Source organism: Lissotriton vulgaris, chromosome 5, assembly GCF_964263255.1.
Source record: "Lissotriton vulgaris chromosome 5, aLisVul1.2, whole genome shotgun sequence".
NCBI lineage: Eukaryota > Metazoa > Chordata > Amphibia > Caudata > Salamandridae > Lissotriton > Lissotriton vulgaris.
Window position 1 is genome coordinate 1,986,729,902 of NC_141693.1, and position 144,179 is coordinate 1,986,874,080.

General features: G+C 45.7%; 1 protein-coding gene across 1 annotated transcript; it reads left to right on the forward strand.

Annotated features, from left to right (window-relative positions):
- Positions 1–43,862: 43,862 nt before the first annotated feature.
- Positions 43,863–104,852, forward strand: LOC147717930 (uncharacterized). Its single transcript, XM_086924721.1, has 3 exons — positions 43,863–44,105; positions 101,809–104,051; positions 104,486–104,852. Exon 2 carries the CDS (start codon positions 101,861–101,863, stop codon positions 103,217–103,219), a length of 1,359 nt encoding a protein of 452 aa, XP_086780847.1. The 5' UTR covers positions 43,863–44,105; positions 101,809–101,860; the 3' UTR covers positions 103,220–104,051; positions 104,486–104,852.
- Positions 104,853–144,179: the final 39,327 nt, after the last annotated feature.

Consider the following 144,179-nt stretch of genomic DNA (forward strand, 5'->3'; position numbering starts at 1 on the left):
GGTGGAGGAGCTGTAAATATTCAAAAGATAGAGTCAAGGATATCTGAACAACAACAGTTGTAGTGGGGCACAATCCTGTGCCATACATTGAGGGGAAAGGACAGACAACAAATACAAAGTTACAGGCAAAGACTGAGCGTATTGGCTACTTGTAAATCAGTATGTAAAGGGTTTTATCCACATTTAAAAATAAATACAGACAAGAAAATAAATGTTTTTCTGTCTGTATTTATCTGTAAAAATCGGTAAAAACTGAAAACCGGGAGCCTTACTTATGAAGCAACAGCAGCAGCGTCAAGGATGTGGAGGCCATGCTTCTGGAGGAGGGGGGGGGGGGGGTGACAATCTGTGTGAAGAATGACTTAGCAGCAACTGTTACAACACTGTGTAAGGGGAACAGCGACTACATTTTTATTGAACTTTCAATGGACCAACACTGGCAATGTAAGACCAGAGCTTACAACTATCAGTAGAGACAAGAAGAGAGGCTAGATAGAAACACTAGGCCCAGCCATGAAAGAACTGTCCGCCCTTTTAAAAAGCAACATGTGGGTTGAGATGGCTGATTTTAATGTGAATCTCATGCCCCCATGGTCAAACACTCCACTTTTGACCCTTGATGATTAGATTTGGGCCATACCACCGATAAAGAGGCAATTTCAAAGAACTGACAAACCGGAAGTTATGATGGCCTCCTTTTTAAACCAGCTAGGCCTGTGTCTGCGAGATGGAAGATTCCATACAGGCTATACACACACCTGGGGCCATATTATCAAGAAAGGGCGATACATTATCACTGCTTTTATCGGCAGGAAACTGCCGCTAAAGCGGCAATAATGGGCTTGATAATATGCCCTCAAGAATTTCCATAGAAGCCCCGGTTAACACCAGAACCTATGGGAATTCACAAGGGCATATTATCAAGCCCATTATCGTCACTTTAGCGGCAGTTTCCTGCCAATAAAAGTGGCGATAATGTATCGCACTTTCTTGATAATATGGCCCCTCGTGTTTTAGAATGGCCACCATGAACTATAGTTGGGTGTCGCTGGCTCATTTCCAAAACATTAGCTAATTCATCGTGACCTCTACCCTAACCAGTGACCACGCTATCCTAACCTGCGAAATCTGGGCTCCTCGACCCACTCGCCCCAAAATAAGATCTCTCGGCACCAAAGAGCAGCTTAAGCCTGTTAAGAAAATAAAGTGATCCACGTTAAACCAAGAGAAGCACGAGGAAAATGTGGACATTTTCCTGGACACAATCGTGCAAGCTAGCTAAGATATAATCACTGCAAATCTCTGGAAGTCCTTGGTCACCGATTTTAAGAGAAAATGTCAATTGTGCGTGGGAGATGGGGAAAGACAAGTCGACCGCAAATTTCAGCTTAGCAGCAAACATCAAATAGCAACCCTGAAACGCAATGTAAAAAAGCAAAAGCTTAGCAAGGCAAGGGAGCAAATAAATAACTATGGACAAATGTTGCAAAACAAACCATCAAGTTACAGTTACACATATTGGCCCTGGAGACTGTGAAACCTCCATTAAAACTCTCTATGTGGACCACACAGCGGCCCAAGCCGATGAGTCAACACAGCTAGGGGTTGCGCCTGGCCCAAATAAATGAATAAATGAATGTTGGATTTATAGAGCGCGTAGTTACCCTGGGGCGTCCCAGCGCTGTACCACTGGGGAGCCCGTCCTGGCTTTCCCTGTGAGATGGTCCCTTTACTGGGCATCCCCAAGGTGAAGCCAGGCATCCCCTGCGGTGATGGGGCCGGAGGCGGAGTGGAGATTAAGCAAGCTATTGCCCAGAGTTGCAGCGTGGGACCCCATGGTTAGAGTAGGCACCGAGGCGAGATTTATCGGGCCCGCTGACATTGGTCCTGCACCCGGCCGCGTCGGGAATTGAACCCTGGTCCCGGGCCGACCTCTGCCTCTGGGTCTGCTGCCTCTAATCATTGAGCATCCCTGCCACAGTATACCTCGATGGACCACAATGATGGCTCCTTTGTTTCAAGAATGCGGACTAGAGGGAAGTATTCCTGAGACATGGAGGGGCTCACTCTGAGTGCCGTGCCATAAAAAAGGCTTGCGATCGGGCGCGGGAAATTACCGATTGATCGCATCAGTAGACGTTGAAGGGAAGTGCTACTCCAGTATATTAAGAGCTCCAAGCTTGGGTGGAATAAAGAAAGCTGATCTCTCTGTCTCAAACTGGCTTCCAAAAGGGCTGTCACATCGAAGACAACCTTATCTGCATCACCCCTCTGATCGAAGCTACGTTAGCGGCCAAGGGAAGGACCGTGTACGGTACGTTCATTGACTTCCAAACCGCATTTGACACTGTCTCAACCAAGACTTTGAGCAACATTAAGTAACTGGGGCATCCCTCAACATTTACTAAAATGAACATCACCCTCTACTCGGACACCTGGGTAAAAATAAGAGTCAGCATTGGATAGACCACCATGAGTAAAATTCAGACAAAGGCTTGAAATAAGAACCGTTGCTATTTAATTTGTATTTGGCAGACCTCCTTCACTGCCTAGCACTGGTAAGGACATTTCCGTCTAAATTGGCTGGCTTTAAAATCCGATCACTACAGCATGCAGATGATACAGCCCTTCTAGATCAAATACCGATTAGCCTCCAGAGATGTTTCACTGCGTTAACAGTACATATTGCACAATATAATAAAATCATGTAACCCAATAAGACATATGAGCGATTTAAAAAAAAAAAAAATTAATACAGCAGGATAACATTTCTATTGCAAAATGGCTAGTATTGGCTAGTAACTGCCTCAGATTAAACAGAGATAAAACTGAGGTGTTGATTGTGGGTAAAGCACCATCAGTATGGACCTCAGCATGGTGGCCGCAGATGCTTAGGCCACTCCCGACACCAAATGAACAAATTAAAAACTTGGGGATTTGGATTGATTCCAAAATCTCATTTGATTATCACATCAGGCGTGTTGCTGGCACATGTTTTGGCATTCTGCGTGGCCTCAGAAAGACTCTGGATTTACTCCCTGTAACAGCCAGGAAATCCCTAGTCCATGCCCTGGTCACCTCAAGGCTGGACTATGGGAACGCCCTCTATCAGGGAGTTAATGTGAGATGTCTCCAGAGACTGCAGCGCATCCAGAATGCGGCCGCCCGCCTGGTGTTGATGCTGCCTAAAAGAGCCGCCTCAAAAAAAGCCTTGGAGACGCTACACTGGCTGCCAGTTAGGGAGCGTGTCCAATTTAAAACCCTCTGCGTAAATCATCGGATTGCACAGGGAAAAGGACCTCGCTTTCTTCTCAACCTCCTAATACCATATACCCCAACTCGTCAACTGAGATCCCTGGGGGCGGGTCTATTGCAGGTTCATAAAATCAGGAAAGCAAGAATGGGAGGGAGGTCCTTTTGGTTCCTGGCTGCCCGTCTTTGGAACAACCTTCCCCTCAGGCTCCGTGTGGAAACCTCGGAGGTGGTTTTCCGCAAAGACTTGAAAACATACTTATTCCCCAGGGATAAGCTTAGTGAGGTTCGGGTGTGGGAGGTCATAATAGTATAGTAAGCTGGTGGCCAATTTGTTAGCGCGGGGACACACTGGCTAGTGTAACCAGGCGCTGTATAAGCTCAATTATAATTATTATTATTATTATTAATATTATTAATAAAGAGCTTAAAACACAATTAAGAATAATTTCATAAAAAATAAGGCAGAGGTTATCTATATGATATAAAGTCATACAGATTTTAACATAGGGTACCTTTTTTTATTAAGACGAACCACTGCCACTAGAAAACTGGCAATGTTAAAGATCTCCCAAGGATCGTTAAGCAGTTGAAGATAAAATAAGGCTGGTCTGACCTGTAAGAAACCCTTTCCCCTTAACAGAGGAACTAAAAACCTCCTACGAATCTCACTATAATAGTCACAAAACATTATGAGATGCATTGTGTCCTGTGATGAAAAATTATCACAAGGACATGGGCCTATATCCTCTGGTTTGCACCAGCCTTGCAGATTACCTAAGGAGAAATGGATTAAGTTAAAACAGAATCTATTTAAAAGCCAATGATGAAAGGGCGTGGTAACAATTCTTAGGTAGGGCTCAATCAATGGGGAGGTTTTTAACAGAAAGTGAGCCCTAACTGAGGGTTTCAATAACTTCCTCTCCTCACGCTCCATCCTCAACAAATTCAAAAGTTGGGATTTAACCCATTTACCATCCTCTTTTTTAATCCTATCCGGGTAATCAAGAAGATCTAGGCGTCCCAATTTAAAAAACATATGCTTGACGTAGTGCAGCCATGGGATACTACAGGCTTACTCCAGGATAACACAGTCTCGAATGATCTGAGGGAATCACTGAAACAATATCGATGACAAAAATATAGAACTACAAGAAAACCTAGGGGTCTTGGCTATGAGGCAGAAATGAACCTCTTATTTTGGGGTAACGATATCTATCCAGTCTATCGAGTACCAAGCACACTTGCAATAAAGTTAAGCATTCAAACAATGAAGACAGACCAACAGTGATTGTGGGTGAAACCAATAAATATTGGATTCCCATCAAAGTCTTGTTGTGATCAATACTATCATCTGGTTATCACTCGTGGATGGTGTGTCTCTAGATCATTGAGACGGTTCTACCATTACCACGGTCGCAGTTGGGTTCTGACCCACAATCACTCCGAAACCATGTAGACATTGATATATGATGGGAAAAAGTGCAGTGCAATAAACTAAAAAGAGGTGTTGAAGTGGTGAGTTTAAAATAGGATAGAGGACAACAGGAGAACATTTTTAATGAGAATTGGCCTCTTCCTAATTAAAAACTGGAACAGTGCATATAAAGACAAATTAGAACAAATAACTGCCAAGGGGACAACATGTTTCAACCTTCAGGGCAGGGCCCTACGCTTTCTTCAGGGCCTCTGTTCTTCAATTAATTAATACTACTGCATGTGTATCAAGGAATGGCGGTCGCCAGTAGGTAGTTATAGTTAGGATCTACTTTCCATAGGAAATCCGCAACATTCTATTGGGAATAACTTTGGCGCCGGTGGACGAATCTTCGTGAATTTCTCAAAGTTCGTGGCCCGCTCCGCTCCTTCCCTGAAAATGTGGGAGGGATTCGTCAAGCGGGGGCCGAGATAAAAGGGGGGTCCCAAAACGTGTTTTCTCCATGTTAATTTCCATAGGGCGGTCAAACTCACTTTTAGCCCGAACGGCTGAATGGATTTCCACCAAACTTGGCAAAATTGTAGGGGCTGGTACCCCGATGTGCCTTTGCTATATCTCAAGATATGTGCTCCAGTGGTTTTTATGAAAATAAACTTTGAAAAAATATATATTGGGCTACATTGGGCTATATATATGTTAGAGCCCAAATATAGCCCAATTTAGCCCAAAGATGGCCACCAGAGACAAAAAAAACAAATGTAGCCCAAATATCAGCCAGATGTAGCCCAACTATAGCCCAGTGACAGAATGTCCCAGAATGTTCTAAAGAACAACTAGAGCGCTAACAGTCTTACTTATGACAAAAGTATGGCACAGCTGAAGTCATCCTGATTGGAATAAAGTGGTAATACTTAATACATTTAACTTGAAAAGGAACAAAATGATATATATATATTTATATATATGTATATATATATATATATATATATCGGCACACTTCTTTTATATAAAAGAAAATAGAAGCCACAATGGGGAAGTTCCAGGGAGCAGCTTTTATTCTCAATGCAACAGGCAAATGCATTTCGGCCGCGAGGCCTTTCTCAATGCCCACAGTTGCTGAAATGAACACGCCTCCTCCCCTTGGACTGCTATGAATGTCCGGCTCAGTCTTGATTGGCTGTTTTCTCAATTCCTCCCACTCAGGCCGAAGTGGGCTGCCCAACGTGCAGTTCTCACCAGATTACTGGACTGCATGTCCCAGAATGCCACGTTCCAGCGAAGGGATTTAAAGGTTAGAGACGACATCCCATTCAAGTGTGTGACTGGCAGGTGAGTCCAAGAGTAGAGCGTGCCTCCATTCCAATAATTATAGAGTTAATAGTACTCCCTCGAGTCCCCAAGCCGCAGCTACCTTAAACGCCCAGGTTACGTTTTTACGAGGCTCCGAATGGCTCAGCATCCGATCCACAGAGAGGCGGAATTGCCTCAACATCGCATCTCTTCCTTCTGGGGTCACCAGGTGTACACCGGAAAATCTGCTACCGCAGAAAACAATCGCACACCAGCTGGAGCTGCCGCTGCCAATGGTTCCGGTGTAACTTGCGCTGCGGGTTGCTTCTAGACCGTGTCACTGGCAAAACACGGTAATTGATATCGGCACACTTCTTTTATATACAAGAAAATAGAAGCCACAATGGGGAAGTTCCAGGGAGCAGCTTTTATTCTCAATGCAACAGGCAAATGCATTTCGGCCGCGAGGCCTTTCTCAATGCCCACCGAAAAAAACATAGGTTTCACACCAGTTATAGTTAGGAATTAGCATTTAAAAAACCTATTAAATTCACTGAAAAAACCACTAAGATACATTTAATAAGTCAGTTAACCAATCAATTTTACACAAAAAAACCATCCATTTAGACATTTATTTACCCATTTCTTCTTCCATCAACCTTTAGATATACATATATAAAAATATTTATTTTTCAGAAAGATACACATTTACTGGATGATGTCATCAGTGATGTCATTTGAGATGTCATCAGTGATGTCATGAGTGATGTCACTGACCATGTCATGAGTGATGTAATATGTGACGTCATCAGCAGTGCATTGCATGCGCAAGTTATAGTGAGTCCAACTAACTATAACGTGGGAATTTCAATAGTTTTATACAAGTAAAATTTCCACCTAACTATAACTGGTGTGAAACCTATGGTTTTTTTCAGTGAATTTTATATATATATATATATTTGTAACTATTTACTAATTTAGCCATTTAGCTTAAATGAATTGTATGTATTGACAAAATTCAGCAACCTGTACAACGTAAAGAAAGTCTTTCGTTCAGTTCTATTGATCTTATGGGTCATGTGAGGAGTCACATGGTACTAGTGCACTTTAAATGTTTGTTTGTACCCAAAAACTTTATTCGTGATCAAGCTTGCTGGGTCAGGTGAAACGCGTAGAAAAGCGGCAATAAATGAAATATATTTCACCACATTGGCGTCGTCTCCTCTGCATATTCTGTGTCGAGGTTGAGTTTTGAATATATCTATATATATATATATATGTCACAGCTCCATTGTTCACCAGCCTGGTGCACTCTTGAAAGGGTGCCTGCCAATGCGGGGTTGCTCCCACATACGCATAACTGCTCCCAAACTCCACAAGGTAATTGTACCCACCAAGGATGACAGCACTCACGGGGGCGAGTTCCGTAATTTTATTCAGCAAAAGGGACTCAGGGCACACAGATGCGTTTCGGCAACTGCCTTCTTCGATGTTTGTCAAAAACACCAGAGCCACCATTTTTAATACATTCAACAAACAGAGACGTCATGCATTTCCGGGTAAACAAAACAGTAAAGGGACCATTTGTGTAAACACTGTGTAAGTAAATGACTGCAATTTTGGCAACGGAGTTCCGTCATTTTGTAGTGTATAGCGCAAACGGAAATCCTGTCCTCTATACATTAATCATAGATAAATACAATGCATTTAAACAATGGTATTTTTCCCACATTTGCTGCACTCATACCCTGAATGGGTCGAACGAGCTGCCACAATGGACTGTACAATTCTACCATCATTATAAGTCAAAGTCCTGGGCACACATAAAGTAATTTCAAAGTAGAGTGTGATTAGTACAATACAAGTAGATCATAAGTAAAGTCAATGTATATATAGGTAGATTTTTCTTTGTCTTTATTCCTTCTTTAAATGAGCAAAAGAAAACAGCCAATGAGCAAAAGAAACCAGCCGACACGTGTTTCGTTGCTAATGGAATTAGTTCAGTGACTTCCTCAGGGCTGAATGTTGAGGGTAAAACTCCTAGTAGATGCTCCGCCGGTGATAATTCCGACCCGGCTGGCCAAGGTATAAGTGCCTCAGTGTTGGACCAATTGTAAGAAAAGATGCACCATATTAATGGTGATCCGGTGAGTGGAAGTGCTGTGAGTCTTCCGAGGACGAAGGTTTGTTGCAGTTCCTCCTTTTGTTGTCAATGCGATGTCTTTGTTTTAAGTCACCCTCACTTTATCACGTCACGCTTATTGTCACTTATCTGTGTGAGCACCTGAATACTATGACAACCAGTTCTCTTTCAATAAATAACATTTCTAATCGACTTTTATGTCCCTTTGATTACATACTGCTCCCAGTGAGATTAATTGTCACCCTCATTTCTCTCATAGTATCTCCTTTGGGGCCACTATTAATCCTTTTGGATCTCTGGGCCACAACAGGACTATTGTTTCCCCTAAACATTGTAGCACCCCAGGTTCACATATCGGGGTACCCTTGTTTTCCTGTACTACATATTGATGAATGACTGCGTGCATGAGTGACTGTATGGGCTAGTGAGTGGATGTGTGTTTAGACATATGAATCACTGAGCAGGTATGTACTAACTGCTATTGGTCTGTCTATGGTTTCGATACTGGTAGTCTGTATTTTAAAGTGGGTGTATCAAAGGTTATATTAGGGTGTGAGGAGGTGCATCAGATGGTCACGTGGATGATGTCATCAGTGCTGTCATCAGTGATGTCATGAGTGATGTAATATGTGATGTCATCAGCAGTGCATTGCGGAGGCGTAAGTTATAGTTAGCTCTACTAACCATAACAGCCGAATTTCTCTGGTTTTATACGAGTGAAATGTCCAACTAACTATAACATCCCTGAAACTTGTGGGGTTTTTTTTGTGAATTTATAAGGTTTTTTAAATGCTAATCCCTAACTATAACATCCCTGAAACCTGTGTTTTTTTCAGTGGATTTCTAAGGTTTTTTAAATGCAAATTTCTAACTATAAGGTAGTAGACGTGTTTGCAGAGTGGTGCAGAAAGGGGCCTGGGCCTTTGACCAGCGCTCAGGAATTCCACAGCATAGGACTTACAGGAGGTGCCAGGATGGCTACTTAGCCCCCAAAGTCCCTCAGGAGCAAAGTGTTCTTCATCCCCCAACCAGTAGTGTTCCAGGAGGCGCATTTGCAGACCTGTGGAGAAAGGGGGCGTGGCCTCTGAAGACTTCTTAGCAATCCCACTGTTCGGGACTTACTGGAGGTAACAGGAGGGGTAGTTGGCCCCCAAGGGCATTCTTGGGGCCAGCTACCCCTTCTATTACCTCCAGTAAGTCCCACACAGCAGGATTGCTAAATTCTCACAGCAGGCCACGCCTCCTTTGCCCACCACTCTGCAAACACGCTCCCTGGCCGCGCTCTTGGATGGGGATTGAAGTACCCTTCCCTGCTGGAGGTCCTTAGGGACCAACTAGCCTACCTGTTACCTCTAGCAAGCCCCACACAGTGGCATTGCTGATAGGTGGACAGAGGCCATGCCCCCTTTCTTCACCACACTGCAAATGTAAAATTTCTTCAGAGCACAAGAATAATTGACGTCATTACCTTAACACATAAGCATTATCCAACGCTTTGTATAATTATTCAACACACTCTATGCTAATGTCATCCGGAGATGTTCGAACACATATGAAACATTCAACAATAAGAATTTATCTTGATTATTAATTTCAGTTAGGGAAATAGATACTTACTGCAGTCTTAAAATCACAACACAGAAAGTTAATAATGAACAAAACAATACAGCATTGAAAATAAACTTATATGACCTAAATTTGACTGTGTAGTGTGGAGCCTGTAAGGAGAGGATGTGTGGAGGCGGAAAAAGGAGTGAGTGACAGATAGAGCTGCCATCTCATCTAAAAAGGTGTTTTACACAGATATGTGGCATAACTAATTCACACTGATGATCACACTTCTACACATCATAGGAAATTTGTTTCAATTGCAATTACGTTAATTTAGTCTATACATGTAAAATCTGGTGTACAAAGGCATATTAATCCTCATTGTTGATGCACAAAACATATTTCGAATAGTGACGGATATGACTGGAGTTTGGGGGCAGAGAACTGATTAAAGACCCACCTGCAGCGCACAAAAGCCAAGTAAAGGCTCCCTCAGAAGGTCACTGCTTTTGCTGTGGAGACCATGTGCTTGGATCTGAGTGCCGATTCAGAAAAGGGGGTGGTGATGAACAGAGTGTCTGAATTAAGCAGACCACTCTTACCCAGTCCAAAGATCAGGGCTTGATCCATCACCGTTATTTAGCTCACTGCACCATCCCAGCTCAGAACCTGGCTATATGCAAATCAGTCTGTCCCTGGCCCAGTGCATCATGGGAACAGGGCAGACTAAACTACCAAGCCAATTCTTCACCAGAAAGGAGACAAGCTTCCGGGGACCGGTTTCTGGCATTTCAGCCGTCGGATCTGAGTGTCAGCATTCCTTCAGTAGTGGGACTTAATGAAGAAGGCTATCTGGCAGGTTTTGAAATGGCACTCTGGTCCTTGTCTAGGACAGTGAGCTATGTTTTTTAATAGAAATTAAAAGTCTGAGGCCCAGATTTACAAAGTTTTTGCATCGAGTTTGCGTTACAGTTTTTTATGCAGACCCGACGCAAAATCTTTACGGGGATTTACAAAGCAAAGTAAATTGTTTACTGTTACTATTTGTCAAGGGGGCGTTCCATGGGCAATACATGGACATTCTTGTGCTACCACCTATGGTTTGTGATGCAGAACCCTATCTACTAACAATAGTAGACACAGTTTTGTGCCAAAAATTAGTGCCACTTGAAAGCAGGTGTTAAAAGGAGAAAGTCTTGATTTCTCCTTTCTTTTCCGATTTAGCATGTATGCTGTACTGTACATCATGCATACAAAGTGAGGAAAGTTGAAAAGTTAGGCAAAGCATTGTATTTTGCACTGGAAGGTAACGCTTTCAGTCCAAAACCTATGCTAGATTCACACAGACAACTCTATGCTATGTAACAGAGGTATGTGCGTGAAGCTCTGAAGTATTATTTTGCACCAGTGCTAGGGAGAGAGGGGAATGCTATATCTCTGTAGATATGCTGCTGTCCTCTCTCCCTTTCATGCAACGCAGCAAGTTTGGGTGCTGTGCTGTGTTGCATGAGAGTTCTGAAATCTGGTCCTTTTTTTATAGTTCAATCTTATATTCTAATTAAATTTCACAGATACTGTATCTGTAGTAGTGTGTATTTCTCCCACCATCAAAATTGGTATAACTTGAACATGCAAAACATGCCCTTCACATGTGAAAGCATGACAAAAACAAATGTATCGGCCATTCATCCACACAATAATTCCAGGAGTGTGTGCAGGACTTCTCAAAAGTGTGCTTTAAGTCCCCTTTATCGATGGCCATGGTGGTTGCTGCATGGGTAGCTCAGAACCCAATGAGGAAGTGGTCATTTTCTTACCTGCAAGAGTTGGCTGCTCCTGCAACTAGTGCTGCCACATTGTTTTTGAAAAAATACCTCTGCTTTGCTGATGCAAACTATGCATCTCACTTAGAGGAGGCTGGGAAGCCATAGGCAGCCTTGCGAGATTTTCCTTGCACAGACCTGCACACTGTACCATGAGCTAAGGAACTCCTTTTGTTCTAAACAGTGTGACCGTAAGAATGAGATACAGCACAGAAGGTGCATTGAAAGCACCTATTAAGGTGTAAAAATGCTAAATTCAGTAAATGACCACCTAGAGTGAGATGGCCCAAACACCATCAGTAAACTGGAACCCAAAGCCATTAGTGCAGCTGCCTATATACTCTCACTGAATTGTGTTAGGAACCCACCTTCCACCATCCCTTCCTCTTCTCAGAGGCAGCACACAACATTTTTCAATCAAAGCCTACCAGACAGCACAGCCATCCGGTTAGCTACGGTCAGTCGTCTCCGCCAGTTTTTTTCAGTTGAAAAAAATTTAAAAAATTGCACGCTTTTTTTCCTTTTCCGCCCTTACCCAGATTGTCATCTCCTTGGTTTTATCCAGACTGGATTTTTCCAATAGCCTTTACCTCGGGCTCCCAAAAGGAGAGCTCAAACGCCTCCAGCTGGTTCAGAACCAAGCAGCCAGACTTCTTCTGAACATCCCCAGAAGGCAATCAGTTAGATCTGGCTTGAAACAATTACACTGGTTGCCGGTGGAACAACGTGTGGCCTTCAAGACGGGCTGCATTTTATTTAAATCCTTGCAAGATACTGGCCCCCAATTCGTCAGGAACCTATTCCATAAATACAATCCTTCCCGACACCTCCGGTCCACCCATAAATCTCTGTTGACTGTGCCGTCGTACAAGAGGAAACGTCTCGGAGGCAGCTGCTTTGACCATCTTGCAGCTGCCTTCTGGAACTCCCTCCCTCCTCACCTAAAACTAAGCGACAATCTCCTCAGTTTTAGACATCTTCTGAAGACCTGGCTCTTTTCTCAGGCACACCCTTGAACTGCCTCTTTTTATCAAATGATTGACGCGCCCTGTTCCTTTCTATAGCGCCATGAAGCCTCCGGGCGTACGAGCGCTCAATAAATACCAGTTAACATTAACATTAACATACATCTTGGGGACATTAGGAAAGCTACCCTGGGAATGCATTTCACTGATTGCTTACTATTGGCTTTGTGGTTTGTAACTCACATTTGCTTGGTTTCTATTTGATAGTTTTCATTGTTTTAAGCTGTCCTTCCTGAGTTTGACCCTCCCATAGAGCACACCATGTTTACTGTAGATTTCCACCAGTGTTTGATTTTTGTAAGCAGGCCTTTAAATCTTGTTTTCATCTTGTCACATTTACTGTGCATTCAAAGACAGAGTTCAAATGTCAGGCTTTGTCTTCCTGGGAGCTTGATGATTACATTTATTTTTCTGACTTCGATGGGAGAGGATTTATGTGACAATCATGAAGGCTACTGGGGGGAGGGTGCATAGGGAAGGCTGTATGATGTCTTTTATTTCTAGAACACAACAAAATTCAAATATCTGTAATTTAACTGTGCAGATATTTAAGAATATATCAGAATTAGGAAAGCACAAATGAAGGGCATGTTTTGGTAATTCTGATGTGTGTTGGAAACAAATATTTTAATATGATCGTAACAAATCAATACACTCAGTGATGGCATTTTCACACATTATTGTTAATGGGTTGTATACTTTTATCAGTAAAACTATGTCGTGCAATTTTAATGGTCATTTCAATTTAAGATGTGTTGTCTGTAATGGCAGTGTGCTACTACACCATGTATACTCCACTTTACATTATTCCACTCTACTTTGGATGATTCCACACCACTGCACTCTCTTCTGCACCACTCCATGCCTCCACACCACTCTACTCTGTGCCAGTGCACTCTACTCTACTCTGCACCACTGCAATCTTTGCCACTGCACTCTACACCACTCCAGTCTGGGCCATTCCACTCTACTCTTCACCACTCCACGCCACTCCACTCTATAACTCTACACTCTAAGCCACTGTGCTCTAAACTGCACCACTCTACTCTCTGCCATTCACTCTACTCTGAAACAATCTGCTCTATGCCACTGCACTCTACATCTTGCACTCTACGACCCTTCACTCCATTCTGCGCCACTCTTCTCTATGCCACTACACTCTATGCTGCACTTCTCCACACTACGCCACTGTACGCTACACTACTTTACACTATGCCACTGCACCCCACAACACTCTACGATAGCCAATGCACTCTAAGCCACTCTATTCAGAATCAATGCACTTTACGCCAATCTAGTCTTCACCACTGCACTCTATGCCTCTCTATTCTACTCTGCACCATTTACTCTAGGCCACTGCTCTCTATGACACTCTACTCAAAACCATTGCACCCTACTCCACTATGCTCTACTCTGCAACACTATACTCTACTCTGCAACATTCTACTCTACGCCACTGCAATCTCTGCCACTCTATTCCACTCTGCACCACTTCACTCTTCTTCACTCTATGCTGTTCCATTGTACACCACTCCACTCTAACTTATGCTATGGCAATGCATGCCACTGTACTCTACTCTGCACCACTGCACTCTATGCCTCTACACTCTACACCAATGCACGTTACACTCTTTACTCTAAACTAATGCACTCTAAACCATGGCGCTCCATACCAATCTACTCTGCACCACTGCACTCTATGCTATTCTGTTCTATTTTACACGGGTGCACTCTATGTCAGTGATATCTTGTATCCTCTGTACTGTACATCACTCTACTGCAGAGGTCTTCAAACTGGGGGGCAGGCCCCCTAGGGGGGCCTCAAGTGATCCCAGGGGGGTGGGGGGGGGGGCGGCAGGCTGTGGCCAAAAGAAGCATTATGCTCACAGCAGTGCTTTCTTTTAAGCAGGGAAAAATGAGCATCAGTAAGCCTCTCTGTAATTGGCCATCACTAACATCTTTTGTCATTTATATGTGGCTGGGAGTAGGTGTCAAAAGGGAAGGGACTCCAAAAATTCTCTACACCACCTACTCCTATTTCTAATAATCACACGGTGGGTATTTTGACATGTTAGTAAGTCCTGCCTGACCAGAATAGTATGTTTTGAAATCATGTATTTGGTTGCATTTTTATAACAGTAAGATAATTTAACTGCAAAGTTTGAATATGTCTCCTCTTTAAATAAGTTGAGACATATTTAAACATGTTTTCATAATTATTCCAATAAACACATTGGCAATTTAATGGAATAATTAAAAATCCGGAGGGAGGGCGCAAATAATTACATTTTTTCACTGGGGGGGGGGGCGCAGCATTAAAATGTTTGAAGACCACTGCTCTACTGTATACCACAGCACTGTACCCCACCCTATGCTACTCCACTGCACTTTACCCTGAACCACTCCACTCTACCGTGCACAACGCCACACCACTTTGCTCTACTACAAAACAATCTATCGTATGCCACTGTACACTACTCCACTCTACTCCACTCTGCATCACTCCACTTTGTGCCACTCCACAACACTCTACTCTGCACAATTGTACTCTACGCCTCTGCAATCTAAGCCACTCTACTCTAAACCACTGCACTTTATGCCAATGCACTCTAACACTTTACTCAAACCAATGCACTCTATGCCACTGCACTCTAAGCCAATCTACTCTGTTCCATTGCAGTCCACGACACTATACTCTAAAGCAATCCATGCCACTGCATCTCTCTATTCTACTCTGCACCACTCTATGCCAATGCACTCTGAAACACTGCTCTCTCTGCCACTGAACTCCATGCCATTCTACTCTGCATTCTATGCCACTGCACTCTACTCTGAACCACTCAACTCTATGCACTCTATACCAATGCACTTTACACCACTACACTCCACTCTGCTTCACTCCACCCTACTCCAATCCACTCTATGACACTTTAATCTGCTCTGCAGCACTGCACTCTATGCCACTCTACTGTATGCAACTGCACTCTACTCATCACTATACACAACCTGCACAACTCCACTCTATGCCACTCTGTTCCACTCTGTGACACTCCACTCTGTGCTACTGCACTTAACATCATTGCATTCTTAGCTGCACCACTGTGCACTACTATATTCTACTCTTCACCACTCTGCTATACTCCACTGCACTTTACTTTAAACCACTGTACTCTACACCAATGCACTCTACACCACTTTACTCAAAGCCAATGCATTCTAAGCCATTTCAATCTAGGATGTAAAATTGCACTGTTCCAGAAGTCAACTTGAACAAAAACTGCACCAGGCGAGCAACTTCAAGGCACAGGCAAGAAAAGAAGTGGACACAACACTCCTTCTCTCAGTATTTTATAAACTTCACTGAAATTAAGTGATTAGCAAATAAAAACAGGAACAGGTTAGCCTAACAAAGAGCTTCAGCTGAGTCACACCCTGTGGATAAGACAAGGATGGCAATGCTGCTCTGAAAGGCACAGAGGGACAAAAGGAGATACTTGGTGTTTCTGTCACTCACAGGTTGAAAAAGCGAAGTTTGAGGGAGAAGATAGCTGCCGTGTCCCCGAGTAATGAGCTTTCCCCTCACATGTTACTGCTGAGCAGGCTTCCATATGGCATCACTGAACTGGGGTGGGCTGAGCAGTACAATGTAAAGTCAAAGAATGCGTCTGAGAGGAGTCACAGTGGTTGTTAGACCTGTCAGCCTAAGGGTGGTCTCCCCCAAACTTTTTTCTTTGCTGATCTCATTTTTGCTGGCCTTGGGACTCTGTGCACCTTACCATTGCTAACCATTGTGTGCACCTTACCATTGATGACCAGTGCTGAAATGCATGTGCTCACTCCTTAAAACATGATAACATCGGCTTATCCCCAATTGGCACATTTAATTTACTCGTAAGTCCCTAGTAAAGTAGTACTACATGTACCCAAGGATTATAAAATAAATGCTACTAGTGGGCCTGAGGCACTGATTGTGCCACCATTAAGTAGCCCTTTACATATGTCTCAGGCCTGCTATTGCCAAGTTTGTGTGTGCAGTTTTAAACAGCCACCTCGACATGGCAAAATAAACCTTTTGCTAGGCCCAGACCTTCCTTTTTAATACATATAAGCCACCCTTAGGGTAGGCCCTCTACAGCCCACACCGCAGGGTCAGTATATTTAAAAGGTAGGACATGACATTTTCAGTTATACATCGCCTGGTAGGGAAAAACACTTACATTCATTTTTCAATACTGCAAGACTTACCTTTTCCATAGGATAACATTGGAGTTACCTTATTACAATTAATGAACTGTAATTTCCAAATGGAAATAGGTAACCAGTTCACGTTTGGTGTTTTTGGAATTGTAAAGAAAAATCCTATCTTCTTATGAAGTCTGATTTTAAATTACAAGTTCGAAAATGGCACTCTTAGAAAGTTGCCATTTTCCTGCCATAATCAGTTAGCCTGCAACCTGTTGCTGGGTCACATGACTAAGTGCAGTGTATAGTTAGGCTTTGTGTATTCCTCCTACACATACAAAAGGAGCTTAGTTGTTCCTGGATGGGCTATTACTGGCAACATATTAATAAAGCTACTCACATTAAGGGGCACATCCTGGATCACGTTTGGACTGCCAACACTGCAATTACTCCTCCCATAATCTCCCCTTGTCCTTGGTCTGATCATTCTTTCATCTCTTTTACCATTATTCAGACCCCCTATGTTCCACCGATTCCTGTTAATAACCTTCTAGTCCGAAACTGGAAGTGGGCTGACCAGGACGAATTTCACAGGCTTCTGATCTCGTCTGCTCCTAAGGAACAGGCTTCCATTCCTGACCAAGCGTCCAGTATAGCTAGCTGGTTGGAATCAGCCAGCGATAAGGTCGCGCCCTTGGAAAAAATCAAAACCAAGCGCCCTCATGATGCTCAGCGATGGTTTTCGGAAGAATTGAAAAAGGAAAAACTGGCCCTTCGGCAGGCTGAGCGCCGCTGGCGCGTCAGTACACCCCTGAGGAGAAAACCATTTATGTCACCCTGTTAAAACACTACAAAAATTCCATTCTCCAAACTAAAACTGAATACTTCTATCAAAAAATCATTAACTCATCGTCTAAATTTAAAGATGTCTTGTCTATTGTTAATGAGTTCACAGAACAAGATCGGGTACTGGCCAAACAGGTCCCCTCACAGACTCTGTGCGACTCAGGGAATGCTTTCTTTATTGACAAAATTAATACTATTAAAAACAATATCTCTCTTCCTTCTCCGTCTATGGCTCCCATCACCACCTATAAAAATCCATTGCTGTTAGACCACATTCCTTTGATCTCCAAGGCAGAGTTCTTGACCCTTTTGAACAGAGTAAGCTCAGGCTCCCCGAATGATTGCTGCCCTCCCCATATCTTAAAAGAAGCTTTTCGGGTCTGTCCCGATCCTCCACTCTCATTTCTCAACAACTCTTTAATCACAGGCATTGTCCCTGATACCTTTAAATGCGCCGCAGTGGTACCCATTCTGAAAAAACCCAATGCCGATCCCCTGGTGTTGAGCAATTTCCGCCCTATTTCCTTGCTCCCGTTCCTCAGTAAAATTTTGGAAGCTCATGTGACTAACTGTCTCAGTTCATTCATTGAGTGGTCCCAATTCTTGGACCACCAGCAGGCGGGTTTCAGGCTGGCGAATTCCACTGAGGCTGTTATTGTGGCTGTGATGGACGAGCTCAGGAGGGGAGCCGATAATAATATCGCCCAGGCACTTGTGCTTTTGGATTTATCGGCTGCTTTTGACACGGTCGATCATGATCTTCTGATCGACCGTGTCAACAGCGCCGGCATCCAAGGCGTGGCTCTTGAGTGGATCAGATCCTTCTTACATCATCGTTCCCAGGCTGTCCATTTATCCACTTTCTCAGCCACCCCCTGGAAACTGACCTGCGGGGTTCCCCAAGGATCTGCCCTATCGCCACTCTTATTTAATTTGTATTTGCAACCCTTGATCCGTTCTTTATGCAATAGCCCAGCCACTATCCTCAATTATGTTGATGATATTCAAATGGTTTTTAATCTTGACTCTTCTCATACATCCATCGCCAATTTCTAGTCCATTATGATTTTTATTGGCGAATGGATGCGTCAAAGCCAACTGAAACATAACCCTGACAAAACGGAGCTTGTTTTAACTGGAGGGTCTCTCAATCCCTGGAACCCCAGCTTCTGGCCATCTTCCTGGGCTCCCCTCCCTCCCCTGCAGACTCCGTGAAGAGTCTAGAGAAGTGTGGCTCACTGGTTAGAGGAGGCATACCCTGAAGCAGAGGTCAGACCCGGGACTAGGGTTCAATTCCCGACGCAGCAGGGTCTTGAGCCCAATTGTCCACGGACTCGATAATTCTCGCTTCGGTGCCCACTCTAATCATGGGTTCACACTCTGCGACTCTGGGCATTAAGCTTGCTTAATCTCCACAACGGCCCCCCGCGGCGGGATGCCTGGCCTTCACCTTGGGGATGCCCAGTACGGGTTATCTCACAGGGAAAGGCCAGGATGGGTTCCCAATGCAAGCGCCGAGATGCCCAAGGGTAAGACTTCACAAAAAAAAAAAAAATTATCAGCAAGGATCTCTCCTTAAAACCTCAAATTAACGCAGTCACTTCCTCATGTTTCTTCCATCTCCGGAGAATCCGAAAAATGTGCAGGCTCCTGACCACTAAGGCCCTCACATTAGTCATCATGGCATTGGTCACCTCCAGCCTTGACTATGCCAAAAACGTCCTTTACGTTGGCATTCCAGCCTACCAGATTTGCCAACTACAACTGGTTCAGAATCAAGCGGCGAAACTTATTTTCCATCAACCTAAACATCAACATGTCTCCCCTTTGCTGGAGAGGCTTCATTGGCTCCCGGTGGATAACCTTTTTATTTTCAAAATTGGCTGTACCATCTTTAATTCACTAACTGGCCATGGTCCACAACCTTCTTTCCGTCCCTTCTTTTAAACGGAAAAAACATGGTGGCCTCAGGTTTTCATTTCTAGCACCCAAACTATGGAATTCTCTTCCACATGGACTCAGGTCTATCCCCTGTTACTCCTCTTTTAGGAAAACTTTGAAAACTCATTTGTTTCATCAAGCCTATGAATAACATCTGCATACCGTCTCCCTCTTTTGCTCATCCGTTTTCAGCGCCATGAAACCGTTTGGTGTCCGTACGCTATATAAATACTTTTTTACATTGCATTACAGGATAGGAGGGCAGAGCTGGGCACAGCCCTACTTAGACTTGAATAGCCTGTGTCCTGCCTCCCCACAAAGGGCTGTATACCCCTTGCAGTTAGTCTGGAGCCAGGGCAAGAGAGGCAGGGCGCCTGGGGACTTCAATGGGAAACCTCTAGAAGCGTTTCTCACACTTCAAAGGCAGAACTGGGTATAAATATTGGACCTAGACACCAGCTTTTCATTACAATTCTGTGCCTGTGGATACTCTGCCAGGAGGAAAAGCTGCTGTGACACTAAAAGGACTGTCACTCTGCTGCTCTGAAGGACTCCTGCCTTCTATACTGAAATGCTGCCTGCTGTCCTCTTGCCTGGGTGAGAAGTACAAGAGCTACATCTGTTGAATTCAGGACTCTGAAGTGTCTCCAAGGGCTAGTTGGCTGGCCTCCTGACAACAGCCTCAGGGACATAAGGTTTCTACAATCTTAAACCCAGCCAATGGACTGTGAGTCCTACCCTGCCAATTGGTGCCACCCCAGTTTGGACCCTTGGAAGTAGGTCTGAAGGTGCTCTGTCAGTCGTTTGTGGACCCGGCAGAAAAGATGCATCACCACTTCTGCGTGGTACAAACCCAAGTGGAACCAAAGCATCGCTTGGAATGACTGCTGTGCGAAGCTTCACGGATGCAGGTCCTCCCATCACAAATCTCTCATTGAGGGCAGCCTTGAACATTTTTTCAGATTCTCACATTGCAGTTTCACTGCTCCTTGGAACTGGCACATCGCCTTGACTATGCGATGCATCCTCGACGCTGGACTTTGCATCGCAAGCCCTTGTTGAACGGATCCTTGACGATGAAGTAGGACCTCACATTGCAGCTATGCAGCTCCTAAGAACAGATGCATCACCTCACCTGCAAAACACATCCTCGATGCGTAGCTCGCAGTGCTCCGCATACAGGATTTAAGCTACTCATATTCAGCAGACCTAACGGGTCCCTGTACCCGACCCATGCTCAATCATAGTCGGTTTGAATTTGTGACTTTGTCTCGTCTGGGGTGACCAGATATCCACAGTTGGTGCTGAGTGCCTTTCTATTCTATTTTCCCTGAAATATTTATCCATGCATATCTCTGGCTCTACTGATTGGACATTTGCCATTTTAGTCTTGTTTTATTTCTAAAATATTACTCTATTTTCCTAAACTGGTGTGGGATCCTTTTGTGGTGTCTTTCTACTGTGTTATTGGGGGGGGCTCAGGACCTTCCACGTATAAACCGCCGCCTGATTCCAGCCCTGCTCTATGCGGATGACTCTGTTATCCTCGCACGAACACCTCGCGAACTCCAGAAAGCAGTGAGTAGGTACACGACCTTCATGGGCAATTTAGACCTAATGGTGAACGTGAAAAAAACGTTCGTAATGACAGCTGGTAGAGGGCAGAAAAGAACAAACCCCATACAGCTCAATAACCAAAACCTTGAAGCCACCCCTCAATATCCCTATTTGGGGGTCATGATAGACGACCAACTTAGCTGGAAACCAGCAGTGAACACAAGGGCACATTTGTTCAAGAGGTCAATTGCCGCTCTAACAACTTTCTCCCAGTGACTAGGCAAAAGGCCACCAGTGGAGCTACTAAAGATCTACAACGCCAAATGCCAGGCAATTGCAACATATGGTGCGGGAGTCTGGGGCTACACTGACACCAGCCCCATTCAGAAGGCAGAAAACGCCTTTTTAAGATTCCTATTAGTCACCCCCAAAGGTACCTCAACCTACGCAATGCACTTAGAACTAGGCATACCTTACATAGATGACCTAATTAAAATAGAACCGTTGATGTTGTGGCGCCGCATCTGGAAGTCAGACAAAAATGCATTGACACAATCCATCCTTGCAGATTCAATGAACTTGGACAATTCCTCAAAAATAAAGTGGCTCCTATATGTTAGAAACTTTTTTAATGATCTAGGCTTTGAGAACTATTACCTGGATCCGGTATCCATAACAGACATCTCGAAAAAAGACCTCAAACAGAAAGCATTAAGACATCTGGAATCCTTAAGACTTGCATCCAACTCTTCAAAAACGGCAGTTATACATGCAAACATGATTCAAATAGCCTATGACATTCACCCGTACCTGGCACTTCAAACATCAACTTACGAAAGAATGTTAATTACAAGATTCAGGCTAAACACCTTTTTTAGAATGGTCACCTTTCCGTCACAAAACTGTTGGAATGCCACACTCCCCCCTTGTCCATGTGATGGCTTATCAACACAGTCCAACCTGCATGTGATTCTGCTTTGTAAATTCCATCAAGCCCACAGAAAGACCTGGCTACTACCGATATTAAGAACTTGGGGGTTGAGACAATGCAGACCCGCTCTCTTAAGACTGCAAATGCTGGAAACGGAAAACGTCTGTTATTTTGTTAGTAGTTTCTTAAAATGCATCGTGAAACACAGAAAGAACCTTTAAAAATCCTCGTCAAGCCCATTTTGAGCGGCATCTTGCACATTTTTTATTAACTCTTTTTTATCCATGAAATGAATTTTATATGAAATATTATGTAATATGTGTACTTCTGTAATGTGTGATATTACTTGTGTCTTTTATGGTTTTTCCATTGTGAATAAGCCGAATAAAGATTTTATATATATACTGTGTTATTATTGTTTGAAGTGTTGCACAAATCTTTACACATTGTCTCTAAGTAAAGCCTTACTGCTCATTCCCAACTTACCAGTGGGGTGAGCACAGGTTAATTTGGGGAATTTGCTTGTGACTTCACTATGACAAGGATTGTGGCTCCTGCTTGAAAAAAGTTTCACCCCAACACCATTAATCCACTTTCTTACAGCAGTGCATTGTAAAGGCAATGAATGCGCCTGGAGGGGAGCCATAGTGGTGTTGAGCAGTGCAATGTAAAGACAATGCGTCCCCGGCGAAGCCATAGCGGTGCTAAGCTGCGCAACGTAAAGGCAATGAATGCATCTGGAGGGCAGAAATAGCGGTGATAAGCAGTACAATGAATGTGTCGAGTGGAACCATAGCCTGCTGAGCATTGCAATGTAAAGCCGATGAATGCATTCGGAGGGGAGCCGTAGCACCTCATCAGACTAGTTCTATTGGTATGAAATCATTACTTGTATAGCACACTACTCACCCGCAAGGGTCTCAAGGCACTTGTACGAATACCGCTGTGGAACCCATCCTGGCTTTCCCTGTAAGGCATCCACTCCTGGGCACCCCCAAGGTGGAGGCCAGGCATCCTTAGCGTTGTGGGGGCCGTTGTGGAGATTAAGCAAGCTATTGCCCAGAGTTGCAGAGTGGAATTCTATGATTGGAATAGGCACCGAGGCGAGAATTATCAGGTCCGTGGAATTTTGAGCCCAAGACCCGCCGAGGCAGGGAATTGAACCCTGGTCCCAGGCTAGACCTCTGCACAGGGTCTGCCGCTCTAATCATTGAGCCACACTTCTCCATTACACCATTCCAATGACTTTATAGCTACCACTTTAAAAGATAAGAAGGAAGCGACACACAACAGGAGAATGCAGAAGCAAGGACAGCAGAAGGACATGAGAGCCAAAAGGACTGAAATAGAGCGGAGCTGCAAGGAACCACAAAGAGTGTGAATACGGAGCCTAGATGAGCTATGCGGACAGCCCTCAGGAGACTGCAGAGACGTGGTCTGAGGAGTGATGGACACCACCGAGAACATGGATTTGCCAGCCGCAACTAAGGAGAGTTGTGGCATTGTGGTGAGTGATTCGGGAGGGAGTGGGGAAAGAAGGAGCGGGCATTTAAAGGAGAGTATTCTTTAAGTTAACAACACAGGTCGTCCCCACACCGCCACTCGTCACCTGTTGACCGGCTGATACCTGTGCCCCTGCTGCCGCCTCCTGGTCCCTGGGCTTCCTTCGCCCTGTACACCAGTTTTTACCCCCCACCACTCCCGTCCCAGCCTTCCCGCCGCTGCCTCCCTGCAGCCCCACCCCCCAGCACACCCATTAGCCTCTCCGCTCCCACCTCCCAGCTGCTCCTCCCTCCCAGGCCTCCTCATATGCAGATTGAGAAGCGACCGCCGAGCTCTGGGATCTACTCGACACCTCCGCCCCAGACGTGGCCTTCCTGACCGAGACCTGGTGGAACGACTCCTCGGCGCCCGACATCGCCATAGCCATCCCGGACGGCTACAACATCACCCGCATGGATCGCGCCAACGGAATTGGAGGAGGAATAGCCATCATCCACAAGTCAACTCTCAAAGTTGCTACCCACCTATACGACTGCTACCCACCTATACGACACCCTCAACACCGCCGAACACTTGCACTTCCGGATCCACACTGACCCCAACACCACCCTCAGAGTAACACTCATCTACACACCCCCGGACCCCGGCTCAGTTCAGCGACTCCATCGCCGACCTCGTCTGCACCAACGCACTCGCCTCCACGGACTACATCCTCCTCGGGGACCTGAACCTCTCCCTCAAGAACAACACCAACGCCGCAACCCTGATCGCCAACCTCGCCAACCTCGGCCTCAGACAACTCGTCACCGCACCCACCCACACCGCCGGCCACACACTAGACCTCATCTTCTCCACAGGCTCCCACGTCACCTTCGACCACACCACCCAACTCCACTGGACCGATCACCGCTGCATCCACTTCACCTTCAAAAAACCAACCACGCACCATCACACCCAACAGCTGCCTCGCCGCTGCTGGAGCAAAGTCACTGAAGACCAGCTACTCACCTCCCTCACCAAGAACCTACCCACCAACCCCACCAACTCTGACGCCGCAACTCACAACCTCAGACAGTGGATCGACGACTGCGCCAACACCCTCGCCCCGCTCAAGAAACCCTCCAACAGCCACACCAACAAGAGAGCGCATTCCGAAAACTGGAGAAGACATGGCAACACGAACGCACACCGGACAACCTCGCAGCCCACAAGGACGCCACCCGCAGACACCACCACCTCATCAGACTAGCCAAGAGATCCTCCTTCAAAGACCGCTTGGACAGCAATGCACACAACAGCAAAGAGCTCTTCAGCATCGTAAAGGAACTCTCCAACCCCGGCGTCAACGCCAACGACATCCCACCCTCACAAGAACTGTGCGACTCACTAGCCATCTTCTTCCACCGCAAGATCGCTGACATCCACGACAGCTTCAACACTACAACCGCCCCGACTACGCCAGACTCCACCTCCCCTGTGAACACCACCAGCGCCGACCGCCTGACCTCCTGGTCCAACGTCAACGACGACGAGACACGCAAGGTCATGAACTCCATCCACTCAGGATCTCCGTCTGACCCATGCCCACACCACGTACTCAACAAAGCAGACGCAGCCATCGCACCCCAACTACAGAAGGTCATCAACATCTCCTCTGAAACAGCATCATTCCCGGAAAGCTGGAAGCACGCCGAAATCAATGCCCTCCTCAAGAAGCCCAAAGCAGACCCCAAGGAACTCAAGAACTTCCAGCCTATCTCCCTTCTCCCGTTCCCGGCAAAGGTCATCGAGAAAATCGTCAACATGCAACTGACCCGCCACCTGGAAGACAACAACATCTTGGACCCGTCCTAGTGCGGATTCAGACGAAACCACAGCACAGAGACAGCCCTCATCACCGCCGCAGACGACATCAGGCTCCAACTAGACAATGGCGAAACATCAGCCCTCATCCTCCTGGACCTGTCAGCCGCCTTTGACACGGTCTGCCATCGCACTCTAAAGACACGCCTTCTAGGGGCCGAGATCCAAGAGAAGGCCCTTGACTGGACCACGTCCTTCCTCACCGGCAGAACCCAGAGAGTCCGCCTCCCACCCTTCCGATTCGAAGCCACCTACATCATCTGCGGCGTCCCCCAGGACTCAGCCTGACGCTGTTCAACGTCTACATGGCCACCCCTAGCACTAGTGGCCCGCCATCACGACCTCAACATCATCTCCTACACCGACGACACCCAGCTCTTCCTCTCCCTCACCAAGGACCCACACACCACCAAAACCAACCTCCACGAGGGAATGAAGGCCATCGCCGACTGGATGAGGAGCAGCCGTCTGAATCTGAACTCAGACAAGAGGGAGGTCCTCATCCTCAGATCTACCCCCTCAGCCTGGGACGACTCCTGGTGGCCGGCCGCACTGGGAACAGCACCAACACCCACCGACCATGCACGCAATCTAGGATTCATCCTCGACTCCTCCCTCCCCATGTCTAAACAGGTCAAGGCTGTCTCCTCCTCCTGCTACAACACCCTCGCATGCTCAGCAGGATCTACAAGTGGATGCCGACTGAAACAAGAAGAACGGTGACACAGGACCTCGTCAGCAGCAGACTGTACCATTGAAACGCACTCTACGCAGGAATCCCAGCCAACCACCTACAACAACTACAACGCATCCAAAACCCCTCCGCCCGACTGATTGTCAACACCCCCCCCCACCCCCGAAGCCACATCACCCCCCACCTGAAAGACCTACACTGGCTCCCCATCAACAAGAGGATCACCTTCAAGCTCCTCACCCACGCACACAAAGCACTCCACAACGCCGGACCAGCCTACCTGAACAGCAGACTCAGCTCTCACACCCCCACCCGCCAGCTCCGCTCCGCCAGCCTCGCCCTCGCCGCTGTCCCCCGCATCCAACGAACGACCTCTGGCGGCAGATCCTTCTCCTACCTTGCCGCCAAGACCTGGAACACCCTCCCTACCCACATACGGCAGACCCCAGACCTACTCACCTTCAGAAGACTCCTCAAGACCTGGCTCTTCGAGCGGTAGCAGCACCCACCCCACCCCCCTCAGCACCTTGGGACCCTCACGGGTAAGTAGCGCGCTCTACGCGTACATTGATTGATTGATTTCTGTTACATTTTTTGGTAGGCAGCAGGGGTCACTGTGTTCGCGCCTAAGATCACTGTGTGGGTGCCTTCTTTATAAACACTCATGAGGTGTGCGGTGGCAGCATCACCTTTCTCTCTATTCACTGACTGTGGCTCTTCTATTTTCCACAGTGAATCCTTTTCTAAATATAATGGGGCAGATTTACAAATCCCGCGCGACACTTTTACGCCACCGTTGCGTCATTTTTGTGACGCAGCGGTGTCGGAAACAATGCACCACGTTGCGACACATTTACAATGTGATGCATCAAGGGAGGTGCGTCACGTTGTAAAGCCCTGCGTCACATTATACCTGGTCAGGTATAATGTATGCAGGGTCACTTCTACAACACCACTGCATCACACCCTTATGCCTGCTTGAAGCTGGCATAAGGAGTGACTCAGCACAATAGGAATAGGCATTCCTGAGCATTGCTGGAGTTGCGTCATGCTTGCGAGACAACTTCAGCAAAGCGTTACCTTTACACCAACAGATGCGTGACGCATCTGTCAATGCTTGCACCACTGTGCGCCGCATTGTAAATGGGACGCATCCATGGTGGCGCAAGGGTTTTTTTGTAGGGAGACAATTGAACTGACGCACCACTGCTAAAATGCAGAGATGGGTCAGCTCTTGTAAATCTGTCCCATAATGTTTACTTCACAGGAAGACCTCCCTTAGGAATCATAACCAAAATAGGGAATTCCTTAGGCTGCTTACCTTCTTCTCACATTTATTGTTAAGGACCCCACCCACCCCCTCGTTGGGGAAAGAACCTCGTAAAGTTCTTCACACAGGCCTTCATAAAGGGTGAGCAAATTTAGTACTGCTGAGTGGATACTTACCGCACTTTCTTTCTTTGAGGGTATGGGCAGAAGAGGAAGAAAAGTCAAAGTCAATATCAGAAAGGACGATACCTATTGGCCAACCAGGAAGAACGACCGGCGAAAGCAGTCATTCATGGTATTTTCACACTGTGAACCTAAATAAAATCTCACAATTAGTAAAGCAACACAGCTTCCGCGTGCATATAGCTGCCCATCCCTCCGACATGCCCTAAACAATGTACAAACTTCTTGTTTTGAACTCATCCCCACACACCTAAAAGCTCCCTCCCCAACTACCCCTACTTCACCTTAACCTTGACAACAACCTCCAACTGTGTGTCATAAGTTATAGTGTATCCTTGCGTTCTTCCTTTGTCAATCCAACACTTGCTTGCTCCTTCACTCCTGTTCCCCACTCCTTCCTACCTCACTTTCTCTCACTTAACAAGATCTTCTCATTTGCCCCTCAACCCTTTCCCCTCAAGCATCAACTCCTATCTTAAGACACACATCCCTTAGCACATTTGGGGAAGAGGTGTGGCGCCATGGCCAAGGCAACTGACACTGGATGCTGGGGATCACAGTTCGATCCCCGGCTCCGGTGGCAGGGGTCTGTCCAGCGCCATGCGAATCTGGGCAATAGCTCGCTTAATCTTCCCAACGGCCACCAGCGCCTTGAGACCCCTTTGGGGTGATTTGTGCGTTATACAAGTACTGGATTTACATTTACATACCTCATAACACACAAAAAAGCGCCTGCCTGCTTCAAAACCCCTTTTGCCAGTGTTGTCGGTTGACTCTCAGGTTGTGGGTGTGGGAAAAGTGCTTTCCCTGTGCTCCCAGCTTTGTGACTCACTCCAGCGGCTGAACAACCTCCTACTTTACTCCACAGCTTCTCGCTTCTCCTCTTAAAATCCCTGAGCTTGGAACATGTTATACCCTTCTTCACTGGGGGTCCTCACAGGGCCGGACTAAGAACCAAAACCGGCCGTGGCAAACTGCTTGGCCGGACCCCCTGGGGGTGAGGCGGGAGTGTGGCCGAGCTGTTTGTTAGGACCGGTTTCGGACGATTTTGTTACAGGGGACAGATGTTGCTGGCCCCGGTAACAAAAACGGCTCCCCAAGGACCCAAAACCAGCCCCCACCATGGTGGCCCACCAGGGAAAAGCCGGTGCCTGCTATGGACAGTCCGGCCCTGGGTCCTCATAAACCTACCGGATGCCCTATCAGTCACTTTGTAGAGAAATGTCCATGTTTTGCCTGCTAGCATGGATTTTGAATGGTGAGGTCGGGAATGATCAATCATATCTACCTTGAAGAAGTCAAAAAATAGAAAAAGACATGGGAGGGCTGGTAGAGCAATGGAGGAGTTAATTAGGGAAGTGGAGTCAAGTAATTGGACTAAGAAGCATAAAATAAATAGAAAAATAAAAATCAACTAAAAAATACCCTAGCAGGATGGGAAAGCATGAATGAGTTAAGGACAGGCGTGGCCATTGGCCTAAAGAGTCTTCAAAGTCACCCCCTCCCCTGCAGCTTCTAATAAACACATAGGGGCCATATTATGAAAAAGTGGTGCAGCTTGCTGCACTGCGTCACTGAGAAAGGGCAGAAATGCACCGTATTTAGGGCAATCAGGCTCATTCCTGTCCTTTCCACTGCGATGGTGCACAATGGGCTGCCTAGCACCAAAGCAGGCACCTTTGCACTATGGTGCAAGGGTGACTGCTTTTCAAGCCGGAATGTTTTTGTTCAGGAACGGATACCTTCCTGCACAAAAACAATCCTGAGAGGATTTTTCCTTTTTCTATGTGTGCTGCAAAAAGCAGAAATGTAAATCCGTATTTGTAAAGCGTGAACTACTCACCCTTACAGGTCTCAAGGCTCTGGGGGATGTCGTGGAAATTAAGAGAGCTATTTGCCCAGAGTCACATGGTGCTGAGCTGAGCTGCCACCGGAGCCGGGGATCGTACCGTGAACTCTGTGCTCCGACGTCAGCTGCCTGGCCGCTGCACCACACCTCTCCACCAGAAGGTTGATCAGTGTCAATATGTCAGGAGAAAGGAAAGCGAATCGTGCCTTGGTATATTGTCAACGTATGTTGCTGCGTAACAATGAAAGAAACTGCGCAAGAGCAGTGGCAAACAGCATGAACATATTTTCAATTGCATTGAGGAGCAGTAAGAAAGACAACTAGACTATATAGTGTACGACACATCTACGGGGAAAACAGAAGGGGATAGGGGGAGAAGTCATAGTCGCATAGCCACTCGAGGTAAATGCTTCTCAGAAAAGAGGTTATGGTGCTGAGGGTGAATGGAGGGGGACCCAGCGATTAGCAAGGTATACATTGTACAGAGCGTGCACATGTGGTATTCATAAGACTTCACTCCGTGTACTTTTGAGAGATAAGGTGGATGGCGCCTCGCCATGTTCTGGTACAGACGCTGGGGAAGAGGCGGTGGAGGCATGTTGTAGGGTAAGCTATGGTATGTATGATATATGTGCCAAATGTCCTTGGGCTAGGAGGTGGGAGGTTGAAGGGTGGAGTTTATCTCAGTGTGCATATCATAGTGTGCCATACTGCGTAACCATGTGTTATAATGTAAATAAGTCTGATAGATGCCGAGTTGTAGAAAAACATGAAGATGATTTATTGATGGAGAAACAGATGGTAATAATCAAGTAAGTCAATCAGTGAGGCAAGGGAGGGAAATGGGAAGGATGTATGGCACAGAATACAAGAGACCACACCATGCTTCTTTTGTGGGGCGTTGTCGGGTTCCCCAGTGTGTTGCAATTTCCCTTTTGGCTAGCAGTAGCGCTATCGCTATGAACCTATGGTATCAGATTGAGATGTCAGCAACAATGCCCAGCAGGGCCAGCTTGGGGGTAGGTGTCAGTGATGTAGAGGTCACGTCTGAGAGCACCTGAAATACCGAAGCCCAGAAGGCAGATATGGCTGGGCAGGTCCAGGTCCTGGTTGCAAAGTCAGCATCAAATAATTGGCATTTGGGGCATTGAGATGTTTTGGAGGAGTCATATTTAGCCAATTCAATAGGTGTGATATAACATCTGTGCACAAATTTAAAGTGCAGTAGTTTGTGCCGATGTTTGGGAGAGACCTTCTTGATTTGCTCATGGCTGCAGGCCCGTTCCTCATCAGTGAGTGGCTGTCCCAGGCCCTCCTCCCGATGGTGCCTTGCCCCTCTGTCTAGTACCTGTTTGAGTGCCATACAAGAACAATATAGTTTGGTGACCACATGTGATCCATCGTGATCCGCTATCAAAAGTGTAAGAGGCGTGAATTGGTCCGGGGGAGTGGGAAGGAAGGGATTGTCAAGTGCAGGTCACCTAGCAACCTAGTCATGATAAACCTGTCCATGTGGGACATCTCTGCAGTCATAGCGAGGTCAGTGAGAGTTGTGAGATGCCCATCCGGGAAGAGATCCCCAAAGATGTGTAGATGCAGTTTTCGTATGGTGAGTTGGACTACTTTTTCGGAAGTTGATGGTATTCATGGGTTTTGGGACAGTGGGAGTTTAGGTGAGTACAGAGAGCTGAAGACGTGGAGCAGATCAAGTTTCCGCCAGGCCCAACATCTGGTGGATAATGTTTGTATATCATTGGGATCCAGCCAGATGCTCTGCGGGAATATCACCTGTAGAGGGGTACGGTCCAGCAGGTCCTGTTCAGGTTTACCGTGAGGTATGCATGCGTCTGGATGAAACCAGTGATATGCACACTGGGCCTGTGTGACCAGACAGTATAAGAAAAGTTCGGGGACCGCAAACTCACCGCACTCGTAGGGAAGTGGGGTGTGTAAGTGTATTCCAGGCTAGCCGTGGCCTTCGACCAGCCCAATCCAGGTGGAGTAGTTGACTGCGCAATTGTGAAAAGAATGCCTTTGTTACGGGGATGGGCATGTTTACGAATAGATATAGTAACTGGGGGAGAATGTTCATTTTGATAAGAGCAATGCAGCCAGCCATGGATAGCGGCAGGCGGACCCAGCGGTCCACATTGAAAATGGGGGCAGATTTACTAAAAACGCATGCAGTACAGAGCAGCAACCAAAGTTGTTGTGTTATGTGAGAGGGAGATAGGAGGACAGTGCAATATCTGCTAGGATATGGTACTGCTCAGATCTCTCTTAGCACTAAAGTACAATCAAAGTGCCTACTAGACCCACACACACATCTTTGCACCATAGTGCAAAGGTGTCGGCATCATCTATTGCAAAATACTATGCCTAGAAAAACTTTAAAACATCCCCCACTTTAGATGTGTAATGTAGGGTACAGCACACGTGCGATATTGGGAAAGTTTGGAGAAATGAAAAAAAATCTTATTTTAATGCCTACCTCACTTTCAGGTTTTTGCACAAAACCCTTTCTACTCTTCCTTTTAAATATGGCTTTGTGTCAAATACAAGGGGTGGTTGAATGGAAGCCCCCATGTACCTCCCATGCAACCACCCACTGATGCAAAGTAATGCAATTCCCTGTGTTGCCTTACGTTCAGGCTGCTTTTCAGTTCAAAATATGTTTTGTGCTGGAAAGTAAATTCCAAATAAACATTTTGTGACGGTTTGGGTCACTTTTGTCAGAGATGTCTATCCATCAATTACAATTGAATGCATAAGCAACCTATTTCTCACTCATGTTCATGCAGAGGCATAGCTGTAAAACCTATTAGGAGCATAACTGTGGTCCTGAAGCATGATTAATTAATTAATTAATTAATTAATTAATTGTGGGTTTATATAGCGCTAGGATAGACTCCCGGAGGAGTATCTCCGCGCTTCGACCGCTGCGAAACCCTTCCTGGCTTCCCTGAGAGATGGTCCCTTAATGGGTATCTCCAGGGTGAGACCAGGCATCCCCGGCGGTCTGGTGGGGCCGTTAGTGCAGATGAGGCAAGCTTATGCCCAGAGTTGCCGAGTGTGATCGCCGATCAGAGTGGGCACCGAGGCGAGAGAATTATCGAGTCCGCTGACCCTGGTCCAGAAACCTGCCGCGTCGGGAATCGAACCCTGGTCCCGGGCCGTCCTCTGCTCTCGGGTCTGCCGCCTCTAACCGGTGAGCCACACTACTGCACATCAAAGAACCCCCCATACAAGCTGATTGACAAGTGCGCTGTTGCAGCTCTGGCACTCCACAGATTAGTGTGAAACCCTCTTGACAATTGCCATTGAGCGCTTTGTTAGACACATGCAACAAGATATAAATACACCTACAGCAGAATACAACACATTCAAACCTTACAGCACAACAAGGCTACAATAATGACAACGCTGAGTTAGCAAAGCTGTCGCGACATAACCTATTCTGCCTTCTACAGATGTATGTACTTTACTTACATCCTGATTCAAAGCTGTGTTTCAATTTCCAATCCATGTTCAAGTGGATGTTTGCGCACAGACAGAATTCTGCATTATGCCTCAATTACCACATTGTGCAATATTCTCCTAACAGATTTCACCAGAAAAAACCTCAGGAAATCAATAAAATGCTAAGAAAGAAATGCAAAGCATGCATTGAACGGTGTGGTACATACCAATTACAATGGTTAGGCTTCATTCTGTAGTGGGAAACTCGAGAAGGTCATTGTGTTGCCCCTTCAATACCCCACCACAGGCTAACTGTAATAGTGTGCATCAACGAACCCCCGAATTCTACATATCTAAGAACCATGGACTTAGTCCCAAATGTTTCTTTGTGCTTCTATCAAGATATCAGCCATACAGGCTTACAGTTTGCTGTAGGTAATTCTCCTTTTCTGTGTGGTCACCCCGGATTATTTTCTTTCTTTTTATTCTGGCATTAACAAAGTGAGAGAAAACACCTTATTTTGTGAAATAGCCAACATTTTTAAGTCTTTCCAAGCAGGGAGAGTGTCAAGTCAAGTCAAGTCAGATAATTTATATAGCGCACTACATACCCAGAGGGTCTCAAGGCGCTTAGGAAGGGGAGGGGGATTATTTGTCGAATATCCACGTTTTAAGTTGCTTTCTGAATGCTAGGTGGTTCTGAGTAAGGCGAAGGTCAGTGGGGAGTGAGTTCCACGTTTTGGCAGCCAGGTATGAGAAGGATCTGCCTCCCATGGTGGTCTTATTGATGCGAGGTACAGTGGCGAGGGCTTGGTTGGAAGAGCGAAGTTGGCGGGGGGGGGGTGTAGAAGGACAGTCGTGAGTTGAGGCATTCTGGTCCGATGTCGTAGAGTGATTTGTGTGCGTGGGTTAGCAGTCAGAAAGTGATTCTCTTATTGACGGGTAGCCAGTGGAGGTCTTTCAGGTGACCAGAGATATGTTCGTTGCGCGGGATGTCTAATATGATCCTGGCTGAGGCGTTTTGGATTCGTTGGAGTTTCTTCTGGAGTTTTAGCGGTAGTACCTGCGTAGAGGGTGTTTCCGTAGTCCAGTCGGCTCGTGACCAGAGCGTGGGTGACTGTTTTTCTGGTTTCGGTGGGGATCCAGCGAAATGTTTTTTTGAGCATGCGAAGAACGTTGAAGCAGGATGAGGAGACGGCGCTGACTTGTCTGTTCATTGAGAGTGAAGAATCCAGGATGACGCCTAGGTTCCGTGCGTGGTCTGTCGGGATGGGTGCTTTTCCAAGGGCTTCCGGCCACCAAGAGTCGTCCCATGCATAGGGGGATGTACCTAAGATGAAAACTTCTGTTTTGTCTGAGTTCAGTTTCAGACGGCTTTGTTTCATCCATTCGGCAACTTCTTTCATTCCTTCGTGTAGGTTAGTTTTGGCGGTGCTGGGGTCATTGGTGAGAGAAAGGATTAGTTGAGTGTCATCTGCGTAAGAGATGATGTTGAGGTTGTGTTGGCGGGCGATGGCTGCGAGGGGGCTCATGTATACGTTGAAGAGTGTGGGGCTGAGTGAGGATCCTTGTGGTACTCCACAGATGACTTCAGTGGCCTCGGACTTGAATGGTGGAAGGCGGACTCTCTGGGTTCTTCCGGTGAGGAACGAGGTGATCCATTCAAGTGCTTTTCCTTGTATTCCGATGTTATTGAGGCATTGTAAAAGGGTGCTGTGGCACACTGTGTCGAATGCTGCAGAGAGGTCGAGGAGGATGAGGGCGACTGTGTCTCCATTGTCTAGTAGAGTTCGAATGTCGTCTGTTGCTGCGATGAGGGCGGTCTCAGTGCTGTGTTTTGCTCGGAAGCCAGATTGTGAGGAGTCAAGGGATTTGTTGGCTTCGAGGAAAGCGGCGAGTTGGTTGTTGACAGCTTTCTCGATGACTTTGGCCGGGAATGGAAGGAGCGAAATGGGGCGGTAATTTTTGAGTTCGGTGGGGTCCGCTATGGGTTTTTTCAGAAGGGCGGTGAGTTCGGCGTGTTTCCAGTCATCCGGGAAGGTGGCGGAGTTGAAGGAGCAGTTGATGACGTCTCGGAGGTGCGGTGCTATGACGGAGTCTGCTTTGTTGAAGATGTGGTGAGGACATGGGTCTGTGGGGGATCCTGAGTGGATGGAATTCATCAGGCGGATTGTGTCCTCAGTGGAGATTGGGTTCCAGTCGTTGAGGGTGTTCACGGGGGGAGAATGTTCAGCAAATGGTTGGGTGGGTTGGTCTCCGGGTTGGTCGTCGAAGCTGTTGTGGATGTCTGCAATCTTGTTGTGGAAGAATGAGGCTAGGGAGTCGCAGAGGGCTTGAGAGGGGGTGATGTCGTTGGAGTTGGCCGAGGGATTGGAAAATTCCTTGACGATGTTGAAAAGTTCCTTGCTGTTGTGGGCGTTGTTGTCAAGTCGATCCTTGAATGCTGCTTTCTTGGCCTTTCGGATTAGTTGGTGGTGAGTGCGGGTGGCGTTTTTGAAGGCGTCTTTGGTGCTAGTGGTTGGGCCTTTTTTCCAGGCCTTTTCAAGGGAGCGGCAGAGTTTCTTGGACTTCTTAAGATCATCGTTGAACCATGAGGCCTTCTTGTTGCCAGGTTTGCTTTGACGTTTTTTCAGTGGTGCTAAGGTGTCGGCGGTGTTGGATAACCATAGGGTGAGGTTGATGGCGGCTTGGTTTGGGTTAGAAGACTGGGCTGGGGTGTTGAGAAGGAGCGATGCGGAGATCTGGTCGGTGGTGGTTTTGTTCCAGTTTCTTTGCAGAGTTTGTTGGAGGTGGTTGGTAGGTTTTGGCTTGTTGTAGGTGAAGTGAACGCAGCTGTGGTCAGTCCAGAGGAGATCCGTAGTGTGGCTGAAGGAGATATGATTGCTGGAGGTGAAGATGGGGTCGAGTGTGTGACCTGCGATGTGGGTGGGGGAAGTGACTAGCTGTTTAAGTCCGAGGTTGGCGAGGTTGTCCAAGAGGGTGGTGGTGTTGCGGTCGTTGTTCTTTTCAAGGTGAAAGTTGAGGTCTCCCAGAAGGATGTAGTCTTTGGAGGGGAGCGCGTGTGGAGTGATGAAGTCCGTGATGTCTTCACTGAATTTCGCGCGGGGGCCTGGTGGTCTGTAGAGGAGGGTGCCTCTGAGTGTGGTCTTGGGGTCGATGTGGATTTGGAAGTGAAGGTGTTCGGAGTTGGCGAGGTTGGCGTCAGAGCTGGTAGAGATGCGGATTGATTTCTTATGGACGATAGCGATTCCTCCTCCTGTGTGGCCGAAACGGTCCTTGCGTGTGATCTTATAGTCTTCAGGGATGGCAATGGTGATGTCTGGGGCGGAGGAAGCGTTCATCCATGTTTCTGTTAGGAAGGCGACGTCTGGAGAGATGGTGTCTAGTAGATTCCATAGGTCAATGGCGTGTCTGTGGACCGAGCGGGTGTTGAGAAGGATGCATTGTAGGTGGTTGGGGTCGAGAGTCTGTGGGGTGGTCGTAGCGGAGTAGTTGTCGGTGCCGCTGAATTTGCAGGAGTAGCAGGAGAAAGGTCCATGGGTGTGTCCAGGAGCTGCTTGGACGCAGTTTGGGGAGCGACCGGAGTTAAGGGCTAGGAGGGTTGCGGCATCGTAGGTAATGCGGGAGGGCTGGGAGGGACGGGGGCCAGGGGGTATGGCGCTGGGCGCGGTCGTGGCGCGGACGGGCGTAGACGGGCTTACCTTTGGCGCACCTTCGGCGCGACTGGGGCGCGAACGCTGCGCGGGAAAGCCTCTGTCATATAAGGATGGTGGAGGGGGCGGGGGCGAGGGAGGATCAATCTGGGAGGCGGGGGCGGGGTGGGGAGGCTGGCTGCAGGCACAACAAACAAAATGGCTACGATACCCCTAGTGAAACTGGCCGAGATTGGGGCACAGAGGTGGAATGTGCTAACGTCTCGGTGCAATCAGGCCAAATGAAATAAGTTGCGTTCCAGTGCAAAGCGCTACAATATCAACTCACAAAGCAGGCAATGGGGGGAGCGCTACGGTATCAGAGGCAGTAACAGTAATAATCATGCAAGTTGTGCAGCGAGATCTCGGGATACCGTGCAAAGCGCTATAATATCTAGGCACAAAGCAGGCAATGGGGGGAGCGCTACGATACCAGAGGCAGTCAGTAATGTGTGTTTGCGTGTAGGTTTTTGTCTGTGAGGGTAAAAATTTCTGGTGAAATCCGACAGACATCTCACCATACCCTGTACCCAACTATTTACCACAAAATACAACCCCCCCCCCCCCAAGCTTCGCCCTTGATCTAGGGTGACCAACTGGCATAGGTGCAAATTCAGGGCGGTGAGTGTACAAACTCAGGACAAAGTGACTAAATTAAGAACAAAAATTTCAGGAGAAAAGGTCAAAATTCAGGACAAAACTTCAGGACCAAAGGTACATTTTACAGACACGTCAGAGGTGGTCGTGCAATAGTATGTAAGTAAGTAAATAAACAACTGCCAACTAAGTACAAATCTAAATAAGTTTATATTAGATCGAGACAATCATGCACTTCACTGTTTTTCAGTATGGCCGCAGCTTGCTACCGTAGACGATTAAAAATTAGCCTTATGCTCCAGCAGGTACATTAGTCACCAGACAAGGGTGAACCGCACCTGAATATAAGTGAGGCCGCTTTTATTGTTGATTGAAAACTACTGGATATACAAGGAACTTTGCAGTGCCAGCCCGGGTAACAAACAGCCCCCCCCCCCTTTCTAGCCTCACAGGGAAACACCTGATGCCCGGTCCGACCAGTCGGGCCTTGCTAACACTGTCCAATGATGCCCCTCATCTTCACTTAGACGATCTCTCCTGTGTATTTAATTTCTTTTATAGTGTTGCTCATCCCAAGTATGTAGGGCAGGGTGTCGGAGTTCGTTACATCACACACACATTACATTTAGCGCGGGGACACACCGTTGGTGTAACCAAGCGCTCTACAAATGAATAAATAAATAAAATATAGAGACAATGACTCATATTAACATGAAAGTCAATGTATAGGAAATGTTACTTAAGATAATGGGTGCTACAAGGTGTAATCATTCTTTCATCCATCATTCAGTCTTTCACCATTCATTCTGTCCTTCCATCTGTGTGCCCATCTATATCCAAACATATTCAACCATTTGCAAACCTATCCACCATATATCATTCCATCCATCATTTCACTCATCCATCCCTCCATCCACCCTTTCACTCATCAATCCATTATCCATTATTAGCATCGGCGCATTACCTAGCAGCGCTCTACCTCTCCGCAGCTCCTACTGCTTTTAAAATTACCCGTTTTTGTCTCTTGAGTAACTTTTGCTTTTAACAATTTTCCCCTATTCTTAGAGTGCCTGGCCACGCTTACCTGCACCTCTGACCCTCCTACTTGCACCGTAATTTGGTCAACTCACCGCATTTCGCGGGTCCCTCGCCCCGTCTCGTTGGCGGCCATCTTTAGTGAGGGGTGATCCAGACAGCGGTCTAGTCCTCATTTAGGAGGCTAGGACAGCATAAATATCAGGTAAATCCAAGCGAGCCCTCCTATTAGCATCGGCGCATTACCTAGCAGCGCTCTACCTCTCCGCAGCTCCTACTGCTTTTAAAATTACCCATTTTTGTCTCTTGAGTAACTTTTGCTTTTAACAATTTTCCCCTGTTCTTAGAGTGCCTGGCCACGCTTACCTGCACCTCTGACCCTCCTACTTGCACCGTAATTTGGTCAACTCACCGCATTTCGCGGGTCCCTCGCCCCGTCTCGTTGGCGGCCATCTTTAGTGAGGGGTGATCCAGACAGCGGTCTAGTCCTCATTTAGGAGGCTAGGACAGCATAAATATCAGGTAAATCCAAGCGAGCCCTCCTATTAGCATCGGCGCATTACCTAGCAGCGCTCTACCTCTCCGCAGCTCCTACTGCTTTTAAAATTACCCATTTTTGTCTCTTGAGTAACTTTTGCTTTTAACAATTTTCCCCTGTTCTTAGAGTGCCTGGCCACGCTTACCTGCACCTCTGACCCTCCTACTTGCACCGTAATTTGGTCAACTCACCGCATTTCGCGGGTCCCTCGCCCCGTCTCGTTGGCGGCCATCTTTAGTGAGGGGTGATCCAGACAGCGGTCTAGTCCTCATTTAGGAGGCTAGGACAGCATAAATATCAGGTAAATCCAAGCGAGCCCTCCTATTAGCATCGGCGCATTACCTTGCAGCGCTCTACCTCTCCGCAGCTCCTACTGCTTTTAAAATTACCCGTTTTTGTCTCTTGAGTAACTTTTGCTTTTAACAATTTTCCCCTGTTCTTAGAGTGCCTGGCCACGCTTACCTGCACCTCTGACCCTCCTACTTGCACCGTAATTTGGTCAACTCACCGCATTTCGCGGGTCCCTCGCCCCGTCTCGTTGGCGGCCATCTTTAGTGGGGGGTGATCCAGACAGTGGTCTAGTCCTCATTTAGGAGGCTAGGACAGCATAAATATCAGGTAAATCCAAGCAAGCCCTCCTATTAGCATCGGCGCATTACCTAGCAGCGCTCTACCTCTCCGCAGCTCCTACTGCTTTTAAAATTACCCGTTTTTGTCTCTTGAGTAACTTTTGCTTTTAACAATTTTCCCCTGTTCTTAGAGTGCCTGGCCACGCTTACCTGCACCTCTGACCCTCCTACTTGCACCGTAATTTGGTCAACTCACCGCATTTCGCGGGTCCCTCGCCCCGTCTCGTTGGCGGCCATCTTTAGTGAGAGGTGATCCAGACAGCGGTCTAGTCCTCATTTAGGAGACTAGGACAACATAAATACCAGTCATGCCTACGCGCAGCGTTATCACGCAGCGGGATCGCCGGATTCCCGTCGGAGTTACGCCTGAGTTCAGCCCGTCTGCGCCCGTCCGCGCTAAGGAGACGGAGGGGGCCAGAGGTGCTGCTCCGCGTATCACTCTGGAACCAAACAGTGAGTTGTACTCCCGTGCTACACTACTCACACTAAAACCTAAGGTACGACCATGCTTCCACACTAAACACCCTGATAATATGTCTTGCAGCTGCTCCCCCTCTCTTGACACTTACAACATCAATGTAGGGAGAAACATTAATGCCACTCCTCATGGAAAGACTCACCCTCCTGTTACCCCCTCCAAACCTGGCTTTCTTATTAATGCCAGGTCGCTGGTTAAAAACAATATTGCATTCAGAGAGTTTGTTGCCTCTAAAGATCCCCCCTGGGTATTCATCACGGAGACCTGGGGTTCGGATACTGCTGGCCCAGATATAGTAGACGCGATACCTACAGGCTATGCCATGTCAAGAATGGATCGAGAAAAACGGAGAGGGGGTGAACTGGCTATCCTCTGCAAAGCGGGCTATATATGCTGCATTGAGCCAATCTCATTGCCCTCAGGAAAACTGGAGGCTCTCTACTTCTCGATCCAACCCAAGCCTACCACCTCCTTCTCAGGCATACTACTCTAAAGACCACCCGGCCCACGATCCCCGTTCACGGAGGACATCTCTCATCTATTAGAACCCTTTCTAAATAGATCATGCTTCACCATATTTGGTGATTTTAACGTTCACCTTGAAAAAACAGAAGACAAGGATACTATAACGCTGCTGGAAGCCATGAGGCCTTCCGGGTTTACTCAGCAAGTCACGAGCGCCACTCATCTTGCAGGCCACACACTAGACGGCATTTTCACCAATGATGACCGACTGAGCATAAGAGCCCCGATCCCGCTCACCTGGTCAGACCATTCAGCTGTGCCTTTCAACTTAACAGTGCCCATGGTATCCCCAATCGAAGGAAACTCCTGGGGAACTAGAAGAAATTTCAGAAACATAAATAATGACACCTTAGCCCCCTTGATACATAGCGCTACCTCCTCTTTAAGATCTGACCCGAATAAGGAGGCTCTGAACTGGTCAAATAGCATCGGAAGGGCAATGGACATTCTAGCACCTATCAAAAAACACTACTCTGCCAGAAAGACTCCCTCAGCCCCATGGTACACAGAGCGACTCAGGGCACTGAGACAGATCTGCAGGCAAAAGGAAAGGGCCTGGATGGCCAACCCCAAAGCACAGGAGGAAGTCCAACACAAACTTGCTTTGAAAGAATATAAAATAGCCATTACAGAGGAGAAAAGAACCTATTTTAATAACATGACCTCTGAACTAAAATCATCAAGGGAACTGTTCAAAATTATCAATTCTCTGACCATCCCCAGCTCTGCTAACCCTGTGACAGACACCCAGCTGCTATGTAATAACATAGCAGACTTCTTTTCTACCAAAATTGCAGACATCCACTCTTTGAAACCCTTAATCAGAAATTGAACAATAATTCTATGAAGCCAGCAAGCCAGCCGCCAGATACGAATCCCGATGAAATGAGTATTCCCATTCCCCACCTTCTTGAATTCCCAGATTTATCATTGGAGGAACTCAACCGGATTCTTGATTCTATTAAATCCTGCTCCCCCCTGGACCCATGTCCTTTAAAGATCTTAAAGGCATGCAGAAACACTCTTTTACCTCCTCTCCTGGAGATTCTAAATGGAGCAATCTCGGAAGGAATCTTCCCACAAATCTGGAAACGTGCGGTTGTTAAACCTCTGCTAAAGAAGGCATCACTGAACCCGGAGGTTCTTAAAAATTTCCGCCCGATATCTCTGCTCCCGGCACCCGCTAAAATACTCGAAGCCCACCTAAACCGTCATTTGACAGTATTCCTGGAGAAAGAGAACTGCCTAGATTTCTCTCAACATGGATTTCGAGCTGCCCACAGCACGGAGACCGCTCTTGCGGTCGTAGTGGACAAGATCAGATTGGAGGTGGACAAAGGCCGGACCATTTTCCTGGTCTTGTTGGACTTAACAGCAGCCTTTGATACCCTGTCCCCCTCGATTCTGGTCGAAAGACTGAGGGAGATAGGGGTCGGAGGAAGTGCCCTGGGCCTATTATCCTCCTTTCTGCACCAAAGACAACAACAAGTGAAGCTCGGCGACTACCTATCACCTCCTCAAGCAGTGCAGTGTGGGGTCCCACAGGGCTCGGCGTTGAGCCCTGTACTATTCAACATTTATGAGACCCCCTTGGCCAGACTCATCAGAACTTTTGGGTTCCAAGTGTTATCGTACGCTGACGATACACAAATTATTGTCTCCTCAACCCAATCTGGACAAGACGATGCGGCAAAATTCAAACTTTGCATCGAGGCAGTATCCTCCTGGATGATCAGGAATTACCTCAAGCTTAACGGAGACAAAACTGAGGTACTGGTCTTTGGAGGAAGTCAGGACCAGTGGAGTGAGGAATGGTGGCCTACCTCCTTGGGCGAATGCCCTCTCCCAGCAAAATCTGCCAGAAATCTGGGAGTAATTATGGATTCAACACTGTCTTTCGACCTTCAGGTGAATAGAACCACTGGCACCTGCTGTTCCATCATCCGTACCTTAAAAAAGATCGCTCCCTTTCTGTCCCTTGAGGCCCGTAAGCAGTCGACGGTCGCCCTGGTGCTGTCCAGGATCGACTACTGCAACGCCCTCTATGGGGGCATCAATAAGAAAGCGATCCAACAACTTCAAGTGACACAGAACACAGCGGCCAGGTTGGTCCTCAACCTACCGAGACGCTCTTCTGCAACGGCGGCGAGAAGAGAGTTGCACTGGCTACCCATTCAGGCCAGAATATCATTCAAAATTCTCTGTCTGACTCACTGTGCGGTCTTTAACTCAGGCTCTGAAGAGATCAAAGCACGTCTAACACCTTATGCCCCAGTAGATCCCTTAGATCATCTTCTAAAAATCTGCTGACGGTTCCCAGAATCAGGAAAGCGAGATGGGGTGGGAGAGATTTTTCACTACTAGGGCCGAAACTCTGGAATTCACTCCCCCCAGAAATCGCCAACCAGCCGTCAAAAACGGTTTTTCGTAAATTCATTAAAACTTGCCTGTTCTCGTTAGCATATTAGACCATTCATTTTGAGCCCTGTTTCATTCTTCTTGAACCATTGACCTGGTAATGTATGACTTTGCTTCCTCTCCATCTTAAGGCGCCTTGATGCCCTTAATTGGGTTAAGTTCCATATAGCGCGGTACAAATAACAAATTCATTTATTCATTCATTCATCTACCCACCCTTTCACCCCATCCACCTGTACAGTCATCCATCCACTCTTCCACCCATCCATCTATTCACTCACCCATCCAGCCTTTTACCCTTTTACCCATCCAGCCATCCATTCACTTACTCATCCATCCACCCATTCACTTACTCATCCATCCACCCAGTCACTTACCCTTTCAGTCATTCATCCTCCCTTTCTCTCTCCATCCCCCTTTCACTTATCCACCCATCCACCCACCCATCTACTCATCCATTCATGAATCCATCCATTGATCCTATTACTCATCCATCCTTTCACTCATCCAGCCATCCGTTCTCTCATCCATTCACACTTTCACTTCCCTCATCTATCCATCATGTTGTCCATCTACCCCCTTTCACTCACTCATCAATCCTTACATCCACCCTTTCACTCATCCATCCATTCACCCTTTCACGTATCAATTCATCCATTCACCCATTCACTTGCCCATCATCTACCCCTTCACGCATCCATCCATCCATCCTTTCACACACCCATCCACCCTTTTACCCATCCATCTACCCTTCCACCCATACATCCACCTATTTACCTTTTCTCTCATCCATACTTCCACTCATTCACTCATCCATTCATCCTTTCTTTCATTATCTATTCATTCCCCCTTTCATTCATCCATTCATCCACAGTAATCCATCCAGCCATTCACTCATTCCTTCACTTGCTCTTGCGCTCCTGGTGAAGCGTGAGGCGCCCCATCAGGGGGGGTGAGGCCTCTCACAGGGGAGCAGTGCTGCTCCCTGTGATGGCCAAAATTACGGACAAAAGGCGTCCGTTAAAGGGATCCTCGCGGACAATGAACGTGAGGTCCCAATTACGGAAGGTCCGTGAAATATACGGATGGTTGGTCGCCCTACCTTGTTCCCACCCCTGTACAATTTCCCAACAGACAGCTGTACCCGAGGCAGCACACTTTCCTTGAAGCGCCAGGAAGCAGCTGTTTTATTTCTTCACTGGTGGATTACCGGCGGGGCGTGTCCCGCACCGCAGCCCTGAAAAGAAGACATCCAAACTGCAGAGCGGTCGCCAGAGCCAGCCCCGGGGCCCAGGGGGGCACACTTCCCTGACCATCGCCATTCGTAACTCGGGTGTTTGTACAACAGAAGGGTCATTATTTCAGACAGCAGATTGACACGTTCACTCCTGAAGGTAAGTCCCCACAATGAAAGCTTTGCACAGAATACGTACATGGGTGCGGTTTTACAGTTCCGTTAAGGTAACTCTAGCCTCATTATCTGTACATTTGGGGGTCTAAGGAAAGGGGGAATTAGGGGTGGGGGGTTAGGAGGAGGGGCCATCTGTGTTTCTGTCCCGTCTGAAGGGAGCAGGCACCTACCTCCTTGTCTCCACAGACACATTTACATCACCATGTGCTTTCATTTTATGTTTTACTGTTCTCGTTCACTTTAACCTAGTTGATTTAATTGATCTAAAACGAGACTAATAGTTTTATAAACGTATTTATTTTAAAAAAAATACAAATCTGTATCTTTGGGGTGTGTGTAGATTTGCTCTACATTTTGTTCACAAAGGGTTTTTAGGAGCCCTCTTGGAAAAGCTTCTCGAGTTCCCGGTTCCGGTCGTGGGGAGGCATGGTGGGCTGCTAGTAATTATGCACAGTGTGCACCTGTGTGTGAAAATGCCCTGCACTCGCTCCGTTGCACTTCTTCCATTTTCTTTTCTCCACAGGAAAATACTTTTCACCCGCTGAGAAATACCTGTCCCTAAACCCACCAATTTTGGGGGCATGTTCTTTCCGCCCCCGACCCAGGAAATTAATGTATCTCTTACACGTGTCTCATAATAACATGAGAACATGCATGTAAAACGCCTGTATTTGCTGATGAGTTGGTTCGGTGAATTTTGTGGGCACTACTGAAATCTGCGTGCAGCTTCCTTGCAGGTTATATCCCAGCAGATTCAACCAGCCATTCATCCTTCCGAGGCAGGCCAATGAGATGTGGTTTCTGCTTGGGAGAACAATCACCCCGTTATTTACACTGCCTCAAGCCTGTCGGTACCTGGGAGCAAGCACTGCCCAAAAGGTATGCTATTAACATATATATATATATATATATATATATATATATATATATATATATATATATATATATATATATATATATATATATATATATATATATATATCATCACTCTTTCCTCGTCGCATCTTCAGCGGGATACCAGATCCCTTTCTAAAACAATGGAATAATTCTCCGGGACTGTACAGACACAAAGGGGTCGAATTGCAAGACCTTTTCGCACCCTACATGGCTGGGTTTGCCGCTACTTGATATCTACAAAGGATGTCTCGCGCCGGAAGTGACTGCATTTACTCTCCCATAATTGCAGAACCCTCCAATTACACAAGTCCACGAGCAACCGCGTCACTCTACCACCTTGGGTGGCAGCTTGGTGGGCGAGGCTCTTAATGCTACAGGGAGTCCCCCCAAACTATTTTTAGCTAAGTAAGACCCTCTTTTACCTGTCGATCTTCTTTTTTCACCCTCATATTTGGAACCTTGGTGGCTGGTACACACGGATTACAAGGTCTGTCGGGTGTTTAATTTGTAAACGCACACGTGCCGGGGTCACAGCTCTGCCGCCCACGGCCGGCGCTACTGAATGCCAGGGTGTCAATCAAACACGAAGCGGGTTGAGCGACGATTCCACCTCGTGACACTTTGACCAGCACCAGCCCCTCCCTGCCTGCCCCCCCCCCCCCCCCCCCCCCCATCGCCCCAGCTCACTCTTGCGGGCTCCTGATTTCTCCTTTGCCACTGATTTTGCGTTTTTCTCTTCCTTGTTCCGTGTGTTTGCTTCTCTCCCTTGGAATCAAAGTCTAATAAGGAAAACTATGCCCTGGTCCCCATAGATAAAGCAGTGGAATTCACCTGCAATCACCGTCTCAAATTAAGCAGGGACTATTTCAAATGTGAAGAGTGCTGTTTATTGTGACCGTGTCTCCGTTTGATGCTCTCAGCTCCCAGCTGTGAAACTGCTGGATTCAGGAGTGGCTGCATGACATGAACCTTTGGAAAGCATCCCCCCCCCCCCCCCGCCCCCCCTAACGTCGCAGTACATCTGTTTTACTTCCTGTGACTTGCTATGTAGCAGGACAGGTTATTGGAGTCAGTGGCACTCATCAGCCGGGCAGATAAGGAGGGGATGCCTTTGCTTTGCGGTCTCTGACTCGTATCCTGAATTTATACTTGAATTAACAAGACTGCAAGACCCAGAATGTATAACAGAAAACTGCTGCTCACACGTGGGCTTGGAAACCCCTGGGAGCTCTGCAATGCACCTCACATTGGCGTACAATGTGCACGAGTAACCAACCCCTGGGAAGGGTGGGTCAGCTGTGGGCAGCTCAAGGCTGGTGGTTCACCTTCTAAGCTTGCGAGTTTTTGAGCATTCAGTGACTGGCTCCCCTCGGACCCTTTTCCTCCCTGGAAGGAGTCGGAGAGTGGCTCGAGCACAGGGCTGGGGTTAATCCTCTTTTGGGTTGGTGGAGTCCACAGTACACCCTCAAGCTCACGAGGGTGCCGAAGGAGAAGTTACTGCATAAAACAAGCATTTGCAATGCAATAGGACTCGCATTTACGCAAGACTTATTGCATTGCAGCACAGACAACGGGAGGGGGCAGGGACAACGGGAGGGGAAGGGGTGAGAAGGAGCAAACAAGCATTGGAAATGCAATAGGTCTCGCAGCATTAGAGTTAGTGCTTTTAGAATTGTTTATGGGTTTTTTTGTAAATCTTTAGCATTTTTGTTTCCTGTAGCCAATGCTAAAGAATTAAAAAAAAAAGCCATAAACATTTCTAAAAGCTCTAACTCAAATGCTCCGAGACCTATTGCACTGTGTGAGGGTGAGGGGTTGAGGGTGAGTGAGGGTGAGTGAGGGTGAGGGTGGGTGAGGGTGAGTGAGGGTGAGTGAGGGGTTGAGGGTGAGTGAGGGTGAGGGGTTGAGGGTGAGTGAGGGTGAGGGGTTGAGGGTGAGTGAGAGTGAGGGTGAGTAAGGGTGAGTGAGGGTGAGTGAGGGTGAGGGGTTGAGGGTGAGTGAGGGTGGGTGAGGGTGAGTGAGGGTGAGGGTGGGTGAGGGTGAGGGATTGAGGGTGAGTGAGGGTGAGGGGTGAGGGATTGAGGGTGAGTGAGGGTGAGGGGTTGAGGGTGACGTGAGGGTGAGGGGTTGAGGGGGTGAGTGTGAGGGTGAGTGAGGGTGAGGTGAGTTGAGGGTGAGTGAGTGAGGGTGGTGAGTGAGGGTGAGGTGAGGGTGAGTGGGTGTGAGGGTGAGTTGTGAGGGTGAGTGAGGGTGGTGAGGGGGTTGAGGGTTGAGTGAGGGTGAGTGAGGGTGAGTGAGGGTGAGGGTGAGTGAGGGTGAGGGTGAGTGAGGGTGAGGGTGAGTGAGGGTGAGGGTGAGTGAGTGAGGGTGAGTGAGGGTGAGGGTGAGTGAGGGTGAGGGTGAGGGTGAGTGAGGGTGAGGGTGAGTGAGGGTGAGTGAGGGTGAGGGTGAGTGAGGGTGAGGGTGAGTGAGGGTGAGTGAGGGTGAGGGTGAGGGAGGGTGAGGGTGAGTGAGGGTGAGGGTGAGTGAGGGTGAGGGTGAGGGAGGGTGAGGGTGAGTGAGGGTGAGGGGTTGAGGGTGAGTGAGGATGAGTGAGAGTGAGGGGTTGAGGGTGAGGGGTTGAGGGTGAGGGGTTGAGGGTGATTGAGGGTGAGTGAGGGTGAGGGTGAGTGAGGGTGGCTACGGTATGGGATGTCTAATATTAAAATTACGTGTGATCTGTGAAAACGTGAGTGAGATACCGGCATGCCATGTTCTCTTGTACAAGCGCAATCGGGTGTTCAACAATGCCATAGTGGGCCGGTTCATGGCTACGTGTTCTATCATAAAAATAGTGCAAATGCTCATGTTTAAAAACGTCAAAGCCAAAGGAAAGTGCGATTTAATTTTAAAATCAAATAACTGATTACGGCGTGGTGACAGCGTGGCAGGAAAGTGAAAGTCCGATTGAAGTGGATATTTTTTTAAAACCAAACAACTGTGTAACTAAAGGCAGCGGGTCAAGCGTGTCAGTCCCTGGAGCTTACCTCCTCTCAATGTCCGTGCGGCTCTGAAAGTGAGCCGGCGGGCAGAGCTCACGCCTCCTCCCAGGCCTTCAAAAGGGACCTCAAAGTTCTCCTCCTCCAGAGACACCTCCAAAAGTAATTCACGTCCTCTTGCTATTTGGAGGAAGACTTCCCACTACTGATATTTTCTACTTTCCATGACCATGGGAGTGCCTTCCCAGTGTTTTCCCGTGGTGGGAGTGTCTGCCTTTTTGCAGTATTCTCCATGTACTTGTGTTCGGTGCCCTTTTGTAACGTGCACACAACACTTTGCCCTTATAACACACGGTTGCTACCTCTCACATGTTTTTACCTTTGATACTTGCACAAGTGCCACCTTGCCTACGTAACGCCTGTTCTTGTGCCTAGCACTTATTGCAGTATTATACCTCAAATTATACTCTGTTTTCTCTTTTAACTGCACACTTGTCACTTTTCCTCTTGTGCACTTTTGACTACCTCATGTATTTTTTTGTTGTTCACAATTTTTACTACCTCAAGTATTTTGTTTGCTCACAATTGTCACTATTACCTTTACTACCTCATGTATTTTTGGTTGCTCACAATTTTTACTACCTCAAGTATTTTGTTTGCTCACGATTGTCATTATTACCCTTACTACCTCATGTATTTTTGGTTGCTCACAATTTTTACTACCTCATGTTTTTGTTTGCTCACAATTGTCACTATTACCTTATGTAACGTAACGTATGCTTTTCTAATCTGCTCTTTTGTAATGTTTCTCATTATGTTTCATTTCTGTTCCTAATGTGAAGCGCTCTGACGCCCTCGGGTAAAGTCCGCGCTATATAAAAATGCATAAATAAATAAATAAATAAACGCCTAATGTAGTGAGTTTTTCCGGCATGCGTGCACCGCGTGGTGCAGTAGCTGGATGGTTCCTGGAGGCTCGACGTCCTGGTAACCAATAGTATGCAAGGGGGGCGGGGTTCAGTAGTAGGGCATTATTTTGAACGGGTTTACGTTCAGAGTTGCGTGTTGGCGGCTGCTGTTTGTACGAGGTAATTGCCATTGTGGTGCTCCGTTGGGGGTCACAGCATTCCTTTTGGTGGTGCGTGCTGGGGGGCGGGTGTTTGCTCTGCCATTTCGAGTGAAGTGATGCATTGATTGTCAGCATTGGGGCGCTTGAGCTCGGCGAGGCTCACGTGTACTGTGCCGCAATTGTATATTAGCGTTATTTTCTCCTCAAGCGAAAGGATCGGAGACACGGCGACACGGCGGGTAAAATAAACAAAAAAGAAGCCGGAGGGAAGAGAGGGGACGAGGTAATTGCCATTGTGGTGCTCCGTTGGGGGTCACAGCATTCCTTTTGGTGGTGCGTGCTGGGGGGCGGGTGTTTGCTCTGCCATTTCGAGTGAAGTGATGCATTGATTGTCAGCATTGGGGCGCTTGAGCTCGGCGAGGCTCACGTGTACTGTGCCGCAATTGTATATTAGCGTTATTTTCTCCTCAAGCGAAAGGATCGGAGACACGGCGACACGGCGGGTAAAATAAACAAAAAAGAAGCCGGAGGGAAGAGAGGGGAGGGGGGAGGAGAAATGCGACACGGCGGGAAGGGGAGGGGGCGGAGCGGGTCAAATAAAGAAACAAGCCGGAGGGAAGAGAGGGGAGGGGGGAGGAGAAATGCGACACAGCGGGAAGGGGAGGGGGCGGAGCGGGTAAACAAAGACGGACGTGCACGCGCTTTTAAGCTCAATGCGCATGCGCATTGAGCTTAAAAGTCACGGGCACTGCAAGGAATCGCCACGATTCCTTGCAGTGTGGATAAAGAGCGGATAAGTCCCAATACTCTCGCCTTGCTCGATGCGCATGCGCATCGACAGGCGAGACCTAAAAAATGGTGCTGACAGTGTAAATAACAGGTACCATGTAACACTCCGAATAAAGGAGCCGGTAGCCAAGGGAGGGTATTAATGAGGACAGGGCCATAATGGGAGGGACTAACAAGCCTCATAATCAATCAGAAGACAGCATTTAGGATGCACAAAGACACAAGGCAATAAAAAATTGGCGGGGCAGTTGGCGGGGCTTTCCTCTCCTACCCCAGATCTTCCCTAGGGCAGCGCTTGACCTAAAAACAGTTCTCCTTCAGAGAAAAAATAAGAATTGTACATGGGTTCCTAAGTGGACCTGTGGATACGATGCTGCACAGTGGGTCTATATATGCCACATGAGGTTCCTGGCAGTATGTATGTAAAGCTGTCACTAGCTCAGGAGTCAAGGCGCACCACTGGGAGAGGCTGAAAGTTACAAAATGTAGTAAATCTGCCTCCGTCCGTATAATTTTTATTTTATTTTTATTTTATTTCCATTTATGTAGCGCATTATCACCCCAGGGTCTCTAAGCGCTTGTACAAAAAGAAACCAGCACTACCGAAAGCAAATAGTAAACTTACAACACACCCCACGCTTCTCGAAAGAGTATGGTTTTTAGCATTCGGCGGAAGGGCAGCAAATTTGACTCCTTGCGGAGATTGGTTGGTAGTTTATTCCATGCTGCAGGAAGCAGAGTGGAGAACGCCCGCCCGCCCAAAGTGGACAGGCGGAAACGTGGATTAACCAAGAACGTGGCTTCAGAGGACCGCAGCACCCTAGCAGGGATGTAGCCAGATAGTCTGGTTTTAATGTACCTGGGCGCGTTACCATAGAGTGCCTTATGTGTGATACACAATCCTTTAAACAGTGCTCTCTGTCTAACAGGGACCCAATGTAACTGACGCAGGCGAGGTGAAGCATGTGTTTTCCTGGGCTTCTTAAAAATCAGTCTCACTGCATCGTTCATTACTATCTGAAGCCTCGCGAGTTGTCGCTGAGGCAACCCTATATACAGCGCATTGACGTAGTCCAAACGTCCCAAGATCATAGCTGACACAGCACTTCTAAGAGTTAAATGTTACTACGAGCGCTGATTTATTCTTTTTTGTAAATCCGACCCAATGTCTGTGTATTTCCTTCCTACACCGACACCCTGATGGTTAGCAGGCGTTTATCCAAGCGAGTAAGATTCAGGGAGTGCGAGTCTCGGGTTTTGTGAGGACCACAGGAGTCCAATGGAAGTCGGTGGAGGACTTTCATATGTGTCCCGGGGGCGAGTGGATAATATTCGCAATCAACAATGTTCATGACACTCTGTAAAAATATGCAAACACTGAGGTCTCTTTGTTTTATACAACAGGCACTGCAGAATCACTGGCCTTAAATAGATTTGTAGAGAAGTGTGGCTCACTGGTTAGAAGCAGCAGACCCTGAAGCAGAGGTCTGACCCAGGACCAGGGTTCAATTCCCGCCTCGGCAGGTCTTGGGCTCAATGTCCTCGGACCCGATAAATCTCGCCTCGGTGCCTATTCTAATCATGAGTCCTCCACTGCAACTCTGGGCAATAGCTTGATTAATCTCCACAACGGCCCCAACAGCGCTGCTATGCCTGGCTTCACCCAGGAGGGGGCATCTCACAGGGAAACCCAGGAAGGATTCCACAGTGATATACAGCGCCAGGATGCCCCGAGATGGGGCGGCAGTGTGCTTTACAAGTATACACACATTTACATTTGTGAGTTGAGAACATTTAATACACACTGCCACATCTTCAGGTGTACCCTCCCAGGTCTGCCAACTTTCGCCTGGCGGACCCGACCAGGGAGATTCGCTAACCTAGAGCCGGCCTTGACTTCAGTAAGGCATGGCTGTTGCCACTGTGACCGGATGGGCCACCAGGTCAAGGGGTGTACGACAGCAGAGCCAGCTGTTGGAAATCCGGTGGTTCGATCGACTTTACATAAGGTGGGGGAACAGTAAGTTTGGGGTGTCATGAGCAGCACAAAGTCCATGTGAGGCCGTATGTCAGGTTGTTGTCCCAGAAGGTGAGGAAAAGACAGAAGATACTTTAATAACAACAAAGGATTGCAGACCTTGACAGCAGTGAACCACCACAATACAAGCTGCCTTCATTTAGGAATACCTTTGTCTGCAGAACCTCTCCCCTACCTTGCTTGGGCACCCTATTCATGGAAGGTTGTGTCTTATTGGCTGAGAGGGTCTGGACTCTTTCATTCTCCCTCCAATGTATGCCTTGTTCTGTAGATAACTTAAATTCCATTGGGTGTCAAAGCAATCACTGGAAAGTCAGTCTCGTCAACCCAATGCCCAAGAGCTCTTTTCAGTTTTGGGGAGAAGGTAATTATAGTTGAAAGGGTATCCTGAGTGAGTGCAAGGCTTTTGGCAGACTGGATGAAAGTCTAATCCGAGCTGGAGGTTTCAGCACAGCTATGGATGCCAGAACAGGTTCCTCTCGCTGCCAAGATCGCAGAGGCTGCAAGGAGCCCTAATTCTCTGTAATCCTACAGTTAACACTGAAAGAGAGCTCACAGTGAGATGGAGAGAAACCGTTGCTTGGCCAATATCTTAATTGAATGCTGATGGGAAGATCTATTCAAAGATATTAGCTACCAGACTAGCATCAGTTATTAATCCACTGGTGTCAATTCGACAGCACGGATTTATTCCGAACCAGGGGAACGACAAACCATATAAATCGGCTAATTACATTATTAGATTATGCCAATGCAACAGGTGCTCCGCTCAGCTTAATTTTACTGGATGCTGAGAAAGCCTTCGATCGAGTCTCATGGTGCTTTCTATGGGATGTGATGAGGCAACTTGGTTTTGGGCAACAGTAGATTACAGCCATACAGACACTTTATCGTCAACCTGTTGCCAGGATATGCACCATGGGACTCGAATCGGAGGCGGTTCTCATTGGGCGGGGCACCAGACAAGGGTGCCCATGCTCCCCATTATTGTTCTCACTCTACATCGATCCATTTTTAAAAATGATCGAATCTAGTATAAGGATCCAATCAATATCCATATAGGCCCAGCAATATAAGGTTTTCGCTTATGCCGACTATGTCACAGTGGTATCATCTAAACCAGCAGCAGCTATGCAAGAGATTGAGTATCTGGCAACACAATTTGGTGCTGTGTCCGGTCATAAGCTAAATATAGCGAAAACCCAGATTCTATGTGCAAATGTGAGCTCATATTCTGATCAAAGGGTTTTACAAGAAGTCATCTATTTGGGAGTATGAATTAGGACATCGGCAAAAGCACTAGTTAAGTCGAATTGGGGGAGAGTTGCTAACGGGGGTTCGCCGCCAGCTTGATCGGTGTGAATGTTTACATATTTCTTTAGTAGGGAGTTGTAATGTATTAAAAATGATGATCCTCCCAAAAATTCTATACACTGTACACGATTCTTATGGTCTTGTGGGAAGGCCAGGAGGGCAATGCAGTATATGGTTCTACCTAGAATGCTAGGGGGGTGGTCCGTACCTGACTTTACTTTGTATTACTATGCATGCATGATTCAACACATGAATATTCTACTTACAGGGATGGGACCTTTAGATGTAGCGGAATGCCCTTCTATATATCAGATGCAACTTGGTGTGAAAGGTAAAAATTGTTCATTATTATTCCTAAATCTAGATTGGAGCTACTATAAACGTACTAGATTCAAGGTTTTGGGGGCTGCATCCAAAGTATGGAAAGCAATCAAGAGGATGTACGTGTTTGAAAAAATATCTTGGTACACTCCACTGGCTGCAACAACTTTTTCCCCAAGTGTATTTTGGGTTCGTAATGTTTATAATTGGAGATCTAAAGGCATTATTTTAGTGGGGGATCTCTTTTCAGAAGATGGTCTTAAATCATTTGATCAACTTAGAGAGCAATACCATCTACCCCGTGCAGATTTTTGTAAATATTTGCAAATTAGGCAGTGTCTTCTGAACATCTGTGGTGATATTCAACCTAATCCTTTGATAGAGGCGAATAGAAAAGCTGCAAGAATTGGTATATTATACTTGCTTTTGATTAGTAGGAAGCTTAATGATCTGGTGGAGCAAAATCGTAAATGGGAGTACAGACTAGGACGCACGGACATACAGTTAGAGGCTTCCATTGAATTAGCCATACAATTGTTTTTATCTGCCAAATTAACTGCACGGCACTATAAATCAGCCTTCAATCTATATTATACACCTGATAAGATATCTAAATGGGGTGATGATCAAGTGGGGAAATGCTTTTGGGGTGGGAACTTTCCCGTCGACGATGTACATATCTTTTGTGCATGTCCATCATTAACTAGACTATTGGAGCAGTTGGATAAGTTCCTAACAGAAATACTAGGAGCTCCTGTGCATCTATCATCTGTTTATGTTTTGTTGGGGGTGGAGATGGGGGGCGGCGGCTGCAGTAATACCAAGCAAGAATGTATATTTAATTTTCTTAGCTACGGCTGTACTAAGATTATGTATTGCCTCTGATTGGCTACAAAAAGAACCCCCAACATTCGAGGCCTGGAGGGCACGGTTTTTCAACATGTTCAATATGGAGCATAGTCTGTACGCTCTCAAAGGTCGGCGTAAAAAGAAACAAGGTTTGCAAATCTGGGGTGCATTTACAACTTATTTGGATGTTGATATTTAAATTTTGATGTGTGGCTCTCCAGCCACTGGCTCTATTTTGCTCTTCCCTTTTTTTTTCCTTTGTTTTTCTTCAGGTTGTCACCTATGAAATTGCCATTGCATGGAATGTTGTGTTATTTTGCCATAAGTGATCAATTTGATTTCTGTTTACTCATGTATTTTCAATAAAGTCAAGTCAAGTCAAGTCAAGAGATTTATATAGCGCGCTACATACCCATAGGGTCTCAAGGCGCTTGAGGAAGGGTGGGGGATTACTTGTCGAATATCCAAGTTTTAAGTTGCTTTCTGAATGCTAGGTGGTTCTGAGTGAGGCGAAGGGGAGTAGGAAGTGTGTTCCAGGTTTTAGCTGCCAGGTAGGAGAAGGATCTACCTCCCATGGTGGTTTTGTTGATGCGAGGTACAGTGGCCAGGGCTTGGTTGGAGGATCGTAGCTGACGGGAGGGGGTGTAGAAGGACAGTCGTGTGTTGAGGCATTCGGGTCCAAGTTCGTAAAGTGATTTGTGTGCGTGGGTTAGGAGGGGGAAAGTAATCCTCTTATTTACGGGGAGCCAGTGGAGGTTTTTCAGGTGACCAGAGATGTGTTCTTTACGCGGGATGTCTAGTATGAGCCTGGCTGAAGCGTTCTCGATGCGTTGGAGTTTTTTCTGGAGTTTTGCGGTGGTACCGGCGTATAGGGTGTTTCCGTAGTCTAGGCGGCTCGTGACCAGTGCGTGGGTGACCGTTTTTCTAGTTTCGGTGGGGATCCAGCGAAAGGGTTTTTTGAGCATGCGAAGAATGTTGAAGCAAGATGATGAGACGGCGTTGACTTGTCTGGTCATCGAGAGAGAGGAGTCCAGGATGACGCCCAGGTTCCGTGCGTGGTCAGTTGGGATGGGTGCTTTTCCTAGGGCAGCTGGCCACCAAGAGTCATCCCAGGCGGAGGGGGAGGTGCCTAAGATGAGGACTTCTGTTTTGTCTGAGTTCAGTTTCAGACGGCTGTGCTTCATCCACTCGGCTACTTCTTTCATTTCTTCATGTAGGTTGGTTTTGGCGGTGTTAGGGTCTTTGGTGAGTGAGAGGATCAGTTGGGTGTCATCAGCGTAGGAGATGATGTTGAGGTTGTGTTGGCGTGCGATGGCCGCGAGGGGGCTCATGTATACGTTGAAGAGGGTGGGGCTGAGTGAAGATCCTTGTGGCACGCCGCAGATGACTTCAGAGGCCTCTGACTTGAATGGTGGGAGGCGGACTCTCTTGGTTCTTCCGGTGAGGAACGAGGTGATCCATTCCAGTGCTTTTCCTTGGATTCCGACGTTTTTGAGGCGCTGTAGAAGGGTGCTATGACAGACTGTGTCGAAGGCAGCAGAGAGGTCAAGGAGGATGAGGGCGACTGTGTCTCCATTGTCCAGTAGAGTTCGAATGTCGTCTGTTGCTGCGATAAGTGCGGTCTCAGTGCTGTGTTTGGCTCGGAAGCCGGACTGTGAGGAGTCGAGGGATTTGTTGGTTTCGAGGAAGGTGGCGAGCTGGTTGTTGACAGCTTTCTCGATGACTTTGGCCGGGAATGGAAGAAGCGAGATGGGGCGGTAGTTTTTGAGTTCGTTGGGGTCAGCTGTGGGTTTTTTCAGAAGGGCGCTGAGTTCTGCGTGTTTCCAGCTTTCCGGGAAGGTGGCGGAGTTGAGGGAGCAGTTGATGACGTCTTGGAGATGGGGTGCGATAATCCAGTCTGCTTTGTTGAAGATGTGGTGAGGGCATGGGTCAGTTGGGGATCCTGAGTGGATGGAGTTCATCAGGCGGATGGTGTCCTCAGTGGAGATTGGGTTCCAGTTGTTAAGGACGTTCAAGGGGGGTGAAGGTCCTGCGGGAGGTTGGGTGGGTTGGTCTCCGGGTCGGTTGTCGAAGCTGTTGTGGATGTCTGCGAATTTGGTGTGGAAGAAGGAAGCTAGGGAGTCGCAGAGGGCTTGGGAGGGGGTGATGTCGTTGGAGTTGGCTGATGGGTTGGTAAATTCTTTGACGATGTTGAATAATTCCTTGCTGTTGTGGGCGTTGTTGTCTAGTCGGTCTTTGAATGCGGCTTTCTTGGCAGACCGGATTAGTTGGTGATGTATGCGGGTGGCGTTTTTGAAGGCGTCCCTGGTGCTGGTGTTTGGGTCTTTTTTCCAGGCCTTCTCGAGGGAGCGACAGAGTTTCTTAGATTTCTTAAGATCATCGTTGAACCAGGAGGCGTTTTGCTGCCTAGTTTTATTTGACGTTTTTTCAACGGTGCTAGGATGTCTGCGCTGTTGGATAGCCATTGGGTGAGGTTAATGGCTGCTTGGTCGGGGTTTGAGGAGTGGGCGGGGGCGTTTAGAAGAAGCGATGAGGAGATCTGGTTGATGGTGATTTTGTTCCAATTTAAACAAAAAAAAAATGTAAACTAAAAAAGAGAGGGAGAGAAAGTCCAGGGAAGGCGAGTGGAAAGAACAGCAAACTAAAATAATAACACCAAGTAATAAAGGAACAGATTATGCGTTCACCTGCAAGAGAAAGATATTTTCATGTCCTTAAACATATCCAGACTTCCTCTAACCTCATTACGCGCGATTGAAACTCTGATCCCCACCTTAGTGTGCACAATATTGCTCCAGGACTGGAGCTATTGCACATTGCATTAGGGTTTTGTCTTCTTTGAGGAACTTTATGAAAGACAAGGGAGGCAAACTTTAAGTTCTCATAATTTTTCTTTAGGTTGAGCCTAGGCAGCACTGGCGCTGTCTCCTCGAGACATGTTGTATACACTTTGTAGGCTTACCGCACTCACATTGCCTTTTTATTCGTCCCATTGATTGCCTTTAAAACTGCTTACTTGCTAGTGGTGTATCCTTCCTCTTTGCCCCTCCTTTTTAGGTCGAGCCTAAGGCATTGCTTTAGCAATGCTTGTTGGCGAGATTATAGTATGGCTTTCAAAAGTGTACCCAAAGTGCGGATCGGGTACAGTGCATGTGAGTGAGCCAGGCGCGTGCACATCGCACACCATTTGCTTGTTGTTTACAAGCAACACCCCAGCTGCTTTCGGGCAGGGAGGAGGCTGCAGATTCTTGATTCCCTTTTCGACAATTTCATTTTGGCTCCTGGCATTCCCCCTTCCCTTTTAGCCCACTCCCTTTTGGCTCCTCTTCTCCTTGCATTCCCCCCTCCCTTTTCGACAGTTTCATTTTGGCTTCTCGCATTTCCCCCTCCCTCCTCAGGCAGCCCTTTGATCCTCTGTTTGCATCTCCCTCCTCCCCGCTCCCTTATCGTCTGCTTTATTCAGGCTCTTTGCATTCCCCCACTCCTTTTCAGCCCACTTCCTTTTGGCTCCTCTGCTCCTTGCATTCCCACCTCCCTTTTCGACAGTTTCGTTTTGGCTCCACACACAATGAGCTTAACACAACCAAGCCTGAAACTGTACAAGTTGGACACATTTTTAGCTTGCACAGTAGTGGTGTTCAACATGAGCTACCCATCTCCCACAGGAATATATGGAGTTGTTCACATTTATTCCTCAATTCAGCCAGCGCATACACATTAAATGAGACCAGACACGCAATGAGCGTAACACAACCAAGCCTGAAACTCTACAAGTTGGTCACATTTTCAGCTTGCACAGTAGTGGTGTTTAACATGAGATACCCATCTCCCACAGGTATATATGGAGTTATTCGCATTTCAGTCGACTTAAAACAAACTGTGTACATCACACTTCTATTTCAATAAGCTCTCTGCCCCAATTTTTTCCTCAAATTTCACTCAGCATCTCCCTCACTCTCTTTCCATCCCTCCCCTCTCTCCCCTCCCTAGCTCTCCTTCTACTCTCTCCAACATTTCTCTCTCTCCCCTCTATCATCTCAGCCCTCTCTCTCCACTCTCCTCCCTCGACCCTCACTCTCCCCTCCCCTCTCTCCTCACTATCCACTCTCTCCTCACTCTCCCCTCTCTCCTCACTCTTCCCTCGCCTCTCTTTCCCCTCTCTCCTCACTCTACCCTCTCTCTCCTCCCCTCTCTCATCACTCTCCCCTCACTTTCCCCTCTCTCTCCTTACTCTCCCCCACCCTCTCCCCTTTCTCTCCTCTCCTCGCTCTCCCCTATCTCCCATCTTTCCTCTCCACTCCCTCTCTACCCTCCCCTCCCCTCTCCACTCCCCTCTTCACTCTCTCCTCACTCTCCCCTCACCTCTCCTCTCTCCTCACTCTCCCCTCTCACCTGACTCTCCCTTCTGTTTTTCACCTCTCCTCACTCTACCCTCTCCCCTTACTTTCCCCTCCCCCTCTCTCCTCACTCTCCCCTCTCTCTCCTCATTCTCACCCCGCTCTCCCCTTTCTCCCTTCTCCCCTCCCTCTCTCCCCTCCCCTCTGTCCCCTCTCCTTTTCCCTCTCTTCTCACTCTCCCCTCTCTCACCTCACTCTCTCCCCTTTCTCCATTGTCCTCTCTCTCTCCCCTCTCTCCTCTCCCCCCTCTCTACTTTCTCCCCTCCCTCCCCCACTCTCCTCACTCTCCCCTCTCTTCACTCTCCCCTCTCCTCAGTGTCCCCTCTCCTCAGTGTCCCCTCTCCTCAGTCTACCCTCTCTCCCATCTCACTTCTCCACACTCCCCCCTCTCCCCAGTCTCCCCACTCTCCCCTCTCCTATCTCACTTCTCCTCACTTTCCCCTCTCCTCACTCTCCCCCTTTCCCCCTCTCCTCTCTCTATCCCCTCCCTCTCTCCTATCCGTCTATCACCTTCCTCCCTTCTCTCCTCACTTTCCCCTCTCTCCCCCCTCCATCTCCCCTCCCCTCCATCTCCCTTCCCCTCCATATCCCCTCCCCTCACTCTCCCCTCTCCTCACTCTCCCCTCTCCTCACTCTCCCCTCTCCTCACTCTCTCCCCTCCTCACTCTCCCCTTTCCTCACTCTCCCCTCCCTCTCTCCACTCCCCCTCTCCACTTCTTCCTAAATCATCCCTCTCTTCACCCTCCCCTCTCTTCACTCTCCCCTCTCTTCACTCTCCCGTCTCCTCACTCTCCCCTCTCACCACTCTCCCCTCTCACCACTCTCCCCTCTCTCCCCTCTCTCCCCTCTCTCCCCTCTCACCACTCTCCCCTCTCACCACCCCTCTCACCACTGTCCCCTCTCACCACTCTCCCCTCTCACCACTCTCTTCTCTCTCCCCTCTTCCCTCTTTCCTCTCGCCCCTCTCTTGTTTCCTCACTCTTCCCTCTCTCCTCTCTCTCATCACTCTTCCCTCTCTCCTCTCTCTCCTCACCCTCCCCTCTCCTCACTCATCACTCTCAGCTCTCCCCTCACTCTCTGTTCTCTCTCCCCTCTCTCTCGCATTCCCCACTCCCTTTTTAGGTCTCGGCCTAAGGCTAAGACATCCTGTTAGGGATGCTTTGGCGAGATTAAAGTAAGGGCTTTCAAAAGTGCTCCCAAAGTGCGGATCGGGTACAGTGCATGTGGGCACAACCACGCGCATTGTGCACAGCTTCATTTGCCACCAGACACTTTGTGCGCGTGCGCCGCGCTTCGCCTCTGCTGCCACACACATTCAGCTCACCAGGCTGCACACCCCCTCACCCCCATATGCTCGCTCGCCAATGTCCCTCCCATCGTTCCTTTGATCTCCGCCGCGAGTTCTCACAGGCTACTCTCTGCCCCCTTCCTTTAATGGCCCTCCCCCTCCCCCAGCACAGAGCGGGCATCGCTTGTTTTAGGACTTGTGCCCCGGCCACAGCAGATCCATTAGACTCCGGGGTCCGCAGCGCAGGACACAGTAGCTAGCGCTTCAAAGCCCGTGATTCCCAGAGCCCACGTTAAGCAGGGAGCACGAGCCGCTGCATCTCCTTCAAGCCCTTGCTGCCTATAAAACACAAGCCACTGCAACTCCTTGTTCTCTTATGGTGTTTGAATTATTGTTTATACAGTTACATGAAGGTGAAAAAGACTAACATACTTACAGAAGGATATCTTGTGTTTTTTAGCCTAGTTTTTAATCCTGCCCCACACTCACCGACCATGCCCTCATTAGACTCGGGATCTCAGTTCCCATAATGTTTTAATGTAATTTTACACGCCTTAGCACATGACCGTCTTTAATCCTCCTGCCAATCAATGCCAGCGCCGAAGGACCCGCGCTGTGGGCTCAGACAAACAACTAACTACTTTCACATAATGACGTCAAAAGACCGCTGCACTGGCGGAGCCACCCACTCACCTAACTCACACTGGGGCTTAGCACGGCGTGGGTCTTTGCGCTAAGCATGTTTCTAAATGCCCTGTTCTTGCTAAAATGGAGCCCTGTTTGTGATTTGTGCCACAAACCAAGAGTTTTCTCGCTGTTTTTATAATATTACGAGGGAGCGTAGCTCCTATATTGCTACTGAAATGTTTTCCTACTGTACAGTGGGGTTTGCTTTTCGAGATAGAAAGCAGGGAGTGGGATTGTAGCAAGGAGCACGGAGGACCAGGCGAAGCGTCACCACCAGACCCACCTCCACCACCACGTCCACCACCATCAAGTCCACTACCACCATGTCCACCACCAACACCACCAGATCCACCACCACGTCCACCACCACCATGTCCACCACCACGTCCACCACCACCATGTCCACCACCACCACGTCCACAACCACATCCACCACCACTATGTCCACCACGACTACGTCCACCAACACCATGTCCACCACCACGTCCACCACCACCATGTCCACCACATCCATCACCATGTCCACCACCACCACAGCCACCACCACATCCACCACAAGGCCACTACCATGTCCACCACCACCACCACCACGTCCACAACCACCACCACCACTACGTCCACCACGACTACGTCCACCAAAACCATGTCCACCACCACCACTTCCACCACCACACCCACCTCCACCACCACCACCACCACATCCACCATATCCACCAGCACGTTCACCACCACCATGTCCACCCCATGTTCACCACCACCACGGCCACCACCACGTCCACCACGAGGCCACTACCACATCCACCACCACATCCATCACTACCACGTCCACCACCACGTCCACCAACACCACCACATCCACCACCACCACCTCCACCACCACCACATCCACCACCACCACATCCACCACCACCACGTCCACAACCATCATGATCACAACCACCAGGTCCACCACCACCCCACCACATCCACCACCACTACATCCACCACCACTACGTCCACCAACACCATGTCCACCACCACACCCACCTCCACCACCACCACTTCCACCACCACCACGTCAACCACCACCATGTCCACCACGTCCACCACCACCATGTCCACCACCACGGCCACCACCATCTCCACCATGAGGCCACTACCACGTCCACCACCACGTCCACAACCCCCACCACCACTACGTCCACCACGACTAGGTCCACCAACACCATGTCCACCATGTCCACCACCACCAACACGTCCACCACCTCCACCACACCCACCTCCACCTCCACCACATCCACCACCACCACCTCCATCACACCCACCTCCACCACCACCACACCCACCTCCACCACCACCACGTCCACCACCACCATGTCCACCACATCCACCACCACATCCACCACCACAGCCACCACCATGTCCACCACAAGGCCACTCCCATGTCCACCACCACCACGTCTACCTCGACCACCACCACATCCACGTCCACCACCACGTCCACCACCACGTCCACCACCAATTCCACCACCACTTCCACCACTACATCCACCACCACCACGTCCACCACCACCACCACCACATCCACCACCACCACCACGTCCACCACCACCACGTCCACCACCACCACTATGTCCACCACCACTATATCCACCACCACCACGTCCACCACCACTACATCCACCACCTCCACATCCACCACCACCACATCCACCACCACCATGTCCACCACCACCACGTCCACCACAGTACTTACCTGCAGCGACGGCTCGTGGAGGGAGTTACGGTGGGGCAGGAGGGTGGGGAGGGGGAGGGGCAGCGCGGAGGTTGCTAAAAACCGGCATATGGATAATTGCAGGTAAGTAAACAATTTAATTAATAAAACGAATTTCGTAGTGCGCCTTGCATCGCAAAATGCAATGCAGTGCGAGCTACGAAATTCGTTTTATTAATTAAATTGTTTACTTACCTGCAATTATCCATATGCCGGTTTTTAGCAACCTCCGCCCTGCCCCTCCCCCTCCCTGCCCTCCTGCCCCACCGTAACTCCCTCCACGAGCCGTCGCTGGTCCACCACCATGTCCACCACCATGTCCACCTTAACATCCACCACCACCATGTCCACCCCTTCCACCACGTCCACCACCAGCATGTCCATCACCACCACCACATCCACCACTACCACGTCCACCACCACGACGTCCACCACCACTGCGTCTACCACCACCACGTCCACCACCACCACATCCACCACCAACACCACCACATCTACCACCACCACCACATCCACCGCGTCCACCACCACCACGTCCACCACCACCACATCCACCACCACCGCATCCACCACCACCACCACCATGTCCACCACCACACCCACCACCATGTCCACAACCACTACCTCCACCACCACTCCAAATACCACTCAGTGCCACATAATTACACGCCACATAATTACACTGCACTCAATACAACATATACTCCAAATACCACTCAGTGCCACATAATTACACACCACATAATTACACTCTACTGAATTCAACACACACTCCACACAATACCACTCAGTGCCACATAATTATATGCTACATAATTACACTGCACTCAATGTAACATACACTCCAAACAATACCACTCAGTGCCACATAATAACACGCCACACAATTACACTCTACTGAATACAACATACACTCCACACACTACCACTCAGGGCCACATAATTATATGCTACATAATTACACAGCGCTCAACGCAACATACACTCCAAATACCACTCAGTGCCACATTACACGCAACATAATTACACTGCACTCAATGTAACATACACTCCAAATACAACTCAGTGCTACATAATTACACGCTACATAATCACACTGCACTCAATGCAACATACACTCCAAATATCACTCAGTGTCACATAATTACAAACCACATAATTGCACTGCACTCAATGCAACATACACTCCAAATACCACTCCATGCCACATAATTACACACCTCATAATTACACTGCACTCAATGCAACATACACTCCAAATACCACTCAGTGCCACATAATTACACGCAACATAATTACACTGCACTCAATGCAACATACACTCCAAATACCACTCAGTGCCACATAATTACACGCCACATAATTACACTGCACTCAATGCAACATACACTCCAAATACCACTCAGTGCCACATAGTTATATGCAAAATAATTACACTGCACTCAATGCAACATACACTCCAAATACCACTTAGTGCCACATAATTACACACAACATAATTACACTCTACTGAATGCAACACACACACCACACAATACAACTCAGTGCCACATAATTATATGCTACATAATTACACTCTGCTCAATGCAACATACACTCCAAATACCACTCAGTGCCACATAATTATATGCTACATAATTACACTGCGCTCAACGCAACACACTCCAAATACCACTCAGTGCCACATAATTACACAACACATAATTACACTGCACTCAATGCAACATACACTCCAAACAATACCACTCAGTGCCACATAATTACACGACACACAAATACACTCTACTGAATACAACATACACTCCTCATAATATCACTCAGTGCCACATAATTACACGCAACATAATTACACTGCAATCAATGCAACATACACTCCAAATACCACTCAGTGCGACATAGTTACATGCCACATTTTTACACTGCACTCAATGCAACATACACTCCAAATACCACTCAGTGCCACATAATTACAGGCCACATAATTACACTGCACTCAATGCAACATACACACCAAATAACTCTCAGTGCCACATAATTACATGCCACATAATTACACTCTACTGAATGCAATACACACTCCACTCAGTGCCACATAATTATATGCTACATAATTACAGTGCACTCAATGCAACATACACTCCAAACAATACCACTCAGTGCTACATAACTACACACCACACAATTACACTCTACTGAATACAACATACACTCCACACAATACCACTCAGTGCCATATAATTATATGCTACATGATTACACTGCGCTCAACGCAACATACACTCCAAATACCACTCAGTGCCACATAAGTACACACCACATAATTACACTCTACTGAATAGAACACACACTCCACACAATACCACTCAGTGCCACACATTAAAGGAGCGGAGGCTATGGCCTTCTGCCTTACTATTCATGACTCCTTCTCTTTCTCTGGGGCCTTGATTTAGCGCCCACCTGGCCCACCCACTGATTTCTTGGAAAGCATTGGAGATGCGCTGAGCGAACTTACACTTAGGTTCGCCCATTGCACGGTGCTGGGAGATCTTAATCTCCATTTAGATTCCCGTAATGAACCAGGTACTATTGGTTTTATGGACATTATTAACATACTTGGCCTGATTTTGTTAACGCTGGAACCTCCTCATACAGCAGGCCATGTTTTAGACTGCATTTGTTCTAACTCTGACTGCTTGATGGTTAAATCCCCCTATACTTTAACATGGTCAGACCATAAACTCATTCCATTTGACCTCCTTGTAAAACAGAAGGCCTCGGTGAAATGTATGAAAACTGGCTTTGTCAGCCGTAAACCGGATAGGATAAACGCCCTTACAAGGCCCGATCTTTTGGAGAAACTAAGAGTTAGTAAACCCGCATTAACAGGTCACACTCTAACAGATAATCAGCAATACTGTGAGTGGCTGGCAACATTTGGTTCGTCCTTGAACACATTGAAGAAGTATAAAAACGCAAGCTGCACTAAAACTAGAAAGAGTGCTCCATGGTTTTCATTAGCTTTAAAAACTGAGCTAGGTGAAGTGAGGTCACTTGAGCGGAGGTGGCGAAGAAATTATGAGGCGGCCGCCCGTGATATATATAAGTCTGCACGAAGGAACTACCATGCCGCAATCAAGCTGGCAAAAAAAACACACTATTCAGAGGTCATTTCTTCTTCTGACAAGGGACAGAAAGAGATCTTTAAGATAGTCAACAGCTTTACCAATCCCACAGCACTCTCTCAGAAAATTCCCCCCTCTCTCCCACTTTGCAATGCCATAGCTAATTATTTTGAGAAGAAAATCTCCGATATTGTTAAGGATTTCCCTTCCATGCCACCTACTCCGAGAAATGTGGAAACAACGAGGACAGGCTCTGAGACTATTAACATCCCTCGCTTTGACTCATTCACGCCCATTTCCCTGGAGGACTCACATCAGGCCATCTTAACAATAAAATCTGGATCTCCATTCGATCCCTGTCCGCCTATGGTTTTGCGGACTTTGTTTGAGGAGATAAACCCAACCGTCAACATTATTATTAATTCTTCACTGGCCACGGCAGAAATCCGAGGTGACTGGAAGTGTGCAGCGGTCGTGCCACTTCAGAAAAAAGCCCTACCAGATCCAACCACTCTGTCCACCCTGCGTCCCATCTCCCTACTCCCTGCGGTGTTTAAGTTGATGGAGAAATTCGTTAATAAACAACTCACGAGTTTTCTAGAGGAGAATAACATCCTGCACTCCAATCAATCAGGGTTTCGATCCAAACATTCGACTGAATCTGCCCTCTTGTTTACGGCAGAGACCTTACGAATGGCATTGGATCAAGGGAAGAAGGCCGTCTTGATTTTACTCGATCTATCGGCGGCCTTCGATACGGTCTCACACTCTATCTTGGTTGACCGTTTGGGTAACGCAGGTATAGGAGGAGTGGTACTGGCATGGCTTACAAATTTCCTCACCCAGAGACGTCAGGTTACAGTATTAGGCGACTTCAAATCTGAAGAAAAAGTCATTAGTTCAGGGGTCCCGCAGGGCTCTAGCTTGAGCCCTGTACTTTTTAATCTTTATATGGTACCCCTGATTGAGCTAATCGCCTCTTACCAGATTAATACCATATCGTACGCTGACAATACTCAGCTGATCCTGGTGTTGGAAAGGGAGCTGCCTGGTGCTGAGGAAAACCTGAAGAGCTGTCTTACGGCTACATTTGAGTGGATGAATAACAATCACCTCAAATGTAACTCAGGGAAGACAGAAATACTACCCTTTGGATCTCAAAATCTGTTTTCCCCCAAACAATGGTGGCCTGAAGATGCCGAAGCTTCTCCTCTGCGCGAAACCTGGGCATCAAATTTGATGACCAATTATCATTCAAACAGCAAGCGGTAGGTGTGGCTAGCTCATGCTTCCAGATCATCAAATCACTGAGGAAGTTTTTTGATCTTCTTCCTCTTGCAGCCAGGAAAACAGTGGCAGTAGCATTGATAACATCTAGACTGGACTACTGCAACAGCCTATATGCCGGTACCAACAAAGCAGTGCTTCACAGGCTGCAGATAGTCCAGCATGCTGCTGCCCACCTGGTACTTCGCTGGCCAAGAAGGTCATCTGCCTCGGCTGCGCTTAAGACTCTACATTGGTTACCCATCCATAAGCGTGTCCTATTTAAGGTCCTTGTTATCACCTTTAGAGCCTTCCAGTTACAAGGACCAAGATATCTGTCTAATGGCTTCAAACGCTATTTCCGAGCACGCTGTTTAAGGTCTGCCAACCAAAATCTTTTGGTAACTCCTAGATTTAGATTGGCTACCAAAGGGGGGAAATCTCTTTTTGTACTAGGAGCAAGAGCTTGGAATAAATTGCCAGCTCAACTTCGGCGTACAGTTAAGGAGAGTGAATTTAGGAAATCTTTGAAGACATGGATCTTCTCACTCTCCGATGCGGCCTGCAGGGCATTAGTGTAAAGCCTGTATTGCGTTCGAAGTTGCCTTCTGTCCGCCAACCTTTCCAGTGGGGTTGGATGTTGAGCGCCAAGATGATCCTTGGAGCGGTAGCAGCGCTATATAAGTGTGATTTTACATTACATTACATTACATAATTATATGCTACATAATTACAATGCAACATACACTCCAAACAATACCACTCAGTGCCACATAATTACACGCCACACAATTACAGTCTACTGAATACAACATACACTCCTCATAATACCACTCAGTGCCATATAATTACATGCTACATAATTATACTGCGCTCAACGCAACAAATATTCCAAATACCACTCAGTGCCACATTATTACACAACACATAATTACACTGCAATCAATGCAACATACACTCCAAATACCACTCAGTGCCACATAATTATATGCAACATCTTTACACTGCGCTCAACGCAACATACACTTCAAATACCATTCAGTGCCACATAATTACACGCCACATAATTACACTATCTATCTATCTATCTATCTATCTATCTATCTATCTATCTATCTATCTATCTATCTATCTATCTATCGCCCTCACTCTATCTATCGTCCTCACTCTATCTATCTATCTTCCTCACTCTATCTATCGCCCTCACTCTATCTATCTATCGCCCTCACTCTATCTATCTATCGCCCTCACTTTATCTATCTATCGCCCTCACTTTATCTATCTATCGCCCTCACTCTATCTATCTATTGCCCTCACTCTATCTATCGCCCCTCACTCTATCAATCTATCTACCTATTGCCCTCACTCTATCAATCTATCTATCTATCGCCCTCACTCTATCAATCTATCTATCGCCCTCACTCTATCAATCTAACTATCTATTGCCCCCACTCTCTCTATCTATCGCACTCACTCTATCTATCTATCACACTACCACAGCATCACTCAGGAGCACCACAACATCACTATGCGCTACCACAGCATCACTGAATGCCACAGCATCACTCGTCACCACCACAACATCACTCAGCGCCACCACAGCATCAATCTGTGCTACCATTCAACAACAACTGGTTCAAATATGTTCTCTTAATGTTTCAAGCTTTATTACAAATGTCACAAAAATATGTTAATGTTTCACTTCTATTCTTGGATTTTCGTCACTATAAAATACACTGAACATAATCTTCACAAAAGTTATTTACAAAAGTTTAAGCTATTGCCATTATAAATGACAATAACTTTTTTTTAAGTATTAATTATTAGACAAAAATTTAAAGCCATTGTTATTTGTAATATCAATATATCTAAGTCACGTAAATACAACACATATTGCATTACAAATGCTATAGGTGCCACATTTGCAAAAGTTATAACTATTGGCATTGTAAATGACAAAGCTATTAATTTCGCTATTTTCAAAACCAACACATATATAAAAAATGTGTCATTTACAATACCAATAGCTCAAACTTTCCTAATGCAAGATCTATTGCATTGCAAATGCTTGTTGTGTTTTGTTTCCTCCCTTGAAGCACCTCCTAAGTACTTTTATCTTTACGATGCAGTGTTTCTCTTTGCTTCCTGCTCGTGTTACACTGTTTGCTTATCTTTGGTGCGTGTTCAGCTTTGGCGCCCGTCACTGCTTGCATTTTATTGCATTTTCTGTAGTTCATTTAATTTGTCTGTGCCACCCCTTGCCCCCACCTCCTACCCAATACTGTTTGCTACCCTAAACTCCTGTTACTGTATACAGAGCCTCTCCCCTCCCCCCGATCCCCTCCTCCGCCGACCCTGCTTTTCCCATTGCTGCTCCTTGATCCTGTGAGAATTGCTTAATCTCCTTGTACCTACAAATTTGAATGTGTTCTTCTGCAATGTAACTGAGTTCATGTAAAGTGCTCCAATACCTTCGGGTCCAGTTTGCGCTATAGCATATCCTACGCATGCTCATAAAAACATTTCGCTGGATCCCCACCGAAACAAGAAAAACGGTCACCCACGCACTGATTACTAGCCGTCTAGACTACGGAAACACCCTTTACGCCGGTACCACCGCAAAACTTCAGAAAAAACTCCAACGCATCCAAAATGCTTCAGCCAGACTCATACTAGACATCCCTCGCAAAGACCACATCTCCGGTCACCTGAAAGACCTGCACTGGCTCCCCGTCAACAAAAGGATAACGTTCCGTCTCCTCACCCACGCACACAAAGCCCTCTACGAACTTGGACCGGATTGCCTCAACACGCGCCTTTCCTTTTACACCCCCACCCGCCAGCTGCGGTCGTCCAACCAAGCCCTCGCCACCGTCCCGCGCATCCACAAAGCCACCATGGGGGGAAGATCCTTCTCCTACTTAGCGGCCAAAACCTGGAATTCCCTTCCCATCCACCTTCGCCTCACTCAAAACCACCTAGCCTTCAGAAAACAGCTTAAAACCTGGATATTCGATAAGTAAACCTCCCCCCCTTCCTCAAGCGCCTTGAGACCCTCGGGGTATGTAGTGCGCTATATAAATTTTGACTTGACTTGACTTGACTTGATGGGCAGACTTTAAGGCGCAAGGTCAACCAGGGGCGAGGGAGAGGCACAATGTGGGAACCACCAGCCAAAAGGCCACAGACAGGTGCATTGTTTTTATAATCCTATAATCCGCAGAACATTTCCACTGTTTCCAGATACCAGTTGAAACAAGATTTTCAAGCACTATGCAAAAGTCACAGAGCAAGCTCAGTGATGGGAAACAAAAGGGTGCCTGGCTCCCTCCCACTAGTGACCACAGATTCAATGGAACCTTATCTCGTGATTCCATTTCAACACTGCCAAAGAATTTATTTGATAAGGTTCATGTTTAATTTAGTCCACTTTCTAGTTTCGTACCCTAGCAATGAAATCTTGACTCTGCCCTTGAACTTTGTTCTTGACTCGTGCTTGGTGCAGTCTACGCTGCACTTTCTCTTTTTTGTAAACTATATGCTACACCTAGGAAAGATTTTCTAATTCCACTGTTGAGGGTCTTTGAATATTAGAAGATGTAGGCCTGCCCTGTTTCATTTACAGCTTTTACAGGCTGAATATATTTGCATGATGATTTTTAAATGTTTCTCTGGAGCTGCGAGAATGAGGAGTCTAGTACGGGAATAGGTACTTTCATGGTAATGCCATGGTGTGATCCTGAGAAAGTATAAAAAAAAAGTTTCCCTTGGATATCGAAAAATAATCAGAAGCAAATTATTCACACATCATACTTTCTCACCCAAATCACAGATATGAAAATAAAGGAGTAGGAGGATAGAAGCCCAAACAATGAACTCAGCAAAATATATATATATATTTTTAAATGTCTTTATTGTGGTTTCAAAGGTACAATTCATGTGCATGTACAGTTATATCCCAAAGACAACCATTGACAGTGCACAGTCCAATTTCTACCCAATGGGAAATTTCGATCTAAGCTGCCCCTTGAAGATGTTTCCCTAACCAACAGTTATTTACAACTATTTTTTCCGTAACTCACAGATATCTTATCACATGTATGCAGACGACACGTAAATCTACATAAAGATCACGTCCCTGGAAGACATTGAACGAATGAATGAGACGTTAAAAATGACATTGCTATGGTTAACAACCAATCATCTGAAGCTGAATGCTCACAAAACTGATTTCCTATTAATTGCAACACCAAGGAGCCAAACGGAAATGAAAGAATGGACCAAGCTAGTGACAGCGCTTAATTGCACCCCTACCCTAGTCAACTTAGCGAAATCGCTTGGAATCACACTAGATGAGAACCTCGACATGCAAGCCCACATCAAATCAATTGCTAAAAGTGCCCGGTTCCACTTGAACTATATAAGAAAACTGAAACCATTCATCTCAGAGGCAGATCTTAAACTGGCAGTCCAATCCTTAGTTATCTCTAGGATTGAATATGGATGCACCACCTTAGCAGGTCTACCAAAAACGTCCACAGCACCACTAAAAGCATGTCTTAACGCAGCAGCATGACTTATCACTGGATCGAGGAAATTCAACCATATCTCCCCTCACCTGAAAGCATTAAACTGGCTGCCATATGAAGCCAGAATTCAACTAAAAATCGCATGTATCACCCACAAAGCGCTTCACTACAACACACCAAGATACCTAGCCGGGAAAATAGAACTATCAGGAGGAAACAGACCAGCCAGGAGTGCAAAGGAACTATTGCTACGGCCAGCCATCTTCAGGAAGAAAAAAACCTATGACCGAGCCTTCTCGGGAGCAGCCCCGAGAATCTGGAATTCACTCCCTCCAAACATTAGAAAGATTCAAAATACAGTATCATTTAAGAGGGAAGTGAAAGGCATCCTGATGATTAAATACCTCACATAGTGATGACGACTGATCATAGATAGGATCTATTGCTGCCCTAATACAGAGTATCGATGTCGCTAGAAATGAAAGTGGCCGACTTGAACAATGAGATTTGCTGAACTTTGATGCGGGACAGGAGTCTCTCTTGAGACCTAGCTATACCTAGCTGTATCCTTACTACTACCTCATTCTAATATGAAGACATACATTTATAAACTCACCTCTTGAATGTCTTATAATTACCTACCTCATAGTTTTTTGCTTTTTTAATCCCTCTGCTAGATATGCTAATCTTTTATCTAACTCAGATTGTAAATGCTCTTTATATGGAAATATATATATAGTCTCACCTCCTAAAGCAATATAAGTAACTACCTCATATCTGTTTGCTTTAAATTATATAACGTATGTCATCTATAACCGACTCTTAATGTAAAGCACTCTGATACCCACGGGTCTTGTTCGCGCTATACAAAACACTATAATAAATAAATAAATAAATAAATAAATAAATAATAAATAATAAATAATACCTTAAAATCAGCCGAGGGTATCCTCTTGCCGCCCCTCCTGTCTGTGGGGCTCATTCCCTGTGTGATGATCCTCATCCGATGATGCCTGTGTGGAATTTGGGGCACTTCCCTCTAACTCCTGGATATTTAACCCCCACACCAGAAATACTTCCGAGAGTTTAACATCTCTTCTGGTGCTACGCATATGCCCCTCCGCAGCCAGTGCCCATTCTCTCAAGTCTGATTTCCAGTTTGCTATTGTTGAGTTAGTTAGTGGATCGCTATGCGCTGCCTAGCTGTTACAAGCCCCAAAACCAGGAACCGCCTGTTCGTCTTGTGTTTAGGGTCTCGGGGAATTAAAACAAGGAGACAAGTGCCCACCTCTAGGGCAACCGTCCACCCTGTTATTCTACACAGGCCTCTAGGACCGCCGTCCAGTATGTCTGAATCGTTGGACATGTCCATACCATATGTGGAAAATCCGCCTGTACACCTTGACATCTGGGGCACCTTGGATCTCTCGATCCATCTATAGTGTGTAGCCGTGGGCTATATTATATTGTATCTGTTTGAACCAATTGCAAACCGCCACCTTGCGCACGCTCTCATGGATTTTTTCCCAACCTTGGTGCGTAATCTCCTGTGGACTCGCCACTTGCCACTCCTCTTCTACTTTTAAGGGTCCACATTTTTTATCTTCCCTTAGCGCCCTGTATAGGTGGGTGACAAGTTTCCACCCCCCTCCCCAATGGCAATTATAGTGACCAGGGTATGTGTGTGTTTCGGGACCTCCGGAAATGTAGGCCAGAGTTGCCTTGCCGTTGCCGGCTTGCCGCTATTTTGGCATATTGCAAAAATTGCCCCGATCCCATCCCAAAGGTATATACCATGTCGTGATATGTAATAAACCTTTGTTCCGGGTGGAGGTCCGACAACATTAGACAGCCCCCGTCTTCCATTTGTCAGTGGACATGACCCACTCAATTAGTGTGAAGGGTGGCATAAGCCAGAAGTCTGCCTCTGGGGCATGTGGCCGGTCCTGAACAAGTCTCCTGACCACCATGTTCCATATTGCAGCAAGTAATCTATCAGTGGGGGACATTGTTCCTGCCGCCAACGGAATGAAATAAAAAGATTTTAACTTTGGAAGCGTTACGTCTCTTTTGAGGTAATACACGTGGAACCAGGATAGTAATAAGGTACCAGTATGCTTCTTGACCTCTTTCTCTACCTTTATAAAGAGAAGTGTAGAATGTTTTAAAGATGGGTCTGTTCTCTTAGGTGGTGGTTAAAAAAGCCCCTCCAGTTGGGACAGCGATATACAGAATTAATGACAAATTTAATCAAGTCTTGAGTTAGAATTGCGAGCCTAATATAAAATAACAGGTCATTCATTTGACTTAACAGGTATAAGAAAATACAGAAATAATAAAATTGATAAAATGGTTAAGGAGGCATTACTTTTATATAGGTGGCTATGATATGCATAATATAAATTAGTAGAACAATATGGCTGTCTCTATAATACCTAAATAATAATAAAAAATAAATCAGTGGATGTCTGTTTGTGAAATGCGAGTCCTTGTATTGCTTGAACTCCTCTTATAATTTATGTTCTTATCTCCTGACTCATCACTTGATTGTTCCCTTTTTTATAAACTGCCCTTATTTTATATGTTTATGCCCACTCAATAAGCTCTATGCATTATATACTAAGGGATATCCTGATTGAAATAAACAGAGGGATTAAGAAAGAGAAGGGGGTGAGTGAAATCATTGTTAGGCAACTGTTTGATTCAATACGTAAATGTGGTGGTCATGTCTTTTCTTAGGAAAACTGATTTGTGCTTTCTACACACAGTATATAAGCTTATAAAACTTGAATTATTGCATCGAGAGAATTATCAAAGTCTTGAAAAAGAAGGTTTAAATTTGTTATTGCCATCGAAACGCATTGACGCTACTCTATACACAATTCGGTGTCCCACTAGTTTAATAGATACTTATTTTTAGTGTCTAGTGTTTTTCTCTCAGAGGCTTTGGTGCATCCATACTTTTAATATCTGTTGGAGTGACTAAAGGGTCCCTCTCTCTACTTTATATAGTGATCCTGAGAAACCCTAATATATTATATGTTTACATTTGCACAAGGCACTTTGTGGTTTTAATTATTGAAATGGGCTGGTTGGGCTGAGGGAAACATCAAACTTATCTAAATCCCCTTTGTTTACATCTGCATATGGCACTTTATGTCCCAATAATTGAAGACGGTGTTTTTTATGATTAAAATATTATATGGTCATGCAATTTTAATAGGAAACACATTGTTGTGAGGTAATGTAATGTTGATTTTATGTTCAAGTTCTTTTATTATTTTAACCGAATGAAGATTGATTTGATTTAATTTATTTGAACTGAAACATTTGTCGTTTTCTCTGTCACTCTTAATACTCTTAACTTCCACCTATTCGCATTCACTCCCTTTTTCTTTCTACGTATATCTAGTTCTGTCTCCCTCTCTTGCTCCGTCTCTCTCTCTCCTTCTCTTTGACTAAATCTTGTAATTGTGCGCAGGCAACTTGAGTCAGTAATGGGTCTTGGACCCCATTATTCAAATTGTTTGAAAATCTACCCCTCAGAATAGAAGGTATTCACAGCTGTTTTAAATACCTCTAATTCTGAGTTTTTAGCTTACACATCAAGCATTAAAATGTAAATGTAAAATGTAAATTGATAGTTGTATAGCGCACTACTCACCCGCAAAGGTCTCAAGGCGCTTGTACGAATACCGCTGTGGAACCCATCCTGGCTTTCCCTGTGAGGCGTCCACTCCTGGGCACCCCCAAGGTGTAGATCAGGCAGCCTTAGCGTTGTGGGGGCCGTTGTGGAGATTAAGCAAGCTCCTGCCCAGAGTTGCAGAGTGGGACTCCATGAATGGAATAGGCACCGAGGCGAGTATTATCAGATCCGTGGAATTTTGAGCCCAAGACCCACCGAGGCGGGGAATTGAACCCTGGTCCCGGCGCTAGACCTCTGCATCAGGGTCTGCCCGGCTAACCATTGAGCCACACTTCTCCATGCAGAACCAGAATTTAATGCATTGAATTCTACGTTTTGTCTTTTAGTCGCACTCCCCATGGATTTTTGCAGTTTGAGCTGCCGGAACCAACCAGGGGTAAACTGCGAGCGTGCGGAAATCCGCTCACAACTCATAACTCCAATTGCTGTGCAAACAAGCCTTTGCATGGGGACCGGAAATTAGCCCTGGAGTTGTAATAAGGATCTAGGTGAGCCAATAGTAGGCGTGGGAGTAATTTTAATCATGCTGGAGTCATTTCTGTATTTATGCATTACTCTTTGACGCCAAACTACCAATAATTACGCAATTGCGCCCGCTCACATTTATTTGAGGATAAAATAAGCAGAGAAACATCAAATATAGAGCACTGCTGTTTATTTTGTTTGGCATTTAGGGCTATTTCTTAATGCAAAATTCATCCTCGTGCCCATTTTAGATGCAAGCTTGCAATTTGCTTTACGAAAATAGCTCTAAATGCTGGCAGTGAGTTGAAGGGAATATCACACTGTTAGTCGTGTTCTGGTGCATTTATCGCTATTTCCTAGAGCCGTATGCATCCTTGGTTTCATTTTGGACACAAGGGGCATTTTTTTGCGCTAAGCAAAACTTACTGAATTACTCTTCTTGCGTAATTATGCAGAATCTCCTGTAATTTCGCCGTAAATCCACGTAATTGAGCTGCAGAAAATTTCACGAGTTACACACACCCCTAGTTAATACTATGTTCTGGGCTGTAATGTGAGAAACCTGATGCCTCTCAAAGAGATGAATATGTAGTACATACTCACAATACAGGCCAGAGTCCCACACAGTCGGTGACAGATCTTGAAGCCTGTGTACTCTTTCAGGCAAGGCCTGAGTGCACATGCTCGATTATGGCTGATAGGATTTCTACACCATGCCTCAAGACGCTAACCTATAGAGAATCCCTAATATGAAAAGCAGCAAGTGGTCTACACACTGTGCATGAAGCTGGCCCCTCACCAGTGCGCATGCACTGTCAAGACGCCCTACAGAAACCTTTGGCGAATGCTACATCATTTTTGTTCTAAGTCAGGATTCTTTGTCCTAAAAATATAGGGGCATATTACCAAGCAATACCGATAATTATCGCTATTGCTTGGTTAGAGACAAAAATGTACCGCTGAGCTGCGGCGATTTTTACCGCAAATAAACCTTGGTATTACCAAGGTTTATCGCAAATGCGATAAAAATCGCCGCAATGCATGAATATCGCTGAAAATTCAGCGATATTCATGCATTAACGAGCTAATGCTCTTAGTCATGTTATCCACCTCCCATTGGATAACATGGCTAAGAACTGCTCAGGGCAGGTGTTAGCTTTTTGGAGATATTCGCGCTTCGCGCGAATATCTCCAAAAGTTGGTAATAGGAGATAGTGATGTTAGCGACTGTTTTCAGTCGCTAACATCTTGGCACGCCCACTTTGCATGTCATTAGTGATAACTATCACTGACATGCAAATTGGGGCCCAAGTTGGTCGCTATCTCCTACTAGCTGTCGCTAACTGGTGTTAGAGACAGCTATGTAATGGGGAGATAATTTGATCTCCGCTTTCTTGGCTTTTAAAGCCAAAAAAGCGGAGATAAACCCCCTTGATAATATGCCCCAGAGTTTTTAAAGTCACCTCTGTTTCTTCACACAAACCAGTAAGTTTTATTCATCTGCTTCCATTTGCAGTGTTAAAATGAAGGACCCTGGGTAAATTATCCATTAACCCCTACCATATTTGACATTTTCTGTTACTACATTTGAGCCAACTCCTTCTCCATATAACCACCAAGCATCCGGACCACCGACGGACCCAACAGCAACAGGACATTTAAGTAATCCTCCCTCCCCAACATACTCTGTCAATGCTGGGCACAGTCCTGGTGATGGACATTTTGTTAGGGTTGGGAGCAACTTGTGTACTTTGCTGTTGGGTAAAACCACAGAACTACAGCAAGATTATGTGATATTCTACGTAATTACACAAGAGGAGTAATTTGGCATTGAGTGCTATTTTCTTAGAGCAAAAATTCCCCATTGGCACCAAATTTGACCCGCAGGGTGCATTTCACATTAGGAAATAGAGCTACATGCAACAGAACACAAATAGCAGTGTGGTTTCCCCCCAACTTACTCCTAGCATTAGGTATAAGCTTCTTAGTGCAAAATGCACCCTCTCATCCAAAATGGATGTGAGGATGAACTTTGAGCTAAGAAAATAGCGCCAAATTGAAAATAACACGAACAGCAGTTCTCGCTAAATTCAATGTTTCTGTTCTTATTTCCCCCAAAATTATTTTTGTAATTGCATAATTATTGGTAATTCTGCAACAAACAGTAATCCAGAAATACCAAAAGTACTCTCTGATTACTCCAGAGTAAATACAATTAGTCCCAGGCTTAATTTTGATAAGTAGGTTGTAATATTACTTAACATTGTTCCAGTTTGCCCAGAGGTGAGTAAATAGACGTATTCCTGTCCTTGTATTGCCCAAGGGAAGGTAGATTTATACTGGCACATCTCGGTAGCACTCAAGTTCTCTGTTGCAAAGACTACCTGGATTTCTTTAATTCCTTTTTAGGTCGAAGCCATTTTGGGGACATTCAGAAAGCTGACCTAGGAATGCATTCCGCCCATTGCTTACCATTGGCTGTATGGGTTGTAACTCAAATATTCTGGTGTTCAATTTGATGGTTATATTTGCTTTAGGCTGTCCAGCTTGAGTTCGCCCTTCCATTGCCCAAACCTTGTTTACTGTATTCTTCCACAAACCTGCTTTCTGTAAATAGGCCTATAAATGTACTTATCATGTCACATTTGCTGTGCATTCAAAGACAGAGGTCAAATGTCAGGCTCTGTCTTCGAGGGAGCTTGGTGTTTACTTTTCTTTATCTGACTTCAAAGTGAGAGAATCTATGTGACAATCCTGCTGAGTATCCATGTAAGAGGAGAGGGTGTGGGCGGCTTTTTTTCTAGCACACAACAATGAATAGCACACAAAAAAGAACTTTGCGGATGTTTCAAATAAAGCACGTCAGCACTACGTTTTATTTACTATTGCATTCTCTAATAGTGTTCATATATTACTCTTATATAGTGCATACTTTGAACTGAGCCCCCTCAATGTACTAATAACGGACCACAGAGCGCACTCTGGAGTTGAGGTTGAAGACAGGGCAAATTTCTCACAGTGGGTCATAAAGGTATTCAGAATACTTGGCACACAGAGCAGTGGTCAAGTACATCAGTTGTAATTGTGATTCTGTACAGATGTGTGTGAAGGAGGTACACAGTTATCAAAATATTGACAAGGCAAAAGTAAAAGAAAAAACAGTGTTTACTGGTGAGTGGGGGTGTTGTGTGTTTAGGGGGTGGGGAAGTGAAGGAAATGTCAGGGAGTGCATCAGGAGAAAGTAAAAAGAGGGTGCTAAGGAGGAAAGTGATGAGGTGTCTGATACGTAGATGGAGGGGATGGAGGGAGAAAAAGGGCGCACATGTCTAACGTAACAGGAATGATTGCAACACTGAAGATCATTATCCTTTCCAAAGGCCTCAGTAATGTAAAATTCACAGTCTCACAATATCAGAATTTAAACATTTGCAATATTAATTATTTAAAAGAAAATCATTGTTGTTACTCATCTATCTGAAACAACAGCCACTGACAAAGCCAATAGGCTTGGCTGGTTGTAGGTGTATGTTACTTGTTGTGTTATATATCTGAATACAATATCAGAAAGCTCAGATAGGCACCAAAATACTGGTAGGCTGGCACAATATGGAAATCACAGAAATGTAATTTCTGTGTTTAAGCCACACCCCTTTTAGCAATCTCCTTCTGTCCCCACACACACTTTTTTCATCTCACTTAAAGTCCTGTTTGAATACATGAATATAACGTCCAAAAGGAACCCGTTTTAATGCAGTTTTAATAACTGTTGGGCAGGACTTTAAGTGGGCCAGGTCCTGCCAGTGCTCAGCACCAGCAGTTCTAAAGCAGGTGCCCAGGCAGGTCTCTATCAAGCTCTCCATTTTCACCCTCACGCTCAGAATGGGAAAAAATATCTTTACTCTACAGGAGTTCGCTGTTTTTGCTTAACTTTTATTTTTTTGCATTTCTATATTTCAACACTCGAAGGGGCTTATTTATGAGCCCTTGCATGACTTTTGCGCTGCAGGTACGTCACTTTTTGTGACGCATCAGCAGGGTAAAAAATGCGCCATGTTGCGTCATATTTACAAAGGGACACATCTAGGTAGATGCGTCTCTTTGTAAACCCCTGCGCCACATTAAAACTGCACCAGGTATAATGTATGTAAAGGGGGCGTTGCGGCGCACGAAAGAGTCGTAAAAGTGACGCAGTGAAATCTACGAGATTTCACAGCGTCACTTCTAGAACTCAAATGTGTCAATATCTTACGCCTGCCTCACAGCAGGCATCAGACTGACGCAGGCACATTTGAAATGGGACTTGCCCAGGAGAAATGGCCCATTGACGGAGTTGTGTCACTTTCGTGACACGCTCCAGCAATGCGTCATTTTTGTGTCTACAGATACGTCAGAAATACTGACGTATCTTTAACTCCTTGCGACATGATGCGTCATACTGTAAATATGACTCATCCAGCATGTCTCAAGGAGGGCGCAATGAAAAGTGGCGCATCGCTGTTTTCATACAGCGATGCATCACTATTCATAAATGAGGCCCGAAGTGCTTTATATGAGCACCAACAAGGACATATTCATTTATTTTTTGGTAGGCACAGATGATTAAGTGATTTGCCCAGAAACACATGATGTTGAGCCACCGCCGAGACTCAAACCTGCTTCCTCCACTCCAAAATTATCAGCGCTAGTCATTACGCCACAAGCTCTCACGCAAGAACTAAAGTATATTCAATATTATATACAACAAAACCATAGTTGTATGTATGTATGCATGTAGTAAATGTATCTTATGCAACTAACAACCTTGGACAAAGCCAAAAGTCATGGCTTGTTGTAGATGTTATTTGTTGTATTTTATTATTTATGTGGAGGCAATAACAGAAGCAGCAAAATGCCAGTTGGGTGGCACATTATGCTAAACACAGATTTTTAGCATAAATGCTTTAAAGTCCCGCCCTTAATTATATCAGCCACGCCCCTTTGAGAGACCCCATAGTTTTTTCATCCCACTATAAACCCTGCTGCTGCCTGGGTCTGATACCCGGAGGGACCCAACACACTCAGTGCTTAATTTGTAATAAATGAAGTGCCGGTGCTCAACACTTCTAAGGATGCTTCTACCAGGGGCGGATTGGCAATGCGGGCATTCGGGCATTGGCCGAAGGGTCGGTGTCTCCGTGCCCTCTGTGGGCTGGTTTTTTTCTCCCCTTTCCCAGTCACACAGTGAAGCTGCATTCATTTCTCTGTCTCTGTCTCCGTGCTCTCTGTGGACTAGGAAAGGGAAGGGAAAAAACCACCCACAGAGGGCACGGAGACCGAGACAGAGAAATGAATGCAGCTTCACTGTGCGGCCGCAGTGATTCTCCGCTGTGGCCTCTCCTTCATCCCCTGCCCTGCAAAGCAATCACGCTGAGGGTGGTTGGGGAGGGGGTGATTGCAAAAATCAGCCTCCCTGGGGGCCAGGTGTTGCTCAGGCCTTTGAGCTATTTTCACCTCGGCCCCCCTGGGACCCACGTAGCACATAAACAGTATTAGTTTTAACACCTCACCCACAGCCCTTCACATTCAGGGCACAGTGGGTGAGGAAGAATGGGTCGCTGTGGGGGCCAGGTGATCTTTGCAACTTGCACCATCTTCACCTCAGCCTCCCCCTGGTTACCATGGATGACCGAGCAGCTGTGTTTTGTGCTCCCCTGCCCGGACATTGCCCTGAGGCCTGGAGGGCTGGGGAGGGCTGATTAATTTACTAATTGCAGGGGCCTCCCTGCTGTTCATGTGCTCCTGAGCTGAAGGTCTTGGGAGGGCTGAGTAGGTTAATATTAGCAGGGGCTTCCTGCTTATTAGGGGCTCCTTCCCTGAAGGGCTTGAATAATTTTGTGACAGAAATGGGCCTGGAGGAGTGGTGGGCACTTATAAGTGTGCATGTCAGTTTGGCCAACCACCCTAGGCCAGCCAAACTGACATGCGCACTTATGTTTCTCCAACCCAGCTGTGTTGCTCAACCAGGTTCAAGATAAGCTACAGGCTCCCAGGCACTATCTGAGCGGCAACTGAGACTGCTCAGACCAATCCTAGTGCTGTTCTCATGCTTGAAAGCAGCGTCTGGATTGAGTGGGGGATCCTGTGCCTTGAGGGCTCATCCCCTTCCAGTAAGACGAAAGGAGCGGCAAGGCAGCCAGTGGTGCCAGCAGGAGCAGAGAGGCAGGTAAGTATTTTTTATTCCATTTCTTCCCCCCAATTTTCCCCCCACCCTCACTTAAATGTAGAGTGAATTGTTAAACACCCTGCTCATGTGTTTTTTTTATAAATAGACTGACAGCGCCACCATGTGGCAAACTGTTATAAATATGTGCCAATCTTAAGAAATTGAATTGTTTTAATATTCGGTTGAGTAACATTTCCAGCAAATTCCCAATCCAGCTGCCCTTAGAGGTGGCGGCCTATATTGGAATCCCCTTTAAAAAGAGAAAAAAAATGTAAGCAGGTGCAGGTGAAAATATATATTTCGTTAACCAGTAAAAAAAATATATTTATTATTAGAAATATACATATAATTAATGTAAAGCTCTTTTTCTATCCCTGTGCCATAAACACGTACTACCCCTTACTATTAACTAACCCTGAACCCCAAAGACCTTTACTACCTATTACCCCTGCCCATCTCTGAATCCTAAAAACATTTCATTACCCCCTTACCCATCCCAGTCCTTAACCCTAAAAATCCCACTCACTTACTCAGTCCTGGATCCTAAAACCCCTTACTACCCCTCACCCCATCCATCCCCTTACCCTAAAACCCTTTCCTACCCTTCACACCGGCCCTGAACTATAAAAACGACTTACTACCCCTTACCCATCCTCGTCGTGGAACCCTAAAAAACCTTTACAACCTCATACTAATCACTGAAACATAAAACCCCATTGGTACCCAGTGCACCTATCCATCCCTGGAACCTAATTTTTAAGTGACATAAGTACATTTTGGGCCTTATTCACAACAAAGTGACTTGGTGTGATGCCGCAAGCCGTTTTGTTGCGCCTCACTGAGTCACTTACAAAGCACAGGGATGCGTCATATCTACAATGATATGATGGTTCCCTGTGCTCCTCCTGCACTGGCGCGCAATTGGCTGCGATGCGCAGACGCAGGACCCTTGCATCATGGTGCAAGGGGGCCTGCGAAGCAGGGAGATTGTTTTTGTTCAGGAAGGGATACCTTCCTGCACAAAAACAAACAATCCCAAGAGGTTATGTCCTCTTTCTATGTGCGCTTTAGAATGCAGCCGGCATAGAAAGAGGAAAAATCAAGGAGAAATCCTTATTGCGCCTCCCTACGCCTCCCCTTGGGAGCCGTAGCATTCTGATGCATTCCAAGGTGTACAATTTATCGTAAATCTGGGAATGTGTCAGGTTCCATAGGTGTTTCTTGGAAACACCCACAGCAACACGCGTGGAAAGCCCCTTCCACGCAAAGTGCTGCTTGTAAAGGGGCCGTATTTACAAGGAAATGAAAGGCCATGCAGGGTGGCATTTCCTGTCCTTGTAAATATGGGGCAGCAAAATGCGCCACCAGTGCATCACAAAAAGTGACAAGCCGGCGGCGCAAAGGGCTTGTAAATAATCCCCATTTTGTGTGTGTGTGTATATATATATATATATATATATATATATATATATATAGAGAGAGAGAGAGAGAGAGAGAGAGAGAGAGAGAGAGAGAGAGAGATATGTGTGTATATATATATATATATATATAAATATGTATATATATATATATATATATACACATACACACACATACATATATATTTGGCCCGCAGATTTTGCTTTTTGTAATTTGGTTAAAATCGTTTCATTGGTTGGTGAGAAATTTGAGAAAATACAGATATTGATATATGTGGCCCTGACTTTACAAAAAATAATGAGCTTGTGCAGGGAAAAGCAGAGCTCTGATTGGCTACCAACAATTCATCCAGGAAGTGTTGACCGCCATCATGGTACTTGGCTTCAACCAAAAGAAAAACAATACAATTTTAAAAAGAAAAAAGAAAAGGAGAAAAGGTAGGCATACCCTGACCCCAAATATTTGGTCCTGGGATCCCAGAGGGACCCAGACAAGCCAAAAGAGTATTACAAGTAAAAAATACTGGAAAATAGCAATATTCACGAATTTGTGATAAATATAAAACACCAAACATGTGCTTCCGTGCTTGTTTTTAATTAACCCCCGGATGGGCCAAGTCCTGGTGGCATGCTAGTGAAATAGGAGGGGGTGTACGGGCCCACCCTCCTAGGACTTATGAAAGCCCTGGGCACTGCCACATCTCTAGGCCATTGTTTTTAGGTCTCCGAGAGGCGTGGGCTTCAGCAGCGAAGCTGCTGGCCACGCCCTGCGAGAGATATTGTTCTAAAAAGGGCACTGTAAGCCCTGCCCCTCCTTTTTATTGGGAGGCATCAGCGTTTAGGGTAAACGCTGGCTTCCCATTGAAAAGGAGCGTTTTTAGTTGCCGCCCTGTCCGCTTTTTAGAACGTCTGCTTTCCTTTTGTCGTAAAATTTGTGTTGACAGATCACGGGCCTCTGTTTATGAGGAGAGAGCCTCTGCAGTGAGATCACCACTTGCCCCTCCTCCTCTCCCGCCCACCCGAGCTCTGCTGCCTCCCAGGCTCGGTACACTGCTTCTTCTCCATTCCTTCAGCGGTGAACACTGCCCTTCGCATGCTCTTCCATGCACCCCCTCCCTCCCCCTGTGGAAGCTGGGGCTGTCTGAGTGCTGTCAGCTGGAGGCTGCGGCACATTCCTTCCAGCCTCTGCTATAAACTTAAGAATGGGTCATTGCTAATGGAGCTTGCTGCTGGGGGAGTACAGCAACACATTACTGTGCTGAATATTTTGTTGTGTTTTTTTCCGTGCACTTCGATACTGTAGCCAGCACATAGACGAGAACTTACTCCCCTACTTGTGTTTTACAGCGCGCACATGTGTGCACTCCAGTGTAGGGTGCAAATATATGCTATAGTCCTTAAAAGTGTAAATGTAATACAAGGTACTAATGCTGCTGCGTAAAGGAGAGGGATGCCACTAAAAGACCTCAGATTTGTTGTCTGTAATGCTTAATCTCAGTCCGTGGAGGGAGCTGTCATTGTAGTCCTTTTTCTATGTCTATGACAGCTTCCAAATAGTCCTACTTTTATGTCGATGGTTACTGCAAAGTGTAGTCCTACTTCTATGTCTATGATGTGTCCCTGGCTTCACTGCTGCTAATTAATACTGAATACGTTATCTAAGCATTGCTCCGTCCCCTGGGTGCACCCCTGGCACATGGACCCCGTGTCAGGGGCACGGCTTCCATTGGTGCAGCAAGTGCAGTGGCACCGGGGCCCTGGACTCAAGGAAGCCACCAATCCTGATTATTGTAATTTTTTTTCATCATTCAAACAGCAGCTAGGGGCCATTCTCCTTCCTTGCACCGGGGCCCGAGACACTCAGGACACGACACTCCCCCATGTGCGATGATTTTGGTATCTTCCCGTCATTTTCCTGCGCTGAACTCAATTTCGTAATGCTTCATCTGTAGGTGATTAAGTGTCTCTGCATCGTGGCGCTTCACTGGACTGCTACTAACTCTCCTTGTGTGATTATTTACCAACGTACGTGGCAGCATAAGACGCCGCTACACTTTTATGCTATTAATAAACTTTACTGCACTACTATATTTAACCGTTTGATGATTTCACAGTTGTAGTGCTACACTGCACTGTAGCGCTTTAGTGGTTTACCTGTCATGCTTCTCTGCGCTACACGGATGATATTCAACCCTTTGATGGTTACACAAGTGTACAGTGCTTGAAATTGAGAAATAGAGGTGCAGGTACTCTGAAGCAGAGTACCTCTGCTCGTAACTGAGAAGTGCCAGTACTCTCCCAATAAAAGTATTACGTTTCTCTTGAGAAGTGCAGGTACTCTCCGAGTTCAAATAAAAAGGTGCCGGTTGTCAGTACCAGGCATTTAAAGAATGGATTAGACTGTTGCCCAGCACTACAGTGGATCAGCTTGTACTATCGCTCGTGCTTCCCGGCGCTATGCTTCTGATATTTAGCTCTTTGATGGTTACACCGTTGTACTGTTGGACAGCACTGCAGCACTGCAGTGGTTCAGCTTGCGCTACCCACTGTGCTATAAAAATGCACTACATAAATTAAATAAAAATTAAAAACTAATAATATTCACTTTCACTAATACCAAAGCAGTGCGCCAAGAAATCTGCAGGAATCGTTTTAAAGTGTTTATGGTAAGCTTTCCAAAAGCATCCCAGTCACTTCTTCCTGTGTCGGGAACATTGTCCACTCATCCATCGGCTTATCCTTCCCGTCACTCATCTATCAAAGCATGTGCCTGCCGTTTATCCATTCATTCATCAGCTCACGTGATGTCATGAGTGATGTCACTGACCATGTCATGAGTGATGTAATATGTGACGTCATCAGCAGTGCATTGCAGGCGTGCAAGTTATAGTGAGTCCAACTAACTATAACGTGGGAATTTCAATGGTTTTATGTCAGTAAAATTTCCAGCTAACTATAACTGGTGTGAAACCTATGGTTTTTTCAGTGAATTTAATAGGTTTTTTAAATGCTAATTCCTAACTATAACTGGTGTGAAACCTATGGTTTTTTCAATGAATTTCATAGGTTTTTTAATAGCAAATTTCTATATCTATGAAAAGTAATATATTTTATAATGAATCCTATAATGTATATTTATGTAATACTATTTTTTTTATGTATATTGTTCATGTTTTTTATTTGTATTTTTTTGCCCTGGAGCACTCCCGGTGCGTGTCCCGGAGAGCACACCGAAAAGTGCAGTCTTGTGGCGCGCCCCATGGCTCGTACCGGTGAGCGTCCCATTAGCGCTTTTTCTGCGAACGAAAACATCATCGTGACGTATCGCGTAGCCGCGTGATACGCACGCCGTAAACGCACCCGGAAGCACTCAAGCGCATACGATCGCGCAACGTAAGCATCCGACGTGCTTACGCGACGCGCCCCTGGGCGTGCCCCGGGACCTCAAAATAACACTTTTTATTGGTGCAGGACAGTTTTGGTTTCCAAATGATGAAAGCCCTGGTCATGTGACCTGAAATTAACACTTTTCATTGGTTCAGGACAGTTTTTTTTTTCCTAATGATGAAAGCCCCCACCTTTTTTCCTCATTCTCACTTTTTACTTTGAGTGAAGAAGACCTGTTGAAAGACCTCTCTGTACTTTTTTGGACTGAAAAATGGCCTCAGTAGCAGCAGCAGCAGGAGCATCTCAGCCACCACCACCACCACCACCAAGAGGACCACCACAACACCACACTGGTGGAGATTAAGAAGAGGAAGAGGAGGAGGAGGAGGACATTCTTGTCAGAAGACAATATCCCATATAGGCCAAAGCCACACATTGTATGGGAGTTTGTTTCCATCCCAAGTGGCCAAAAAAAGGTGAATGCGCCAAAGGTGACTTGCCTAATCTGTAACATGGAACTTTCAAGGGGGAACCCTAACAAAAAATACTCATTTGGCAATAACACCATGATTCGCCACATGCAGCGCAAGCATCCCAACAACTATGCTGCGGCAGAGGTGAGAGAACTGGCCAGTAACCCTCCCCAATCTTCACCCAGCACCTCAAAAAGAAAGCAACCCACTCCATCGGGACCAGAGACAAGAGAGATGGTCCCAAACATTCAACCCCAGTTTGGGAAATACAAGATCACTTGTATTTTTTGTGGGAAAACCATCACCTAGAGTGAGCAAAGCATAAAGCTCATCAACCGTGCTGGTGACAACCACAAATGTCTCAAAAATCCATAATGTTTTCCTGGTTTTTTTTTGCTCCAGTTGAGCCATTTTCAATTCCTTGTTTTTTGTTTCTCCCCAGAAAAATAACAAAAAAAATATAAAATAGTTCATAAAAGCCAAAAAAAATACAAAATGTTCCAAAAAAACATTAAAAGAAATATAAAAGAACAAAAAGAAGAAAAAAAACAGTTCTTTTCAGAACTACCTCTAATTTATGAAAAAAGGCTTCATTTTTAAAAAAACTCTCTGGTTCGCTCCTCGGTGCGCGGTTCGTTCCCCGCGGGGCCCTTTTATGGCCCCCACATCAAACCTAGGGGGGCAGGGGGGTCTATCCTGCCCCCTTTTGGTCATTCCCCTCTTTGTTTTTGCCACCTCTTGTGTCTCGATCCTACCGAGACACAAGATGGCGGCCGCTCTGGACTGTTTGGAATGTTTACAGACACCCGAGAGCCAATCAGCTTTCCGAGCGCGAACAAGCATAGCGCGCTGATTCGCGCCCCGGTGCCGTACCGGCGCGCTTATAGATATATATATTGTTTTGAACCTAAATTACTCAAAATCCACTGGAGCACATATCTTGAGACATAGCAAAGGCACATCGGGCTACCAGTCCCTACAATTTTGCCAAGTTTCGTGGAAATCCATTCAGCCGGTCGGGCTAAAAGTGAGGTCAACCGCCCTATGGAAATTAACATGGGTAAAACATGTTTTGGGACCCCCCTTTTTTCTCGGCCCCCGCTTGACGAATCCCCCCCAAACTTTCAGGCAAGGACCGGAGCGCCGCGAGGCAAATTTGAGGAAATTTTCAGGCAGATTCCTCAACCGGCCCCAAAGTTATTCCCAATAGAATGGTGCGATTTCCCTATTGAAAATAATCCTAACTATAACTACCTACTGGCGACCGCCAGCAGGATCTATTTATATATATATATATATATATATATATATATATATATATATATATATATATATATATATATATATATATAAACTTCCTGACCACCTAGTGCTTGGCCAATCCTTGATAGGTTTGCACAGAAACACAACATGAAATGCCTTCTTTTCAACTGAATAAATCCTACTAAAAAAACTCTTTCAAAATTTTCAGTTGGTTTGAAATGCTTCGCCACACAATATTCATTCGTATTTGTAAACAGTAGACTATCTCTGCCGTCCATGATATCCCAGAATTCGCTTTAAAGTTTTTTTTATTTTTTATAAAGCATTGTTGTTTAGAAATATATTCTGCAAGAGGCAACATTACATGCCTTATTTTTTCTACAAATATTTATTTTTCAAATCAAAACTATATATTAAACTTGGCTGAGAGAGATCGCTTTTTCTAACCTCCCTAGCTAAGGATACGAAAAAGTCGATAAGGTGTCATAAGTATTACTTTTAACAAGGAGAGGAAACCTAACTTTGTTCTTTTTTTTCTTCTTCAAATATTCTATACGTTTTTAGAAAAAGCAAAAAGCAACAAAAATACAATGAATGCAAATGTCAGGAGGCCCAGTATTCTTTATCGTAAGTGTGTTTTATTTAGCCTAATTTTAATTTGTATTTTATAAATATTTATTGAGGGGGGTGGAGGCGCGGAGCGGAGCTCCACAGAGCTTTTGCCAAACTCCATGGAGCTCCATGTAAAGCAACTACGCCAGCTCTGCCCGGGCATAGTATTTACAAAACAACTGTGCGGTGTTAAGCCACAATTGGTAATGCTGCGTTCCATCAGTTTCAAAACGCAAGGATTCGCCTTATTTACAAGAATGAAGCGCACCCCTGCGTTTCCCCTGGGGCTAAGGAAGCTGCCTAGCGCCAGCACCGACCCCCCTGCGCCATGTGAAATGGGTGCCTGTGCTGCTGGGTTTATTGTGTATGTTCAGGAAGGGACACCTTCCTGCACATAATTAATCTTTACGGGCGATTTGCAGAATGCAGCATACATGTAAAGAGCAATGAAACATTTCGCCTCAAATTTCCTGCTTAAGACCAAGTATTCCCTGGCGATGTTTTTGGAGCTGCCCCATACCTTGTATATATGGTGCAGCTTCAAAAAGCAATGGGTGTTGCGGAGGAACATCTACTGCAACACCCACTGCACGCCTCTTTCATGCTAAGTGCTGTGTGAATAAGGCGAAGGACTTAACGCCAGCAGAACATCAGAAAAGGTGATAATTTGGTGGCGTTACTCCTTGTAAATATGCCCCTTAGTTCCCTAATCTTGTTCTTTGAAGAAATTCTTAACGCTGTACAGTTACATCACCTGGGTAACTGGACTAGGATCTACCTTCTGTATAATTTTATGTGTGACTTGTTTAACAGCGAGGAGAGTGGGATATTTAAGGATTTGAAGAAAAGATCCAGGATTTTCTGCTTCTTGGCGCCAAGTTTCACTAATTCACCAATGGTGTGAGCACTACCCAACAAATAATTTTTCCTATTCAGGCGTTGCTCCTTGTTCGGCTGCCTCCAAGTTTTTGACTTTAAGCAACAGTTTATGTTGATCACCTGATGTTTAGGTAGGGAGTGTTTATCCTTAATCACTTGATAAAGTGGCACTGTTACTTAAAACAGAGAACTTGTGGTCATTCTGAGAATTAATCAAAGTTACTTTTCATGAAAAAAATGAGGTTGGAGCAGTTACTCTTGAGGGTGGATGTGGGCACCTGGAAAAGTTCCTCTATGAAAAGAAGATTTGGTTCTCTTTGTAACGAATCTGTTAACACGTTGTCTTACTCTGTAAAGATCTCACCGGTGGGTAATGGTTTTCCATATATATCAATCCATGTGTGAGCATTTCGACTGCACATGTTGAATTCACACAAATGCATGATACATATGGAAAAATACCACCTACCCATTGCCAGAGTCTGACCCAAATGTAGACAGTACAGGCAATGGGTATATTGTACATAAAGGACTTATCTGTAGATCCACAGAAACAGGTTAATATTCTTCAGGGTGCAGATGCTGCTGTAAAGGGGGGACTTGGAGAAAGAGATCCACATCGAACTCTGATGGAAAGAACAGGAAAGGGGTTAGTATGCACCCCAAATCCTTTGTTCCTGCTGATTTGAAGATGGGGGTCCCACCGCCGTGGTCAACTCGTCTGAAAGCCTACTTGTAATATAAATAGCGGGGAAATTCATGAGGATGACCCTATGGAAGGTTCCCTTCCCCGACTGCAGCACCAGCATTATGCAAACGGCTGGCGCTCTTTGCAACAGCAATTCGACAATCTCGTAATACGGCGGTTGGACCGCAACCGTGGGTATGGCAGTTCCTGGACCACCAAACCTGTAATCGGATGTATGACGTTAAAACGCATACTTTTACATCGCGTACCATTACAACGCGATTTTTACAACGCAGGATCTTTTACAACGCATGCCTTTACAACGCATGTCAATACATAGCAGATGCTATTACAACGCATGCCATTACAACGTAAGTATAGGTAATTATATCTTTTTTTAACATTGTAATTAATAAATATTTAATTAATTTAATTTAATTAATTTAATTTAATTAATTTATTTTATTTAAAGTATTTTTTAATAACTACCCCATAACCCAAAACTAGCCCTGAACCCTAAAAATACCCCTGTACCCCATAACCCAAACCTAGCCCTGAACCCTAAAAATGCCCCTGTACCCCATAACTCAATCCTAGCCCTAAACCCTAAAAATACCCCTGTACCCCATAACCCAAACCTAGCCCTGAATCCTAAAAATACCCCTGTACCCCATAACCCACACCTAGCCCTGAACCCTAAAAATACCCCTGTACCCCACAACCCAAACCTAGCCCTGAACCCTAAAAATACCCCTGTACCCCATAACCCAAACCTATCCCTGAACCCTAAAAATACCCCTGTACCCCTTAACCCAAATCTAGCCCTGAAACCTAAAAATACCCCTGTACCCCATAACCCAAACCTAGCCCTGAACCCTAAAAATACCCCTGTACCCCATAACCCAAACCTAGCCCTGAACCCTAAAAATAGCCCTGTACCCCAAAACCGAAACCTAGCCCTGAACCCTAAAAATACCCCTGTACCCCATAACCCAAACCTAGCCCTGAACCCTAAAAATGCCCCTGTACCCCATAACCCAAACCTAGCCCTAAACCCTAAAAATACCCCTGTACCCCATAACCCAAACCTAGCCCTGAATCCTGAAAATACCCCTGTACCCCATAACCCACACCTAGCCCTGAACCCTAAAAATACCCCTGTACCCCACAACCCAAACCTAGCCCTGAACCCTAAAAATACCCCTGTACCCCATAACCCAAACCTATCCCTGAACCCTAAAAATACCCCTGTACCCCATAACCCAAACCTAGCCCTGAACCCTAAAAATAGCCCTGTACCCCAAAACCCAAACCTAGCCCTGAACCCTAAAAATACCCCTGTACCCCATAACCCAAACCTAGCCCTGAACCCTAAAAATACCCCTGTACCCCATAACCCAAACCTAGTCCTGAACCCTAAAAATACCCCTGTACCCCAAAACCCAAACCTAGCCCTGAACCCTAAAAATACCCCTGTACCCCATAACCCAAACCTAGCCCTGAACCCTAAAAATACCCCTGTACCCCAAAACCCAAACCTAGCCCTGAACCCTAAAAATACCCCTGTGCCCCAAAACCCAAACCTAGCCCTGAACCCTTAAAATACCCCTGTACCCCAAAACCCAAACCTAGCCCTGAACCCTAAAAATACCCCTGACCCCATAACCCAAATTAAATGAATGTTTTAAAAAAGATAAACTTACCTATACTTACATTGTAATGGCATGCGTTGTAATAGCATCTGCTATGTAATGTCATGCGTTGTAAAGGCATGCGTTGTAAAGGATCCTGCGTTGTAGTAGTTGCGTTGTAACAGTAGTCCGTTGTAACAGTTGCGTTGTAACTGTTGTTTCCCCCCTGTAATCAGGCCCCAAGTCTCTCTTTTTGCCTTTACCCGTACTTTTTGATAATGCTATCAAGCCTTGTAAAAAATAAAGGTAAGGTAAGTGTTATATTCTACCTTGTTAAGTTGTACACTGTCACTTTAAGTGGATGGCATTGCTCAGCTGTTCCTTATTCTATGATGTCATCTGCATCTTGTATATGATAGAATGTTATGTTTCAACACTGGTGAAACTGCTTGCTCTGGAGATGCTGGCAGATGTTGAGCTGTGTAGATTTGATCAAATAAACTTCTTTGGATCCACCCACCTGACTCCTGGATCACTACAGTAAGGTAAGGTAAACTTGTATAGCGCACAGCTGCCCCAGCGAAGGGGCGTCCCGGCGCTAGTAGTGGTGTCAGTAGAGAGCGAGAGGTTAGAACGTAGGAAACAGGAGAGTTTTGATGGACCTACGGAAGGGTAACAGGCAGTCTTTGCGGCAGATCTGGACAGGGAGAGAGTTCCACAGTTTCGCCGCAAGACAGCGAAAGGACCGGCCTCCTGCTCTAAGGCGTTTCACGCCGGGGACCGTAGCCAAGAATTGCTCAGCGGAGCGGAGCTGGCATGTGAGTACATAGGGGACCAACAAATTGGATAAAATCTCAGTAGATGAGAGTTTTAGTATTTTAAAGGTCAGACAGAGTTTTAGGAATGGGTAGCCAGTGAAGGTGCCGTAAAGCACTCGACGTAGAGCAGGTTCTTGGGAGCCTGAGCAGGACTCGGGCAGCAGCATTGTGGACTCGCTAAAGGCGATTCACTTCCGCCTTATTGGCGCGTAACGTCAGTGAGTTAGCGTAGTCCAGTCTGGACAAAATAGTCACCTGTACTATCACCTGGCGTGTGGATGGGTCAAGGAAACCCAATATGGGTCTTAGACCACGTAGGAGTCCAAAACAGGTACCCGCAAGCTTTTTGGTATGCTCCTGGAACCCAAGAGTGGAGTCAAACCAAATCCCTAGGTTCATCACCACCAGCTTAGGGGTGGGGGTACTGCCCAAGGCTGCGTGCTCCAGAGTCCCTTGTCTTTCCCCACCAACAGCACTTCTGACATGTTTGTGTTAAGGTAATAAACAAAATGTTTATTGCCAATGAGCAGCAAACACCAAAAAAATAGAAAACAGAAAGCACAGGAGTGATACTGGCTATACTATACGTACATGCATCATCATGTATAAGTCATCACACAAATTTAACTTCATTGTGATGACATGTGCGTGCACATGTTGGACACCATTTTGGATCAGTGAATTAAAAAAATATAAAAAGTGTATGAAAGATCTTGGCTAGCACGGACCTAAAAAAGCCAGTAATTCTGCCATTGCCTTCCAGCCTCCTTCCCTTGGGAAAGAAGGAAAGAAAAAAGGAAAGAAAGAAGATAAGAAAAAGACAGAAAAAAGGATGAAAGAAAGAAAGATGGAAGGAAAGAAGGAAAGGAAGAAGAAAGAAAGAAAGAAAGAAAGAAAGAAAGAAAGAAAGAAAGAAAGAAAGAAAGAAAGAAAGAAAGAAAGAAAGAAAGAAAGAAAGAAGAAGGCAAGAAAAAAGGAAAGAAAGAAGATATGAAAAAGACGGAAAAAAGGATGAAAGAAAGAAAGATGGAAGGAAAGAAGGAAAGGAAGAAGAAAGAAAGAAGAAAGGAAGAAAGAAAGAAAGAAGAAAGGAAGAAAGAAAGAGAGAAAGAAAGAAAGAAAGAAAGAAAGAAAGAAAGAAAGAAAGAAAGAAAGAAAGAAAGAAAGAAAGAAAGAAAGAAAGAAGAAGGCAAGAAAGAAGACAAAAGCAATAGGCAAGAAAAAAAAAGAAAAGAAAGAACGGAATCCGGTGTGTTGTCAAATAGATTAAAAAAAAGGACATTCCAAAAGGAATGGAATTTACAACCACATTGGTAGGAGACAGGAAATGACAAAGTTGGAATGTGCTTTGTGCTCATTCTGCTCACAACTGATAGAAAGCTCCTGCTGCCGCGTCAGACGCTAAACACAAAGACAGCACTGAAGCAATTATAAAGTAAAAACGAAAACACTGGAAGGAACTACATTGTGTGCGGATGTGTTCATTGTGAGAGAGATAATGCAACTACTCAAAGTGAAGTTAACCCATGTTGAAGAAGGATGCCCCATCGCCCTATGCTGTATGCTATAGTGGGAGGAAACAAAATGTGAATGACACACCGATAGACCAATTGATGAAGAAAGCCCCTTTAATTAAATATATTATAAAAAAAATACAATATAAAAATCTTGGCTAATACCAGCCATAAAAAGGAAGCTCAAACAATCATGAAAAATTCTGAATATTATCACTTCACCTTTTTTTAATTCAATAACGTCATGGAGAGTAGCCCATCAAGCACTATCGATTTACAGGATGACTATTTTCCTATCCCAATATGTGTGGATAAAATTAGGAAATACCACTTTCAAGACAGAGTCCTCCCTGTCTGCTTCAAATGAGCACACCATGTTTTCTCAACATGCATGATGGTGGCAGCAGCAGCTTCCTTACATTACACAAAGATCTTAAACTACTCCTCCATGGATGATTGACAGCTCTCTGCCATCGTCTGCCACTAAGTAGCACATGTGTGTGTGTTCATGTGTGTATACTTGTAAAGTGCACTATCACCTACAAGGTATCTTGGCGCTGTATACCACTGTGGAACCCTTCCTGGCTTTCCCTGTGAGATGCCCTTTACTGGGCACCTCCAAGGTGAGGCCAGGCATCCTAGCGCTTTCGGGGCCGTTGTGGAGATTAAGCAAGCTATTGCCCATAGTTGCCGCGTGGGACCCATGATTAGAGTAGGCACCTAGGCGAGAATTATTGAGTCTGTGGACATTGAGCCCAAGACCCTGCTGCGTCAGGATTTGAACCCTGGTCCTGGGCCAGACCTCTGCCTCAGGGTCTGCCGCTCTAATCGGTGAGCCACACTTCTCCACATAGGTTGCTGCAGGAACTACTGTTAAGATAACATTGACTGTATATGTCGGAATATTGGTAAATACAGTTTAAAAAAATCTTAAATTTAAGAACCATTGCTTTAGATAAAAGTGTTGGTTTTGTGGAGAGATACATTAACCTGGCAAAGACCAAGAGCAGCAAATGAAATTAAAAACACAATTCTTAAAAAAAAAATTGCACATAGCTAACTGACAACGTTGGGCCTTCTTCAGGACTTAGGCCTGCAACTCAATGCAGCAAGTCAATTTGTCAACCAAGATGTGTGATACTTTGGAACATTCTGAGATATAACTATCTCAAAAATATTTCCTTCCAAGGAATAACTCTTCTATGCACAGAAAGTGCCATCTTCTGAAGATGGCTTGTAACCTGGCAGTCAGGCAAGTCTCCTCTCTCATAGGCTCTGTTGCTTTGTTCATTTCCTAGCCCTCAGTCTCATGATGCATATGTGGCCTCTTCAGAAAATGTCTGGAAGGTTTATGATCTCAAAGATCAAGTGACCATACTGAATGAAGCACAAACAACTTGGCTATTCAATTTCTATCATGTTGATGCCAGAAGATGACCATACACCATGGTTTTTATTTCAGATGTCTCCTCTGAGCCAGATGCATCCCTCGAGAGATGGTATCTAGATGGGTATCTTTTCAGCAGAGCAAAGTGAATGCTGCATATTTATTTATTGGACACTGATGCAAATGCAAAAGGCTGAGACTTCGCATCCCAATTCACAGCGGGTCATTTAAAGGGTCATGCAGTCTCAATGGAGTGGTCGAAGACATTTTGATATCCCTTTCATGTTATCCCTCTAATACTAATGGTGATTGCCAAGTTCAGACAGAATACAGATGATTATTTTATTCCAGACTAGCTTTTTCGATGGTGGCTCGTGGACCTGCTCCATCTATCTATTTGCTCAACAGAAGATTTCAGGAGAACATAACCTCCGGGCTACCCTACAGTATGGCCAAATGAAGTCCCATATGTATGAATAAATATTGGGAAGAAAGCCAAACACCCTTCCTTGAGCACATCCTGTACCTCAAAGTAGAACAGGTTCTGCGAGTAGCGTCTGGAGAAGCAGTTCAGCCTGAAACCTTGCCAAGAAGAGAGCGGTATTGGCTTATCGACCAAGTTTAATAAATGTAAGCTGAAACTCAGATTTCCAAAGTATATCTGGCAACTATTAGTGCATAACAAATGTAGCCTTTTAGAGCATCTCCATGACAAAAAAAAGTCTACTTGGTCTTAAAAAGTATTGGCTCCCCTTGCGTGAGAGTGAATATTGTCTTATCAAAATTAATGAGGTCTCCTTTGGAACCCATTATTATTGCTTATCGCCAGAACATTTTAAAAAAGTTAGTATTTTAGATCTAGAGATCAAGATAGTAATTTTTGTATCAATGAAAGTGTCCTTCTTACTGTTTATGACATCTGCTAGAAGAGTGAGTGAACTTCTGATGTTCTTGATGTAAAAAAAAGGGCCCAGCTCCTTTGGAGAAGGCTAAGCACATCTGTAAATCAAAACAGCTATTTGTCTGCTGCAGCAGCTGCCCGTGCAGGTAAGGGCGGTGGGGCGATGGGGGGGGGGGAGGTAATTTCAAGAGATGACCATGAGGCAAAATTAAAAAAAAAAAAATTATCTCGTCCTCGTCGCTTAAGCGAGCTATTGCCCAGAGGCACATGGTGCTGGGCCGACTCCTGCCGCCGGTGCCGGGGATCGAACCGTCATCTGCTGCATGGCCAGTTTTAAGCATCATCCCATGATAGGAGAGAGCACACAGACTGCTGACTTGAAGACCTATGACTCAACAAACCAGGAACTCACTATGTCTGGGTGAAATTTTAATTGCGTTGGTTTAATTGACATAATTTCCGGAATCCCTGAAATTACTCTATTATGCCCCTTTCTGTAATTACGCTCCGTTCATGGTAAATGGTTACAGTGAATGCAAATGAACTACAAGATACAAGCTGCTGTTGTTCACAGTGTTTTTGTTTAAATGCATCCCTGTGCCAAAAATATAGCTTAAAATGGTGGGCTTCCATTTTGCATGATTATGCATAATTTTGCTGAAAATGAGTGAAAGCAAATTAGATGAATTTTGCAGATCCGTTAACATCTGTCACAGCTGGCCAATCCCAGAAATCTGCAGGTCAGCAACATGGACATGTGTTCATACTTTTGCTAAGCATCATATCATAGGCTTTGAAATCACAATAGATTTCATTATGAGTCAGGATTCCACGAGTAAACTTTTTTATCTTTTTCCATGTACCGGTTGTGGTTAAACTTGATATTCCATTCTCCCGTCTATGTATATTGAAGAGAATCCCAAGAAGGAGAAGGAAATATCACTTACCTGTCATCAAAGGAATCGATCGTGAGCAGCGGTATCCTCTCTGAATTCATAAACAGAAGACCATGGGCCATATTAGCAAGAAGCTTGTTAAAATGATCACTGTTTTAGCGGCAGGCGATAATGGGCTTAATAATATGCGCTATAGAATTCCAAAAGAAGCCCAGGTTACATGTCCTGCACATCTAACCTGGGCTTCTATTGGAATTCTATAGCGCATATTATTAAGCCCATTATCGCCACTTTAGCGGCAGTTTCCTGCCACTAAAAGGGTGATAATTTTAACAAGCTTCCTGGTAATATGCCCCCAGATTTTCGAAGCTCTTGCTTTGCCTTTGCCATGACTTAAGGCAACACAAGAGCTTTTACTAAGCTACACGAAGCCACCTTGCATGGGTCTGCATGGGTTAGTAAATCCAGTGTAACACAAGGTAGTGTTACTCTGCGTTGGGAAGGCGTTCCGTGGGTGGTACAGGAGCCTTCTTAAGCATCCAACAATGGATTTTGATGCAATCCAGGATATACTAAACCTGGGACTGGGTTGAAATGCTACGCCTTACCAACAGAGGCATAACGAAGAGAAATATCTTCATTTCTCCTCGCTATTTCCTCTTTGTACATGTGCTGTATTCTGCAGCACACATAGAAAGAGGAGAACATCTCTAAGGATTGTTTTTGTGCAGGAAGGAGTGCCTTCTTGCACACAACCAATCCTGCCTGTAGCACAGGCGCCCTTTCACTATAGCGTACAAATGTCTGCATGGGACCTGGACGCATTCAGGGTACCAGCGAAGGGAGAGTAGGAATGCATCATATCTAGGCTGTCTGGTTTTAGGTCTAAACCTATAATAACTGATAAAACCCCACTGAAAGGAAAATAGCCATCATCAGTGTAAACACATAAACACTGAAAAAACACCTTCACAACCACAAATTAAGCGCCACTCAAAGAAAGGAAAAGATGAATGAAAGATTCATTTTTATTTCTTCCTGAAGGGGCCAATACAATATAACTTTGTTATACAGGGCAGCAGCGAGAACGACTGGGCTAACATTATCCTGCTTGAGTTTTGTTGTTTAGGAATGTCACTAAAATATTGTTTCTTCTTTCATCAGTTTTTTCAGTTTTGTGGTCTTTGGTCTAAGGATGCAGTGTTTAGAAGCATGTTTTAGGCCTCATTTAGTTATTTTATAAACTATAGAGAATCAGGAAATATCAAAATCATATTTAATATTTTGGCTACATTTGATTTCACTGATATGTAAAATGGCTGGTTTCATAAGAATCTTTCCCAATATATACCATCACTTTTACCCACAGGCAGAGAATGGGTGAAATCCTTTTAAACATCAGCCCCCTTTTCTAATGAGTCATTATTGATTGTAGGTAAATTGCCAAACACCCCAGACTTTAAACATTCAATGCAAGGTATAGTGACAGGTATATGTGAAAAGGGTGTTGTCACCACACATCTGATATAGTGGTGAAAACATGACACCGGACGTTTGGTAAACATGGAACGCATTGTCACTTAGAATGCTGCTGCAAAAAAGTTCCTACCAAGTTCAATAAAGATTGAAGTGATATTATTTACATTTGCAGTAATTCAGGTACGTATATGAAAACGTTGTATGATGACCAGTCAAAATAGATACCTTAGCTGAAGTGCTTCCCTGTAAGAGATCCTTGTCACTTGCTAGCTGGTATGATGAAAGCATCTTTACAATCTTCCGAGTTAATGAAGAATGCCACTGACTCTGTAGCCCAATCAGGTGCACTGTTTTGGTATGCCCAGGAACTTTGTGTGGCATCAAAGGAAGAGTCATCCTAATTGTCATTTAGCCTGTGGTTCTCAGTCCTAGAGGCTGTGAATGCTATATTATCCATGTGGCGACAATATACAGTATTTTTGCTTAGTAATGATGCCAAAGGCAAGAAATGTGATGATCTTTGGTCACGTATTGATAGGGATGTGAAAAATGTACAGTCTACTGCATGATTAGGTTTTTACAGGATTACACTCATGACTGATGTAGTAGATCTAATCAAATTACTAGAGTCTGAAAACACCCTTGTCTACCAAGTGTTCAGCGTAATTGGTGTAGATCTGAAACATCTGCTTGAGAGTAGCGGGACACTTTTAGTGGCATTGGCACTGCATCTTGGTAAGCAAAGAAATTCAGGAAATGTTATTTTATAGTCTATGGGAAATGGCTTGCGATGATGCATAGAAATGTCCCTTCCCCAACCATGGCATCTGAAGTTAATGAAGCCTTACTGAGGTACTCTGCACAAGTTCTAGATTACTTCTGAATTTTCTCGAGACTTTGAAAAGTACTGCATTATTTTTGAGTGCTTCAATAACTGAGGGCATATGCGCCCAATTCAACGTATATGTTGCAGAACATGTCCTAGAGAATCACAATGTTCAGGTGCACCTGTACTGGTATGGAAAGCTATGTCATTGGCCAGAATAAGCAAATTGTGTACTGGCTGTTTTGGCATTGCCCGGCTCAAGTGCCAATGTTGAGAGGGCCTTTTCACAGATAAACGTTTACATTGGAAGGAAACTGCGAGCGCCCATGGCCACAGACTCACTAAAGAAGTATTGTTTGGTGTACTATAATAAGTTTGATTCGTAAAAATGTATTTGGATCTCATATACCCTGTACACACGCTGTCTATACACATGCACTATCAGTACAGAAAGCAAGCAATAATTAAAAACAAAACATTCCATAAACACTGGAAGAACACTGTTTCTATTGTTTTTAATGGCACGAAAATGTGTAACCACTTATAACCACTGTTTTTTAAGGTATTGAAAACACTGGAAAAGCCCCACCAGAATTGACCAAAAATAGAAACTGAAAACAGGAAAGCCTAATCATATCTTAGTAGATCTGCAACATTCCTCCTCCCCCTCTCTCACACAAAGCAGCGCAGCAAATTGTCTTGGTGCGTTGCATGACATTTTGATAAATACTGCCCATGGTTTGCATTTGGGTGTTTGCATATCCTCTGAATGACTTCCAAAACTAAGGGCTCCATTTGGATGGCGGGCGGATCGCCCCCACCGGGCCGGCGGTACCCGCCACTGGCCCAGCCGGAGCGATCCACCCGCCATCCATGCCTGATTAACCCCCCCGGATGTATAAGTATAGAAGGGGGGTCCGCGGCCTACCGAAAGACCGTCTGACCCTTTTCCGCTGGTCGACTCGTCGACGGGGCAGAAAAGGGGCATAATATGGTGGCGGTGTCTGCAAAACACCGCCATCCATATTATGATGCAGGCGGAGAGCAGCCTTTCTATGGCGACTTTGCCGCCATGGAAAGGCAGGAGTTTCATGCTTTTGGGGGCCGTTGCGGGCCTCCAGGGTGTTGGGGGTGGGGGAGCACATGGGGGGTACCTATGGTACCCCCCTACATTTGCATGCACAAGGTAGCAGGCACTTTGTGCATGCAAATGCACAACAAGCTTTTTTTACATTGCGGCGGGTGGTGTTTACAGCCTGTGTTGCGGGCGCATCCTACTTTGAATGGCGGGATCGCCGCAACATCAGTGGTCGGTCCCGTGCTCCGATGCGTTGGCGGGCTGATTCGGCCCGCCATCGTAATAGGCCCCTAACTGCCTAACTGACCTTCAAGGCGTGATGGGACAGTGCGGCTTCAGGACCAATTATGTTAGTGGCAGTTTCACTCAAATGTACTCTATTATGGTTTAAATGGTGGCCTTAAAAAACGTTAGACTGCTTTGCCTTGGACCACGTTGATTTTAAGCAAAAGTATTAAAGATGTTTTAGAGATATTGGAAACTTATAAATTAGGAATCCTTGATCACGAATGATGCAGAACTAGGATTAAAAGTACCTAACTTTCTTTCTCTCCCAGTTTCCTTAGCACCTCGCTTTCTTGTTTTTCTTTTGTGTACTGACACTATTCTAATGATTTATCGCCCACCTTTTGCATGTATCCTTTTCATCCATACATGTTTCTGTTGCAGAAGTAGAGGGGGTATTTAAACACTGGCAACCATTTCATCTGAACAAAAAACACATCTGTCTCCTCACTTTTTTAATAATATTTTTTCTGTTTTTTAGATCTCCATTTGGACCATCAGCGTGGATTTTTGCTTTGAAATCAAAACTGAAAATGTCCACTATCAACAGAAAACGTGTCTTCGTTTTTTTCACAGTTATGGTAGTGATAACGCTATACAGTATGAATTTATACACAACAAAAAGCAAGTATTTGATACAAAGAGGAATAAAAACGGACAAATCAGGTTTAACTGATGCAACAGAATTAAAAAATAAAGAGAAGCATACATACATTGGCAAAGTTTCTGGAGGTACAATCACACCTTTAGAAAACAGAAGAATGTTTATAGTCGGTGCATACCTTGATGACCGAGAAACACCGAGAATCCGGGTCATTGTAATTGCTCACCGCCAAGAAGTGAAAGATCTGTATTGCTGGCTTCACTGTCGGTCTCGACGCGGCTACTTGTCCATAAAGAAGGCTACTGTCGACATTCATGCTGATAGGTTTGGATTTCCTTATGGCCCAGCAGATGTGCTTTGCTATGAACCCCCTAACTGTGACCCAAAGTACATGTCTCTTAATTGGTCACCTGAAGGGGACAGTGACCAACTACCAGCGTTTGCAATAAAGAATCGTAATCCTCAGCCGATTACTGCTAATTTTACAGTATGCATTTCCAACTTGTTTGGAAATTACAATAACATCCTACAGGTTGTACAGTCAATAGAGATGTATAAATTGCTTGGAGCACAAAAAGTCATGATATATCGAACTAACTGCAGCGGATCATTGGATCAAATCCTGCGGTACTACTCCGCGGAAGGGACGGTGGAAGTGGTACCTTGGCCGATTCATGAGTACCTGAATACGACTAAGGCATGGAAATACTCGAAGGATCCTAAAGACATTGGCTACTATGGACAGACGGTAACACTCAACGACTGTATCTACAGAAATATGTACAGAAGCAAATATGTCATACTCAACGACCTGGATGAGATCATTGTGCCCTACAAACATGAAGATTGGCAAAGCATGATGGAACATCTCCAGAATCAGAATCCAGAGGCTGGTATATTCCTTTTTGAAAACCATATATTTCCCAAAACTGTATTTACATCCACTGACCTGTTTAACACATTGCCTTGGAGGGCTATCCCCGGAGAAGATATTCTCCAACATGTTCACAGAGAGCCGGACAGGGCCACCGTCTTCAACGCCAGAAAGATGATCCTAAATCCCAGGAAGGTCATTCAGTCATCTGTTCATTCTGTTCTTAAGGCCTATAGCAAGAGCTTTAGGGTTCCTATGGGCGTGGCGATGGTGTCCCACTGGAGAGGCCCGCTGCAGGCTGCCCTGCCTAAAACATCCCTTATCAAGGATACAACAATTTGGAGGTTTAATCTTTCTCTGATCAGAAATGTCAACAGAGTACTATATGAAACAAAGCAAATAGCAGTGACATGATTAATTTCATGTTATGCCTTGTAAGAAACTGCTGTTCTGTGTCCAAGTATCTGCATGTATCAGCCAAGGGCTCTAACACAGGGCATAACTGTAATGGCTCAACTGGACAGGTGCATCGGCTCCATCTCTTACCTCAGTTGTTAATGAGGAATGTGTTTAAGTGGAGAAAAAGTATGTCAAGGGCATATTTAATATTTCTCATGGTGTTCTTCTGACATAGGCTCTGGCAGGAATTGACTTTTTCAGTAGCACTTGCTAGCCTGGCTGGAAGAACTATTTAAACACCACCACTGCCACCGAAAGCACCTGTTTCCACCTTGTCGCTCTTCTGTGTCATACTCCTTTTATATTTAGGTAAATCTTCACCCTGGAGAGAAACAATTCAGTCACCCCGTTAGAAATAGGAAAAAAACTCTCTCACTATTTTTAAAGTCTGACTCCTCCTCTTCCTGTTTTCATAAGACCTCCCAGGACTCAACTGACATCCTGTTCGGACCGTCTCCAAAGGAGGCAGGGTGCGCCTTTCCCTTTTTTCCAGAGTGACGTAGTCGTTTGTTCATGCTTGGTTTTCCCATAATATAGGTATCCAATTTTCAATAAAAACTGATTATAACCAATAAAACACCACCAAAGGGAATATTTGTTTTTCACTGGAAACGGAAAAGCACTGGATTTTGCTGCAGTTTTTGCTGTTCTGGCACTCTCTGGTGATAAACAGTATAAGTGCACTGCAGCCATTACCTCTGAGTATTTTCCGATGATGAATGCTCCCTCTATGGCCCACATAGGCCATGCTTAGTCACCAAAATATGCTGTTGTGTACATCTGTAAGGTTTTAAAGAAAGAATGGAGGCAGCACCAAGCATGAAGTAAAACAGGACCACGTTGTATCAAAAAATATATTTTCTTTTATTTTTTCATTTTTAGGACAGCCAACGCGTTTCGCTCCCCAACCATGGGAGCTTCGTCAGGGCAAAGAAGTTTGTAGATCTTGATGCGACACAATAATGTAGACAAGAAAGCTGGCCAATAAGATAGTAAAGATGCTAATATCAAGATTCCGATATTAGGAAATAAAGATATAGACAAACGTCACGGGCCGTAAGATGGATATCATCAGTAACATGGAAGGTAGTATTTCAATTGCATAATAGCATTAGAAGTGGACTTTATGAAGGGCGATGAGCATGTGTGCAGGCCTTGGTAAGCTGCTACCACAAGTGCTCCAGGCTCCGTTTTCCAGCAGTGGCCCGTGACATCTGCAAGGTTCCCAGATCCCTAGCACCCAGGTCCACTTCCATTTTGGGAGCATGGCTTCAGCTCACTGCATGTTGCTACATAGTGGTCAGCAGGTTGAGGCTGATTTCTCAGCAGTGGCTCAATCAAGGGAAAGGAGCACCTCCAATATTCCATCCTCCTTCTTTAACAGCAGGGCAGAGCTTTTCTTTCTGTAATTCAGGTAACAGGATTGTGGCGGCAAAAATCTCTGTACACATAAATGTCTCCACAATCAATATCCTTACCTAAAACACTACACCCAATGCTCCAGTTTATTAGGCCTACACTGGGATGGCTATGAAAAAGTGAAAAGTCTTTATTGTTTCAGTTAATAAAAACCATACAATATTGAAAATACTTATACCCTCTATATCTTAAAATATTTTTAGCACAAGATTTCATAAGAAAGTTATTTAAAGAATATTTCATGAAAAAATATACAGTGTTGCTGACTTTCTAAATGAAAACAAGACATCGAATCCTTTTAAAACCCATCTGAGAACCCTACCAAACATATTAAAACCAAAAAACATGGTCCAATTCATATTTGCAGAGTAACTGCGCTTCCATTACTACTTATTTGTTCATAACTGAGGGACTTAGAATGTATTGGTACTTGCAATCACTACACAATCAATAGCACAGTGAATTTTTTGTCCATTATCATTGTTATCTGGTCGTACTGTATCAAAAATTTCATCACCTTACAGTTTAGATGGGGATCTGTGGAATCCAATCCCTTGAATATTGCAGTTCTACAAGACCTAATCCCTCTATTATTAAATGCCTTTTTAAAAAACCACGCCCGAGTCGACTTTAAACAAGGACATATGCAGATAAGATGAATGAAATCTTGCTTCTCTGCGCCACTTGGGGCCAGATGTAGCAAAAACAGAAATACCGACTCTTAATTACCGAATTTTACCGATTCGGTAATTAAGAGTAGGTATTTCTAATGTAGGTACCAATTCGATAAATTTTACCGAATCGGTAAAAATCGGTATTTACTGATTCGGTAGATACCGAATCGGTATTTGCTATTGAATCCTATGGGCCTTGAAGCCCATAGGATTCAATATCAAATAACGATTCGGTATTTACCGAATCGGTAAATACCGAAATTTGCAAGGGTGCAGGGGGTGTCACTTTGACACCCTCTGGCACCCCTGTTTTAGGGCTTTTGTGCCATGTGGCACACATACATGCCCTAAGGGCCTTAGGGCATGTATGTGTGCCACATGGCACAGGTGTACATGCACAGATGTGCATGTACACCTGAATCGGTATTTTACCATGCAATTGTATTGCATGGTAAAATACCGATTTTCAAAGCCCTATGTCAATGTTAAATTTGGCACCTACATACCAAACATGCATTTTCGGTAATTTTACCGACCGGTATATTTACCGAATCGGTAAAATTACAGAATCGGTAAAATTACCGAAAATGCATGTTTTTTATCCCCGTACATCTCCATGGCCATTTACCGGTCGGTAACGTCCGAATCCGGCCGTTACCGGCCGGTAAATGGCCTAAATCTCCCACCTACATCTGGCCCATAGTGTGCATGTTATAGGCCCATTTATCTCCATTTGGGCTGATCCGCTAAACTTGGTAAGTGCCCAACTGGGTTGGTCTAAAAAGCATGTTTTATGGGGAATTCATCCCTTTATGTGGAAGATCTGGAGCCATCTCATGAGCATTTTCACTGACCATGCAAAGAGGTCTATAAGCTGGTTTTGGAGAAGCTACTCGGCTTAGTGCATATGTTAACACATAACATTAATGAGTTACTATTTAAAATGCAGATAGTTCAATTTCAGCAAAATCAGGTGCATGGACCCATTTTGAGTTTGCACACTGACGTAGATACAGCCCCAGGATTGGCAAGTTCAACTTTCATTCATCCCACTACCCTTTCAAAAAGGAGCCTGAAACTTATGGTGGTAAAAAAAGACTGACAGTTGGCAACATCATCTGCACAAAACACTGAATGCATTTAATATAAGTATATTGAGCTGTGTTCGTTCTTTCCCCCGAGATGGAAAATGCACTACAACATCTCACAGAATACAGAGGTCAAGTGACTTGTACAACTGCCTCATATGCCTCAGAACACAGTCCCCACACTGCTTTCAATGAACAAAGACCTACCAGCATACCTGGTAAAATCACCGCTTCAAGGTCCTCAAATAAACACAAACTTCCTACACAGTCCAACAATGTAAAATGCACTTTGTTCCTGTTGTGAACTGCATACGCAAATGACCCAAGGCGTCCCACAGGGGATGACAATTCCTTAACAGCTTCTCCATGCAGCAGCAGAGTTTGCTGTCACCAAGGTTCCTGCAACTAACAGTGTGTATATAATGATGCTGTAGCAGGCTCCTTCCCTATGCCTCGGTGCAACACAAATCAGCCCAGATCAGATGGTAAAATGCATTTTTTGCCCAGTGTTTCTTGGTATCTCAAAGCAAAGAAACGATCAGAGTGACACTGGCTTGCAATAACTCAGTAAGAAGCACCCGACTAAAAATTATTTCTCATACTTAAAATATATCTCACATCCTAAGCAGAACATACTCATTGCCATTTGCCTGAAGGTCAGAGCAGCCGGGAAATTCACCTCTTATATGCAAACATGTAATCTTAATGAGGTGCAAACATATCCATTCAAGCATGTTCATATATGGGTTGAGACTGGACTGTGGAAACAGAGATTTGAGTATGAGGAAATTAGGCAAGCAAGGAGTTTATGGAAAAATGAAATTACGTGAAAGAGCAAATTCAACCTAGGAACAGTTGACAGTAGGAATGAATGAGGTAAGGAAGGCAATGCTAGACAACTTATTTGTAAGCACTGGAAAAACACCATCTACCTGATAATGTATGAGTAAAAAAGAAAAAAACACTGATAACCAATGATTTTTACCATTTTTGACAACATTGGACAACAGGAAAGCCTAGGTACCCCCTTTATTTTTGTCTTAATTCATCAATGCTGCCTGTGATAGCTGGCTGAGAGATTGTGATGGCAAGTTTAGGTCTTTCTCATGTGCTCTCCTGAGATGGCAGTCTCGCACCAGGTCTAGGTCCTTCTTATGCGCTTTCCTGAGATGGCAAAAGACGCACAATTGATGGACGGAATGCAGAACAAATCAAAACATTCACCCCAGTCCTGAGATCTGGGTTAAATCAATCATTCTTTTGCTCACCATGCCACCCTAGTTTAGACATGGCCACATGCAAATCAGTCTTGACCCTGTGCCTCATGGGAACAGTCCAGCCCGAACTGCCAAGCCATGTCTTTCCTGGACCGGAAACAAGCATTATGGGAACGGTTTCAGGGTTTCACCCTTCTTCAGCCAGGCTAGCTTGTTTCCAATGGCACACTGAGATGGCAGGCTCGCACTAAGTCTTAGTCTTCCTCATGCTGTCCTGAGATGGAATGCTCACACCAGGTCTAGGTCCTCCTCATGCTGCCCTGACATGGCAGGCTGGCACCAGGTCTATTTCCTCCTCATGCACTGTCCTGAGATGGCAGACTTGCACCAGTTCTAGGTTTTTCTCATACGCTGTCCTGAGGTGGCGGGCACACACCAGGTCTAGGTCCTCCTCATGTGCTGTCCTGAGATGGCAGACTTGCACCAGTTCTAGGTTTTTCTCATGCGCTGTCCTGAGGTGGCGGGCACACACCAGCTCTAGGTCCTCCTGATGCGCATCCCTGATGGCAGGCTTCTGAGACGACAGACTCTCACCAGGTCTAGGTCCTCCTCATGTGCTGTCCTGAGATGGCAGACTCACACCAGGTCTAGATCTGCCTCACACACCATCCTTAGATGGTGGGCTCGCACCAGGTCTAAGACCTCCTCATGCGCTGTCTTGAGATGGCAGACTCACACCAGATCTAGGTCCTCCTGATGCGCATCCCTGATGGCAGGCTTCTGAGACGACAGACTCTCACCAGGTCTAGGTCCTCCTCATGCGCTGAGCTGAGATGTCAGGTTGGCACCTGGTCTAGGTCCTCCTTATGCACTGTCCTGAGATGGCAGACTCACACCAGGTCTAGATCTGCCTCACAAACTGTCCTTAGATGGCAGGCTCACACCAGGTCTAGGTCCTCCCCATGCGCTGTCCTGAGAAGGCAGGCTCGCACCAGGGCTAGGTCCTCCCCATGCGCTGTCCGGAGCCCGCATGCGGGCATGTAGCATGCACTAAAAGGGCTTTAGTGGCAGGTTGTGCTAATTTGATCCGATGTTGCGATGTGATCCACCGGCACTCATTTTTAGGACTGACACTTATATTTCCTCATCAGACTTTCACCCTAGAGAGAGAAAACACAAAAGGTGGAAAGAAAGAGGAAGTGAAAGATTGAAAAACTGTAACAAAGGGCGAAATCAAGAATAAAAAAGAAACTGCTGGAGTGAGATAAAGGAGCAAGGGCATCTGGAGGTGGATGGCACAGATATGAGGTGGAATCAAGACTACGCAGCTTTGGTTATTCGGCACCCCTGATACGTGCAGCACCGGCCACAGGTTTATCAGCAAACCTCTGAGCACTGGACGTTATTAAGCACTGTCCTACGCCCCTGCGGGTGCTCCCCCCTGTGACATCCACCTTAAAACTGTGTTGACTTCTGCATTTACTTACAGGTGATGGTAAATGGTGATGGTTGAACCAAAGGGTGTGTTCAACTGGCAAGCAGGTTGTGGTGAAAAGATGTTTGCAAACTTTATTTTTTCCTGATTGTCTGCTTACTTTTACTGAGTTCTTGCAAGTACTTGTTCTGAGGTCTCTTTGCAGTTTCAAATTGCTCATTTTCCACTTCCAGTATTCCAACGGAGGTGCTGTGAGACAGAAGTGCCTGTTTGCTGCAGACAATGCAAAATAAACAAAAATAGAAGCTCAGTCAACAAGCCTCAGAAAATACTAAACGTATTTACTTGCACTGGTGTCAGGCCTAGTAGTATGGATATTGTCGTGTCCGCGGGCTAGTGGATGCCGGTCAGTGATAATGCCAGCGCACTGTGCATACGACAAATCAGCACACATTTGCAGTACTGGTATCAGCAGTAGCCACAAGCAATCACTCGCTCATGTATTTATATCCCCCAACCGCACCCAGCCCTTGGGGTGCATGCAGTAACAAAGTACAGTAGAGGCTGGGTGGCACTCTACCGAAACGAATCAATGAAGTGGTAACCAGTGGCGGCATCTAGAAGAGCACGTGATCAGGAGGTTACAGACGCGAGTCTCCATCATGCATCAATTCTACCATCCACTGCACACACATGGGGGAGAAAAGGTGGGGTAACCCCTAGCTCCTCCCCTAAGAAAACCATATAAGTATATCTCCAGGGGTATAGCAAAATGAAGTCAACAGGCCTAGCATGGTGTTTAGATTTCAGAACAAGCACATATTCATCCCACACCATTGTGACAACTGATCTAGGGGCTTCTTGATACTTCAATAGATCAAGGGAGGGACCAGAAGCGGTTTAGTTAGGTCCAGCATCTGAGCTCATAAAGGAACCAGGTGACATGAAAGGAAGGTGCTATTCCTGAAAGGGGAGGTGAAGGTATAAATCTGTCAGTCGGGACTGGAAGGTAGACCAGAATGAAAGGGGAGGTGAAGGTATAAATCTGTCAGTCGGGACTGGAAGGTAGACTAGAGGGATCTGAGGGGAACCGAGTGATCAGACCTGAATGCCCTCCCACACCCAGGTGGGTATCATGCTTCATCATAGGGCTGCTCCTCGTCAAGCTGGCACTGCGGTGCCAAGGGGGCCCCTCAAAGGGGGGACTTTACTGGACATCTTCTGATCTTAGCCGCAAAGATGAATATGTGTGATGAATGCCCAGCATGTCTATGGCATGTCATCAGTAGCAGGTATTATACCTACCCTACAACTGATTGGGACTAAAGATAGTGCAGTGAAGGTGCCCAAATACAGGAGGTCCACTTTACCTACTGCAGTGCAGGACAATCGAGTTCCGACCGGTTAAGGAGAAAAAGCAAGAGAGACAGGCTTTTAGGGAGTGACGCCAGATGTTTGGCAAACACTCCACTCGTGATTTGGAATGTGACATCTAAAAATAAGTTTGGTGCAAGGTTTTTACCACTGGTACAAAACATGCTGGGATCAAGTTATAGCCCTATAATATGAACGTGTACAGTTAAAACACATATGAAACACACACAGATATATTTACAGGCAAGTGAGTACACATGGAAGATATTAATATAAACTTCAACAACATTATCAGTTAGCAGGCCACAGGTTCAGGCGGTGTGACATCCATGACGCTTCACGTGACAGCCCAGCCCTCCCGCATTGCATGTATATAACATATGTCTGGCAGCCCATCATGTTGTACAGTATTTCCCTTAGAATAGGCATGTCAAAGTGCATCCCAAACAGGAATATTCTGATGTCTTTCACAGTCCCATTCCACCCCGCTGCCAACCACCTCTCCCTCAGTGAATTCATTCTGCCTCAACAAAATTCAAGCTCCAAATATCCCTGACCAAAAATTATCCCTGATTGTCTCCCAAGCCCTGCAGGATCAAGCTCCCCACATAAACAACTTCGAAAAAAACACTGTAAATATAATAGAAATCTCCAGATACATCAAGTGCAAAGGTGTCTGTAGAGGAGCATGACTGCACCAGTAACAGAACTGCTTACCATCCCAGGCTAACAGAATGGAAACCAAAAAATGGGGGATGATCAATCCACTACCCTCCCTTAAACAAAGAATGATTAGGCATGTGTCTCCCACCCCACAGAATCTCAACCCACCTCCATGACCAATAAGTTACAAATGCCAAAACCTTAAACTAGAGCTCTTAATGCCAATGTGTCCCACCCAAAGGAAGATTCCTAATGTTTTGTGTAGTAGCACTCACATAATAGACATAAACCCATCGTTACTAATTTAGTCAGACACACATTTAACAAGCACATCAACTCGGATCACAAGGTTCTCTGAAGTCATTGGATGACAATGGATGCAGGACCTTCTTGATCCTCCTCACCTGTGCTTGTTGTTCCACAGCCTTTTATTTGTGACCAGGAGCCAGTTGTCAACTCTACATTTGAATGTGGCCGACAAGGACTCATCTTTGGATGCTGGGATCTGTTCTTTCGAGGGTTTGGGGATCCTATTATGATTGTGTCATTTTTGAGCAGTGTTAGACCCGGGACCCTGGCCGGCCAAGACTCGCGTCGAGGTCAGTCAGGGATCGCCAGTTCTAAGTGTCAGGGCAAGGGAGTTACACGCCAAGATAACCCCTCACTCGCCCTCTAGGTAACGTGGCGCGAGCAGACAAGGCTAAACTTGGAGGCGATGTAAGTTAAGTATTTGCGCATGCACCCCAGCAACAACACCCAAGGCCCACCACAAAGAAACACTCCACACAAGGTTATGTAAAAATAGCCTTTGTATTATAAAAATATACATCGGATAAAACACACATCTTATTACACTGTGCCAATCAGGCACGGGCGGAATTTACAAGGGATATTTGTACAGGACAGGGCCACTTGAACCACTGTCAAGGGTATCAACACTTTTAGCAGCAACACTTTCAGCACTTTAGCAATACCTTCAGTAATAAAGCAATACATTCAGTAATAGCACTTTAGCAATACCTTCAGTAATAAAGCCATACATTCAGTAATAGCACTTTAGCAATACCTTCAGTAATAAAGCAATACTTTCAGTAATAGCACTTTTAGCAATACCTTCAGTAATAAAGCAATACATTCAGTAATAGCACTTTAGCAATACCTTCAGTAATAAAGCAATACATTCAGTAATAGCCCTTTAGCAATACCTTCAGTAATAAAGCAATACTTTCAGTAATAGCAATACTTTCAGTAATAGCATACAACCAGTAATTACTGGTAACAGGACCTCCCTAGCACCACCCGTACCTAGGGAGAAAACAACCACCTACACGTCACACTACCTGTAGGGGTGCAAAAGCAACACACATGATGTCGTAACATTCAGAGGTGTAAAAGGACAAAGAGAACACATGATGAATAATCTACCCATTCAGAGGTGTAAGCAAAACACATGATGCCGTAACATTCAGAGGTGTAAAATCACTAACAATTCCCCCATACTCACAAGTCACCACCTGTGACTGTCCCGGTGTCCCAATGTCAGGGCCTAAACGTGGCAGTTGTCCACTAAGTGCTGGACAACTGGAGCAGGGAAAGTTAGTACAAAGTTGGAGCCTCTCTGGGCTCAAAGAACCACCACTGTGGCACTGGTGAGCCTCTCTTAGGCTCTCTCGCCAGTAAGGGGGGGGGCTGCTGAGCCTCTCAGGGCCTCAGCACTGAACAGGTGCAGCCTCGCTGGGCTGTGGGGTCCCCCTCTCTGGGGACCCAAAGCAATAATGCTGGCAAAGAGCCACGCCGGGCTCTAATTCAATCGGTGCCCCCGGGGCACGGACAAACTGCTCCTCGAGAGCCTCTCTTAGGCTCGGGACGCGGGGCTGGCAACCGAGCCTCGCAAGGCTCGACAATGGAGAATGCCCCCAGAGCCTCTCTGGCTCTTCACTGCTACCGGCGCGAGGTCGCGCTACAGAGAGGGGGCGGGGCGGACACCGGCAATGTGTCCCGACGCGCCCCCCCCCTCCCCTGCAGGCAGGCACTCACCGATCTCGCGCTGGTCTCTCCAGCGGCGGCGGGTCTCTCCCGCTGGTCCAGGCTCCTCTTCTCACTCTCGGTGAGCCTCGGCAGGCTCTCTCGCGGCTCCGAGAAGAAGGCGGGACTTCCGGGTTGACTCTCCCGGGCCGCGCGGTGATTGGACGGCAACCCCTTCACTTCCGGGTCGCCGCGGGCAGCGCGGCGGCTCGCTTTAGGCAGGCAGGCGGCTTCCCAGGATCCGAGGAGTGGGCTCCCTCGTGAATCCAATAACTCGGCAATACCGCAGCAATAAGCGGGGTGGCACCCGCGCTGTCGACTCGCCACACGGGGCGATCGGCCTCTGCAGTCCACAGCGCTCCCAAGCGCTGTAGGCAAATGTAAGCGCTCGTAAGCGCAAAACAGCAACAAAGGCGCTCTCCAAGCGCTAGGCAGGCAATCTCAGCGCTCCTAGCGCTGAAGGGCAGAGAGCAGCGCTCTCAGGCTGCAGGCAACACAGTCCTCAGTGCTCCCCAGCACTGGAGGACAGGACAGGGCTCCAGCAGGGCTGGAGGCAGGCAGAGGGGCAAGGCTGGGCCAGAGCCAGCACACTGGGTCTCCAGGCAGGGAGACTCCCCAAGTGGCGGTCCTTCTGGCCCCAGCAGCGGCACAAGCCCCCTCTGGCAGGATTCCAAAAGAAGAACATTTTCAGTGGGGACACAGCCCCTTCTTATACTGACAAATCCTTTGTTACAATGTGCAGGGTGAAGGGAAAACCAGTCGCAGCTGGTTCTGGAGCACTCTTGATGGCCCAACCACCCATTTCATTCACTGGGGAGGCTAGGGTCGTTAGACACACCACAGGGGGGCGGAGCCAGCATTGTGTGGGGAAAACCCAGCCCATCCAGGACCCAGGTGCACTCCTCCCACACATCACTCATGCTAATCTCCCACTCACCACCGGGCAGACCCATCCAGACTTCCTGGAGCCTGGCATGCCAGCCAGCTCCAGCCAATCACGCTCCAGCACCCTCACTGCACACATATCTCAATGTCCAGAAGTAGCACTTCCCAACTAGACACACACATGCCGCAGACACCATCTTGCAGCATTCGCTCTCACGAGTTCAGGCATACCAAACTCGAGCCTGCACTCCCCACGCATCAGGAACTACTAGGGACACACACATTCCCCATGCATTCCTATGGGAGGGCAGGCCAGCCATACTTCACGCACGCACTTTCACTCTGGGACTCAGGGGAAAGTGCGCAGAGACCCAAAAATCACTAACACAGGGTCACAAATAAGGCAAAAAGTCTAGGGGTGAACCTGCCCTGCGGGCCAAGTCCAACACAACCCCCTTCCAGCCAAAACGCAGGGGAGAACAATCACCACCGTGATGGACTTCCCTGCTTGGGGCGATAGAACACGGACGCAGGCCCGCCACTGCCGGGACACTCTCCTGTTCTATGCCACGGTGAACCCCTAGGGTTCCTTCTAAAGCTCCTGTAAGGATCAACTGGGCTACCCCACTGGTACTCCTCAGCTGTCCGCGGCTCGGACCAGGCCCTGGGCCACCCAGGTGCCACCGGCCCTTGCCAACTCGCAGAGTGGGGGGTAGTAACCCCTGGCACATAGTGTCCATTCTCCACTCTCCCTGTCTGCAAGACAGGACTAGACTGCCACTGGTTCACCAGCCTTTGGTCTACAACCTCAGGCGGACCAGGAGTCTCAGAGAAGGCTTTCCTCCCCTTACCTCTTCTCCCAGGGTTCCTCCTCCTCCTGCGAGGGGGACACCCCGAACGCCATTCCAACCTAGGGTCTAACCCCTCAGGTTGTGCCGGGGTCAGAGGTGGGCTTTCCCACCCTCTGCACCCCCTTCCAGAGGTCTGCCCTCTCCCAACTGGAGAAGTTCCCCTGGAAGAACCGGTCAGGACACTGCTTACAGTCGTCCTACCCTTCAGGTCAGGCCGAACCTGCACCTGGCCTCCCAACCTCCGGTCTAAACCTTTTGGTGGAATAATTGCCTGGCACTCCAGGACTTCTGGGGACTCACACGCAATCCCCCTGAGGCTGACACATGACCCATGTGTCGTGTGACGGTCTGTCTGGCGCAGATCTCCCGCCTCCTGTCCACCTGACAGGGCGCAAAGATCCCCCAGACCAGAAGTGGCGCCACCCGGGTCCACCCAAGACCTAGCCCCACTGGCTAGTCTCTGGTCCACTGGTGCATCCACTGGGAAACTCGTCCCCCAATCACTCCTCGCTTCGGACTTCTGTGCCCTCCCAACTGGAGCGACACTGCCGGACACTGGAACCCCTGGAGTTCTGGTTACAGACACTCCAGGTTCCCTAGACACTAGGAGATCCTCCTCAAGTGTACTCACAGGACAGCCTAGGTCCCTAACCTGGTGTTCCCTCAAGAAACCACCCAAGTTCTGAGACAGGGCTTCGGGCCTCGGGGTGCTCTCAGCCACCCCCTGACTCCTGCTCCACTGAGCCAGGCAGTCAGCCCCTTCACCCTTCCCACTATACTGGGACCTAGCTGGGCTACACTGAGCCTCTTCCACCACGCTGGGCTGGAAGCTCCCTGTACCACTGCTGTTGGACTCACTCTCCAATGACTGTACAGCACCTCTGGCCCTCTCCCAGCGGTCTGCTTCCAGTGCAAGCTCCCATGGTTCCGACAATCCACACCCCAACAGGTGTTGTCGCAACCCTGGGGGACAACAACTGAGCATCTGCTCTCTGAGAAACACATCGAACAATATGTCCCAATCACATTTCGTGGGCTCCTGTACCCAATCGCACAGAGCTTCACAACAGCCCTCCTCAAAGTCTACCCAAGACTGGTGAGGCAGCCTCCTACTGCCCCTGAATTTCAGCCTTAACTCCTCCTCGGGAGAAACAGGAACCATACTCTGGGAACTGGGAGTGGGACTGTCAACATCAACACTCAAAAAGCTGCCACCACTGGACTCCACCCTCCCTGGGGGATCCAGAAAATTCGGACTGCGGGCAGGGGATAACCTACTCTCTAGGGCTATCTTCTCCCTGGCCCAGGCCCTCTCAGCCTCTGCAATCCGCTCATTCACACCCAGCTGCGCCATCTTCCAGGCATACTCTAACCTGAGCTTCTCCATGGCCAGCTGGTGCTCCCTCTCTTCTCTCCTATCCACCCACTCTTCTGGGGACAGGGAAAGGGATGGGGGGCTACCTCTGACACGGGACCCAGCAAGGGACTCCCTATCTAGGGGGTACTCGCTCTCTGCTGGCGCCCATCCACTGTCAAACTCACTCTCCACATCAGACTCTACAGGGTTCCCCTCAGACCCACCACCCTCATGGTGTGCGGTCCGGGCCCTCTCCCTCTCACTGTGCTCACGCTCCCAGTCACTCTTCTGCCACAGGATCATGTTATCCCTAAGCTTGGACTGGGTGTCTGACTCACTCACTGGGATGTCTCTCTCCTTACATAACCGTACCAACTCATGCACACTGTACTTAGACAGGCCACGCAGGTTAAAAGGAGATTCCATCTTGACAGGATGCTCACAGACACGTGCAACACAAGGGAACTAGCAATCTGAAGTAAAAGTACACAATTCCAAAACTTCCACTCTCCTTAAAAAAAGAACTCACTCATGCGTCCAGGAAAACACACCATTCATCCACGCACACCCTCCCCTCGGATCGGTAAGGCAGTTTCTACCACCCCTGACTTCTCAACCTGACCACATGTGACACAGGTACCAAACTCTGGTAGCAGGGCGGGGGACAAATGCACTGAACACAATTATCAAATGACACTCTTCAGGAGAAGCAATAATGGAACTTCACCAAAACACAATAATCCCCAAAAATGTGGTCATCTAAAATGCAGAGCTTTGTAGTGGCCAGTTGCTACTGTGGTACAACGCAAACACAAATTCTTATCCTCACCGCTTGCCGCCAATGTTAGACCCGGGACCCTGGCCGGCCAAGACTCGCGTCGAGGTCAGTCAGGGATCGCCAGTTCTAAGTGTCAGGGCAAGGGAGTTACACGCCAAGATAACCCCTCACTCGCCCTCTAGGTAACGTGGCGCGAGCAGACAAGGCTAAACCTGGAGGCGATGTAAGTTAAGTATTTGCGCATGCACCCCAGCAACAACACCCAAGGCCCACCACAAAGAAACACTCCACACAAGGTTATGTAAAAATAGCCTTTGTATTATAAAAATATACATCGGATAAAACACACATCTTATTACACTGTGCCAATCAGGCACGGGCGGAATTTACAAGGGATATTTGTACAGGACAGGGCCACTTGAACCACTGTCAAGGGTATCAACACTTTTAGCAGCAATACTTTCAGCACTTTAGCAATACCTTCAGTAATAAAGCAATACATTCAGTAATAGCACTTTAGCAATACCTTCAGTAATAAAGCCATACATTCAGTAATAGCACTTTAGCAATACCTTCAGTAATAAAGCAATACTTTCAGTAATAGCACTTTTAGCAATACCTTCAGTAATAAAGCAATACATTCAGTAATAGCACTTTAGCAATACCTTCAGTAATAAAGCAATACATTCAGTAATAGCCCTTTAGCAATACCTTCAGTAATAAAGCAATACTTTCAGTAATAGCAATACTTTCAGTAATAGCATACAACCAGTAATTACTGGTAACAGGACCTCCCTAGCACCACCCGTACCTAGGGAGAAAACAACCACCTACACGTCACACTACCTGTAGGGGTGCAAAAGCAACACACATGATGTCGTAACATTCAGAGGTGTAAAAGGACAAAGAGAACACATGATGAATAATCTACCCATTCAGAGGTGTAAGCAAAACACATGATGCCGTAACATTCAGAGGTGTAAAATCACTAACAATTCCCCCATACTCACAAGTCACCACCTGTGACTGTCCCGGTGTCCCAATGTCAGGGCCTAAACGTGGCAGTTGTCCACTAAGTGCTGGACAACTGGAGCAGGGAAAGTTAGTACAAAGTTGGAGCCTCTCTGGGCTCAAAGAACCACCACTGTGGCACTGGTGAGCCTCTCTTAGGCTCTCTCGCCAGTAAGGGGGGGGGCTGCTGAGCCTCTCAGGGCCTCAGCACTGAACAGGTGCAGCCTCGCTGGGCTGTGGGGTCCCCCTCTCTGGGGACCCAAAGCAATAATGCTGGCAAAGAGCCACGCCGGGCTCTAATTCAATCGGTGCCCCCGGGGCACGGACAAACTGCTCCTCGAGAGCCTCTCTTAGGCTCGGGACGCGGGGCTGGCAACCGAGCCTCGCAAGGCTCGACAATGGAGAATGCCCCCAGAGCCTCTCTGGCTCTTCACTGCTACCGGCGCGAGGTCGCGCTACAGAGAGGGGGCGGGGCGGACACCGGCAATGTGTCCCGACGCGCCCCCCCCCCTCCCCTGCAGGCAGGCACTCACCGATCTCGCGCTGGTCTCTCCAGCGGCGGCGGGTCTCTCCCGCTGGTCCAGGCTCCTCTTCTCACTCTCGGTGAGCCTCGGCAGGCTCTCTCGCGGCTCCGAGAAGAAGGCGGGACTTCCGGGTTGACTCTCCCGGGCCGCGCGGTGATTGGACGGCAACCCCTTCACTTCCGGGTCGCCGCGGGCAGCGCGGCGGCTCGCTTTAGGCAGGCAGGCGGCTTCCCAGGATCCGAGGAGTGGGCTCCCTCGTGAATCCAATAACTCGGCAATACCGCAGCAATAAGCGGGGTGGCACCCGCGCTGTCGACTCGCCACACGGGGCGATCGGCCTCTGCAGTCCACAGCGCTCCCAAGCGCTGTAGGCAAATGTAAGCGCTCGTAAGCGCAAAACAGCAACAAAGGCGCTCTCCAAGCGCTAGGCAGGCAATCTCAGCGCTCCTAGCGCTGAAGGGCAGAGAGCAGCGCTCTCAGGCTGCAGGCAACACAGTCCTCAGTGCTCCCCAGCACTGGAGGACAGGACAGGGCTCCAGCAGGGCTGGAGGCAGGCAGAGGGGCAAGGCTGGGCCAGAGCCAGCACACTGGGTCTCCAGGCAGGGAGACTCCCCAAGTGGCGGTCCTTCTGGCCCCAGCAGCGGCACAAGCCCCCTCTGGCAGGATTCCAAAAGAAGAACATTTTCAGTGGGGACACAGCCCCTTCTTATACTGACAAATCCTTTGTTACAATGTGCAGGGTGAAGGGAAAACCAGTCGCAGCTGGTTCTGGAGCACTCTTGATGGCCCAACCACCCATTTCATTCACTGGGGAGGCTAGGGTCGTTAGACACACCACAGGGGGGCGGAGCCAGCATTGTGTGGGGAAAACCCAGCCCATCCAGGACCCAGGTGCACTCCTCCCACACATCACTCATGCTAATCTCCCACTCACCACCGGGCAGACCCATCCAGACTTCCTGGAGCCTGGCATGCCAGCCAGCTCCAGCCAATCACGCTCCAGCACCCTCACTGCACACATATCTCAATGTCCAGAAGTAGCACTTCCCAACTAGACACACACATGCCGCAGACACCATCTTGCAGCATTCGCTCTCACGAGTTCAGGCATACCAAACTCGAGCCTGCACTCCCCACGCATCAGGAACTACTAGGGACACACACATTCCCCATGCATTCCTATGGGAGGGCAGGCCAGCCATACTTCACGCACGCACTTTCACTCTGGGACTCAGGGGAAAGTGCGCAGAGACCCAAAAATCACTAACACAGGGTCACAAATAAGGCAAAAAGTCTAGGGGTGAACCTGCCCTGCGGGCCAAGTCCAACAAGCAGCCGTAGGTCTGCTCTTGTGCAACCACAGGAAGTCCAGTGGCTTACCATCTTCAGCAGCCTTTTCCATGGTCCATTTGTGTGCCTCTTCCAGATCCAAAAATACAAAGGTTATATTATTATCAATTATTTTCATTGTGGCTGGTGAGATAAGCATATATTTAAATCCAAGTTGCATAAGAGTTTTTGTAAGGTCCACAAAAGAATGGCTCTATGCCTGCACCAAAGCAGGACTGTCTAGGAACACACAGAAGCAGTTTGTCATCATCAACGAACACAGGCCCAGAGGTCCTTGATCCTTGCAGGGACATGTCCTGGTAGGTCAGTACTCTGCAGGGCTCCAGGAGCATGTCTCTCTGCTGGCACACTATGGTGCTACTCCACCACAAACAATGGGAACAAACCCTACGCTGCAATCCTCCTCTTAGCCAGCCCTTCAAGAAAGCAGCAATAACTGAACCTTCAGCTCTCTCAGGCATCCTGAATATTCTGAGGTTATGAAACCACCAGTTTACCAATTCTCCTCACTCCAACCCGCTCAAACTGTACCCCACCCGCTCAAACTGTAGCCTTGATAGCTGACATGATAACCCAATTTCTTACATGGAGGTTATTAGTTGTGCAGAATGTGAGGCCTGAACAAATAATAGGTCCTCAATGTCCCCTTATTGCGAACCAACCAGCGCAGCGCTCAACTCTTTCATGAATTTTCATCATAAATCAACAATAAAAAGAAACAATACAAAAAATTTTACCGAATAAATACCCAATAGCATTAGAGGAATCATGAGAACATCAATTAAATTACAATAGGTAAACAGTGAATATAATATGTATAAAACAGAAAAGAGGGGGAGGGAAAGGGAAAGGGAGTAACAATAAATGTTTTATAATAGTGACAAAAGTGAGTGACTGAAACTTAAAACTCGGGATTAATATACAAACAGTAGAAAACTTGAATTAATACATAGTTAAGACGATAAATAGATATCTACAGGTTTCCAAAAAGAATGATATGAGATAGAATTATGAATATTACCATGTAAAGATAATTGAGCTCCTCTTCTAGTAAATATAACCCAAGACCACCAAGCGTGAACAGACAATCGTGAAACATCTTTGCAACATGTTGTAATGGATTTTAAAGCAGCTGACAATAATTTTTTTTAAAGTTTACCCTTTAATTCATTTACGTTTGGTGAAAGAACAACAGATTTGCAAATTATTAATTTGAATGAAATATCTTCCTGAATATTAAATATCTTTTTTATAATAATCCAAACTTCATTCCAAAATTAAAAAACAGAAGGACAATCATAAAGTATAAGCCGTAGTGAACCAGAATGTAATTTACAGTGCCAGCAAATTGAAGACGGAAGAAGTTTAGCATGAAATAATCTAAATGGAGTCCATAAACAGTTATTTAAACTATATGAGTTAGTTTGATATAGTGAAACGGGTAACCAACCAGAAATACTATTAAGCCAAATCATTTTCCATGTATCAATAGAGAGAAAGATTGAAAGTTCAGATTTAATATTAGAAGGAATACTATGGGGAAATGAATCTAAAATAGATTTACATAATGAATCATATTTAATAAAATCAGAAGAAGGCAAAAGAAATATTGTTCGCAAAACTTCAAATGATAAAAAAGCATTATAGTGAAAGATATTCTTAAGGTAAAAAATGCCAGTTTTAATCCAAGAGAACCAAAATCTAACATTTATATTAAGTTTTATGACTGGGTTATACCATAATGACATAACTTCGGTAGAAGATATCGGTGATTGAAAAATTAAATCTAAATCATTAAAACATATAAAGATTTATGAACAAATGTAGTTTTCTTAGACATAGTAAACATAGTGGGTAATGGAAAAGGTTCTATTAAAGCTTTTTCAATCAAAAGTCAAGTAGGGGGATTATTTAAGAAAGAATGGTTAAACCAAATAGAGCTTTGTTTTAAAAAAAAGCTTTGTGATAATCAAAACAATCTGTTAATCAAAAGCCTCCATTACACTTAGGTGCTTTTAATTTTTTATAACTAATACAAAATGATTTATTATTCCAAAGAAATTTGGAGAGGAGTTTGTCTACAGTTTTATAAAACTTTAAAAAAAAATGCGTGGGAATCATGGCAAGAGTGTAAAATATTTTTGGTGCGATTGTCATTTTTATAGAATCTATTCTACCCCACCATGACAGATGAAGTGAAGACCATTTGTTTGTTTTATCTTTAATATAATTAATGATGAATTCACAACAATTTAGAGATATTGTTGATTTTATATGTGACGAGAACTCAATTCCAGGATATTTCAATTTATCTCTTTGCCAAATGATATCAATTATGGCTAACATATCAGGAGTACAATAAATATTTAAAGGAAAGAATTCTGTTTTGTTAGTGTTTAAGTTATATTCAGAAACTGTGGAATAAAAAATAATAATTTCAAGTAATAAAGAAAATGAGGATACAGGATCACTAATAAATAACAATACATCAGAGGCATTTGCTAAAGTTTTAATAATAACCTCTTTGATATTAATTCCTGTAATATTATCACACTTTCTTATATAAACAAGCAATGGTTCGATACCAAGAAGAAACAAAAGGGGGGTAAGGAGACATGCTTGTCTTGTACCTCTGAAAAGAGAAAATTGACTAGAAATGTTGCCATTAATAAATAAACTAGCAGTAGGAGTAGAATATAAAGCAGAAATCATGGGTATAACTACACCACCAAATATAAAGGACAATAAAGTATGAAATAAAAACTGCCAGTGGATTTTCTCAAACGCTTTTTCAGCATCCAATGCTAGAATTCCTGCTGGTAGAGATAAAGTGGATCCTTGTTCAATAACAAGCAATAGGGTTCTAGTATTATTGGCTGAATATCTATTTTTCATAAAACCAGATTGATCAGGATGGATAATAGAATCTAACACAGAGGATAATCTAGAAGCAAGGATTTTGGCATACAGTTTACAATCTTGGTTTATTAAAGAGATAGGGCGATAATTTGTTACAAGGGTAGGGTCTTTATTAGTTTTGAGTAAAATAATAATTAGAGCTTCAGTAAAAGAACCAGTAGTAGTTCCCATAGAACCAAAAAAGGAAAAAGCTGGGATAAATACCAGCAGATTTTCTTTTTAAAGAGATGTTATGGCTAATATAATTTCATCTTGAGTAATAAGGACTTCAAAGTCATTTTTATCTGACTGAGAAATCTTGGGTAAATCACATTTGATAAAAAAGAATCAATTAAGGAATCATCATCAAAATCAGGTTTGTTATATAGAGTAGTATAAAAATCCATGAATTCATTAACAATATCGTTTTGGGATAAAGCAAATTTTACCATTAGTGCCATGATTTGAAGTTATTTGTGATTTATCTTATTTAATGAATATTTAATTGGCTAACAGTCTTCCAGATTTATTCGCATTAAAAGCAAATTTGGCTTTAGAAGTTGACAGCTGAATAGCAGCTCCTTTGCTAAGGATTGAGTTGTACTCATATGTAAGGTTCTGTAATTTGAATCTGTATTGTGGGTCAGTAGATGTAATAAAAAGTTTCTCATATTTTGCAATTTGTTTTTCTAAAGATGTAATATTTGCATTAAAAGTTTTATTGTCATGAGCCATAATAGGAATAGTAACACCTCTAATATAAGCTTGAAAAGTGTCCCATCTATTCACTATAGAAGTAGAGCCTTCAGGGTTAAGAAGAAAGAAATCATGAAGAGCAGTTAAGAGTTTACTTTTATTTTGTTCATTAAGAACAATACTAGTATTCATTCTCCATCTGGATTGCATTACAACATTAGAGGTCAATTTCAAGATAAAAGAAATTAAGGCATTATCCGTAATATCAATTTTATCAATATTAGGATTAACCACAGAGTTAATTAGTTGTCTGGATATTAATAGATAATCAAGCCTAGAATAAGAATTATGTGGGTTAGAAATAAATTTAAAAACATTTTCTGTGGGAAAATTTAATCTCCAAATGTCAACTAGCTTTGTAGTTTGAAAAAATGATTTAAAAGCGAAAACAACTTTAGGAGGTTGAAATTTAGTAAGAGATAATCTATCTAATAAGGGGTCTGATATAACATTAAAATCTCCACCAACTATAGGAGGTACTTTACCTAATTTGAGAATTTCAGTTGCCAAGACAGACCAAAAGTGAGGATCATCAGCAGTAGGACCATAAAGGTTTAATAAAAATATAACCGAATCATGAACCTTAATCTTAGCGACAACATATCTTCCATCTGTATCTGAAAATGTGCTCAGAATTTGACACTGTACTCTTTTTGCAAAAAAAATAGCAACACCATTTTTCTTGCCATTTGCAGGAGATGAAACAATACTATCAACCCATTTTTTTCATATACTCCAAAATGGGATCATCAATATGAGTTTCTTGTATAAAGCAAATATCTGCTTTACAACTACCCAAATAGTCTAAAATGTTCATACGTTTAACAGAATGACGTAGTCCCTTAACGTTTAAAGAAACTATCTTAATATTATGAATACTAGCCATAATGAAAAAGAAAGAAGAAGGTTAAGAAGAGGAGACAAAGGTGTAGGTGGAGAGAGAAAAATAGTATTCCAAAACAGATGAAGAAAAGAGAGAGGGGAAGGATAAAGAAAACAAGAGAAACATAGAAAAAACAATAAACTCTAAACATTAATAACAGGAATTAAAGGCACACCCACTTTACAAGCATGACCTCTAATACTTGTAATTGCTTTCACCTGCTGTGTGCCTTGTCTAGCGCTTTGCCTTATTAGCGCTATAGAGATTCAATTTGGCTGTTTTAACATTGTATGCGCGTTTGCCTATAGCGCTCCGATCTGCTCCTCCCCCCGCCTCCATTTTGTTTGTTTATTATCCTCCTCGTGTGCCCGACCCGCCTCCCAGCTGAGACGCCCTCGCCCCTCCCCCTCCACTCTCCATATATGACAGTAGTTCCCGCGCGCAGCGTCCACGCGCAGCGACCGCGCCCAATTCGCGCCGAAGGTGCGCCAAAGGTAAGCCCGTCTACGCCCGTCCGCGCCTGGACCGCGCCCAGCGCCAGACCCCCTGGCCCCCGTCCCTCCCAGCCCCCCCGCATTACATACGATGCCGCAACCCTCCTAGCCCTTAACCCCGGTCGCGCTCCCAACTGCGTCCAAGCCGCCCCTGGACAAACCCATGGACCTTTCTCCTGCTTCTCCTGCAAATTCATCGGCACCGACAACATCTCCGCTACGACCACACCACAGATTCCCGACCCCAACCACCTACAATGCATCCTTCTCAACACCCGATCAGTCCACAGGCACGCCATTGACCTATGGAACCTACTAGACACCATTTCTCCGGACATCGCCTTCCTTACGGAAACATGGATGAATGCTTCCTCCGCACCAGACATCACCATTGCCATCCCTGAAGAATATAAGATCACACACAAGGACCGCACCAGCCACACAGGAGGAGGAATCGCTATCGTCCATAAGAAATCAATCCGCATCTCAACCAGCTCTGACGCCAACCTCGCTAACTCCGAACAACTTCACTTCCAGATCCACATCGACCCCAAGACCACACTCAGAGGCACCCTCCTCTACAGACCACCAGGTCCCCGCGCAAAATTCAGTGAAGACATCACGGACTTCATCACCCCACACGCGCTCCCCTCCAAAGACTACATCCTTCTGGGAGACCTCAACTTTCACCTCGAAAAGATCAACGACCGCAACACCGCCACCCTCGTGGACAACCTCGCCAACCTCGGACTTAAACAACTAGTCACTTCCCCCACCCACATCGCAGGTCACACACTCGACCCCATCTTCACCTCCAGCAACCATGTCTCCTTCAGCCACACTACGGACCTCCTCTGGACTGACCACAGCTGCGTTCACTTCACCTACAACAAACCAAAACCCAGCATCCACCTCCAACCTACCCTGAAAAGGAACTGGAAAAAAATCACCACGGACCAAATCTCCGCATCGCTCCTTCAACACACCCCAGCCCCCTCTTCCAACGCTAACGAAGCCGCCGCTAACCTCACCCTATGGTTATCCAACACCGCTGACACCTTAGCACCACTGAAAAAACGTCAAAACAAACCTGGCAGCAAGAAGGCCTCATGGTTCAACGATGATCTCAAGAAGTCCAAGAAACTCTGCCGCTCCCTTGAAAAGGCCTGGAAAAAAGACCCAACCACCGGCACCAAGGACGCCTTCAAAAACGCCACCCGCACTCACCACCAACTAATCCGAAAAGCCAAGAAAACAGCATTCAAGGATCGACTCGACAACAACACTCACAACAGCAAGGAACTTTTCAACATCGTCAAGGAATTTTCCAATTCCTCGGCCAACTCCAACGACATCACCCCCTCTCAAACCCTCTGCGACTCCCTAGCCTCATTTTTCTACAACAAGATTGCAGACATCCACAACAGCTTTGACAACCAACCCGGAAACCAACCCACCCTACCATCTGCTGATCATCTTCCCCCCGTGAACACCCTTAACGACTGGAACCCAATCTCCACTGAGGACACCATCCGCCTGATGAACTCCATCCACTCAGGATCCCCCACAGACCCATGTCCTCACCACATCTTCAACAAAGCAGACTCCGTCATAGCACCGCACCTCCGAGACGTCATCAACTGCTCCTTCAACTCCGCCACCTTCCCGGAAGACTGGAAACACGCTGAACTCACCGCCCTTCTGAAAAAACCCACAGCGGACCCCACCGAACTAAAAAATTACCGCCCCATCTCGCTTCTTCCATTCCCGGCCAAAGTCATCGAGAAAGCAGTCAACAACCAGCTCGCCACCTTCCTCGAAGCCAACAAATCCCTCGACCCCTCACAATCTGGCTTTCGAGCAAAACACAGCACTGAGACCGCCCTCATCGCAGCAACAGACGACATTCGAACTCTACTGGATAATGGAGACACAGTCGCCCTCATCCTCCTCGACCTCTCTGCAGCATTCGACACAGTCTGCCACAGCACCCTCTTACAACGCCTCAATAACATCGGAATCCAAGGAAAAGCACTTGAATGGATCACCTCGTTCCTCACCGGAAGAACCCAGAGAGTCCGCCTTCCACCATTCAAGTCCGAGGCCTCTGAAGTCATCTGCGGCGTACCACAAGGATCCTCACTCAGTCCCACCCTCTTCAACGTATACATGTGCCCCCTCGCGGCCATCGCACGCCAACACAACCTCAACATCATCTCGTACGCGGATGACACTCAACTGATCCTTTCCCTCACCAATGACCCCAGCACCGCCAAAACCAACCTACACGAAGGAATGAAAGAAGTTGCCGAATGGATGAAACAAAGCCGTCTGAAACTGAACTCAGACAAAACAGAAGTGCTCATCTTAGGTACATCCCCCTCTGCATGGGACGACTCCTGGTGGCCGGAAGCCCTCGGAAAAGCACCCATCCCGACTGACCAGGCACGGAACCTAGGCGTCATCCTGGATTCTTCACTCTCAATGAACAGACAAGTCAGCGCCGTATCCTCTTCCTGCTTCAACATTCTTCGCATGCTCAGTAAAACATTTCGCTGGATCCCCTCCGAAACAAGGAAAATAGTCACCCACGCTCTGGTCACGAGCCGACTGGACTACGGAAACACCCTCTACGCAGGTACTACCGCAAAACTCCAGAAGAAACTCCAACGAATCCAAAACGCCTCAGCCAGACTCATATTAGACATCCCACGCAACGATCACATCTCTGATCACCTTAAAGACCTCCACTGGCTACCCGTCAATAAGAGGATCACTTTCCGACTGCTTACCCACGCACACAAATCACTCTACGACATCGGTCCAGAATGCCTCAACTCACGACTGTCCTTCTACACCCCCTCCCGCCAACTACGTTCTTCCAGCCAAGCCCTCGCTACTGTACCTCGCATCAACAAGACCACCATGGGAGGCAGATCCTTTTCATACCTGGCTGCTAAAACATGGAACTCTCTCCCCGCCTACCTTCGTCTTACCCAGAACCACCTAGCATTCAGAAAGCAACTTAAAACGTGGATATTTGACAAGTAATTCTCCTCCCCTTCCTAAGCGCCTTGAAACCCTCCGGGTATGTAGTGCGCTATATAAATCCTTCGACTTGACTTGACTTGACATGACCGGAACCGCTGGAGCCCCCTAGAAATATAACCATAAGAGTTGTCAGAAGAATTAATAAAACTGATGTTCAGGTAGCAGAGTCATGAGTATCCATTGAATACTGTGAGTGATGATGCAGGAATAATTTTAACTCATCAGGTCGTTGGAAGGATTTAGATAAAGTATCTTTCCAAATGCGCATTGTTGATGGGTCAAAAATACCATATTTGAATCCAAGACTTCTGAGCTGAGGACGAAGAGCAGTAAATTCCCTGCAAATAGAAACAGTTTCTTTAGCAAAGTCTTGGTGAATACAAATTTTATTTCCATTGACCATCAAAGAAGGAATTTCTTATCAAAACCAACTGATGGTGGCAAAGAACTTTAAAAATCATTTGTCGAGGTTTTGTGTGGCACGGATTACGATGTTTTGGAATCCTATGCGCCTTATCAATTTAAAATGTTTCTGGAAATTTGATGTTTAGAAGACCAGGAATCAGATTCTCCAAATATAATCTGCAATTGGAACCTTCAATATCCTCTGGCAAGTTAAAAATGGATAAATTGTATTGTTTATTACAGTTTTCCATATCCAGAAGGTGAGCAGACATAGGAGAGATTTTTGCCACAAGTGGAGAAAAAGCGTCAATTTTAACTTTATTGTCATTTATTTTAATGGAGTTATCGGAACTTTTCATTGACATACTATCCATGTCTTTGCGCAAATTTTTTATCTCTGTCGCAGTTGAGGCTGTGTTGACAGGAAGAGCTTGAATTTCATCAAGAATCAATGATAAAGAAGGTTCACTTGACTCAACCACTTTCGATTTAACAAGAGGAGGTGAAACCTATTGCTTTCTTTTGTTATGAGGTGTTTGCGCATTCTTATGATCCATGCTTTTGTTTCAATAAATGAACTTGCAAGGAGTATAAAATTAGGAGAAAAAATTAAAAAATTTAATAATTTCTGAGAAAAACTGAAGTTAGAGTCAGAATTGCTGAGAAAAGCTTGAAAAAATGAAAGGTGCAGCAGCTAAAACTGACTGTGGGAGTGGTTAAACCAAAGCCAGGCCTTCTCCTAAGCACTTACTCTGCCCCCCTGACAGAGAAGCCGGGCATTTCCTCAAAGCAGGGCTGGGAGCTGAAGCAGGAAGAGATTAAATGCCCCTGCCACCAAAGGAAAGACCAGGAAAAGCTTTACAGCAAAGGTATGCACTTCACAAATACAGCGACCTCATTATTTGAAGTATTTTGTCAAAAAAATCATCGTTATTTGGCCCAAAACGGGGAAAATAGATCGGAGCTCAGCAAGCGGCAGCCATCTTGTTTCACGCTAGCGCGCATCTCAGTTCAAATCGTTTTGGGCAATATTTCACAGGAAGGGTTTGTTGAACATTAATTTTTATGTGTCCTACATTAAAATATCTGCTTCCAGCCTTTATGGGCAATAAGGCCTATAACGGGAAACTTAGAGCCTAGTGTAGATGATGGTGGACGGGTATCCCGTCTGCCAAAATATGAACCCCATAGGCTTTAATAGGATTTATATTTCTTTTGTGTCATAATTTTTTATTGGAGTTCAAAGATAGGCAATTTCATAGGTTACAAAACAATATAATCGGCGGACGAGATATCCGGCGCTTAGTAATATTTAAAATAAAGGTTAAGATATGCCACTGACAGGTTATCTGTGCACAGCTACTAGGCTGAGCACAACAGTATTCTCTCACATGCAGCCCGTACCCGTGGGCACGTATGTGTACGTGTTTACGTGTAACCAGCCCACTGACCCTTACTCTAGCTGCATCACAGCGGCCTTATCTTAAAAGGCGGACACTGGTAGTAAACACGAGCAGTCAAATTCACCCTGAAATTACTGGGAGTGAACCTCATCCACGACAAAGGTCCAAAACCAGGTGATCAAAAGGCAAAAAAATCTAGGTGTGCTAAATAGATGGAGCCCATTTGCAACACTCCACCTCCAACCTTACCATGGTATGTAATGCCGTCAAGTGGCATATGTCCCTGGGTGTACTTCTCTTTAACCCACCTCTCCCACCACCTTTCCCACATCTTGATCCTCCCAGGCAGTGGCTAGCCCCCTTGCTGCTAGTAGGTGCCTGCCCACATTTGTCTTTCAATTACATTGCACCATTTTCCTGTTCTTGGACAGTGCTCCATTAGTTTACAGCAATGTTTACATGTTGCTGATATCATTCATTCAACAGACATATATATTTATATTTTTTTTCAGAACACGTCTAGGCTAATCCAATCCAATAAATGTCCAATTGAATAATACCCACTCTCACTGTTTCCATATTGCGAAGTACACCTACATCAAAGTAAACTGTTCTTATAGTACTGAAATCACTGGATACCTTTGCATCATCATTTGATTTTTTTCCTGGAATACGCTTGTTACAATGTAAAGCATACTAATACCACTTGGTGCAGCTGCGCTACAGAAGAATGTTAAATAAAAACACATTTAGAAAATGTACTATTTTTTATACCAACGCATCCGTGTCATGAATGTTTGCATTTTTCACATTTCAAGTATAAATATTTTTTTGAGAAATAAATTCAATTTCACACACACAATAGAATGCCCATCTCATGAAAAAAACAATTTTCACATAATAGCTTTTAATTTTAGTAAACACACATTTTGGCTCCAAAAAGCAGTCGGTCACTTTCATCAAACATTCACACAAACACTGACATGTATATACATTCCTCCTTAAAGATTTATGTATTACTGCCCATGCCATCTTTAGGCTAGGAACTTAAGGCTGCTCCTGTTTTACCATTTGAATTGATGTACCATTTGTAGTGTGCCATGTGTGACATTGCAGGTGGGTATTCACGTCTCACTGGCAGTGCCACTGGTCTGGCTGACAGTTGTTTGTTCTTCTAGGGCAACTTCTCTTTCTTCCGCAGACACCAGTGCTTTCAGGCCACAGGTATCAAATGTGCATGCGGAGAGTGGCCAACAACCATTGTGCATTGCAATACAGCCATGCACCATATGTAGATCCAAGCATACATGCCACTATGCCATCTTTTACATTCATCATATCATTGCTGACTCCTGTACTCACCAGTGTTCAGTACAACTGGACTGCTGGTCTGTGTCTGGTGCTCAGTGAGCAAGTTTGTTGCTAATCAGAGAGTCCAGTTAATTCCGATCACAGAGCCTCAGTAAGCTAGATGACTGAGAACTCTACAGGGAGTCACTATTGCCTGGGCACAGTCAGACTGGAAGTGACAAGGCGTTCTAGGCTGACTGACTGGTGAAAGCTCGGTGGTTCAGAGCGCAAGGCTCGTGCTCCAGGGATGTACCAGGGATGACTACCAGGAGCCTCCTCTCCACCCAGGACACCACTTCCACCATGAAATCCATCCACTCGGGAGCTCACACTGGTCCATGCCCGCACCACATCTTCAATCTTGGAAACCAAAGGATCAGCCAGGAACTCACTATCCTGCTGAACACCTCTACCACCACTGCAACATTTCCCAAAGTGTGGAAAGACACCAAAGTCAGACCTTTACTCAAAAAACCCTCTGGCGGACCCCAATGAACTAAAAAACAAAGCTAATCTCACTGCTCTTTTTCCCAGAGAAGGTCCTGGAAAACATCATCAGCAAGCATCACAGGACACACCTGGAGCAGAACCAGCTACTTGACCCCTCCCAATACAGCTTCTGCGGAAATTACAGCATCGAGACCACCCTGATCGCAGCCACTGCCGACTTTTGAACCCTCCTTGACTGCGGAGAAACAGCAGCTCCTCCTCAACCTCTCAGCAGCCTGCTTTGCCACAGTGTCCCACCACACAGTGATCAAAAGACTCCAACACATTGGCATCCAAGGGGATGTGCTCAGATGGATCATCTCCTTCCTCACCAGAAGAACCGAGAGGATTCACCTCCTATTTTCATCTCCGAACCCATGGATATCGCCTGCAGTGTCCCCCAGGGCTCAGCCCCATGCTCTTCGATGCATACATGACACCCCTGGCCAACATCATCAGCTGTCACGGTCTCAACATGATTTCCTATGCAGACGACCCCAACTTATCCTCTAACTCACCGACAACCCCACCACCACCAAGACCAGCTTCCACAGATGCATGAATATCACCGTCAACTGGATGAAGAACATCTGCCTACAGCTGAACACAGACAAGACGACAGTTCTGATCTTCTTCAACAACAGCCACTTATGAGATGACTCCTGCTGGACAACAGATCTAGAACTCACCCCACTCCCTGGAACCAAGTCAAAAACATTAGAATCATCATTAACAGCAAGCTCACCATGAAATCACAGATCAACACCATCTCCTCCGCCTGCCTCCTCACTCTGTGCATGCTACATAAGATAATCAAGTGGCTACCCCTACACCCGAAACGCACCACGACCCAAGCCTTCATCACCACCCGACTGGACTACAACAGCACTCTCGACGTAGAATCGCAGCAAACGTCCTGCAGAGACTTAAGACCATACAGAACTCCACAGAAAGACTCAACCTCAACCTCTCCTGACGTACCCACACTATACCCCAACTCAGGCAACTCCACTGTCTCCCCATACAGAAGAGAGGCCAATTCAAGCTGCTGACCCATAAACACAGGCTCTAAACAACCAGGACCCAAACATACGCTCTGCCTCCCAATCACCAAAGCAGAAGTGAGCTACACTCCTTCTCCCACATTGCAGGAAAGACCTAGAAAAGCCTCCCCATGCAACTCCAAACCATCACCTCACTTATGGAATTCCAAAGAGTCCTCAAAACTTGGCTGTTCGAATAAGCCTCTGGAACCTGCAAGCGCCTGGGTACCCTTTTGGGTGATTAGCTGCACTTTATAAATCCTGATTGATTGATTGATGTAGAGCATGATGGTTGCCTAATACCTCCAGTCTTTCATCTCTTCTCTTTGCCACTTATCACCACCAATGCCTCCTGCCCCTCTAGGAGGTGATCCATCTGTGACAAGATAGATCGATACTTCTATGACTGTCTTCTATGACTGTCTTCATAAAAGCTTTCAGGACTTTGAAGTTTCTCAAGCTCACTGTTTTCTTTTTTTCTTTTTTCATTTTCGCTGTGTTGTGTTATTTTTACTCTGAGTTGCAGGTGGAAAGCGCCGGGACACTCCTCCCGAGTAGCCGTGCGCTATATAAAAGTCTCATAACATCTAGAGCAGGATTTTCCAAGTACCACACTGCAAATAAAACACATGGACTGGAGCACCTACTAATGCATGGAACCAACTATACATCTGGGATTTCATGTCCTTTCATGCTCCTGATGTTGTATTATGGTTTTGGTGAGATAGATTCATCCAAATTCTTCCTCTGAGATAACTTCGGCCATTTCTGAAAGTGTCTGCTCCCAATGGCTGGACCACACTAATAAGATGTGCAGAGGGGATGGCCATCGCCCAGTGTTCTTCCATCCAATGCGCTATATTGGCCTCTCTCTCTAACCTTGAATATATTATTTTCAGTCTTAAAGCCAACTGCACCAACTCCCTCTCAGTATCTCTGGTTATTCGCCCCCAAAGACCTCAAGCTGGTGTCAATTCCAGGTTCACCCTCACCATAGCCCATGTCTCCTTAAAGCTAATTTTTTAATCCAAGAGGACCTCAGTTTTCACTTAGACATCACTGATGGCCATGACTTACTCTCTCTTATAATAGACATGGAAGTGCTTAGTCTTTCATTCCTGATCCTAACCTCGTCCCATTCAACAGGCCTCCTTCTTGACCCTCATTTCGCATTCACAACTTTATCATGGACTTGAACCAATCACTTTTCAGGCCACTTTGTGGAGAAGTGTGGAGAAGTGTGGCTCAATGGTTAGAGCGGCAGACCCTGAAGCAGAGGTCAGGCCCGGGACCAGGGTTCAATTCTCGACGCGGCAGGGACTTGGGCTCAATGTCCGCGGACTCGATAATTCTCGCCTCGGTGCCTACTCTAATCATGGGCCCCACGCTGCAACTCTGGGCAATAGCTTGCTTAATCTCCACAACGGCCCCAACAGCGCTGGGATGCCTGGCTTCACCTTGGGGGTTCCCAGTAGGGGGCATCTCACAGGGAAAGCCAGGAGGGTTGCACAGTGGTATACAGCGCCAGGATACCCCGAGATGGGGCGACAGTGCGCTTTACAAGTATACACATACACACTTTCATTGGGCTATTTCTGATAGAAGCCTTTCAGAATAGCACTTCCTGGACAATCTACACTGTCTGTCCCTGGTCTCAAATTTCATCCAACAAGATTCTGAAGGCATTTAATGCTGCCCTCTTGACCACAATACAGAAATGCCATCTGGACAACTTTAACAAATGGATTACCACTTCTTTAGATGAAGTTGCCCCTATTAAGTGTTTCGAAACGTATTGAAAACCTACTATGCCTCCCTCGTACTCTCTCGAACTGCAGGATTAGAAATGCCACAGCCAAGTACTTGAATGAACCTGTCGGCATCCTTCTGCTTCAGACAGGTCAACCTACAAAGTGGTCATCAAGGGTTATCAACATATTAAATGGTCAACATCCTTCTTCTGCTTCAGACAGGTCAGACAACAAAGTGGTCATCAAGGGTTGCCAGCACTTATTAGATCCACGTGCTGCACATATTTCCCTGAGGAAATAGAAAGTGCTTCCAGCTCTTCCTATTAAACCTTCACCGCGATCATGGACTTTTTGCAACCAGTGCCTGCAACACTGCTACTCAACCTTCACAGGCTTTATGTTCTGCTCTCTCCTACTTTGTGGACAAAGTCTCCAAAGTACAAGTCAATTACAAACCTCAACCTTCACTGGACAGCCTTGATTTTCTGCATGCCCACTCAACCATTTTTAATGCTGCTTCCCTTAGTCTTAAAAACCACCTCCTGGTTGACGAGACGGAACTCACTATTCCTTTTTTTATCAAATCCAGTTCACCTTTGGACCCTTGCCCTTCTCATTTTCTCTTTTTAGGCATCAACCTGAGAGATGCAGCTCTTACAGACCTCTGTAATCTCTCTATCACCACCGCCTCTGTAAATTCTGGCACATGCTCCTGTACTTGTTAAATGAATGCTGTGTGGCTTTCAACACAGTGTTTTATTCCATCATTCCTAGCCAGAAAGCCCTGAAATGGATCTGTTCGTTTTTATCTTTAATTAATTGGCTATTCCACAGTTTTCACCTGCTGTCGAGCCTGTTTTGGGATCTTTGGGACAGTTTGTTGTCATGCCTTCATAGCTTTTCATCGAAAATATTTCTTCAGGCCACATTTGATCCTTCTTTCCCACATGTTGGAGTTTGTAAAGGTACCCAAGGTTTGTGGATTCCCCTGAACCGAATCAAGAAAATAACCATAATATAGCAAAATGTCGTTATTTTGTAAAAATATGAAAATTCCATCGCCCTATTACCAAGCTGTCGCTAACACCAGTTAGCGACAGCTTGTAGGCGATAGCGAGCGGTTTGGGGCCCGTTTTGCATGTCAGTGATATTTATCGCTAATGACATGCAAAGTGGGCGTACCCAACCCGTTAGCGGCTGACAGCAGTCGCTAACATCGCTATCGCCTATTACCAAGAAAGGCGAAGCGTTGGAAATATTCGTGCTAAGCGCGAATATCGCCAAACGCTAACGCCTGCAAATACCAGTTCTTAGCCATGTTATCCAATGGGAGGTGGATAACATGGCTAACAGCATTTGCACGCTAATGTGTGAACACCGCGGGTTTTCCAGCAATATTCACGCTAACGCCTGCAATATTATCGCTTTTGAGATAAACGTTGGTAATAGGACGTTATCTCAGCGATGATATTGGGCGAAGCGCGGCTTTAAAAAAACTAACGCTAAGCTCAGTTAGCGATAAATATCGCTAACTGTTGGTAATATGCCCCTGAGTTTTTTAATAGTGGTTGTTTGTTCATTCTGAATTTGGGATGCCCATACTATCATTTGATTCAGAGGGCACTTTGCAAACTATACATTTCTTGCCCAACGGCTTCCATTTGTTTGTCAATTATCGAGAGAAATTTAATTATTAAAAATGAATACTCTGCATTTATTTGTTCACACATTTCTTACCAAAAATGCAATGTGGAGACATCATAATTTCACATTGAAAGGTGTCCCACTTTGGTGATGTGGGCAGCAGCGGTATTTGGACCTGGGCTGCAGTCAATTTAACCCATCAAATCTGGACATTTCTGGAAACCACCCATTAGAAGCATCCGAAGTGGCGGGACATGCATGGTCCTCATTATGGATCACTGACATATTATTGCGGGACATAATATCGACTGCCAAAAATATCGGCGACAAAATATCGACAGAAAGAATATCGACTTTGTATCTACAAATAGGTAAGTAAAAAATATTGTTTACTACAATATAGTTTGTAAAAATATCGACTTTATTAAAAACAATGTTAAATTAATATTAAAAATTATTTCCTAAAATATACTTAAAAATAAATAACTTACCTTATAATAATTAAATAATTAATTAAAGTTATAAAAATAAATGTTTACAATCATATTTGTTAAAACATATATATATAGTAACATAATATAATTATGAAATATCCAATATTATTACCGTAGGATAGCGGAAGTGTAAAATTACTATTCCCACTCCAGAGAGTGCAACAGTAGATAAGGCGTTGGATAGCATAGGGGTAAAAATGACTATTCCCACTCCAGAGAGTGCAACAGTAGGGAAAGCGTTGGATAGCGAAGGGGTAAAAATTACTATTCCCACTCCAGAGAGTGCAACAGTAGGGAAAGGGTTGGATAGCGTAGTGGTAAAACTTACTATTCCCACTCCAGAGAGTACAACAGTAGGGAAAGCGTTGGATAGCGTAGAGGTAAAAATTACTATTCCCACTCCAGAGAGTGCAACAGTAAGGAAAGCGTTGGATAGCGTAGGGGTAAAAATTACTATTTCCACTCCAGAGAGTGCAACAGTAGGGAAAGGGTTGGATAGCGTAGTGGTAAAAATTACTATTCCCACTCCAGAGAGTGCAACAGTAGGGAAAGCGTTGGATAGCGTAGGGGTAAAAATTACTATTCCCACTCCAAAGAGTGCAACAGTAGGGAAAGGGTTGGATAGCGTAGGGGTAAAAATTACTATTCCCACTCCAGAGAGTGCAACAGTAGGGAAAGCGGTGGATAGCGTAGGGGTAAAAATTACTATTCCCACTCCAGAGAGTGCAACAGTAGGGAAAGCGTTGGATAGCATAGGGGTAAAAATTACTATTCCCACTCCAAAGAGTGCAAAATTAGGGAAAGCGTTGGATATCGTAGGGGTAAAAATTACTATTCCCACTCCAAAGAGTGCAACAGTAAAGAAAGTAGATACTTCATATATTATTTATAAATATATATATATATTAATATCTATCAAAAAATTATTTAAAAGTAATGACCAATTTAATACAATATAAAAATTAATTCATTCCAAATACTAATTTAATTTAATCATTACAATTAGTTATGTAGTAATACTAATTAATTACAAATTAACAATTAATTCATTTGTAATTTAAAACTTACTTAAAAATTAAAATCTAATAAATCCCCCAAAAATTAACATGTGTAATTAGTTATAATTAAATTACTTCCCACCCTATTCCCGTATAAACCCACAACCCACTACATAAAATAAATTAGGTAAATTAACATAATTATCAATTAATCAATTAAATAAAATTAATTGGCAATTAAAATCTAATTAATTACAAAATAAAAATTACTTAACAATTAATTATAAACATTTACCAATAAATAAATTTACATATTTAATTAATTATAATTAGATTACTTCCCACCCTATTCCCTTATAAACCCACAACCCGCTACAAAAATTAAATTAATTTAATTAACATAATTATCAATTAATCAATTAAATAAAATTAATTGGCAATTAAAATGTAATTATTTACAAAATAAAAATTAAATAACAATTAATTATAAACAAATACCAATAAATAAATTCACATATTTAATTAATTATAATTAAATTACTTCCCACCCTATTCCCCTATAAACCCACAACCCGCTACAGAATTAAATTATGCAAAATTTAAATAACAATAAATTCATTAATTAAATTACATTATAACATAAATAAACACTTTTAACACATAAAATACACTATAAAAAATTCGATATTATTAAATGTTCGATATTTTTATTAACTTATACTATGTACTTCGATATTTGGACTATCTATATTTTAAATTTCGATATTACATTACTTACCTTCAAAACGATATTTTTGATGTCTATATTCTGTCCATTCGATATTCTGTCCAGCCTATATTTTGTACTCGATATTATGTCCATTCGATATTTTGTAGTCGATATTTTGTCTTTTGACCCCTCATTATATTTTCATAACCAGTATGTCCTGGAAATGTAAAACTTTGACTAGAAGCACACATTTTCCTCGCATTTCTGGTTGGGAAAGTTCTGGAATCAGTGGGGGTGGGACAGGGAAAGTTCTGGAATGAGTGGGGGTGGGACAGGGAAAGTTCTGGAATCAGTGGGGGTGGGACAGGGAAAGTTCTGGAATCAGTGGGGGTGGGACAGGGAAAGAACTGGAATCAGTGGGGGTGGTACAGGGAAAGTTCTGGCATCAGTGGGGAAGTCTACAGTGTTGGTCCGTTCCATTGATGGTCATTAGGTCCACGTCCATATGGAAGGCAGCGATTCAATCAAGAGAAGTGCAGGAATGCAGGGCGGTAAGATGTGGGCTATTGGCTGTGAGTGTCCAAGGTCCCACATAGATATGAGAAATATGAGAAAAAACACCTTTTTTAGATTCAAACTTTGACGTTCGCAGGGAATTCTGGTTAAGAAACTGCTAGGATCAACGCAAGCCACACTACCCAGTATTGTGTGGGTCTCTACATTCCAGAAATGCCCAGGATTGGTAGGGGTTCCTGGTTGTCATTTGGCCCCAAGCAGCTCCCAAGGAGCAGTATGTCGGGTGGGACAGACTGCTGGGCCCTTTTGGATTGGGGTGATCCCTGATGGCTGGGAGAGACACCACCAGGGGAACATTGATTGGGGATAAACCCATCAATAAACCCCTAGAGAGTTGGAATTTCAAAAGTGAGGTTACATCCTGATTCTTGGGCAGGCAATCCCAAGCCTTATATTTATTTCTGCAAACAAAAAAGAGTCCATGGTGTCCTGTGGGTTTTCTGCACCCCGGGGAGATGTGTCAGATTGGGAGTAACCTCATCAATCAGTCCCTCCCCCCATTCTGGGCAGAAAGACTGCTTGACCCATGATGAGGTAAGGCCCAATGCCTGGGTGGGCCATCCTAGCTTTATATTTATTGTAAGCAATAACCTCTACTGTCAAATAGGTTTTCTGCACCCACCAGTGCAAAAATTGAGGGTAAAGCCCCAACCATCACCAGGGTGGGCAAAAAGACTGTTGGGCCATTTGGAGATTGGGTAAAGCCAAAGTCCCAGACAGGCTGCATTTGCTTTTTTTTAACACTGCATGGCACTTGGGAGTACAGGAAAGTTTTGAAGCCTATGTAGGCCAACACCACCCCTTTTGGTTTGTAAACAAAAATAGCTCCTGGTCTCTAGTTGGCTTTTTGCCCAACCCCCACCCCCTCCCGTGGGGCAGATTGGGGTAAACCCCAATTTCCCCCATAGCAGTTTTGCTTCGCTTACACTGCACCCACCGAGTATTCGTTTTATTGATGGGAGAAACAGATAACAGCACAAAGATGCAAAACTTCAAGGAAGAGGTTTGGGGATTGATGATTGGACGTGTAGGGGGAATTAGGGAAAACGTTAGAGACAGACAAACACAGCGTTTAGCAAGGACATGAGCGTGGCACATCACGAAGGGACACTGAGAGCTAACTTAACTGTAATGTTGTGCAGATCTCTTTTTGAGTTTCTATATTGGAATGCTAAACTATGTAACAGTGGAAGGTGGAGAGAGCCTGTGACTTGAAGAGGTGGTTGACTGGGACTTCCTCGGCTGAAGAATAAACTTATGAAGTTCATTCAAGAAATCTCCTGTGATCTCTGCCCGGCAAGTCTAAGTGTTGTTTTTAGGTCGAGCCTCAACCTGTTGTATCTCTCTATGGGCTTTTAGCACGCCTCCCAATTTCTATTGGGTGTTAGATGTGGCATTTAAAAATGCTGGCTTATTATTTGTGCATATGTGGAAATTTCCCTCTTTTGTGTGCCGAGTTCCCTCCCAGGCGATTTCACTCAGAGGATGTATTTGTTGGCCATCACACTGTACAGCATGTGATGACCTCTCCTCCCTCCTCCAGTCTGGTTTATTAATAGCTGGTTTTTGCCTGCACTCAGCATGGCCGTCTGCACTCCTGAAATAAAGAAAACAACTGTGCTGGCTGGCGCACGTTAGTGCCCTGCTTCTGTCCTCGCTGTCCGTCTTTTTTTTATGGTTTCCCGCTTGTTCCCATTCAGTATTTTCTGTTCTACATACATACTTTAATTTGTGTTGGACTTTTAGGCACTGGGAAATAGTGATTTATACAGAATCACAGAATGTTGAGTCGATGCCGAGACTCAAACCATGTTACTCAGAGGGGAAGCCGGCAGCTGTGATAACCATTTCTCCCTGTTGCATCCCCTGTTCCCCTCCAACCCTCCACACTTTTTTTTATCTAAGCCGTTTCTTTTGCAGAGAGCTCCAGGCATGTGCTGAGGCAGGAATCTTCAGAAACGAAGGGGGCTAGTGTATTGTTAGAAGGCGACCACAGGGGAGGGCAGGAAGTGTACCTGACCACCCTGGGACCCACCTCCCTAGGTACGAATACGAGCACTAGAGAGAGACTTCTCAGGGGGAGAGTCTCGATTCTAGGATCGTACACACTACACAAGCACCACACGACAAAGAGACACCACACCGTAGCTTCTTAAGAACGTTTCTTTATCTCGTGATTCAAGGGATCTTTATGATCAGAGAAAGCTGGTAAATACAAGTAGAGCAGAACTTCAAGAGTCTTGGTCAGGGTAGGGGTAGCGGGACAGTCTTATAGGATCAGTGTCAAAGTCGTTGCGCATCCGGCGCACAGCTCTTAATCCTCGAGCTGGGGGATACGGGGCGATCTTTCAGGGTTCAGCCGGACCGGGAGAATCGGGGAGCCGCGAGTCACTCGGCAGGGCTCAAGCAAGATGTCGGAGGTCTTACGATCTTCAGGGGAGCCGCAAATCACTCAGCAGGGCTCGGATGTTCCAAAGTTGCAGGGGAGCCACGAGTCACTCAGCAGGGCTCAAGCAAGATGTCGGAGGTCTTACGATCTTCAGGGGAGCCGCAAGTCACTCAGCAGGGCTCAGATGTTCCAAGGTTGCAGGGGAGGCGCGAGTCACTCATCAGGGCTCAGGTGGTTCCAGCAGTAGTCCTTCTCTGCCAAAAGAGCCGCGACCACGTCAGCAGGGCTCTCTTTGTTCCAGAATCGAATCTGCCGATAGTCCCGGAGCACCCCCAGTTATAGGACTGCTCCTCTTTGATCTCCGGAGTCTGATCGGCAGGAGACTTGGCACCTGGGGGCCGCTTGTTGGGGTTTCCTGCCACGCGGCCCTTTGATCAATTCAGGTTGGTTTCGGGAGGAGTCCCAGACACACAGCAGGCGTGGAGCCAGCCCTCCGGGCGGCCGGAGGGGCGATCGAAACCCACTTCTCGAGGAGAGGTCGGAGGTGTGAAGGATACTGCTCCTCCCTTTCTCACTCGCTGGGAGCGCTCTGTCCTCCCGCCAGGGTGGCGCCTCTCGGCCTAGGCCGCGCTGGCTCGGGCGGCCATCTTAGGTGCCGAAAAGTGGGCACACAGGGCCTACGGGCCGGGAAGATGGAGGCACGGCTGGGAAGTCCGGGAAGGGTCTGGTCTTAACGTGGAGGGAAGGGTTGGTTAGGCCGGGGGACTCAGGGGGCTGTTGTGGTGGAAGCTCGGAAGGGAGTTGCTACGGGTCAGGGAGGACCACGCCACGAGGTTGGGTCCAACATGTATCTTTCCATTATGCATCTTATAAAGCCAGATCTTGCAGGATGTGCCCACTGGTATATGACCTTCAGTTTTTAGTGTGCTTTTTATTTCCAGCAGGAGCACATTGCTTTCGCTGCTCACATTACACATGACAGCAGGCCACGCCACAAGAAGGCATAGCTGCGAGCCATGTCAGGCCCTGTGTTTTAAACTCCCTGAGCTTTGTTTAAATCACATGCTTAGATTTGGTACAGCCCGAGTGGAATAAACAGGGAGCAATAAATATTTATTTAAGATGTCTACTGCCCAAGCACACTAAAATACCACAATTGACAATTATAAAAAGCCACAAGGTACGTGCCAGGCTTTGGAACTATAATAAACTCACTGTAAAACAAACAGGTTTAGGGTTCTTGGCACACACAGTCCACGGAGCAATAAACACAAATATGGCTCACTGGGATAACTAAAGAAGAGAAAAAAACAAGCATCTGCAATGCAATAGGCTTCACATTTATGCAAGTTTTAGCGATTGATATTGTAAATGACAATGCCTTTTATTTATGTTTTAGTTTTTAAAACATAAATAAAAGGCATTGTCATTTACCAATGCGGGGCAAATTGCATTGCAAATGCTAGAAGGCATCGCTGAGTTGCCCCCTTCTGTCTCCCATGGCCTTTAAATAACTCCCCGTTTGCTGCAAGTTAAATAAACAAGCCGGTGATTACAACTGCGCTCAAGAGACCATCTTGCATCCCTGCAGTGAGAGAAACTCATTATAGAAAATAGTGTTTACAGAGTAAACTAAAGAAGATGTACAGTGTAACAACTGAAGTAAAAGGGCCAGTCCTCATGGGGGGTTACAAAGGAAGACAAGGCGGTACTAAAGAGTGACTAACAAGCCTTATAACAAATCAGAAGCCAGCATTTACGAAAGACAATGAGGCAAGCCAATGACAAACATGGGTGGAGAGTGGGCGGGGTTTCAAGCACATACTCCAATACAGCATAGCTCGCAGAGCAGAGCATGCGCTGCCCAGGCTCGACCTAACAACTGGATTTGTGATCCCGAGGGGGAATACCATGGGCCTCATTTATGAGCCCTTGCGTCACTTTTACGCCACCGGTGTGTCACTTTTTGTGACGCACCAGTGGCGTAAAAACTGCGCCTTCTTGCGCCATATTTACAAAGTGACGCATCTAGGTAGATGTGTCACTTTGTAAACCCCTGCGCCACATTATACCTGTGCCAGGAATAATGTATGCAAGGGGGGCGTATTGACGCAAGGAAGGGTCGTAGAAGTGACGCAGTGAAAGCTATGAGATTTCACTGCATCACTTTTAGGACGCCGTTGCGTCAAAATCTTGCGCCTGCCTCACAGCAGGCGTAAGACTGATGCAGGCCCTTTCACATGGGGCTTGCCCCATGTGAAAGGACGCATTGCTGGAGTTGCGTCACATTTGTGACACACTCCAGCAATGCGTCACTTTTGCGCTTACAGATACGTCAGAATTACTGACGTATCTGTAACTCCTTGCGAAATAATGCGTCATAATGTAAATATGACGCATCATTGTTGTCGCAAGGAGGGCGCAATGAAAAGTGACGCATCGCTGTTTTCACGCAGCGACGCGTCACTTTTCATAAATGAGGCCCCATGTGTTCCATAATGCCACCGACACACCCCATGGATATGTTTCTTTGGAGTGAGGTGAGTTGTTGTGTTACTTGTTTTTCTGACTAAAAGCAGGAGCAGGGTTGGAATTCAAATGCTTCTGACCTGCGTATGCAAACACGCTGGCGTCTTTGAACAATGAATTAAATCCAATCATATTGGTGTCCTAACAGAGCACTCCGGTGTATTCCAGAAGAAAAAGCGTGAAAAACTGTTCTCTTGTAATGTGAAAGACTCCTTGTCGATTTTAATTTAAAGCATAAGTTGTATTTTTTTTATTTATGTAAAACTACGTGAACCTTATAACTAAAACCAAGCCTGATCAGATATTTCAAATTACTTTAAAATGAAATTGAAAGTGGGGCCAACCAACATAAAACCTGTGAATGTTTCTCCTGTGGTTTGTGATGATGCCATTAACAATATT

Excerpts from the sequence above, each read along its gene's own strand:
- LOC147717930 (XM_086924721.1), top strand. The coding sequence starts at position 101,861 with ATGTCCACTATCAACAGAAAACGTGTCTTCGTTTTTTTCACAGTTATG.